Genomic DNA, 119,468 nt, shown 5'->3' on the forward strand with positions numbered 1-119,468 from the left:
GAGTACTTGTATGTTTGTATTAATCACTATATATATATATATATATATATATATATATATATATATATATATATATATATATATATATATATATATATATATATATATATATATATACCATGATCAATATACTATTTTTGTAAACCTATTATATAAATATAATATATCTATACTTATTATGGTTCTGTGTTTTGATATGTTAGCCCATGAGGCGATTGTCTAACGAAAATAAAGAATTTGAAATTACGACTTATGAATTAACGAACTTAATAATATCAGTTTAAATGAAATGATATTATCATAACATGATAATGTGTGTAAAACAGTATTTAGCAATCGTAACTTCTCGGGCCTTTCCGGCAGGCTCGGAAAAACACCTCGAATTTATTAACATTACCGGATGTTAGAATTTTATACAAAGTGGAGTCGCTTCCCATTAAAATAAGTATCGGCCAGAAAGCCTTCTAAGTCGCTTCTGTGTTATATTTTAGGGTAAATCATTTACTTTAATGAAGTCTAGCTTACATCTCAACAGATCGTAAGATGTGTTGTATTTATATCAAGTTTTATAAAAAGGGGGGTTGTTATGGACGCCTAGGTAATACAATTTGAGGTGTTTTTCCGAGCCTGCCGGAAAGGCCCGAGAAGTTGCGATTGGGTATTTAGATGAACAGACCAGGCAAAGGCGATGAAAATATTCGCCTAACCAATGAATTCCCCTTTGATCGACTAGTATTAAGTACTTTAGATTAAATCAGGATGACGTTACAAACAATGAGAGGGAGGAAAAATGATAATCTGATACCCTGTATCATTTTATGTTCTTAATGTTCTTTAATTTTCTTGAAGTTATCTTCTTTTTCTTAAATGAATAAGGTTTGTAAATAAGATAAGCCAAATTTTGTACCCAAGACAATAACCAAACGATTCAAAATTACAATAAACCAATACATTTACAAAACAATACAATCACCTACGACCTGGCCGCGGGGTCACCATCTTTTCTAAAATTGGCCTCGAATTCAAGCACTTTTTCAAGGATTTTAGTTGATGAATGCGCTGAGTTATTTCACAATTTTGATGACGGTCTGGCTTAGTAATATATTTTTTGTAAAATTTATTCTCAATTATAGAAGATAAATAGAATGAATGCAAAAAAAAAAACAAAAACAAAATTGAAACAATGTGTCCTCGAACTGGACGTTTGTAAAATGTCAAAATTGGTGCACGTGAAAGACGAACAAATTATTTTTAGATATTAGTAGCCAAGACAGTTCTCTTTATCTTTTATTTGGCAACTTCTGTCACCATTAACGCACTGTATTCTTTTATATTAATAGGCCCAAAATTTCAGACGATTAAAAGCATAAATTCACAGACGTCATACCATAGACACACACAAAGGATAAAAGAATTGAAGATTACTTATTACAAAGGGGACGATTGTGTGTGTCTGTTGAAATGAACGGTCACTGGGCTATGGAAAAGTTTGCTGTTGTATTGGATTACAAAACAAGACGCAGCTGATATATCGTAAAAGATCATTTCAAAAAAGGTCATGTGCACAGCACTGTTCCGTTTTTATCCGATCCGGTCAAAAATGTAACACATGATTATTTTCTGCACTAGACACTATTGACCCCAAAACCCTAGAAATAGGACAAGTTGATATGAAAGTCACGAGTACTTATATACTCGCTGAATCATGAGACGAGAATCAGCGAGTATATAAGTACTTATTCTAAGTAATTGGAATTGGTTATTTACAGTTACAAAGTTTACGTTATTACGAGAAAAGATTTATATATAATGTTGCGTTTTTGAAAAGACCTCCTAGTCGACTGGATCACCCCTTCACTCTATCTTTTTCTTTCCAGAAGCGTTGATTTAATTTTTGATTTATTTTTGAATAACAACGATCATTACTCATTAATTTCTACATAAAATTATCGGATTTAACATTTTATCTTATATGAACACGTGGAAAGATTTTTCAACTAATATATTATAATCCCACCCCGAAGTTAATACCAGGTAAACCTATACAGTAGTCGTAAAAACACAATTCTATTTGTTACATATTACTTTAATGACTAGATAGTTTCAAAAATGGATATATAGGATTCGCCCGAATTGTGTTTTATATGTTCATACACAACCTACATGCATATTGAAAATAATTGATTTTGTATATTAACATTTTGGAGTCTGAAAACAAATTACATGTATCCTTCTTATTAAAACTGCTCGGTCTGATTTTATATCAAATTATGTGTACGCTTTTAAATGATGGTTATGCTAAGGATGTGTATATTATCAAAACCGATTTGGTTTGACTTTTCCTATAGCGTCACGATCATTTCTGTCAGCTACGTCATGCATAAATTATACACGCCGCCGGTGTGAAAACTATATGGTTGGTTAACTCCTATTTTTAGGCCGAGTTATCAGTATACGCTTATGCAATGCCAGAGCTGAAGGATTTCTCAGAACAGTTTATTTCCCCCCAATATTATTCATTCAAAATCGACTATCCCGTATGCTAAACTCTCTCTCTCTCTCTCTCTCTCTCTCTCTCTCTCTCTCTGTGTAAACGGGCGTTAAACCATAGCCTCAAGCTACAGCACGGCGTTATAAAAAATATAATATTTAAAAGTTGCATGTGCTAAGCGTTCATTTCATGTAAATACCGTAAATGTATAATGCACATGTATTACCTACTAACTTGCCAGTTAAAGTGATAGGTATGAATTCCTCGATTTCTACACCTTTCGATCGGCAATCGACAGTCAATAAAAGTATTGAACGATGGTGTGAAAGAACGAGACGCAAGTGGAGAGTGCAAGGAGGTTTGTACTTGTGCGTCTTCATTAGGCAAGTGTCCGATTCGTTTCTCTTCTGTTGCCCTATCACTTTCGGTGTAAATATATATACTAAAATATCCACAAACCATTTACTGCAGATTTCTTTATTTTACCTGTCTCTGAACCCCCGATCACCCGCTCCATACATGAACACTGGTTTGTTTACATACATAAAAAATACAGTTCTTGATCCGCTTTCCGAGTACGGTTAAAGGTTGTTTAATAGGAGAAAGTTTGGGGCGGGTAAAGCTACAATTATTAACAGTAGTAAACTAAATGAATAATTATTTAAATGGATTATTTGCACAAAATGTGGTATGGTATGATGTAAATATTTTTATAAAATAGTGTTATTTTTATACGCGGCAAATTGCCGTAAAGTTTTTTTGTACATGTAAGTATTGTATGCACTGTAGCTTTATATTTTCTAACCCAAAATTTATACACAGAGCTACAGCTATATATAGGTTATGTACCGTATGTATTGTTTTATCACAAGTGTACACTTTCGAAAAATAGCCCAATTTCGACAGTCACGAGTACCCATGTGAATTTTTCATTCTCTGATATGTTGTTGTTCTGTCCGTGCATAATTTAGTCTTAGTTAACCAGCAGCCAATCAGCGGTAAGCTGAATCCACCAATAAAAAAAACTGTGGTTAAGGTGCGGGTATTGTTTATGTATGACGTAGCTGAAAAAGTTGAACGCGACGCCATCGGAAAAGTCAAACCAAATCGGTTTTAGTAATAATGATAGACATTGCAGTAGTTCATACAACTTTACATAAAGAGAAAAGAACAATGAAATGCGCCATTTTAAAAAGATCTTTTCTCGAAATAACGAGATAACGAGATAATCAACTCGTTATTACGAGATCTTTTCTCGCAATTATGAGATAATTAACTTGTAATAACGAGATCTTTTCTCGTAATTACGAGATAAAAATATTTTTTTATGTGGCCCTATTCGTTTTTCGTAATATTACCTTGCCAGCATATACATGAAGTTTTCTTTTAAAAGATTAATGTACAATTTTTTTTATAAGTAGTGATAATTAATGGCCCTAAGCAAGCATGAGTAAACTATTAGTATAATTTTCAATACTCTCCACGTGTTTAACCTGACGTTAAAAGTGTGAAAGATTTTTTTTTCAGGTTTGCCTTTAATTATTGTTATCATTTATACTTGTTCAACTCTTTTTGTTGTTGTTGATATTACGGTTTACATTACTTTTATCGTCCCCATGCGCGGATCTAGACAATTTTTCCCGGGGGGGGGGGTGTCCGATTTTATGATGTAATTTTAACGAAATTTGAATTTCGCAGGAGGGCGCTGGCTAGTTGTGTATGAATATTTTACATTAAATACACAAAGATAATTGCAAGGAAAGTTTATTAAAACAAAACAAGAGATCATACAAATAACAAAATGAAGACATAAAAAATAATGTGTTTGCACAACAATTGAAATCCGTTACTTTCATAATCAGCTAATAATTAGCAGTTAGAATACACGGTTTTGGAAGAGGATCAAACGTATGTATTCATGCACCTTTTCGAATGAGAAGGACTTTTACCCCCGGTTTGATATGAAGAGATAGTCGAAAGATATGCACAAGTGTATTGTCCATTGGGCTTTTGAGTTTATTTCCGAAAAAAATGTTACTTTGGTCAACCTCAAGATAACAGAGATGGTCCAAGGAATACCCCAAGTGTAATAGTTATCAACAGTATCCACCATGACTTCTTCACATGACCTGCAATTTTAAAAAAAATGCAATCTTTCAAGGTTTTGAAATACAATTCTTTATTGAGCATTAAATACTTAAAAGCTATCAATATTAGTTCAGACGACTAAAAGCTTACCCGAACCACTTTTACAGTTTGCTATTTGGGATATTTTACACTCTGCATAAGAAATCTCTTCGTCACTTCCGTCATCGCAGTCGTTGGCGCAGTCGCACTTGAAGGATGCATCGATGCAAGTAATGCCACCGCTCTTGCAAGTAAACCAACCAGGGGGACATTTCTACATTGAATTAAAAAACAATACAAAAATAGACCGACACACATACCACCTATTTAAAATCATACACGTATAAAATAAGTGGATATATAATCGTAAAATATGGAGTCCACGACCAAATACGTTTATTTCCTATCATTTGACGTAAATCTAAATGTATCAACAGCTTTGTACACCAGGCATGATGCATCTTCTTTCAAAGTAAAGGGACTAGTAAACAAGTGGACGGGCCAATTTTCTTGTATGTTTTGATTAATAGATTAAGATAAGAAAAATAGATGTTTAGTAAACATGACATTTCATTTTATTCTAAATATTTCTAATATATATTCAAATTGATTCATCTGGACACATACATTGATATATTTCCCTGAAGACGGTAAGGGACAAAGAATGGTATTGCAGTCGTCTAGCTGCATTATGTTTCCGGTGCAGTTGGTGCCTCCATGCGCAGGTGCGGGTGAGTCACACTTCCTCTCACGGTGTTGTTTTCCGCCCCCGCAAGTCTTCGAACACAAGGCCCATGGTCCCCAAGTTCCCCAACTTCCATCCACTGTTTAGTAAGAAGCATATTAAAAAATTAGATTCTTTAAGAATGTCAAATTGTTGAATGTATTTGCATTTGGACATGCGCGTATTATGTTTTATCGCTAAAAATTTTGCGTTTTTTTGTCATTTCTAAATAGGAAATGTAAACTGAAATTCTAAATTAAATTTTAGAACTCGAAAACAACCATAAACAAACAGATTAACATAGGATATTTATTTCAAGGTTACCGGCACAAGCTTGGGTATTGCAATCTCTGGATTCTGAAGAATCTCCGGTACAGTTCTTGCCACCATGTGCTGGAGTCGGCTGGGAGCAAGATCTTACTCTTTCAGAGGTTCCACCCCCGCACGTTTTCGAACAAGAGGACCAAGCAGCCCAGTCTGTAAATCCACCGTCTACTGGGGACTGAACGCCGCCTGAAAAGACACCAATCGTAAGCTCTTTAAAATTCAACCGTTCTTAAACCTCCCATTTAAAGAGTTTTCCAACATTCTTAATTATAACGGAATTAACATTCCAGTTTTTCCAGTATGATCACAGGAAATTTAACCAAGAAGATCACAAGAAATAATAAAAGTTGCATTTTGATAAAAAAAAAAAAAAAAAGTGCTTGGTACCTGCACAGAGGGTGCCTGTGCACGGTTCTTCCTCCACGGGGTCCCCGGCACACTCAGTGGAAGCACAGTCCCTTGTTCTCTGTCTCTTGTAAACATTGTTCACTTGAACCACCTTCCAAGAGGTCCACAGCTGCCATACACCATACACTGGAATTGTTCACAAAGAGAATGAAAACATTTTTGCTAAGTATTAAAAATATTTCATACATATTTCATATATATTTAGGCCTACTTTCCGAGACGAATATTTATTATTATAAATTGACAATAAACATGAAAATTCTATATATGTAAAAAAAAGACGTTAATCTCGAGGAAGACATGAATTCTGGGACGAACCGTCATTGCAGTATGCACTGTTACAACAGAAGGTACAGGAAATGGCGTCACACCACGGTTTACATCCGCCCTTCGGCTTGCAGCCCTTGGTGACGCGTTTTGTCGCTCTTACTACTGTTGTTCCACATGTCTAAAACAACAATATGTACAAGTTGTTTTAAGTGAGCTGGGTGGTCAATCAACTACTTATCAGAGCTGCTTAAAACTTTTTAATATGATATTATTTTACCATATGCTATTATTCATTCAAGAGAAGTTCGAGATTCGAGAAGTCGAATATTTCATCTTTTACTATGAATATTTTCTATATGTTTTTTTCAAAGCGCTTTGTCTGAAGAAGTAAAATATATAAATATAGCCTTAAAATAGCCAAGATCGTCCAGTCCTCTAAAAAGTTTAAATTAAGATATCCTTTTTTTCTATTTAGCTAAAGGATCGAATTGAGAACGCCATTATGATAGTGAAAAAAAGGTTGTGTTAAAAGTTGGAAAAGAAAACACATGAAATCTAACTATATATATATATTTTACTTACATCATCGTTAGAAGAACATGTCTGGAAACCATTTTTATTGCATGCTTCATTTGATGTTGCATTGTTACAACTCTGACATCTAAATTCTGTAAGTGAATTATTTTTAGAAGTGAGGAATATGTAGGTAAACCGATTTTAATTTATAAACTTAATTTTGGATGGACATATTCAAATAAGTACAAATTCAATTTTGGATGGACATTTTCAAATTAGTACGAATTCAATATATACTTAGTATTTTCAGTAAAACTCACGCTGGCAAATTGGCCCAGAACAAGGTATTGTCTCAATGCCTCCTCCAGAACACTCGATGGATGTGCAAGTCCGTGACCGGGTCATCATACTTCCCTTATTACCAGTAACCGACCAGGGGGCCCATAGTCCCCAAGTACCATATTCTGTTGTGGTCAAATTTAAGTCAGGTCTAACTTGTTAAACAGACAACGGAAATATGTTTGCATTTTTAACAACAATTAAATATTCAAGATGGCCGACCTTCATTACACTTGGATCCCGTGCAACAAAATGTACATGTCTGACTTCCGGCTGTACAGGAAGTGGAACAGGAAGATGGCGCTGAGCAGCTTTTTGAAATTTGACCACTTCCTCTCACAACAGTGGTTTTACAAGCCTTTGAAGATCGTGATAAAGATGTAGATTATAATTTTTATATTGATGTTTAGGAAATGAAACAATGAATTATATAGATTTAAACATATTCAAACAAACGCTGCATTTACGTCCCAATTAGTTTTCTATTAAAGCATATTCAAGTACATGTTTCGCATATTTGTTATCAGTGTTTTAATTCTTTTTACTTCATTTTAAATCAATAACACAGCTGTGATTGAATAACAACGTAGTATTAACGGAATAGAGTTTCAGTAGTATCTAAAATGTATTGTATTGGAATTTTTCCGAGACCTCCAATTTAAAAGTCCATTTGGTTTGAGTTATTGCGTTGACAATTGGGATACTTTACCTATTTTTTAAGTAAGAACAGTCGTAATTTAGTTTTAAACATTTTTTGTAGCACACTACATGTATAATAGTGTTAATATATGGTATGTTTGCTTTTAAATACTGAATGTCTGTTTCGTCAGACATACCTGTTGGTCAGCAGGACATGTTACTAAGCTTCCGAATCGGCATTCAGCATTAGTAAGGGCGTTTGTGCAGCTTCTACACTGGAAGTTTTGTACACCTCAAAGAAAAATTAAACCTCTAATAATAAAGTCTTAACTTAAATTATAATTTAAACATCTAACAAGCCTTTTTATATATCAAACAAAAAAACATATTGTGTCCACAATCAAAAACACGTTTAGAAGACGCAAAATTGCAATATACACTGGTAGCTTAGCAACGATTATGTAAATTTAAAAAAATAAGTCAGCCTACGGAAAAGTGCTGTCAGTTCTTTCATTACTTTGATTATTTTTGAATTTGTAGACGTTTTGTATTGAATACCTGTACAAGAGGACCCTGTACACGCTTCCTCTTCCTCGCCTTCCCCGGAGCATTCTAACGTAGCGCACGTGCGGGTTCTTGTCTTCTTGCCATTCTTTAATGACCATGCACTCCATGGCACCCACTCGCCATATTCTTTTCAAATTTGTATAGGTATGTGAGAGAATAAGCAAATATCCAGACAAAGGAAACAATTGTTTATATTCAAATTCCTGGAAAGAATCCTAGATTGTTCTTGGAATTTTTTTTAATTAATTGCTTTAGGCGAAAACTATCCAAACACAAAACTTTGTCACAAGAAAATTGTCAAGAACAGTTTGAAAATCCCATAATTAATAAGATTCATCATACATAAAGTTACCTTCGTTACAGTTATCTCCTTGGCAACAGAAAGTACAAATGGCGGAGTTTCCGTGACAAAGTGATATACACGATGATGTGGGTGTGCATTTCTTGGTCAAAGCTTTTGTTCGACGATCAACTTTCGTTTCACAAGACTGTGGAGAAAACGTGTCATATTTTGCTACTCAATTGTTATTGCAAATAAGATCTACATGTACTATATATTTTCCAAAAAAAAAAAACGTGGCAAAACAGCAACTGTCTTGGTAATTAAATAAGCAACGAATAGCATCTTGGTATAAATCTTTGATAACTGGGTTAAAGAATGGGCTACCTGATCAGCTGAACAAATCTCTATCTTCTGTTTGTTACATTCTCCATTATTTTTTACATTGTTACAACGTTGGCATTGTGAAGCTGAAAAAAACAGCAAAATATAAATTTCGTTTGAAACCCATAAAACTTTTTGGCACAGGGAATTTCCAAATGATACAAAGTGATTAATACTATACATTGTGCGCAGGCGGCCGTATTGCATCCTCTTTCCTCAGATGCTGGTCCATCGCAGGGCATTGTGGTAGAAGAACACGTCCTTGACCTACTCTGCTTACCACCTCCGCATCGTTTACTACAGGAAGTCCACAAGCTCCACGTATCATATGCTCCATAACCTAAAAACACAATTTGCAAATGTCAATCATAATTAAATAAATTACCGGTTCACTTGTTTCTATAATTTTGAAAAAGACTGTGCTCGTAAATAAGCTAGTGTTACAAAAAAAATAAATTTTGAAGGATTTTGATTTTTTTTTAAAAGCGGTGTTATATTGTCTGGGTCTCTGTCACAAACCCCTACCTTCATTTTCATTGCAAAGTGACCCCTTGCAACAGGTAACACAGAATTTATCTTTTGGATCACATGATGCTTTGCAGCTTTTTTCTTTCGCGCATTTCTTTGTTATTTCTGTCTTATCCTTCTCCACTCGAGTTTCACAAGTCTGAAAATAAGACGTTGTAATCAAAGTAAGGTATTATTTTTTTGAAAAATAATGTGTGGCCTGAATGGAATGATCAATGTTTAAAATACACATATTACATGTTTAGTACCAACAATTATAAATTTTCCCAAATGGACTTTGATAACGAACCAAATTAGCAACTAAACTTACATCTTCATCCTTTTTGCATGTTTCTATTGTAGAACAGTCGCTGTTTTTCTTTCCTTTCTTACACACGTAACACCTTTGAGTATATCCTACATACATAAACAGACAATACCGGTTACTCCTTTAAAAAAATCCCCAATTCAATCAACAATTCATATACAATTATACAGTGTAACATGCAACATGTTTCTCTGTTCTTTATCAAAATCGTTCATATAGCACAGACAACAAACAGAAATTGCACGAATACTACAAAATTGAAAATACTATAGTTCATTGTATTTTCATATCCTGTAAAATATCATCCCGTTATATTGACTAAAAACATTGCTGGCCTTAAAACTGATAATTTCTGATATTTACTGATATTGTGTTGTTATAACTAATAATGTCTGATATTTACAGATAAATGAACAGTTGCTATTGATATTTGTTGAATTTTTTTTATATTCACCGATATTTACTGGTGCTTTTGCTGTGTGGTATTTTCTGAGGTTAACTGTAGGTACTGGGATTTACTGAGAACATTCTCTTTAGAGCCAGAAAATTTTCAGCAGATTAAATTGTATACTAGCACATACCAGAACACAGCAATGGAGTGCATGGTTTGGTCTCAGTGGTATCTTCAGAGCACTCCTCGCTTGTACAATTTCGCGTTCGTTCAAGGTGTTTTTTCCCTTTGTTGGTCTTTTCTTTCCAAGATGACCAGGGGCTGTAAGTGCCAAACTCTACCAAGACATACCTTTCTTAACTCAGTACAATAAAAAAAAAACCAGGTCTGAAGAATTTTGAACATTAAAACATTATTGACAACAGTGTTGAGCAACATTTTGCTTTTATTCCAGTTATGTTATTAACATTATACTGCCTTCATACTATGGCAAAAAAACGACAGTACGCAATTTTAACGTGAGTAAAATATCAATTATCAGCATACCCTCATTACAACCAGCAGACGAGCAGCAGAAAGTACATGCATTAGAGTTACAGCCGGGCTTACAGGATGGTGTGCATGCTTTCATGACAGTCTTTGATTTTTTATCAACCCTAGTACCACACAGCTGCAAAGATTGGCACACTGTAGTATACAGAATTCTTAATTCGTGGTAATGATGATACATTCATACTTTTTCACATTTAGCCCCCCCCCCCCCCCCAAAAAAAAAAAATAAAAACGCAAAGCCCTAACGCCAATCGGTTATCTATTCATAATAAAAGTACATGTAAATCAATTTAAAATGTTCGTCAAGTTTCAAAGATCTTGCACGAGCAGGGCCATACCTGTTGACCTTTAGGACAAGCCTGGATTCCTTTTTTATTACATTTCTTGTTGTTCTTCTCGTGGCTGCATACGAAACATCCATGCTCTGCACAACATAATTAAATCTCAATTATTTTTTAAAATTACTTTATATTCTTTCCTCATTTTATTTTACAACACAATATTATTTACCTCCCGATGTGTATATAATAATGTCAACAGATCATTATTATCAGAATGGTTTAAATTACTCTTGCTTGCAGGTTACAATATGTTGTGCTGGTATTGTATTCTTAAAACGAAAATATCCTACAAAATACTAGCAAAGAAAAGGTGCATCCGTACGTGCTGGATTCCAGGTGGCAGTAACAGGCGCTGAGGTAGTGGGAGCAGCACATGCCTGTGTGTTACAATCCTTCTCCTCCTCAGGTGACCCTGGGCAAGGCATGTCGGTGGAGGAGCAGTCCCTCTTCCTTTTCATGAGTCCTCCTCCGCACTGTTTGCTGCATACAGTCCATGGTCCCCATTTGCTCCATTCTGAATATCCTGTATCCAGTACAATGTAAACGTAAAATATTCCTCTTTTCACAGTTTTTATTGTCTTTCGAATTCTTTTTGTAACAGAGCTCTTTGAAGTATTAAGTTTAGTCTTGAAATTAGATTATTTTCTTCTGATTCGTTCATCTAACAAATTATATACGCTAAAGCGCTATACCCTGCTTTACTAAGTTTTCATTTTGGGTTATTTTATATTCTTCAAAAAACCAATGTTTAACAAAACTATACTATAATTTCGTGTTAACTTTGCGTTTTACCATATGCGTAATACAAATAACGTATATGTTACAAGTATGCTCAGAGAGACCATTTCTTTCTTTTGCTAAACTGGAAGAATTAAATCTCTTTACTATGCAATGAACTGAGTTTCCTATTGCTTTATCAACACATAAGTGTGAAAAGCATTATGTGCTGGTGAAGTTGTTACGCTGTTAACAATTAAGAATTGTTATACATGTCCATGTCGAAGAAAACAATATTGCAGTACAAACTTTTTTTTATAATAATAATAATCAAACAAGTGCATTGTAATTTACAGTATCATTAAAACAGTGGTATATCAGTGATGTTAATATTGCTGTTTGCACACAGCCTACCATCATCCTTGTTACAGAGCGATCCTGTGCAGCATTTGACACAGGAATCATCGCTAGGATTACATTTTGTCTTGCAACTCTTCGTTTTTACGCATTTTTTAGTTATCTTGGTTTCTTTCTTATACACGCGAGTTTCACAGGACTGAAACGACGTTTTCAAATACATGAATATATTTCACTGGAATATTTTGAAAACTGTTGGGAAAGTTTTTTCATCGACTCTTACACTTTATGATGCATTCTACAGTAACTTGCATTTTACATTACAAGAGACCTATCATCAGATAACATATAAAGACATTTTATATACCTCTTCGTCGGATTTGCAAGTCTCAATCTTTGTGCAGTCACTATTCTTTTTTCCATTCCCACATACATGGCATTTTTGTCCAGCAGCTAGTATATGTAAAAATACACACTTTTCATAACGTATGAACTATAACAAGTCATTATTGATATTTAATAGTTTTTTTAATCTTTAGTTTGATTCATGGGAATAATTTTAGAGGCATTTCAAAAGTAGTAAACTTTAGGTTAGCACTACATCTCACCTTTACAAAGGCCAGGTGTGCAAGGTTTAGTTTCTCTACTTTTCTCTGAACACATTTCACCTAGGCATGACCTGTTCCGAGCTAGTATATCAACATTGTTTGATGATTCTTGAACCCACGATGTCCATGGACCAAATGAACCATATTCTACGTTAGAAAATAATATAAAAAGATATTTTCTAAACAAACACCTTAATAAATAGAATGTCAATAAATGTATGCAAGTTTTAATTCGTTATATGGAATGGAGTTCTACTTACTCTCGTTGCAACCTGGGGTGTTGCAACAGTATATGCACGCTCTTTTGTCACAATATGAGTTGCAAACCGCAGTACAGACTTTTATAATCTTTTTTGATTTTTTATCGATACGAGTTCCACAGATCTGAAAATTTTGATGTCAAACTTTAAAGAATTTTACAATTATAGTTAAACAGTTATAGTTATACATAGTTTAAAAAAAAGTTTGATTTCATCAAATAAGTATAATTCTCAGGACTCTTATACAAAATAATATTCATGTACGATTCATAAAGATTATTATAAGAGAAGTTTGATCCAAAGCCTCAGATCCAGTTGCAAGGCGTGGATCATCAGATCAAACGAGACGCGAAGTAACGAAAAATGGTTCGCCTCTATGAATCAAATAACAATTATGATAATAAATCTATATTTCTAATACCATTTTTACATTGTTTACTTATTCAACTAAAACACCATTAAACGTTTTCTTAAAAGAACTCGCTAAAAACAGACGTCATATATTTTGTGCACTACGTCATCTGTTTTTGAGAGTGGAGATATGGATTTCACAGTGTGGTGAATCGGAAAATCAGACCACAGTCTGAGGTCTCATATTTAAACAAAAATGTTTAAAGTCTTCTTACTGGTTAACGTTAACGTAGAGTCTATCGCTAAACCAAATGTGAATGAAAGGAATATGCCTTACAGATATCCTTATTGCTGTCTTTTTGACGAAATGACGTTACATTATGTATACTTCAAAATTGTAAATTGTACGTAATCTTCAAAAACGGATGTTCATATGTTCATGAAATCAAAAGACTTGATTAACATGGTCGTGGACAAAATCCATGAATCATTAAAACTGCATTATGTTATAAACAGTCTAGACTTACATTCTGACCTCCTCCGCAGGTTACAAACCTTCCTTTAGTATTACACTCTTCATTGGATTTGGCGTTACTGCATGTATAACAACCAAACTCTGTGAAATACAAAAGTAGATTATTTCATTCATTATTCTTGAAGACTAAAAGAAGAGATACCATTCTGAAATGCAAAAATTAAATTGATTTTATTACAAACTTTTATGCCAACTTTTAAGAGTGAGATGAACTTACGTGTTGGTTTCGTTACCGGTGGTGCTGTGCTTGCTAAAATACAAGGTATAAATTGTAATCTCAGTGTTATACATATATTTATTCTAAGCAAAACTATTAAAAGGACTGATAAAACATTGCATACTTGAACAAAGTGATGGAGTACAATCCTTAGTTTCTTCCACATCACCCGAACATTCCCCTGATGTACATGTGCGCATCCTTTTGAGTTTTTCTACATTCTTCACAGTCTCTTGTTTCCAGTTTGACCACAAACTGTATGTGCCATATTCTAAAAAAAATTAAAGAAACTCGATTTTAGATACTCCAGTACATAAAAGTTACCCAAATCGCATACTGACACAAACAAAAGGTAAGAAATGGTGCATTATACCTTCATTACAGTTTGGAGTATTGCAACAGAAGGTACAGGTATTAGAATCACATCTTGGAGTACATGCGGACGCACACGTTTTTAGAGTTTTCTTTGTCTTTCGATCCACCATAACCCCACATTTCTTTATGAAACAAATAACGCAAATGCTCATTGCAGTGAAAGTGTTTTTCAAACACGCATAAGTAATTCATTTCAGTTACACGCATATCTACGGTAATCATATTTAACGTACGTTCTGGCCAGCCTGACATGTAAGCGATCCTCTTTGCTTGTTACATTCTTTATTCGAACTTGAAAGACTGCATGAAAAACATTTCAGCTCTGCAAACAAAACATTCAAAGAACATTATATAATATCTAAATTGGTGGCCTTTCTAGTTTCTATAACTGTGTGGTACTTCTTACTGTTATTAGAGCAGGCCTTTGTGTTACAGTCTTCCTCTTCTGTAGTATCGTCAGAGCATGGAATGTCACCCGTTGATGCACACTCTCTGCTCCTGCTTCGCTTGCCTCCTCCACACGCTTTGCTACAAGTTGACCAAGCACCCCAGTTCTTGAACTCAGCATAACCTACGTGAAGTTAGATCAAACGTTTTAGTATAGAGTAAATCTATAAAGACTTCACAACATTTTGATAATTCAAATCTTCACACTGGAGTTCAAAAACATTGTATAACACGTTCATTCTATATCGAATTTTAAAATCTGTATTTGAAATAAAAAAATTTTTTTCGAAATTACTGTTTAATTGTTCTTTATTGCCACCATCATAACCAAATTCTCTCATACATTTGTAAATTATCAAATAAAATAAAAAAAAGTCAATGTTTTAATGCATTCCATACTTCTTTATGCCTTTTTTATATCATAGACATATGTTTCACTGACATACCCATTTGTAGAATAATTTGCATTTATTCGAATATTCTTTGCAATTATTTCGTGAAGTGCAAATTATTGGTTGTAATATCTCATTTAAGTTCAACCTTTTGAAAACATGTTCAATATTACCTTGGTCCTTGTTACACAAGTCTCCAGTACAACACAAAGTGCAGTCCTTATCTTTCTTGTCACATTTAGGCTTACAGTCTTTTGTCTTCTTGCATTTCTTCTCGATGTCAGCTCCATTCCGTTTGATTTTAGTTTCACAGGACTGCAAGAAATATGTTCGTAAGCATAAAATCGAATCTTGATATTTCAGCTGATCAGAATCGTTTCACAATCAATTTTCTTGTCGCCATTTGATTTACCTGTTCGTCCCGTTTACATGTTTCGGTCTTCGTGCAATCGCTATTCTTTTTCCCTTTGCAATAGAAGCATCTCATCACTGAAAAATAAAAACATCATGACAATCATGACCGCTCCGACAACCCTACAAAGCTTTACCGCAAAAGTCATTCTAACTTAAGTAACATTTCTGACCGTTTGTAGCGCAGGCATTTGTGTTACAGTCTTCCTCTTCTGTAGTATCGTCAGAGCATGGAATGTCACCCGTCGATGAACACTCTCTGTTCCTGCTTCGCTTGCCTCCTCCACACGCTTTGCTACAAGATGACCATGCACCCCAATTCTTGAACTCGGCATAACCTAAATGTGTACAGATCACAGTTATATATGGAATCATTCCTTGTTGATATTGCAAACATTTTACCATTCAGATCATCAAATAGGAGTTTACAATCACTTTCTTTCGAATTCTGAAACAGTTAAATAGTTTATTATGTTTTTAAGGTTCTAAATGTACCAATTTTTGATACTTTTTATTTCTTCGAATATACACTGTCAATGAGCATACTACTAATAGACGTTATCATTACATACATCTTTTCAAAATATTGTAGGTTGTTACTCTTAAACAAGTTCATGTAATGATCGATGTTTTCATGCTAGATGTATGTTTTTATACTCATTTCCCTCGTGGACATTTACGTCATTAAAAGATTCATTTGGTTTCGTACCACATTTTTAAAAGGCTTCATTAACAGGAATGATTGCCTTTCATTCAATTTTGCAGAATTAATATATTTAGTTGTAAAATGAAATATTCTGTGTCCTTATTATAATTAAATGCAATCGATCAGTTGTAATGAATTATTCAGTTTTATCTAATTGAACACGTGTTCAATATTACCTTGGTCCTTGTTACACAAGTCTCCAGTACAACACAGGGTACAGTCCTTATCTTTCTTGTCACATTTAGGCTTACAGTCTTTTGTCTTCTTGCATTTCTTCTCGATGTCAGCTCCATTCCGTTTGATCTTAGTTTCACAGGACTGCAAGAAATATGCTCGTAAGCACAAAATCGAATCCTGATATTTCAGCTGATCAGAATCGTTTCACAATCAATTTTCTTGTCGCCATTTGATTTACCTGTTCGTCCCGTTTACATGTTTCGGTCTTCGTGCAATCGCTATTCTTTTTCCCTTTGCAATAGTAGCATCTCATCACTGAAAAATAAAAACATCATGACAATCATGACCGCTCCGACAACCCTACAAAGCTTTACCGCAAAAGTCATTCTAACTTAAGTAACATTTCTGACCGTTTGTAGCGCAGGCATTTGTGTTACAGTCTTCCTCTTCTGTAGTATCGTCAGAGCATGGAATGTCACCCGTCGATGAACACTCTCTGCTCCTGCTTCGCTTGCCTCCTCCACACGCTTTGCTACAAGATGACCATGCACCCCAATTCTTGAACTCGGCATAACCTAAATGTGTACAGATCACAGTTATATATGGAATCATTCCTTGTTGATATTGCAAACATTTTACCATTCAGATCATCAAATAGGAGTTTACAATCACTTTCTTTCGAATTCTGAAACAGTTAAATACTACATTATGTTTTTAAGGTTCTAAATGTACCAATTTTTGATACTCTTTATTTCTTCGATTATACACTGTCAATGAGCATACTACTAATAGACGTTATCATTACATACATCTTTTCAAAATATAGTAAGTTGGTACTCATAAACAAGTTCATGTAATCATCGATGTTTTCATGCTAGATGTATGTTTTTATACTCATTTCCCTCGTGGACATTTACAATGTACGTCATTAAAAGATTCATTTGTTTCGTACCACATTTTTAAAAGGCTTCATTAACAGGAATGATTGCCTTTTATTCAATTTTGCAGAATTAATATATGTATTTGGAAATGAAATATTCTGTGTCCTTATCATAATTAAATGCAATTGATCAGTTGTAATGAATTATTCAGTTTTATCTAATTGAACACGTGTTCAATATTACCTTGGTCCTTGTTACACAAGTCTCCAGTACAACACAGGGTACAGTCCTTATCTTTCTTGTCACATTTAGGCTTACAGTCTTTTGTCTTCTTGCATTTCTTCTCGATGTCAGCTCCATTCCGTTTGATCTTAGTTTCACAGGACTGCAAGAAATATGCTCGTAAGCACAAAATCGAATCTTGATATTTCAGCTGATCAGAATCGTTTCACAATCAATTTTCTTGTCGCCATTTGATTTACCTGTTCGTCCCGTTTACATGTTTCGGTCTTCGTGCAATCGCTATTCTTTTTCCCTTTGCAATAGTAGCATCTCATCACTGAAAAATAAAAACATCATGACAATCATGACCGCTCCGACAACCCTACAAAGCTTTACCGCAAAAGTCATTCTAACTTAAGTAACATTTCTGACCGTTTGTAGCGCAGGCATTTGTGTTACAGTCTTCCTCTTCTGTAGTATCGTCAGAGCATGGAATGTCACCCGTCGATGAACACTCTCTGCTCCTGCTTCGCTTGCCTCCTCCACACGCTTTGCTACAAGATGACCATGCACCCCAATTCTTGAACTCGGCATAACCTAAATGTGTACAGATCACAGTTATATATGGAATCATTCCTTGTTGATATTGCAAACATTTTACCATTCAGATCATCAAATAGGAGTTAACAATCACTTTCTTTCGAATTTTGAAACAGTTAAATACTACATTATGTTTTTAAGGTTCTAAATGTACCAATTTTTGATACTCTTTATTTCTTCGATTATACACTGTCAATGAGCATACTAGTAATAGACGTTATCATTACATACATCTTTTCAAAATATAGTAAGTTGTTACTTATAAACAATTACATGTAATAATCGATGTTCTCATGCTAGATGTATGTATTTATACTCATTTCCCTCGTGGACATTTACGTCATTAAAAGATTCATTTGGTTTCGTACCACATTTTTAAAAGGCTTCATTAACAGGAATGATTGCCTTTTAATCAATTTTGCAGAATTAATATATTTAGTTGTAAAATGAAATATTCTGTGTCCTTATCATAATTAAATGCAATTGTTCAGTTATAATGATTTATTCACTTTTATCTAATTGAACACGTTGAACATTACCTTGGTCCTTGTTACACAAGTCTCCAGTACAACACAGGGTACAGTCCTTATCTTTCTTGTCACATTTAGGCTTACAGTCTTTTGTCTTCTTGCATTTCTTCTCAATGTCAGCTCCATTCCGTTTGATCTTGGTTTCACAGGACTGTAAAAAAATATAATAATTAAATCGTATCTTGATATTTCAGCTGATCAGAATCGTTTCACAATCAATTTTCTTGTCGCCATTTGATTTACCTGTTCGTCCCGTTTACATGTTTCGGTCTTCGTGCAATCGCTATTCTTTTTCCCTTTGCAATAGTAGCATCTCATCACTGAAAAATAAAAACATCATGACAATCATGACCGCTCCGACAACTCTACAAAGCTTTACCGCAAAAGTTATTCTAACTTAAGTAACATTTCTGACCGTTTGTAGCGCAGGCATTTGTGTTACAGTCTTCCTCTTCTGTAGTATCGTCAGAGCATGGAATGTCACCCGTCGATGAACACTCTCTGCTCCTGCTTCGCTTGCCTCCTCCACACGCTTTGCTACAAGATGACCATGCACCCCAATTCTTGAACTCGGCATAACCTAAATGTGTACAGATCACAGTTATATATGGAATCATTCCTTGTTGATATTGCAAACATTTTACCATTCAGATCATCAAATAGGAGTTTACAATCACTTTCTTTCGAATTCTGAAACAGTTAAATACTACATTATGTTTTTAAGGTTCTAAATGTACCAATTTTTGATACTCTTTATTTCTTCGATTATACACTGTCAATGAGCATACTACTAATAGACGTTATCATTACATACATCTTTTCAAAATATAGTAAGTTGGTACTCATAAACAAGTTCATGTAATCATCGATGTTTTCATGCTAGATGTATGTTTTTATACTCATTTCCCTCGTGGACATTTACGTCATTAAAAGATTCATTTGGTTTCGTACCACTTTTTTAAAAGGCTTCATTAACAGGAATGATTGCCTTTTATTCAATTTTGCAGAATTAATATATGTATTTGGAAATGAAATATTCTGTGTCCTTATCATAATTAAATGCAATTGATCAGTTGTAATGAATTATTCAGTTTTATCTAATTGAACACGTGTTCAATATTACCTTGGTCCTTGTTACACAAGTCTCCAGTACAACACAGGGTACAGTCCTTATCTTTCTTGTCACATTTAGGCTTACAGTCTTTTGTCTTCTTGCATTTCTTCTCGATGTCAGTTCCATTCCGTTTGATCTTAGTTTCACAGGACTGCAAGAAATATGCTCGTATTCACAACATCGAATCTTGATATTTCAGCTGATCAGAATCGTTTCACAATCAATTTTCTTGTCGCCATTTGATTTACCTGTTCGTCCCGTTTACATGTTTCGGTCTTCGTGCAATCGCTATTCTTTTTCCCTTTGCAATAGTAGCATCTCATCACTGAAAAATAAAAACATCATGACAATCATGACCGCTCCGACAACCCTACAAAGCTTTACCGCAAAAGTCATTCTAACTTAATTAACATTTCTGACCGTTTGTAGCGCAGGCATTTGTGTTACAGTCTTCCTCTTCTGTAGTATCGTCAGAGCATGGAATGTCACCCGTCGATGAACACTCTCTGCTCCTGCTTCGCTTGCCTCCTCCACACGCTTTGCTACAGGATGACCATGCACCCCAATTCTTGAACTCGGCATAACCTAAATGTGTTCAGATCACAGTTATATATGGAATCATTCCTTGTTGATATTGCAAACATTTTACCATTCAGATCATCAAATAGGAGTTTACAATCACTTTCTTTCGAATTCTGAAACAGTTAAATACTACATTATGTTTTTAAGGTTCTAAATGTACCAATTTTTGATACTCTTTATTTCTTCGATTATTCACTGTCAATGAGCATACTAGTAATAGACGTTATCATTACATACATCTTTTCAAAATATAGTAAGTTGTTACTTATAAACAATTACATGTAATGATCGATGTTCTCATGCTAGATGTATGTTTTTATACTCATTTCCCTCGTGGACATTTACGTCATTAAAAGATTCATTTGGTTTCGTACCACATTTTTAAAAGGCTTCATTAACAGGAATGATTGTCTTTTATTCAATTTTGCAGAATTAATATATTTAGTTGTAAAATGAAATATTCTGTGTCCTTATTATAATTAAATGCAATTGTTCAGTTATAATGATTTATTCACTTTTATCTAATAGAACACGTTGAACATTACCTTGGTCCTTGTTACACAAGTCTCCAGTACAACACAGGGTACAGTCCTTATCTTTCTTGTCACATTTAGGCTTACAGTCTTTTGTTTTCTTGCATTTCTTCTCGATGTCAGCTCCATTCCGTTTGATCTTGGTTTCACAGGACTGAAAAAAAATATAATAATTAAATCGTATCTTGATACTTCAGCTGATCAGAATCGTTTCACAAACAATTTTTTAGTCGCCATTTTATTTACCAGTTCGTCCTGTTTACATGTTTCGGTCTTCGTGCAATCGCTATTCTTTTTCCCTTTGCAATAGTAGCATCTCATCACTGAAAAATAAAAACATCATGACAATCACGACCCCTCCGACAACCCTACAAAGCTTTACCGCAAAAGTCATTCTAACTTAAGTAACATCTCTGACCGTTTGTAGCGCAGGCACTTGTGTTACAGTCTTCCTCTTCTGTAGTATCGTCAGAACATGGAATGTCACCCGTCGATGAACACTCTCTGTTCCTGCTTCGCTTGCCTCCTCCACACGCTTTGCTACAGGATGACCATGCACCCCAATTCTTGAACTCGGCATAACCTAAATGTGTTCAGATCACAGTTATATATGGAATCATTCTTGTTGATATTGCAAACATTTTACCATTCAGATCATCAAATAGGAGTTTACAATCAGTTTTTTTCGAATTCTGAAACAGTTAAATACTACTTTACGTTTTAAAGGTTCTATATGTACCAATTTTTGATACTCTTTATTTCTTCGATTATACACTGTCAATGAGCATACTAGTAATAGACATTATCATTACCTACATCTTTTCAAAATATTGTAAATTGTTACTTATAAACAAGTACATGTAATAATCGATGTTTTAATGCTTGATGTATGTTTTTAATACTCATTTCTCTCATGGACATTCACTTCATCAAAAGATTTATTGTGTTTCGTACCACATACTGAGAAAGCTTCATTAACAGGAATGATTGTATTGTATTCCTTTTTGCAGAATTAATTTATGTATTTTGAAATGAAATATTATGTGTCCTTATTATAATTAAATGCAAGTGATCATACATTTGTAGATTATCCAACAAAATCAATAAAATAGTCAATGTTTTAGTCTTTCCATACGTCTTTGTGACTTTTTTCTTATCATTGACATATGTTTCACTGACATGCTCAGTTTCTTAATTCACCTAAGGATTCATTCATGTGAGTCTATCTTTTAATTTAGTAGAATGAATTGTATTTCATGGAATATTTTTTTTGCGATTATTTCGTTAAGTGCAAATTATTGGTTGTAATATCTCATTTAAGTTCAACCTTTTGAAAACATGTTCAATATTACCTTGGTCCTTGTTACACAAGTCTCCAGTACAACACAGGGTACAGTCCTTATCTTTCTTGTCACATTTAGACTTACAGTCTTTTGTTTTCTTGCATTTCTTCTCGATGTCAGCTCCATTCCGTTTGATCTTAGTTTCACAGGACTGCAAGAAATATGTTCGTAAGCATAAAATCGAATCTTGATATTACAGCTGATCAGAATCGTTTCACAATCAATTTTTTAGTCGCCATTTTATTTACCTGTTCGTCCTGTTTACATGTTTCGGTCTTCGTGCAATCGCTATTCTTTTTCCCTTTGCAATAGTAGCATCTCATCACTGAAAAATAAAAACATCATGACAATCATGACCGCTCCGACAACCCTACAAAGCTTTACCGCAAAAGTCATTCTAACTTAAGTAACATCTCTGACCGTTTGTAGCGCAGGCATTTGTGTTACAGTCTTCCTCTTCTGTAGTATCGTCAGAGCATGGAATGTCACCCGTCGATGAACACTCTCTGCTCCTGCTTCGCTTGCCTCCTCCACACGCTTTGCTACAAGATGACCACGCACCCCAATTCTTGAACTCGGCATAACCTTAATGTGTACAGATCACAGTTATATATGGAATCATTCCTTGTTGATATTGCAAACATTTTACCATTCAGATCATCAAACAAGAGTATATCAGTTTTTTTCGAATTCTGAAACAGTTAAATACTTCATTACGTTTTAAAGGTTCTAAATGTACCAATTTTTGATACTCTTTATTTCTTCGATTATACACTGTCAATGAGAAGCATACTAGTAATAGACGTTATCATTACATACATCTTTTCAAAATAAAGTAAGTTGTTACTCATAAACAAGTACATGTAATAATCGATGTTTTCATGCTAGATGTATTTTTTTCATACTCATTTCCCTCCTGGACATTTACGTCATTAAAAGATTCATTTGGTTTCGTACCACATTTTTAAAAGGCTTCATTAACAGGAATGATTGTCTTTTATTCAATTTTGCAGAATTAATATATTTAGTTGTTAAATGAAATATTCTGTGTCCTTATTATAATTAAATGCAATTGTTCAGTTGTAATGAATTATTCAGTTTTATCTAATTGAACACGTGTTCAATATTACCTTGGTCCTTGTTACACAAGTCTCCAGTACAACACAGCGTACAGTCCTTATCTTTCTTGTCACATTTAGGCTTACAGTCTTTTGTTTTCTTGCATTTCTTCTCGATGTCAGCTCCATTCCGTTTGATCTTGGTTTCACAGGACTGAAAAAAAAATATAATAATTAAATCATATCTTGATATTTCAGCTGATCGGAATTGTTTCAAAAGCAATTTTCTTGTCGCCATTTGATTTACCTTTTCGTCCTGTTTACATGTTTCGGTCTTCGTGCAATCGCTATTCTTTTTCCCTTTGCAATAGTAGCACCTCATCACTGAAAAAAAACATCATGACAATCATGACCGCTCCGACAACCCTACGAAGCTTTACCGCAAAAGTCATTCTAACTTAAGTAACATTTCTGACCGTTTGTAGCGCAGGCATTTGTGTTACAGTCTTCCTCTTCTGTAGTATCGTCAGAGCATGGAATGTCACCCGTCGATGAACACTCTCTGCTCCTGCTTCGCTTGCCTCCTCCACACGCTTTGCTACAAGCTGACCATGCACCCCAATTCTTGAACTCAGCATAACCTATGCGCAGTTAGATCAAACTTTTTATAATGCAGTCAATCTTAAAGGACATTGCAACATTTTAATAATTCAAATCTTGACATTGGAGTTAACACACATTGTATTACATGTTCATTCTACTTCACATTTTAAAATCCGTAAATTGTAGTTTTTAATATTTCTTTCGAAATTACATTATAATTTTTCATTATTGCCATCGATTTAATAATAGACATATGTTTCATTGATAAACTAGTTTCTTGTTGCATCTCAGGATTCATTCAAGTGAATCTCTGTTTCAATTTTGTGAAAAATATATGCATTTCATGGAATATTCTTTGCGATTATTTCGTTAAGTACAAATTATTGGTTGTAATATATGATTTAAGTTCATCTTATTGAACACATGTTCAACATTACCTTGGTCTTTGTTACACAAGTCTCCAGTACAACACAAGGTACAGTCCTTATCTTTCTTGTCACATTTAGGCTTACAGTCTTTTGTTTTCTTGCATTTCTTCTCGATGTCAGCTCCATTCCGTTTGATCTTGGTTTCACAGGACTGAAAAAAAAATATAATAATTAAATCATATCTTGATATTTCAGCTGATCGGAATTGTTTCAAAAGCAATTTTCTTGTCGCCATTTGATTTACCTTTTCGTCCTGTTTACATGTTTCGGTCTTCGTGCAATCGCTATTCTTTTTCCCTTTGCAATAGTAGCATCTCATCACTGAAAAATAAAAACATCATGACAATCATGACCACTCCGACAACCCTACAAAGCTTTACCGCAAAAGTCATTCTAACTTAAGTAACATCTCTGACCGTTTGTAGCGCAGGCATTTGTGTTACAGTCTTCCTCTTCTGTAGTATCGTCAGAGCATGGAATGTCACCCGTCGATGAACACTCTCTGCTCCTGCTTCGCTTGCCTCCTCCACACGCTTTGCTGCAAGATGACCACGCACCCCAATTCTTGAACTCGGCATAACCTTAATGTGTACAGATCACAGTTATATATGGAATCATTCCTTGTTGATATTGCAAACATTTTACCATTCAGATCATCAAACAAGAGTATATCAGTTTTTTTCGAATTCTGAAACAGTTAAATACTACATTACGTTTTAAAGGTTCTAAATGTACCAATTTTTGATACTCTTTATTTCTTCGATTATACACTGTCAATGAGCAGCATACTAGTAATAGACGTTATCATTACATACATCTTTTCAAAATATAGTAAGTTGTTACTCATAAACAAGTACATGTAATAATCGATGCTTTCATGCTAGATGTATTTTTTTCATACTCATTTCCCTCATGGACATTTACGTCATTAAAAGATTCATTTGGTTTTGTACCACATTTTTAAAAGGCTTCATTAACAGGAATGATTGTCTTTTATTCAATTTTGCAGAATTAATATATTTAGTTGTAAAATGAAATATTCTGTGTCTTCATTATAATTAAATGCAATTGTTCAGTTGTAATGAATTATTCAGTTTTATCTAATTGAACACGTTGAACATTACCTTGGTCCTTGTTACACAAGTCTCCAGTACAACACAGGGTACAGTCCTTATCTTTCTTGTCACATTTAGGCTTACAGTCTTTTGTTTTCTTGCATTTCTTCTCGATGTCAGCTCCATTCCGTTTGATCTTGGTTTCACAGGACTGAAAAAAATATAATAATTAAATCATATCTTGATATTTCAGATGGTCGAAATTGTTTCAAAAGCAATTTTCTTGTCGCCATTTGATTTACCTTTTCGTCCTGTTTACATGTTTCGGTCTTCGTGCAATCGCTATTCTTTTTCCCTTTGCAATAGTAGCATCTCATCACTGAAAAATAAAAACATCATGACAATCATGACCGCTCCGACAACCCTACAAAGCTTTACCGCAAAAGTCATTCTAACTTAAGTAACATCTCTGACCGTTTGTAGCGCAGGCATTTGTGTTACAGTCTTCCTCTTCTGTAGTATCGTCAGAGCATGGAATGTCACCCGTCGATGAACACTCTCTGTTCCTGCTTCGCTTGCCTCCTCCACACGCTTTGCTACAGGATGACCATGCACCCCAATTCTTGAACTCGGCATAACCTAAATGTGTTCAGATCACAGTTATATATGGAATCATTCCTTGTTGATATTGCAAACATTTTACCATTCAGATCATCAAATAGGAGTTTACAATCAGTTTTTTTCGAATTCTGAAACAGTTAAATACGAAATTACGTTTTAAAGGTTCTATATGTACCAATTTTTGATACTCTTTATTTCTTCGATTATACACTGTCAATGAGCATACTAGTAATAGACATTATCATTACCTACATCTTTTCAAAATATTGTAAATTGTTACTTATAAACAAGTACATGTAATAATCGATGTTTTAATGCTTGATGTATGTTTTTAATACTCATTTCTCTCATGGACATTTACTTCATCAAAAGATTTATTGTGTTTCGTACCACATATTGAGAAAGCTTCATTAACAGGAATGATTGTATTGTATTCCATTTTGCAGAATTAATATATGTATTTTGAAATGAAATATTATGTGTCCTTATTATAATTAAATGCAAGTGATCATACATTTGTAGATTATCCAACAAAATCAAAAAAATAGTCAATGTTTTAGTCTTTCCATACGTCTTTGTGACTTTTTTCTTATCATTGATATATGTTTCACTGACATGCTCAGTTTCTTAATTCATCTAAGCATTCATTCATGTGAGTCTATCTTTTAATTTAGTAGAATGAATTGTATTTCATGGAATATTTTTTTTGCGATTATTTCGTTTAGTGCAAATTATTGGTCGTAATATCTCATTTAAGTTCAACCTTTTGAACACATGTTCAATATTACCTTGGTCCTTGTTACACAAGTCTCCAGTACAACACAGGGTACAGTCCTTATCTTTCTTGTGACATTTAGGCTTACAGTCTTTTGTTTTCTTGCATTTCTTCTCGATGTCAGCTCCATTCCGTTTGATCTTAGTTTCACAGGACTGCAAGAAATATGTTCGTAAGCATAAAATCGAATCTTGATATTACAGCTGATCAGAATCGTTTCACAATCAATTTTCTTGTCGCCATTTGATTTACCTGTTCGTCCTGTTTACATGTTTCGGTCTTCGTGCAATCGCTATTCTTTTTCCCTTTGCAATAGTAGCATCTCATCACTGAAAAATAAAAACATCATGACCATCATGACCGCTCCGACAACCCTACAAAGCTTTACCGCAAAAGTCATTCTAACTTAAGTAACAGCTCTGACCGTTTGTAGCGCAGGCATTTGTGTTACAGTCTTCCTCTTCTGTAGTATCGTCAGAGCATGGAATGTCACCCGTCGATGAACACTCTCTGCTCTTGCTTCGCTTGCCTCCTCCACACGCTTTGCTACAAGATGACCACGCACCCCAATTCTTGAACTCGGCATAACCTTAATGTGTACAGATCACAGTTATATATGGAATCAATCCTTGTTGATATTGCAAACATTTTACCATTCAGATCATCAAACAAGAGTATATCAGTTTTTTTCGAATTCTGAAACAGTTAAATACTACATTACGTTTTAAAGGTTCTAAATGTACCAATTTTTGATACTCTTTATTTCTTCGATTATACACTGTCAATGAGCAGCATACTAGTAATAGACGTTATCATTACATACATCTTTTCAAAATAAAGTAAGTTGTTACTCATAAACAAGTACATGTAATAATCGATGTTTTCATGCTAGATGTATTTTTTTCATACTCATTTCCCTCATGGACATTTACGTCATTAAAAGATTCATTTGGTTTCGTACCACATTTTTAAAAGGCTTCATTAACAGGAATGATTGTCTTTTATTCAATTTTGCAGAATTAATATATTTAGTTGTTAAATGAAATATTCTGTGTCCTTATTATAATTAAATGCAATTGTTCAGTTGTAATGAATTATTCAGTTTTATCTAATTGAACACGTGTTCAATATTACCTTGGTCCTTGTTACACAAGTCTCCAGTACAACACAGGGTACAGTCCTTATCTTTCTTGTCACATTTAGGCTTACAGTCTTTTGTTTTCTTGCATTTCTTCTCGATGTCAGCTCCATTCCGTTTGATCTTGGTTTCACAGGACTGAAAAAAAAATATAATAATTAAATCATATCTTGATATTTCAGCTGATCGGAATTGTTTCAAAAGCAATTTTCTTGTCGCCATTTGATTTACCTTTTCGTCCTGTTTACATGTTTCGGTCTTCGTGCAATCGCTATTCTTTTTCCCTTTGCAATAGTAGCACCTCATCACTGAAAAAAAACATCATGACAATCATGACCGCTCCGACAACCCTACGAAGCTTTACCGCAAAAATCATTCTAACTTAAGTAACATTTCTGACCGTTTGTAGCGCAGGCATTTGTGTTACAGTCTTCCTCTTCTGTAGTATCGTCAGAGCATGGAATGTCACCCGTCGATGAACACTCTCTGCTCCTGCTTCGCTTGCCTCCTCCACACGCTTTGCTACAAGCTGACCATGCACCCCAATTCTTGAACTCAGCATAACCTATGCGCAGTTAGATCAAACTTTTTATAATGCAGTCAATCTTAAAGGACATTGCAACATTTTAATAATTCAAATCTTGACATTGGAGTTAACACTCATTGTATTACATGTTCATTCTACTTCACATTTTAAAATCCGTAAATTGTAGTTTTTAATATTTCTTTCGAAATTACATTATAATTTTTCATTATTGCCATCGATTTAATAATAGACATATGTTTCATTGATAAACTAGTTTCTTGTTGCATCTCAGGATTCATTCAAGTGAATCTCTGTTTCAATTTTGTGAAAAATATATGCATTTCATGGAATATTCTTTGCGATTATTTCGTTAAGTACAAATTATTGGTTGTAATATATGATTTAAGTTCATCTTATTGAACACATGTTCAACATTACCTTGGTCTTTGTTACACAAGTCTCCAGTACAACACAAGGTACAGTCCTTATCTTTCTTGTCACATTTAGGCTTACAGTCTTTTGTTTTCTTGCATTTCTTCTCGATGTCAGCTCCATTCCGTTTGATCTTGGTTTCACAGGACTGAAAAAAAAATATAATAATTAAATCATATCTTGATATTTCAGCTGATCGGAATTGTTTCAAAAGCAATTTTCTTGTCGCCATTTGATTTACCTTTTCGTCCTGTTTACATGTTTCGGTCTTCGTGCAATCGCTATTCTTTTTCCCTTTGCAATAGTAGCATCTCATCACTGAAAAAAAAACATCATGACAATCATGACCGCTCCGACAACCCTACAAAGCTTTACCGCAAAAGTCATTCTAACTTAAGTAACATCTCTGACCGTTTGTAGCGCAGGCATTTGTGTTACAGTCTTCCTCTTCTGTAGTATCGTCAGAGCATGGAATGTCACCCGTCGATGAACACTCTCTGCTCCTGCTTCGCTTGCCTCCTCCACACGCTTTGCTACAAGCTGACCATGCACCCCAATTCTTGAACTCAGCATAACCTATGCGCAGTTAGATCAAACTTTTTATAATGCAGTCAATCTTAAAGGACATTGCAACATTTTAATAATTCAAATCTTGACATTGGAGTTAACACACATTGTATTACATGTTCATTCTACTTCACATTTTAAAATCCGTAAATTGTAGTTTTTAATATTTCTTTCGAAATTACATTATAATTTTTCATTATTGCCATCGATTTAATAATAGACATATGTTTCATTGATAAACTAGTTTCTTGTTGCATCTCAGGATTCATTCAAGTGAATCTCTGTTTCAATTTTGTGAAAAATATATGCATTTCATGGAATATTCTTTGCGATTATTTCGTTAAGTACAAATTATTGGTTGTAATATATGATTTAAGTTCATCTTATTGAACACATGTTCAACATTACCTTGGTCTTTGTTACACAAGTCTCCAGTACAACACAGGGTACAGTCCTTATCTTTCTTGTCACATTTAGGCTTACAGTCTTTTGTCTTCTTGCATTTCTTCTCGATGTCAGCTCCATTTCGTTTAATCTTGGTTTCACAGGACTGTAACAAATTTAGTCAGAAGCATCAAATCGCATGTAGATTTTTCAGCTCATCAGAATTGTTTCTAAATCAAATTTTCTTGTCGCCATATTAATTACCAGTTCGTCCTGTTTACATGTTTCGGTTTTCGTGCAATCGCTATTCTTTTTTCCTTTGCAATAGTAACATCTCATCCCTGCAATCATTTAAATTTTTAATTTGAAATCTTATTTGTGTAAGTGTTAACTTTTTAAGAATATTTTTAGGAGAAGCCTCACCAGCGGTAATGGAACAAGCCTGTGTATTACAGTCCTCCTCTTCTTTGCTTCCTCCGCTGCATGGAATCGAGGTTGAGGTACAAGACCTGTTTCTGCTTCGTTTGCCTCCTCCACATTGCTTGCTACATGATGACCACTGTTGCCACGGTTCAAAATCCGCGTAACCTAAAAGCATTTGCTTTGAGTATACCAATACTAATATAAATAATATGTGGCCAAAGGAATGGAACAAAATGGTGCTAACAAAGAACAAATTTGTTGCACCAGCATTACCTGAATCTTTATTACAGAGATCCCCAGTACAACAAAAGTGACATTCAACAGCCCTCGCGTCACATCGAGTTTTACAACTGGAAGTCTTCTTGCATACTTTGGTGATCTCGGTTTTGTCTCGGTGCACCTTTGTTTCACAAGACTGACAAAGACAAACAGGTTTTATGAATAATAAGGCATGCAAATCCAAACTTAAACTGGATTTGGGCGCAAATGTATAGTTTGAAGGTTCATTTTCCTTATATTCAAAGTGTATTGATTATAACAAACTGCGTAAGTTTGTGTTAGATATGTTCGACGGTTTTTCATTATAGAAGACATACAAATGAAACAACACATGCTAATTTTCTTTTAATACATGTTAAGACCATAACGTTTAAAAACATGGCATTTAATGCAAAAGATATCAAAGCAATGTGAGCTGCATATTTTTAGGAAAATTTTATTTTTTTCATAAAATGACAAAAATATATTGTTTTGTTTTTTTTTATTTCTGGGGGTTTTGCTTGGTGGAAAAGCCGTTAAGTGGCCTTAAATTGAATCGAAATTGAATTTTTGTCGTCATGTACAGAAATTTATCTGCTCTATATTCCTTAGAAGAAAAAATCTTTCTTCTGACAAAAATTAATGAATTTTTCAAATCTTATTTATCATAAAAGTTTAAATTACATGCAGTTTTTTGCAGCAAAATAAAATTCTAAAAAATACAGCTCATATTGCTTTTAAAAGACAGAAAATAATGATTTGCATCAAAGTGCCACTTTACGCTTGAAAATATTGCAGAGAATGCTAACATCATAAGAAGAAAAAAAATTCAAAGTCAGAAAAGCAATACAGAATTTACCTCTTCGTCTTTTTTGCAAGTTTCTATCTTTGAACAGTCACTGTTTTTCTTGCCATAAGAACAAACGTAGCATCGATGACCTAAAATAAAATTAATCTCCCCATAATGAATCATATTTTAAACGTTTAGTTTGTATGTGTGAAGTTTCCGTGGATTATTCTGCGATTAATCGAATCTAACCCCAAAAAACAAAGGCTTGGGACTTTACTGGCTGATCTCATATTTTTAAGTTATTGTAGTACTCCTAACCATTTTAATATAGAATAATAACCGCTACATATGTTTAACGTGATGATTGACGAGAATGATTACGTAATTTTACTAATTTAGGTTATGATTGCTGTTTTCATACTTGCGGTAAACATCAAGGGAAAAAAGTTGTTTCAGAAACATCTTTTGAAATTTAAAGACCTAAAGGAACAAATATGTTTTCTCAGTTGAATATGAACATACGTCCGTCATGTTCAGAGACAAGTGGTTTTAGATAACGGCTATTCACGGAGCGTTTGAACTGCAAGTCCTTTTTCATATTTTAATTTGTATGCAGGTGCACTCCAGAATAGAATTTCAAATACCAAATTCAAAAAAATTACATAATAAATATATTACACATACTTGATTCAATGTTTGTATGAACTTATGATAGCTTCAAAAAGAGTCTTATGTTATTGTTTAAGCATTTCTTTTAATTCTTGCAGTAACTTTCAACTTTTTTCTGTCCCAAGTTTCGGCTACCAAAACTTTTCAATAAAACGATAAATATAAGTAGGTTGAGCTCAAAATACGTTCATTAACAAGAAAGAGTCAAGATTTTTTGTAAGGAATCGCCTCTTTTAACGCTTCAAGTTTCAATACACAACCCAATATAGAAAGTATAGGGTGATTTTCATTGCGGAGTAATAACGTTAAAACTTCTGCGAGGAAACTCGAGTACTTTCGAATGGATAAAACATGTTAACATTTCTCGTCAAAAATCTCCGAAAGAAATTTGTTTCTGTTCGATGTTAATATGACAGGGAAAAACGATAAAGTGTCAATGAAGAAATTTTGAGTTAGAATAAAACTCCCTTGACATTCCTTACCCTGGGTACTGGAAGCCTGAGTGTTGGTACCAGTAGTAATGGAACAAGCCTGTGTATTACAGTCCTCCTCCTCTTTGCTTCCTCCGCTGCATGGAATCGAGGTTGAGGTACAAGACCTGTTTCTGCTTCGTTTGCCTCCTCCACATTGTTTGCTACATGATGACCACTGTTGCCATGGTTCGAAATCCGCGTAACCTGAAAGCATTTGCTATGAGTTTACCAATACTTATATTATTAGGATGAGGCTAACTGAATGGAATTGTGCTAACAAAAAAAAAATGTGTTGCTCCAGCATTACCTGAATCTTTGTTACAGAGATCCCCAGTACAACAAAAGTGACATTCAACAGCCCTCGCGTCACATCGAGTTTTACAACTGGAAGTCTTCTTGCATACTTTGGTGATCTCGGTTTTGTCTCGGTGAACCTTTGTTTCACAAGACTGACAAAGACAAATAAATTTTACGAATATGGCACGAAAATCCAAACTTGAACTGCTTTTTGGTGCAACTGTATAGTTTTAAGGGTTTTTTTCCTAATATATAAACAGCAAACTGCGTACATTCGTGACAAATACAAAAACATTTTTACAAGTAAAGCATGCACTTTTTTAACGATTTATAGAATACATCGGTGTAGATGTAAAGTTTACTATGTAGCAGCAAAATGCCTCCCACCAAGGATATGTTCGACAGTTTGTCGTCATAAAAGACAGAAAAGGAACACACACAAAATTTGATTTCAGTTTGTTACTAGCTACGGTGTATTCTTATCAGACACTTAAGAGCGGGGCAAATTCAAATAAGGCTTATTGAATTTAATCTAAAAGTGAATTTTTACAAAATTACGGCAGAACATTTACTGCAAAATGCTCTGCACACATGAAAATATCATGTTGAGAACGCTGTAGTCTCCATCAATTAATAAAACAGTACATCACCCAAATTACAGCAGAGTAAGAAAATAATATTAGAACCTAACCTCTTCGTCTTTTTTGCAAGTTTCTATCTTTGAACAGTCACTGTTTTTCTTCCCATATGAACAAACGTAGCATCGATGAACTGAAATCATTAAAGAACATAATGACTCTGTATGATCACAGGGTTATGCAATTTTAAATTATGCTCGCTACGTTCATACTCGCATGAAAAACTAAGACAAATTTATTGTTCAATTAAATTCCTCCTCAAATGCTTAGACTTATCGAGATCTTGAGCTTCGTTTGATTTAACATAAATGAATACGTCCGCAACAACAAGACACTTGATCGTATTTCGCGTGTCATTCGAATTGAAATTTTATCACTTTAATCTTTTGCGACTGCACCTCAGAAAAAAAATTCAAATACCACTTAAAAACAAATAACATAAAATATATACAGTCATGATTATTACGTTTCCATTAATTATTTATTTGAGAAAAAATCCTTTGACAATCCGTACCCTTGGGGCTGGAAGCCTGAGTGTTGGTACCAGTGGTAATAGAACAAGCCTGTGTATTACAGTCCTCCTCTTCTTTGCTTCCTCCGCTGCATGGAATCGAGGTTGAGGTACATGACCTGTTTCTGCTTCGTTTGCCCCCTCCACACTGTTTGCTACATGATGACCACTGTTGCCACGGTTCGTAGTCCGCGTAACCTGAAATTTAGTTAGATAGATATTTCCATCCCCGTTATCCAATATACTTTTAAACAAATGGTGCTCACAAAGAAGGAATGCATTACAAACACATTACCTGAATCTTTGTTACAGAGATCCCCAGTACAACAAAAGTGACATTCAACAGCCCTCGCGTCACATCGAGTTTTACAACTGGAAGTCTTCTTGCATACTTTGGTGATCTCGGTTTTGTCTCGGTGCACCTTTGTTTCACAAGACTGAAAGAAAACGGATAATAAAACAATGCATACAAGTATACTGCGATTTGTAATGAGTTGTTGTTAAGTTTAGTCTATGGAATATTTGCGAAGAAACCCTTGCCTTTTCGTCTTTTTTGCAAGTTTCTATCTTCGAACAGTCAGTCTTCTTCTTGCCATAAGAACAAACGTAGCATCGATGACCTGCAAAAAAATCAAATTCTGATATCGTTCATTTTCATTGTGCATAGCTTTTAGCGTTTGCGTTAACGGGTTATTTAATTTTTTCTGCAATTATAGCTTTTTTCATGCTCGCATGGGTCATAAAAGATATTTAAATCTTTGTATAGTAATAAATTATTGCATTAGTCATAGAGAGTAGGTAAAAGCAGCTATTAAACTATTGTTAATGTACATCAGTGCGTTAGATAAAAGAAATGTCCAAGTCTTCTTATATGGAATAGGAGTCTGACATCATCCGGAATATTTTTTTTTTAGTTTCCCTACGGTATCGATGAAATAGTTAAAATTGGCTCGTGTAGATTTCAATCTTGTCAGTATCTATATCGCAGTGAATTACAATCGGTTTGTGTAAGAAATAGAGGAAAATATAATCAGTGAATGTTTAAATATTTGAATATCAAATTGTCTGTAAGAGCTCTAGATGCTGTCGAATTGGCTAAGTACGAATATTTTATGGAGAAGAAAAGACATTTCAGGATAAATTCATAGCCCCGTGACAGCTATTTACCATCATTATCTGCCTGCAAACGGCTGTGGTCGATCGTAACTATGAACGAATGCCTTACAGAGATTCAATTTGATGTTTGCAAATGCAAATTCATGAATGAATGAAAACAAAACAGAAATACATGTATTTACGAAAAAGTTTCAAGTATTGCATTTTTTATTAAATTTCAATTAAGTACCCTTTCAATTGTATAATGATATGATGCGATAATCTTCCAAGTTACTGAATACTAATAAAAGGAATATGAAGTGATCTCTCTCTCTCTCTCTCTCTCTCTCTCTCTCTCTCTCTCTCTCTCTCTCTCTCTCTCTCTTACCACTGGTACTTTCTAGGAGACACAATAAGCTCAGCAAAATGAGACAGAGGGCGGCGCCTCTGGAGGAACACACTAAAATAAACCACAAACAGATATCTTTTACTAATTAACATTTTTTTTTAATTGTCAATGAGTCAATGACTAATTATAAGTCATATTGTTAACTAGTAAAAGACACAAAGATGCATAGCGTGGTGTCAATTCCTTGTGATAAAATTCATTCATTTAAGACTTTTATCGTATTAAATATGTTCAATTGTATACAATTTTGCTTCTGCTGAATACAAACAGTTGGAAAGATAAATAGGTAATTTATATCAAAATATCCATGTAACGAAAAAGATTTTCATTTGTTTTCTATCAGTTCAAATCCATGAAACCTTGCTTCCGTTAAAATTGTGTGAAGGATTGTAAATAAACAAAAAAGATCCATCATTTATTTAAAGAAAAAAAGAAAAAATAAGAAAAGAAAAAAAAACTACGATGAACACACGATTGAATAATTTCATTGTAAATTCCCTGCTTGGATCCTGTGAAGTCGGGTTCTTTTCTAAATAATTGTATGTATATGTTTTAACTGAGCACAAGCCCTTAACCATGTCCACTATTGCTGTTGTTTTTATTTTTCCTTTTTCTTTGCTTTGTTTATGATCATCGTTAATTGAATTAAATGTCACCAGAGCATGCAAAATCTCAGATATAAGTATTTTAAATAATTAAAGACCAAATATATGACAAACTTTTGGCCTCGCTCAGTGAAGAGGTCATATCTCAAGTGAAAACTGATTCATTTTTAAATTAGGTTTTTTAAATTTCAATTTAATCGCAGATTTCTTTATTACGTTCTGAATGTTAACGTTAGTTATAAAACGAAATCATAGCCTTTAATATCCATAAATTATATAAGAATGGTTTGTTTACTTGATATAAAAAAGAAATATCAATTAAGACTAAATCTAGCCTACATAAAGAAGAAAACAATCTACATTGATAAGTACTAAATCTTCGCACAACCATTTGAAAAATTCGAGCCTAAAAAGCTAAAACAAAAGAAAAATCCATTGCATTAAATTTTATTATGATTACGAAATAAACAAAATCATCGAAGAATTCATAGTTAGTCTTTCTTTACTAATTCCTAAAGCTCATTTTGATTACACTTTTACTGAACCATTACAAACAATGTAATACACGTATTCTTATTTCACTTTTTATTTATTTATTTATCTATTTATTTATTTATTTTACATAAAAATTTAACAATGCACATAACCTCGTAAAGCTCATTTTAATGATCCTATTTATTAAAATATAACAAACAATGTAATAGACCTTATTTTAATTCTACATTTTATTCATTTTTGTTACATAATTAAACAATACTTATTACCTCATAAAGCTCATTTTAATTATCCTTTTACTTTTACAATTAATGTAATAGATCTATTTTAATTTCACGTTTTATTTATTTGTTATTTTATTACATAAATATTGTACATTACCCATTGTGGTTTGGTTCCTTCTCCGTCCAGACCGTGTCTGCTCCGTCTCACCTGTGGGTTCAGGTACAAATCGGGTGAAAATTAATCGACCGGGAATTTAAGTCGCGCAATTGGCACGATTTGTCCCGCTAAAAGTTCATCGCCGATTTACCTCATAACCCATGCCAAATGTACAAGTATTGTTTTTACATGTACGTAATGTATGAAATCTGTATATGTACATGTATGGTAAGCTGTTTGGGTTACAATTTAAAGTTGTTGTTATTTTTCAGTACTTGCTTTCCTTAATGAATAGAGCTCTCTGCATAACATGTGGGGCAACGGTTTATTTTTAGTAATTTTTAGCGGGCTCAATTTGTGCTGTTTTTTGGGGGGTGAGGTTGTTTTTGTTTTTTACATTTTCAAAACATACCAGTTATATGTACTTTCTTTTCCAGTCGGAGTAAAAAAGAAATAAAGTCCTTTATAACTACTAATTCAAAATCACCAATAAGTTGTTGAGCTTGTATGTATATCAATTTAGTTTCAGCTATTATCTTTAACAATACATTAAGTCTGAAATTTCCTTTTATTGACCAAAGTCAGAATAATTCATTTGATATGTGTCTGAATAAATGTCAGTGTTAAAGATATCGATTTTAATTGATTGAGAACCATATTAGATATCCGAGAGAAGTACGTAATCATTATTCAAAAAAGAAATCTGAGAATTGCATATTCTAATAATCGTTTCTATCAAGAGACGTGTACACTTTACAACTGACTGACAAAAGAGCAAGGTGTCCAGTAGCGTAGTGGAGTTCGATCCCCGTGATTGACAGTTATGGCGGTTGCCCGCTTGGACACGTGGGTTCTCTCCGGGTACTCCGGCTTCCTTCCACACCGATGACCCCCTCGCGCTAACATCCGTGCCAACGAGAGATATTAATATAAGTTGTAGAATTTGTTTATCAATCGTTGATAGATAAGTAAAGTTCAATATTAAAGAGCAAGCGAGTATTACACATATAATTACAACAATACAATTTTTTTCGGGGGGGGGGGGGTGTTGGGGGGGGGTGTGGGTAGATAACATTTCTTTATTTCTAAATCCAAAATACTTTTAATTTAGACGTTAAGAGCTTGCGGTAAGTTTTCATAATCCAGTCGATTCCTTTCTGCACTGCTTAATGCAAAAAAAATAAGCTGTTAACATTCAATAATCTCCTTTGCGGGGTACTGTAATAAGGTTGTGAACCAGATAGCTTGATCTCTAACCATACAACCCAACTGAAATGTATCTGTTAAGAAGAATGTTACTGATTCACTTTAAACGAAAGGGTAATAATATTTGGGAATGGTGTTTATTTGTAGTATTATAGCATATATAGGAATATTTCAAATTCAAAATTGAGTGAATGAATTTTAACTCATGGACAGTACACTACAGAACCAGCTACTGTAGGACCGAGACTTATATTCCCACAAAGCAAACTTTCATTGAGATGTTACAGTGATTTATCTGTACCACGTGTAAACATACGAAATGTCGTTGATTTCAACCAATGTTTGTTCAATGGTCTCTCTTCAAGTATAAATTTTAGTTGTTAATTACGTAAAATTTTAATTTTATCTGAAATATTTACAAATTTTGTTGAATATCGGTTGGGGAAGGGGGGGTGGCAAGCACGGCATGTTTAAGAGTGGTTGAACACGATATCGTTGATTATTTTAATAAATATATTTAATCCTTTTGAAGAGAGATTACACAGGTTTAATGTGTTTTCTCTTTTTTAAAGAACAAATGCATGTGGCATTAATTAATGAAAGTCCAATTAATAATTTAACCCACTTAAACTCCCTTGCCAATAAATATCGGTGCTTGTCACAAAGGGTACACAAGTGTAAAACAGTAAAAGTCAAGGCATGCTGGGATCGATCACCTCTCTAATTTACATATCTATGGATTATCTTAAATTGCAATATCTAGAACATTTTAATAATACACATGGTTATAATGTAATTGCATTTTTTAAATTAGTCTACATTACAATTGGTTTCCTTAACCATCATGTCTTATTAAATCATATTTATTTATTTTTTTGTTAGAAAATTAATAAAATGTTAAAACTTACTAAGAAATGATAATTATAAAACCTGGGATATATTCATAATTTGTCTCTCTAAATCAGTGTTGACTTACATATTATTTATTTAATTATTATTAACAAGAGTGGGATGGAATGAAGAATGAATAGTAAAGTTCCATCTTTCAATTTGAATTAAATTCTCGTCATCACGTATAAAAAAATAATAATAATAATTTGTTTCATGGAGTTTTGAGTAAAACACTGCAAAAAGGACATTCAACTGTTTCTCCGTACACTTACTTGTTAAACAAAGTGTTTCATTTAAATAAAATGGATATTTATTGTGTCTTTGATTTCATCGCAGATGCTAAGATCTTTTGGTAATTTAAAGATGTAATAGGTATTTTTATTCTTCTGATTAATGTTCAAAATTCATAATCAAAATCAAATCTGTCCAATCTCCTACTCTGTGACAAATCTAGAGTATATAAATGCTCCTTAGTTTAAGAAATATTTTATTCAAAAATATACATATAAGTATATAAATGAATCTGGATTGAACAGCAGGCAATACTAGCCTATATTAGTTCTCTCCATTCCAAATGCTCCTTATTCTGTAAGTAGAAATTCTTAACGTACTGACGGCATATTTAAACAACGAAGTTTATAAAGTTCCATTGATTTCTGAAGATTAAAAGTTGAAAAAAACTACTTGCACTCCGATGATATATAATATAAACTTTCAAACAAAAAAATTCCCACCCAAATGCCAATTGGGTTATCCTCAATTTGGGAAAGGAGACCAAAGTACGTCCATTGCTTGCCAATTTTCTCTTCTTTAATTAATCCTTAATGACACGGGGAGAAAACATGCAACCTGCATATATAACTGGTGGATTGACCGGTGGAACAACAGCGGATTCACGCTTGGTTAACCATATTTGTGCTTCCTCTGAATTTGGGACACTTGAAAGCACTTGCACAACACAAATGCAATTTAGGTTTTCTGCGTTTCGGATAAAATCTTGAGTTTGTAATGTCAAAGTGTTTTAATGGCTATGTATAAAATGTTTGATATTTGAAATACAAAGCAAGCTATAGGAGTGCTAGTAAAATGTTTCGAATGTCAAATGTTTTGTCCATTCTTTTCAAAGCCAGTTTTACTCAGTACAAGTTACACTAATGATTTTATTTTTATTTTTGTTATTACAAATACTTGGTTGTCTCCAAAACGTAGGAAAACCAAATTTCGAAAAAGCTCGAAATTAAACTTCTTGTGTAAATATGAATTTTCATATATATATATAAATATGCAAATAGGTGTATGTATCTAAAATATGTGCTTTGGATACCCTGTTTCAAAAATAATTGTAAAGGGTATAATAATCATGTCAGTACAAATTTTGTTTAAATTTTTTGTATCTGTTGATCAAGTGCTTTCAATTACTAAATATTTGGTGAAATTTTTTTAAAATAAGAGCCAATTTAACAGAATTTGGACTTTTAAGCGGTTAAAATAGTACATGACTATCTATTCAACACATCAACCGATTTGACACTAGTACTGGCCCCATTTAGCGTATCTAAGAGTCCGACAAAAGCTTCTAATTTTTCTACTTGCCAAAAACTGATTAGGCTAAACGACGACAAAACCAATATGAGAAACTGTCGTTTGGGACAAATCTAAAGTTAATGTGTATGCTCTTGTTGAACTAGTCCTAGTAGATTGCACTGAAATGTGCAAGATGCACACATTAGATGGTTCAGGACTGAGTTGAGTGACGACTGGGCCTGACCCCTGACGTTGTGAGGGTGGTACTTGTACTTCTACATGATATTTAAGGTTCTAGTCGAAATCTTGGTTGATGTACTATTGCTTTTCCTTTAAACGCTGTCATCTTAACTCTTGTAAATATTTTAATTGAACTTTCATTAACATCAAAATAATTAAACGTGTAAATAAATGAAGTAACCGACAATTGCTTCTTAAAACCAAATCCGTAAATGACGTCATAAAGTTTTAGAACACGCAATATTTGTGTTGTTTATAGTTTTTAAAACTACAAAATTAAACTTCATATTACACCCATTCTTATTATCAGTTTCCACGTGAATAAAAAAAAAAAACAAGAACCGGCATACATGTATATACATAAATAATGAAAAAAAAATCAGCATATAATAATTTTCAATTGTTGCGTTTAATTATTTATTTTTGATTTTCATTATATACAAATATGGTATTTTTTTAAACTAAAGATACATGATCGTATTGTTAATCATATCAATAATAGTTCATTTATACTAGTACTTTTCAATTAAATTCCATCTTATTCTTTACAGTAGCATCAACTGCAAAACTGAAACAACAGACTTCATAATTTATGACCACCGAACGTCGTCCATGTGGGGTGGGCGTCGGTGCCCCGACTAGTCGTCCTGACCCACACTTTGTCCCCTCGCTTTAACCTTATCCTGCTGGTGGTGGAGCAATTGCGCTCGTAGCTTTGGCGTTTAGCAGCACAGTGGTTATATCCGAAAGCAGAGCCGTTTTTGACAATTTCCGTGAAAAACATATCGCCATTATCTACAGTTATAGTCCAATCAAAGACATAAACACCTTTGGTTGGTGCAGTGAATTGTCCCGTTCTTCCACTGTATCCGTTTCCTTCGTTTAACAGCACTGTGTCGAAGCGCACTGTCCGCCCCTTGGGGACATTTTGAAGTCTCGAAGAAACTCTTGCTTGAAACGCTATCACCTTCTCTTTTCCTATAAATTTATCATGAAGATTTTTTATCTATAATTAAATTTAATTTTCATATAATCACCATTCCTTTCTAATCTTCTAATGGAAATAACCTTGCAGTTTTTCTTAAAATTCATTTCTTAAATGTATTATGTATATATATAATTGTATATATGTACCTATTGAGTTGCCAGTCTTAAAATCTCGACTTTCCATCAATTTGCAAGCTGCCCTCAGATAAAAGTGAGACCAGTCCTCTGAATGTGCCAAGTCCGTTACACACATAACAATACTAAGGACAAAAACCAAACCAGCCAACTTCATTCTGTGATAGACAATATATTGGTAAATATATAATTATATACAAAATGGAAATTGCATTCTAATCAAAATTCTTATACCACAAAAACAATGTTTAAATTCCTTGTTCCTTCTACCTTTAGTGAATCGAAATTGTATTGATTTAGATTCTATAACACGCATACATAATTATATTAAATGAATAGTAAAAAAAATCAGTAAATATGTTATATGTTTTCGAAGAATATTATTCTTGGTAAGGCTTGTTTTACCTTGGAGCGATTTTCCCGGGTTCGCCTGATAATTATGGTATAACGGTTTGTTTTCGAAAACATCATCCATGTACTGCATTTATATATGAAATTGGATATCAACTGCATATAAATTAATAGAAAATTCAATATCACAGTTGTAGCAGGACATCATCCATGTACTGCATTTATATATGAAATTGGATATCAACTGCATATAAATTAATAGAAAATTCGATATCACAGTTGTAGCAGGACACACGCAAAACCCGCAATATGTTTCGTAACTAAATGACATGAAGACTTTATTGTCACATGGGCTGCAATATCAAACTCTTTCACTTTATCAACTAAATAGAGATTTTAAGATATCAATGTTAAACATTTTTTTTAAAAACCCGCATGTTTCAAAATGGATTTTATTCACAAGCACTAACTAATGACTAATTGCATTAAAACACAGATTACTTTGATTGCAAAGCTTCTTTAATCTTTATTTCACATGCCATATAATACGAATTTTTCAATGCATGTGTGTTAAACAGCTCACTTAAAAAAAAATGAATATGTAGAATAACAGTCCAAGAGTGCAATAAGGGGAATTTCAAGGTTGCGTATATCTGCTTTTAAAAAATTATAACTGAATTGCGTTTCGTTTATTAAAAATCATTCTGTTCCTAAATATTATTTCCTATTAATCTTACCTGTTTATCACATGCATTTTATTTATTTATAAATCATTTATTTTACAGAGTTGTTCATTTATATGTGCTGATCAATCAAATAAAGAATTACTTGCTTAGTACTGTCTGCTTACACCGTCACAAGTAATTGTCAAGACTTAGAACACAAAATGTCGAAAATGTTGAGAGAACTAAGACGGACTTTGGCGTACTTGGCTGAAAGCCGAAAGGGGTGTGCAAAGCGGGACAGACCTTGTCTTTGGAGCGAGGAGGAGGGTCTAGATTGTGTAGCATATTCATACAAAAGTTGTATCACTGACAGGGGATTCAACTCGCTGCGGAAGGTTATGGAGCAGTGACTGGAGATATCCCACAAGGCCCTGTATCTGGTAGTACTCGGCTTCCGTTAACAGTTCTCGCCATAAGTTAGGGTTCTCTGGAATCGTGCCGTCCTTGATTTCGCCGTCCCTCAAAAAATTCAGAATATATCGGAAGTGCGTTCCGTCCCTGTCAATGAAGTAACTTCCGCTATTATCTTCTTTTTTCAGTTCGTGGCGTCCACTAAACATGGCGGCTAGCATCGATTCTGGGTCACGGTTCAAGGTCGTTAATGACGTCGTAAACAGCTGACCTCCAATATCCAGTTTGATGCGATTGTCCTGGATTTTGTACATTTCTGACATCCGCTAAAATTAAGAAAGAAAAGGAAATCGGTGAAATTAAAAAAACAGCAATAAATTGAACAGCTAGACGAATAGTTATTACGTTGTACTAATTCATGACCATGATTAAAAAATCTTCATAAATAAATAAGAAAAGTTGTGTTATTCAATAGGAGTAAAATTAAGATATTTCGAACTATAGAGTTCAAGTTTTGATGATGCATGATTGTAAAACTGTATCATGATAGAACAGTCATTACCTGTAATTCTGAATGAAACTTGTCTCGCTCCATTTCAAAGTTCTCTTTCAGTGCTTTGAACTCGGTCCTCCGTCGCTCTTCAAGGCGATCCAATTCCTCTCGTTGTTTCTTACATTCAACTTCAATCTCCTTTTTACGTCTGTCACACTCATTCAGTTGTCTCTCACAAGACTCCAACTGAGCGTCGAGAACTTTTTCTTTGTCCTCCAGTTTCTCGGTGAGGTCCTCAATGAACGTCTCTCGGAGGTAAATGTCACGTTCTCTCTGACGTAGATGGTAGTCCCGTTCATCAACAAACTCCCGGGCTTTCTGAACGAAAGCGCTGAAGTTGACATGGAGGTTATCCACCAAGCTTTTGCCGATGTGGTCTATCTGCTCGTGGATATCAACCTCCCAGCTGCTGGTGAGGTCCGTGAAGATGTTGTGCTCGTACAGGGGACCTGTTGGGCTTTCCTGGATTTCTGTCGCGTCTTGGGGAGCGTTGACCCATTTTTCGTCTTCGACGCAAATTTCAAGTGCTACAGTTGGACGAACGAAGTCCGAATCAATGTCCAGGCATTTACCTATAGTTTTGTCGCGGTTCAGCAAAAGTCGCCATTCACTGTCTGTGTCCGTTTTAACCCAGATTCTTGATTGCTGGTCTTTTGGAATACAGTACAGCTGACGAATTTTATATTCAATATGGCCAACTTTCTCCATTTTGCTGAATTTGACATGATGGAAGTCTTCTAGCGATGAAACGCTTAGCATCACCTTGAAAGAGTTTTGGTTGTGCTCAATTTCCGGTCCCCGCCTGTAGTTATACACAACAAGTTTGATTGGTTTGTGACCTTCTGTCAGTCCATACCACTGGACCATCATACGCCATGCGTCCTCGTGTACTACGTCAACGGTATGTGCGTAGTCACGTCGGGTAATTATCGGACCAGGGTTCGTCCGCTGATGATAAAACTTCCGCGTTGTGGGCAAGCCAATGTACCGTTTGAGCTGTTCAATCCATTCGGCGACAATCACGTACCAAAACTCGCCCTCCGTGGGTCTTTTCAGAAACAAGTGCTCCAAAATTGTCCTTTGAGTGAGAAGGTCCGTAATACCGGGAGGGGCGGCAGCCAATTCCATACTTGTATCTGAGAAGTGGCCCCACGAAGCGCGCTGTTTGTAGATCGGTGTTCCTTGTGTGATCTCGTCTGCTTCTCTGCTACAGCTCTGTCGGAAGAAGAGCTCTAACGCTGACATTCTGCTGTAAATGAAAATCAAGATAAAGCGCTTCAAAAACAGAAGATAACGAGGGGCTCAAAACAGGAGAGGAAGATTATCCTCTTTGATCCAGTAAACGGTCTGAAAATTTGGGGAATTAAAGAAAAATATTTGTCGTTGATGATATTATCATTTCACAGGGTTAGCTTGATGTTGGGTTTTTAAAATTTTAAAAACTTAAAAAGTATACTTACCTTGTCAAATTATAAAGTCCGGGGTTTTAGATAAAAAATAAAATCCGATATGTTTGGCGCTAAATGAAAACGTTATTAACAAATCCAATGTGTTCTGAAGCATCCTTCCCACTGAAAAGAAAATCGTTCTGTTATTGTTTGGTTCTTTCGGGCGGTTTATAAATACAGCATTGTTTACATCTATTTTTATTGTCTAAATAGTTGCTGGATGCTGTAACCGTTGCGCTTAGAACTACGCATATTGCTGAAGGTTTTTATTCAAGAGTTGTTGTATCCCCATTGCCATCATAGAAAAATGCACAGTAGGTGAACGCGCTAATAATTTGCTTGGAGCCATTTCAAAGTTTGAAAGAGTTTCTGATCATATAAGAGATATGCACTTCCCACGTAGTTGTTTTCCATTCCGTTAAACATAATGAACATGTATTTGATTTGCACATTCATTAATGTGATAAGCTTTGTTTATACGTGAGTAAATATCGGTACATGTACATCAAAGTAAAATGTGAGAATATCAGCATTATGTAGAGAAAAGGTTGCTTTTTTCGCATTATATTTTCATACTTAGTAGATTACCTGGAATGTTAATTAGGACTTGTGTATAAGATAATCAGGAAATGTGCGAATAAAACAAAGAATTAAAATGCCTACTGGTTTGATCAGCGAGTTCAATATCTAATCTTGAAAGCTGTTAACTGTTAGTTAATGCTTTATATTTACAACCATTAAGTATGATTCCCTCTATTTCTTACAGAATTTGATTGTAATTTATAGTTGTATTGAAACTGACAGGACTGAAATATACAAGATTCAGTTCAATCTTTACGTAGGTGCATTGTGACGATGTCAGACTCTATATTGGTAACCCGCCTACGCGCGGGTTATGTTTTTTTGCTGCAGGGTCGCTACCTTTATATTCCGAATAAACCACCAAAATTATCAATGAATGTAATAAAAATATTACAACTTTAAAGAAAAAAACTATAAAAAAAAATGTCTTTTGATATCAAATTACGTTCCTAAAATTCTTGATGTACTTGTTCGCAATTTTGTCTCTGTTGCTCTAACCACCACATCTTCGCTAGCCAAGGGTCTTCAGTCCACTCCACCCTGTAAGTGTTTATGGGAAGCAGAGTGCAAGCACGTAGCATCGGGGGGGGGGGGGGGGGGGGGGGGGGGGGAGGGGGCACAACAAAGATTTGTTTTAAATTTGCATACAAAAAATTGAATTGACATGGAGTTGACCCCCCCCCCCCCACTTTTATGGGACTATGTAAAGAAGTGAAAGGTATACCCCCCCCCCCCCCCACCACCCCATGGATTAGGATTTTCAGTATTTTGAAAATTGAAAAGTAAGTTTTTCCTTTTTTTTCTGCTTGTCAACATTTTTTGGATAAGTCTGCCCCCCCCCCCCCACTTTCAAAAATGATGCTACGTGCCTGGAGTGGACCGAAAACCCTTGGCTCGCGAAGATGTAACCACCAATACGTAAACACCATTAACTGACAGAAATATGGAGCTAAGTAATATAAGAGCTATCACTTGAAGCCCTTCAAAATAACACCTATTGAAAATGTTGTCATATGCATACTATTATACGACAGTTTTTAGCATTTCAAATATAATTATACAAGTGCCTAAGAAAAGGTGATGTATTAAAAATATTTACAATATTGATATTTTGAGGGGGAAGGGGTTTGATATGTGATGGTCTTATTTTCCTATCGATCCTACCATGAGCAATCAACACGCCTCATTCATTCATTTTCATTGTCTTTCATATTCAGAGACATTTATGTAATTTTTTAAACTTTATATAACCAAAAAGTAACTTCTTAATAGTAAGTGCAATTCCCTCACCTACCCCATTTTTTAATAGGGAGGGGGGGGGGGGGGGGGGCTCGTTACTTTGATAGTCCTCGTTATCCGTTAGATTACCCAAACAGGACAGGAAAGATAACCGCGTAGAAACTTCCACTTAATTTTCTTTTTCATATTCAACATGTTCGATGCAAGGGAAATATAACTTCCCGTTATCTTTAAATGACTGTATGTAAATTGTATTGTTAACTTATCCAATATAATGAATTAACGTTAAAAAAAATCAAAATCGCTCATCCCTGACATGATTATAAAGAAGCAAAATTGCTCATCCCTGGTATTTCACTATTATAACCATATTTCACTTCAACAATAAATACAAAGGAGACATTTTAAGTACTCTTAGATTTATTAAAATAACATAGCCCGTTTAGTGGGAATATGTATACAAGTACACGTGAAGTAAAAGCGTTCCGACACAGAGGGTGTCAGATCCTTGTACCTCCGTCAGGCTAGCTGGACAGCGCATCATAGTGGTCAATGGTAAACTCCTCTTACTTATGAAGATATGCTCAAAGAAATGTGATTAGATGGTGTGAAGATCAGATTACACATATTTCTATCATTATCAGACTAAAATTGTAAACATAACCTTGATATATATGTGTGAAGAGATATTTGAGGGAAAGATTAATCTTACAGAGCATGGATAAACTGAACAGAAATGCATTGTAAGAAAAAAAGAAATAGCTTAAACTTGTGTGAAAGAGCTCTTGATCAGAATGCTCATCTAAATCCATTGCATGTACACTCTCTATTGCATTACCAGTTTATCAACTCCAGATATAACATCTGTACATAAATATTATTACAGCAATAAACTTAACAAGACATAAAAATGCGGTGTGAGACTTTACTTGTAACCCAATGTCTGAAAATGACACACACACATTTTTTTGGCGTCCGTGGCTGAATTTGATCAGCCATCGGGGTGATCAGTTGATATTGCTACGTAGATCAGCACAGTAAAGACGGGAAGATACATGTACACATTAAGTACAGACTAGCTGTATAAAGGACTGCTCAGCGCACTGAACTGGCCACTGGGAATGTTAACTTATATAGGTAAATAGTCATCTCTCTGATACACCAAAATATGAATGAAAAAACAACAACAAAAAAAACCTCATGCATCTCTTATAAAATATCAACCTTTTCAATTTACTGTCTGTAAATGTCTTCCATTTTGTCACAGATGGCCTGCACTCTGAACACAGTTTTATGACTTGTTTAAACTTGGCAAGGACCAAACATGACAAAGCACAGATGATGGAAGCAGATGGAATCCAGCTCTTAAAGTTCATCACAGGAAGTGGCGGCTGCACTACAAAAGAAGGAACCAAGGAAGTCACTAGATCACTGTCGAATGTCGCGATTTGACGGACTCTTTATTGCGGAAACTTCCCGAGTCAGGACGCGGGGCGGGCATTCCTTCACTTCCTGTAATTATCACAGTTCCATAAAACTTTTCTTGTTCATCTTTTTGTCTTTGGAATTCCTCTTCAAGTTTCTAAAATAAATCATTGACACATTTTAATCAAAACATTCACTTCAATTAATATAAAAAAGAATTCACAGCAATGCAAAATAATGGCAATTTAAATATATTCCCATAATGGTTTCCATGCAATATGAAATAATAGTGAAGTCATGATTATGAACAGTATATACTGAGTGTATGGAATACTGATCGAGATATGATCAGGAGATTTTACAGTGTTATTCAAAATTAAAATGTTGCATTAAACACACGCCACCAGAAAACAACAGTTGATTTCATCTGATTATGATATTTCAAATCTGCATGTACCGGTACAAAAATTATTTCAGAAATCAATTCTGTTTCTGTTTCAAATACATATGTTTAGAAAGTTGTTGTCTATCGTAATTAATATGGTATTCATATTCAATTATTTTATAATATAACATTTATTTCAAAGCAATAAATATTCCATGATTATACTTTAATTCTTTTAATGCTATGTGAAAATTAATTTTTTTGCTCTTTTTTCTTTGAACAAAAATATGAGTCAGACCATAGAATTGACTATAAACAGTTCTGATTTCTGAAAACCCTGTACAGTTTGCATCACTTTCCACAAGTGTCAACAAACGGCGCATTCCCCCAACAAATCCAGACAGAGTCAGTGAAAACAAACCTCTACTTGACTTTAGCGTAGCTCTGAAAAGAATTATAATGATGGGGAACTTTAGAAATGATGCTACAAAAGGTTAATAACTCATTTCTTTTCCTTGAAAAATTAAAATTGAAAAAAGTTCACTACAACAAGATTTTGACATTGTGTATTTCTTATATAGAAGTCAAAAGATCTCTACCATATACTATAACATGTATCTATTTTAAAAGGAAAAGGTCTCGGTAAAAGAAGAGAAAAAGAGGGACATAGTAAAGTTGTGATTAAACAGGAAATCTGTATTGTAAAATAATCTCACATGGAGATCATTTAATTATGAAAAATAATGGCACTTTATGATTTTTGCCATGCTAGTATCGGTACACGTTTTCAATAAATGAGCGAGTCCATTATATATACAGTTTATACATGTATATAAGGACCTGGGTGTTGGCTCACTCAGAATACCGCACTCAGAACTTGGGATTTTTCGGAGGTCGATAAGACCTTGCGAACAGTTCCTTTTCGTCGAGAAGTCGCGCGCCTATAAACCCCATGCTCGGCTTTCACATCTAACACTGCCATGAACTCCTGTTAATTTGAATCATAAAATGTAAACCCCAAAGGAACAAAATCTAATTGCATATTCATCATTAGTGAACACTGCATGGTCATTGTTTATCTTGTCAATTTCAAAACAAAACACCAAAAATTTGGAGTGTCACTTCATGTTCATTTGACCTCTTATATTGTATATAAATTGTGCTCATGCTTGTAATACGGTACCATAATTCATATTTTTAAAAAATTTAGGCACAAATGATATCCTTCTTTTAAAGTAAGAAGTATATGTAAAAAGGCTTGAAAAAAATTCCTCTAGATTTCAATGTGTGAAATAATTTCTTTCCTCAAATCTTTGACATGCATCAACATTGACTTGTTAGATTTTGAACTCTGAGAACAACATTCTCAATAAAACTTTGTCATCAACAACAACCATTCAACAACAGTGAACAATTCTCTCATTCCTCCATTCAAACAATTACCAACTTTCAACGGCATAAAAGAGGACCCTACGGGTTTTGATACATGGACTAAATGGGCTTATATCTTTGTAAAATATGTAAAATTTGAAGGTCAAGGGTAAAATTCTACAAAAAGATCTTCTGTCATATTTATATCAATTATTATCAAGTATCGGTTGAAAATAAGTAACCAAAAGTCTATAATGATCTAAATGCAAAACATGAACAACAAATGAAGCTGAGCAAATGACAATATGATGACAGAATTGTAACAATAACCTCTCTGCGTATACTCACAGAACTGGGGACCTGTGATTATTAGGCTAAAATATGGCATAATAAACTCAGTGATGATATGTGGGATCTTAGTGCATTATGAATGAAAATTGGTGATTTTCAAAATGATGGTTAAACTAATTAAAATTCATGACATGTAATGGGTAAATCATAAAATGAGAGTAATGTATTAAATCTAAAAGGATTGGGTTTTGGTTCTTTTAATATGCTTCCACCAATATTAAACCCTCTAGTGCCCCGCTCTGAGGGATGACCTTTCGGTGAACTCTGCCCCATCACATGACCTTACCTGTTTCCTAGGCACCAATTGTTGCTTCCATTCCCGTAATTCACTGGCATACTGATCGTCCAGTTCCTTTATTTTCTGTGTTTCCTGTTCCATCAGCATCTTCCTTTTTTCAGCCTGTAAACAGAAAAAAAAAATAATTTTAAGATTCTTTTTGTTACTTTGTCTTTATTTTGTTGGGTCATTGGGTTAATATTTGTTTTTTTTAAAAGGGGGGGGGGGGGGCGCAAGCTTTATGCTATAATGTATTAAAAGTTTTTGTTCATTTTCATATATAAATGAGTTAAAGAACTACTGACAAGAACAACTTCTGTGATTCTTACTTTTTAAGATTACTGACATCTGCAGAAGTTACCCCTTTATGAGCTCTTTTACAGTAAACATGTACCCAAACATCAAATATTACATTGTTTCGGAGGGATTCCCCTTACCTGTAGCTGCTCCAGCTCACGGAGACTGGACTCGTTACGGAACACTAGCTCCTCCCACTGTTTCTTGTGCTTCATCTCCTGGCGCTGCTGCTCAGCCTTCATCCTCTTCTTCTCATTCTCCTCAAACTGAAATAGTACGCATTTATTGCTAAGTTATGTTCAGTCTATGTTTTATCACTGTGAAATAAATAACGAACTGTGAAATAAATGCAAAAAATTCTTTAAAAATTTGTGCCGAAAAAAGCAAGGAATTGTAATTAACTGAAAATATCTTATAAGGAACATACAGAACCAAATATTATTTTGAAGAAAGAAAATAAAATATTTATACATAGAATCAGATAAGAAAATCTGTGTACCCCATGATATGTTATACATAATAAAATTCCATAATCCCTCGCCTAGTTTTTCAAAGTATTAAAAAAAAGACACCGAGTTAAATTCACATGATTTTTTTGGTTTAAAAAAAAAATGAAATGGAACATTAATACATTTATGGAGTCTCAAAGATTAGCCAATCCTATGACATGGTGAAAATGATTCAAATTCTCTGGTCTATGGAAGGAATCTGTCACCAAAGGTAAACAAAACAATCACTCTGTCCATAGTCATAATACTTATCATTCATGTTTCTCTTGTATCCGGGAGAAAATGTATCAAAGCAAGGTAGAAAAGTGCATGCGGTATATATATTTCTGATTATCGTATACAGAAAAAAAGGGGGGTTAGTGGCTAGTCAATATACAATTGCGGAAGGGAAGTTGGATGCTAATGTTGACACAATTACAAATGAAGGTCATATGCTGTCTGTGCAAGAGACATGGTGGATTTACCTGGCGTTTAATTTCAAATGGCTTCTGCAAACAACAATCACGAACACATGCAATGTAAACCGAGACATGCTCAAAACAAACATTAAAGCTGGCACAAACTGAATGCAAAATGGTTGTCAATCATGAGGCAATAGTAGAACGTATCTGGCATAGCATATTAAATAGATCACATTGTTAACAAAGTCGTCATGATGTGTAGTCAGCAGTTATTCAATCCTGATTACCAATAAGCAAAATACACAACATGATTAACACTGCCTCACATTAATTAGCATACACAGTGGGTCTGTATTGATGATGGATATGCTCATGTAAATATAAGTCTGAAGCACAATTTTGTGTATCAGTCTACAAATTAAAATTTTACATGGATCTTTCAAAGAGACTTCTAGCTTTATCAAATTTATTGTATTAGTAAAAGAGAGTTGATAATTGTTTGTTGCAGACAGAGCTAGAGATCTTCCTAAAAAACTTGAACTGAGACAGAGTACTACATTTATTGAAGTTTATACATGTATTGCTTGAGACTGACTCTCTACAAGAACCAATCTCTTCCACTCCATCCAATAAGCAAATTTAAAATTGGGAAGGTTCATAAAATAAAGATTGGGAAAATAGTGTGAAAAGTCAGAATATTCAGGCATGGTCCTCACCTGTTTCATTTTGACCCTGTCATCTTCTGGCGAGCCTACTGTGCTCAGTCTCAGGCTCTGTTTGAACATCTGAGCACGAGTCTTGGCCTCGCTTTTCTGTATCTTGGGGAGTCGCTTCTTCTCTAGAGCATGCCTCCTCTGCATTTCATCTTCCTTGGCAGAGTTACTTCTCTTCATTTGTTCAACTTCCTGCACAGAACAAGATCAACAACTCATGTACTAACATTTCATCACAGCATAATACATCTATAAACAATACTGCTGCTTGACGCAGCTTTTGATGGATCAATATCATACGTATAAAACATTGGAAAAGAAAAAAACATCACATCACAAACAATAAAGATCAAACATTTTCTCTTTATTCATTTCTTAATCTTCCTTTTAATACTGAGGGGATATATTTTGAAAATTATGTCTGACCTTCTGATGCCGAGTCAACATCTGATGTCGCTTGAGGAAGAAGAGGTCTTTCAGCTGGCTCTTGGCAAGCTGGTGTTTTTCATGCAGTTGTTGTTTTTCTTTCTCCCAAATTGCAGCTTCTCTCCCTAAATGGAATCATAGTACTTTAAGTACATAAATAAGATATCCACATAATTCACAAAAAAAAATGTCAAATTCTTTTAAATTATGAATATGCAAGACTGTTGAATTATATATATGTTCATCTTTAAGTAGCATGATTTTTTTGTTCATAAGTTTTCAAATACACTGGAAAATATTTGTTTCCTGTTCATAGATGTATATGAACATTACTAAATAAAATATGAAATACAGATTAATTTCAGTAACTTGATTATCAGGGGACTTTAATTGATAAAACTTAGAAATTTAATAAAATACATGTACGAACCTAATACAGAAAAATCTACAAGAGTTTTATCTGTATTATATTTTCTATTCAATTGACTCTTCTTTTGTAATTTCATAACTTCTTATCTAACTAGGATATGTTTCCAAAAATTAACAGTTTTCAATTTCATAATATTGTTGAGATTGATTATTTAACATATTTATAAACAACACTTTCAAAGAAGCAAGGATTAGTGTCACCTATTAAACAAATTAACATGATTGTACTAGCCATTGGTTATCTAGGAGAAGGGGGTGTTTTATATGGTTGGAGGTTTCTCTGTGTGTGAGTTATCAGACTTACCCCTGAGCAGCTGCTGTTTCTGCTGAAGGAACTGACTCTCCAGTAGCGCCACCTTCTGGCGGTGCACCTCAGCTAACTGCTTCATGTGTTTCTCCTGCCGCTCGGCTTGGGTCTCCAGAAACTGTCGCTCCTACAAACAATGCACATCTGTCAACTACTTGCCCAAAATGATATCATTCATGAGTTTGCTTGGTCTACTGCCATTTATACATAAAAGATATGAAAAATAATGTTTTATGAATTACTCTCCTAATGCAAGCAAATTAAACAGTGCCTTAATTAATCATATGAAATATCAGTATAATTTTGTGGTATCAAACACTGATTTGTTTTTAAGACACAGATTTTTAGTTTTACACTGGAATGATTAATGTTTCTTCATATATCTATCTATTTCATTTGAAGTTCATAGTAAACACTAAATCAGATTTGAAACAATATCATTGAAAAAGGTTCTAGCTATAAAATCTGCAAATCAAACTATATATGCAGCATACATGTCTATTGACATCTCAGCATAAAATGCTCCAGTGGGCCTGCAATGAGTCTGCATTTGGAGACAGAAAACAAATACAATGTTTATACTGCTGACTGTTAAGGATCACAATAACATAGAGCTGTGTACTTGTGCTCTATTCCAAACAGCTTCATTTTGAAGGTCTTGGCACAAAAGAGTCCTAAATGACATCAACATGTTCCACTGAATCAATACAGACCCCACTTATAAATGATGAGCAGAATTTGTGCTTTGAGGATGCAGAACATTTGTTTAGGGCACCTCCTTAGAGAAATTGTTGACATTTAGAATTGTCTCTCAGTATGCTGTTCTAAATAGAGATAAATAACTCATCACTACATACTACATCTAACACCTTGGAGTCTATATTGACTATCTGATGCAGACATCTTACGGCAAGAAGGGGGAACAAACTTCATTCCAATTCATAACTGACAACTATTGATCAGATTTTGTAATGCCAAATCTCAACAGTCTAAATTTATTTCTTAAAAAAAACCCCTAATATCACTGAATACCCAAAAACTTGGACTGTCCCCACCCATTTTTCAGGACATAATATAAGTAAAAACAAAGCTTTTGCACTACCTCACAGTGCATACTATACATATGTGTATCACTGTGAGCTCTATAAAATACTTATGCTATGAGCATTATTTTCCAAGTCTTGAAGACAAGACAAAAACAAAGCAGCAACTTATGCAAACTCATGACCATGTCTGTCAAAGTCAACCAACACTCAACCGAAAGGAGAGAGAGACAGAGAGAGAGAGAGAGAGAGAGAGAGAGAGAGAGAGAGAGATGAAAGACACCTTTTCTTGAAGTTCCACCTCCTTCTGGTCCTTTCGCTTCTTGATGGCGTCCTTTTTGTTGTCCTTGGGCATGAGATCCAATTCTTGCCTCAACAGCTTCAATTCCTGCTTCTGTTGATCTTTAAATAACTTGTATTCCTTCTCCTAAAAAGCAAAATTTTATGTATTTATTGCTATAAATTATAACAGCGTTGGAAATGATCATGTAAACTTGTATTCTTGTTTTTCCTTTTGATTAGACTGGTGTAATAAATTTTGGTATTTCAGTCAAGATAATTAATTTTCAACAATTTTTGACAAAAAATCAGACTGCTTAAATTTGATAAATAATCCATTTCAAATGAGAACTCTAAAAAATACATAAACAGTATCTTGAAATGTAAAGCTTTGCAGCTGAGACAGCTGTTGGTTCACAATGTTTATAACTGATTTAAAACCCAACCAAATTCATGTTTGTTATAACAATACACCCATCACCGACTAAAAAGTGAAATATTTTACATAAGCCCTATCCCCTAAATTCCCTGTTATTATAAAAAGTAGCTGGATAAGACTGAGATGCTTGTTATATAACCAGTGTATTCAGCTTCCACCTATGCCCTACCTGATCCATCTTCAGGCGCTTGGCTGCATTCTTCATGTCTACTGTTTGGTTCTGTTCAGCTTTCTCTACCTGCTGTTTTTGAGTTTTATTAAGAGTTTCCATGTCCTGATCATAGTTCTTCACCAATGTCTGCAAAGAAAACAACCTCCCCCAGTCAAGACATGGATGCATCATGCAAAGTAGTATAATATCATGACATTTCTGCAAACAGTCCAATAAGGCAGTGTTTTCTGGATACCAGCTTGAGCAGAGCAGAATGATTCTTCAACCATTAAATGTTTGACAAGAGCTTGAATTAATTGATTCTTTATTCCTGCATTTGAGGACATATTCAAAATGGAGTGACTTGATGTTTTTATTTTCAGTTTTGATTACCTGCATATCGAGTTCGAACTTTCTCTCTTGCTCCTCGCGAGCACAGTGAGACTTGTATATGAGATCTTGATGCTGTTTGTTTTCCTGCTTTTGCAGCATTTTAAGCTCACGCAAGTCATTCTTCCTGTAAATTAAGAAAACAAATTAATCATCATTAGCACTGGGAGTAAATATTATTGGTAAATTGTCTTCATTTGTCAAAGTTTCTCCAGATTCAAGGAAGTCATTATTCAACATATTTTAAAGCCTTCAAATGTAAACTGATTGTACAGACTATATACTAAACACTGGAATATACACATGCCCAAAAACATCATAAAAGATAATGGATCTGACAATCCTTTACTTGGGCATAGAGGAAAACCTAATAGAACTCCTCTGAAACAACAGGAGAAATGGTATGGCTGAAACCAAACTGATGGTTTGGAAAATCTCATCTCACCTTTTATCACAGCTATTCTTCTGAGGACTTAAATTTCCACGGATCTTACACAGACACATTTTACACCACAACTCATTTCGAGGTTTAAGAACACACAACAAGTCTTCATACATCTTTCTCTGAATACAAGCAGCCGAGCCACCTAACACACAACATTCAATAGAGGGACTACTGCACAAAAATCAACACACTTGTACTTAAAATGTTTTCATCCCCCATGTCAACAAGTAAATTTATTCGTCAATAAATGTCACATTTTTAGAGAAAAATCTACCTATATATATAATCCTACACATTAGTCCTAGGGTGCCCCTGGTTTATCAGATGAGAAATCTTGGATTAATTATCATCAGATTACCAATGGGCTGATAATATGGCCAGTGTCTTAAACAGATTACCCCCAAGAACTGTATAGTTCACCTAAATATAACCCCCAGGATGCACTCAGACAAATAATGGCTGCTTCATTACTGCACACACCTATAAACCAATTAACACAGATTATCATCAACAAATGTGTCCTTCCAGGCAAAACAGTTTCACAGTATGGTGCAGACACATATGACACAAACACAACCCCCTAAAGCATAGAAATGTAGAGATATACAGAAATATGGGATTATAAATAGAGGACATTAAAGTACAGAATAAAATGATATCTTTTATAAATCATTATGAATTGTATAGATTTGTGTGTAAAAGATTAAAAAGAAAATTTAAAAGAAAAACAAAACATCAAAAATAAAATGGTCAGGAAATAAAAAAACCCAAAATTTGTTGTCCATGGGCTGCCTTAAAAAAACTTGTTTACATCTTTCTACAGGTCTTTGGCATTTGTGCAAGCCCGATATATCAACACCGAATTCAATTAGAGCGATGGCTGATGAAGAAACTGACACCTGACGGAGCTCGCCAAAAACTAATTAGGATATCTTCATTAGCTCCCCACACCATCAAATTACCCAATGTTATTTTTGAAAATATTTTGAGGGTTTTTATGTGGGAACCCCAGTACAAAATTATTAAATTCCAGAAAATGCCAGAACAATATTTTTTGCCCTGGTTTTGAAATGCTAAAAAAAAAACTTACTTCAAATAACCCAGAAAATGGGAGACAGTTGCACCAAAAAGGTTATTTAATTATAAAGTACCCCTTGATAACAAAATATACTCATCAAAGAAGAAAACTGTATATGAAAAAGTATTTTTGATTGGTTTAGCTTTTGTCAAATATGTATTACATGTTTATCCAATCTAAAATTGCACAAGACGATTTTTACAATCTTGGTAAATGTTTTGGAACATATAATTTCATGGAGAGAGAGATAATTATTTAATATGATGTGTTCTTGCAGAGTAACGACCAGTTGCTCTTATAATAAACAATCTTTTGTTTAATGATGGAACATATAACCCTGCTTTTACTGCTCCTATTGATTTTGCCATCACTGTGTACCACTGGGCGACTTTTAGGTAGATATCAAATCCTTCAAGTCTGGTCATAAAAACAAGGAGTGCCATGATCTCTACAGCAATAGGACAATTATTTTTCAGATCCTGTTAATATACATATAATCACCCCCCTTGCTATTATCCATAATCTGGTCCCCTTGGAGAGAACTCTGAACATTCCGGTTATCAATGATTCTATAATCTAGATCAAAAATTTCCAAAGCCTCCCACACTTCCCTTGTTGTTTGAAAACAGACGTTTCCTGGAGAGAAATGATTCATAGTGTCACTATAAAGCATTTCATTGTTCAGATTCCACCTCTCTACAGGTCATTGCCATTGTTTGCATTCCATAAAGAGTATCTCAGCTTGTTTTATGCCTTTTAAGTATGTTGTTTTCATCTGCCTGTTATGAAAAACATGGTAGACTCAAGGTTAAAGAATCAAACACAGGTGCAAATGTCCTTCCACATAAAACTTGCTTTCAATATTTCTCCAGCCTGTGTTCCATCATCGGATAATTGATATAGGTATGGAATTAAAAGAAAAATGATTCATCCTTTTTTCAAAAATGCATCTAAACATCCATAAGTACTCCTATACCATAATTTGTATGTCTCGCCATGCCTGTTAAAGGTAAAGGTCTTTGGGAGTAAATAAAGGTTTGTTGCCAATTATGGTGTAATAATAAAATCTTTTATTAACTGGGTTTTTTTAAGGGGGGGGGGGTAGAATTTTAAGTTCTTAATGTCATATACATCAATGTTATATTATACTTGTATTGTTAAGGAAATTTTCAAAACTATAACTAAGAGAAATATTATCTATCAAATTGCATCTTGTACTCTTCTATTATAAGTAAGTGCAGTGTCTTTCTGTGCATTTTTCTGGAAGATGTTCAATTCCATGCCAAACTAAACAAGAGAGTATGTTAGACAGACCAACAATAATATGCTTCCAGTATTTGATCTTGTGGGCAATAGCAGGAAGGTCATCTTTGAAAAATTGTTTATCCTCTCTTCAGAAATAGACAAAAAGTATCCTACTCATATATTCTTCTGACAATTTGATGATCATCATTGTTTTAAACACATTTATTTATTGGTATCTTATCTAACTAGTCAAAATGGTTTCAAATAAGATTTATGAGCAATGTTGCAAAAAAAAAATTTATTTTGTAATTCCTACAAATCAAAGTGAAAACAAAACAATGAGAACAAACAACTCTTTATGGTGGCCTCAACAACTCCATACAGTCTTCTTTTGTAGCAAACTCAAAAGGTTGTCAAAATCCAATTTCTTTCCTGAATTACACATGTATATAGATGATTCATTTTTTTACTGCAGTCACTTAATATTCCCTTTTTCAGCATATAGGTATGTGATTTCACACTAAGTTCTGATATATAAATGTATCATATATGATGACAGAACCTTGAGGGCTGTTGTCAGTATATTCAGTAGAAGTAAATTGCTTTGCCTTAGAGATTTTTGAATGCAAGAAAAAATGCATGCTTTTAGAGAGTTTACAGCCTCCCCATCAAAATTATACAAGCTTCCTTCATACCCAAATGGATAAATAAAACTTAAAAGACAGCTAATCTTTACTTCACCCACTTGAACAACGCAAAGTATTTGATCTTAGAAGTGAAGCAAGTTATGGTTAGTTTACTGCTTCTAAATTTAGACTTATTTTGCAAATAAATGTAAGTTTTCATCAGACATACCTCGTCATGTACATGTGACAATAGGTATCCAATATGAACGTCACTTTGGGTGACACATTCTTCCTATCTGGGATATCCGGATTCCCAAGTGACGATTTTAATTTCTGCACAGACAGTGCATTTTCCAGGTAAGAAATCACCTTTGTAACCTCATCCTCCGACACTGCAAATGTATAGAACTGGTCATGGTCAGGATTATCTTTCCATAGTTCAGCCCCCACCGCAATGGGCATCTGAAGCAGAGAACTGTCCTTCAAGACTGAAGATGTGGTGCCAGAACTCAGACCACTACAGCCTGAATCCGAAGATGTTGAGGTGGAATTTCGGCGCAAAGCAAAAAGACTTGGCCGACGAATCACAAAGTTCCCATTGGAGCCGTTAGAATTTTCACACGTACTGACACTTGCGTTAGAATCTGAACATGTATTGGAAGCACTCTCGCCCAATTTTGGTCCCTCATATAATGCCTCCAGGTTCACTCTTGGAGTTTTCCTCCGACACCCTTCTGCCACAGTATTATAGTGCAGAAAAGGAGCCTGCTTTTTCTCGTGCTTTTTGGTTGTTTTCTGCCATGGTAAACTGTTTCCTGGTAGGACACCTTCACAGTCAGATGGACAGCTGTGGAGGTCCACATTGTAGTGGGGTCTATTCAGAAATCTCTGCCATGTTAAACCCCCACCAGAGTGGAGACTGGATGCACAAGAGGGACTCTGAGAAACCGTGTCCTCTTCCTGATAGCGGCGCTGTATTAACTGCTGCCATGATAATCCATGGAAGTCCAGAGATGGCAGAGTAGCAGATTCCTCCACACAGTTATCATAAAGTTCTAAAGAGGACCCTGTAAATCCTGATTTCTGCATGACTCAAAATAATAATACGAAAAAAAAAAAAATCTACAGGCCCCCAGAACTCTGATTCTGCATAAGTTAAATGAATCACATTCTGATATTGAATGATCGAACCATCTCTTGCTGCACTAAAGCCTGATATGATATTTTACATGATGAGGTAATATTCCTGCAAGCCGCCGCCAAGAATACATTGTCTATGGCTATCACACTTGGCCAAAATGAAACAATGCATATGCTGCTCGGATCACAGCATGTGTTACCCTCCCAGCAACTTCTTATGTTTTGTTTCTCCAGCTAATACATATCTTCATTACATGGTGATATATGTACCGATGGGCAAGGTCCAGAGGCTACGACTTCCCCACTGGTAATTGACTTAAGATCTCCTCAGACAAAAGTCAATACAAATTAAGATTCACACTACTAAAAAACCTCAGCACAAAATAACTTTCCCTAGTCAAAACTGTTGTTTGTCAGATTGTTTCAGCACACTCCCATACAAAAGCAACGAAAATCAGCTGGCATGTCAGCTTCATCACAAACTGTTTCCGATCCCGCTTCTACTAAAAATCAATAAGCAGTAAGTACTGAGGGGATTCCGTATGACAGGTATAACGGCAGAAGTCCAGCTCCTAGCTCCAACAACCAATCAGAGAGCGGAAGATATCAGCTCTCCCTTTAGTAAACGGGGCCCTCGTCAATGTCCTACATGTATACATGATTCCATACATGAATAATTCAGCTAATCTATCACTTGGTCAGCTCATATTCCTCTCAAGTCATTCAGTATTATGAATGTCCAATCAAGTGTGAAAATATCAACAGGTTGTCTAGTACCTCTCCTATATAAATCTGTATGCTAAAAATGCAGTGATTTTTACACTAAATCTGAATTAAGCTACCTTCCAGGTAAATCATCGATGGATACACACTCGATCTTGCTGATACATTGCTTGAGAAGGACTGCCAAACGTGTTTATGTTAAAATGTTGGGATGACATTAACATTAGCTACAGATAGCATCCTAATCCCACTCATCAATAAACAATTTGCCTTCATGATCCCCCACAAACAGACAGATGATAGACAGCAGTTTTGTTACCCTCCTTTTCCTCTACTGATTGTGAAAGCATTTGTGAGCACTCTACAACAATCTGTTATGGGTCTTAATGAATGTACTCTTGACACGGTTAAAAACACTGTACCACTAACAGTATAGAGATAAAACAATTCAGTTATAATAGCTTACACTGGGTTCATGCAGATTAGCCTCATTATTGGCCCTATCTCATTCCCTGAACTGTAGCAAAACTACTAAACTAATTATCATTAAATCAAGCCGATGAATCCTCACTTAACCTGCATAGATTATGCTTTCTAATTGAAACAGTGCTCTTGTATAATGGCAAGGTTACCATGGATTCTGATTTTTTACCATTAGATATTTGGTTTCTTTCATCTCTATCTCTCTGAACTTCCTCCTACATTCCAGGGTAATATAAGGTAGAGATTGTCTTGGAAATACTATCATTTACGACAGGAAAAGCAGCATCCGAGTGACAGAGACAGAAGGGCTATGCCTTCACCAGAGGGCACTGACCGCCACAGAGCGGTCATTCCACCAATCCGTCCAATGCCTGCGAGAAATTCACTTAATAACTACATTATTTCACACAAATTTTGGTGCATTGATAAACCTACACAAAAAACCCGAGAAAAATTAACATCAGAGGCACCAGATTTTTTTTTTTCATTTGAAACAGCTCGAAATGGACAATTTTCTGTATGCATCTGCATATTGATTTAATGTTGGTTCTGAGTCAGAGACTAAATGAAGCTGTAATGGTAACAGCCACAGTGGGTATACTTTTAATTGGCTAAAAACACTTTTATGCTCTCAGTGTTTGATAGAAATCTTTCGCTTAACATAGATCTATATTATGTATCTTTTTTTTTTATTGTACCATACAACTCCTATTAGGATGAATGCATTTATGTAAAACTTCCTCTTCTATGTGAATTTCTGCATTATTAACAATTATACACAATTTCATTCCATAATATTCAACAAAAAACAAGTTTTTGGCCTTGTCTTTCAATTCTCTTTTTCACCAAACTGCTCTTCTGATGATCAAGATATAAACTTTTCCCTTGTAGATCAAACAATGTAACGTATTGTTTTCGCCTGTCGTCAGTGTTTTCTATTTTCTGCTGGGGTATTACCGGCTATTGTAAACATAACTGTCTCAGGAACCAGTCTACAGAGATCAGCTGATGGATTGACCCAGATCTACCTGACATTTCAGACATAGGTATGTCAGCGATGCATGGTCGGACCAGGTGAGGGTAAGCACTATTACATGTACACAATGGTTAGTACAGATGAAAGAAGCCGATTGTAGGGCCTACCAGAAAGCTCAGCAACAGATGTGTACGACACAGCTCCCTGATCAAAAACTTAAGATTATACAAATAGAGTACATGTGATATCCATGATTGCCTGGTGCATTATATTGTTTCATCAATGCCTTTCTTTACTAGTTTTGTTGCCTGGAGGTCCATACTGTTCAATCCATACATCACTTTACCAGCTTTGCAAGAAATACATCTCATACAGCAAGACTACTACCGGTAATCAACAAAGTACCTCCTTCTTTAACACGTCTATTATGGCAAAAATCCCAGAATGACTTTCATTGGAAAATTACAGAAATTTCTAGTGTTTTTTTTATGTGTGCATTAGCACTGGAATTGCACATTACTTGGAAATCTGCATTTTGTGCATCTTTCTGCTGCAACAGACAGACAGATCAATAACAAATAATCCTCCACATTCGATACAAGATGGTCTGAACATTGCATTTACATATATCAAAGAAGAAATGCTTTTTAGGAATCATCCGAAGTGCATGATTGATAATGACAATCCCTCGTTCTTTCTCATAATCTCCAAGGCATAAATCTTAGATGTATGTAATGGAGAGTGTGAAGAGTTCTAGCAATTCCAGATTTCTAATTATATAAGAAATTATCATAGCATTGACTGATTGAGTACCAATCAAATGGAATCTTGGTCAGACATTTTGGCACAGCTATTAAAATCAAAAATTTCATTTTATTACCATTCTTGAGCAGTGAAAAATATGGTAAATCCCCCACCAAAGAAAATTTCAACATAGCTTAACAATTCTCTCTATAAAAAATTAACCTATTTAAATCATGTAAATGCATTTTTCCCCTTCTCTCGAATCTAGGAAAACTGCATCATTGGAATAAATCTTATCAGCCTGGTAATTACTGACAATGACTCAGCCTACAAAGCAATATTTGGACCGCTCTGTTAGACAGCTAGTCCAGACTTGAGTCCATTCTGAGTAATGATTGCAGTCACAGTAAAACTGTAATAAATTTCTCAGTCAGAGTGACCAAATAACAACACAAACACTGCACCGCTTTAAGCCCATCAATACATGCCACGAGGCAGGAGAACAAGATTGATGGGATCTTTGGCTTCGGTTCTAGGTCCCCAATCTATAACATGATTTTATCACAAGATGTTGTCATTTGTACAAAATTGTCATTGATATTTCTGACCATGATAGCATACTATTTGAGAACACTACAAAACTTGCTCAAGTAATGATAGTTCAGGTTGGAGTACTGTATATATATTGTGTATCATTGTTGTTCTAGTGTTATTACCTCAATCCTTTTTTTTTTCTAATAAATTTGCTTATAGGGGTGGTGTAGGGGTAGAGGGAGATTGGAATTACCAGTAAGTCTGAACAAAATTATGTGTTTATGCTTATTTTGTTCTTTGAAAAGATTTCTAAACCCTCTGAGATAAAACTTGAACTCACTAAAAGTTCACAATTAAACAGAAAAAAAAAAATTAATATCCTTTTATAGGGTGTTTTTATTTCTCCATGTACCATGTCAATGAAATAACCTTGATGAGATGGAAAACATCAATCCTCCAACAGAAAACTACAATTTTTGTGGGGCTGTGTTTGATCTTTACCACGTCAAATTACCTTGATGGGATGGAAAACATTAACTCTCCAATATATAATTACAATTCCTGCAATTTCAACAAACGCAAAAGCCTCCTCTTTGGTTCCCTGTATTTTCATCTCCCCCCCCCCCCCCCCATCCCCCACCCCCCACAGTGGGATGACTCCATCTTGTGCTTACCTGTTGTGATACTCCTCGCGCATCTTGTGTTCGTCGCCGGCGTGGACCACTTTCTGGGTGGTACTGGTGATCAGCTCTCCGTCCTTCATGAACTTTCTGGTTTTGGTCATTGTTCTGTATTGACTCTTACTCTCCTACATAAAACAATTAAAAATATCAGTATATATATCATCAACACCTGTATCATTAATTCAACTTCTCCTTCAAACTGTTTTCACAACAACCACCTGTTAATTTATCACAGATGAAATCTAATCTTATTTTACGATAGATGAAAAGAATGCACTGCAAATGAAATATGAATAATTAAAAGCAAAATCATGATTAAGATTTAGAAATGTTTGATACTGTAATCAAAATTGATTTTCCTCTTTTTGTTTGACTAACAAATCATGCAGAATATTTAGGTTTTTAATGATTGATGACTTAAACAGTGGATATTCCAATTGCCATGTCAACAGACTTTTTATAACAGCTCTTCAACAACATTACATAATGGGTATTAAGCTTTAAAGGATTGTCTAATACCTGATTCAAACACTAGCTGTTAATAAACTTTGAAATTGAAGAATGCGGTTTCTCTCTGACTCTTATTTGATGAACACAAAATGCTGGAAGCTGATAATATATTTTTACCACCCCTGTCCTTATAAGTCATTAGTCCCCAGGACTCGATCAATAATCATAAACAAGAAAACCTTAATATGTACTAATTAACACAAATTTTGACTTTTCAAAATAATTTCATATGTTGAAAATTTCAATTTTATTTTTTCACTGTACACTAAAAGTTTCATTTTGTAACCACATTACAAGTTTCATTTTGTAAGCACCAAGTGATAATGTTTGGCTATTACACAATAAAGTTTTCCAAATTAAAAAAAAATGCTGTTTCACTGAAATCCAAACAATCCAATTCAGTAATGTGAAATATGTAAAAATAAACCCTTATCTTCAAGTTAGCCATGTGGAGTAGCAGGATAAAAAACCCAAGCAAGTCTGAAAGCATTCTGACACAATACAAGGGGGTTTATTTGAAGGCAATTGTAATTATTTGTTCTTCTGCACCTTGTCTATCACTGGTGAATGTCATTATCAAAGGTATGCAGAAACGTAGGTGTTGTTGCAACTTGATTCTTAAATTTAATTCTATGAAAAATTTGCTGATAGAATACCAGTAAGCATTTAGATTCCTTATGATTTACAAATTGTAAAATGACCAACAATAACCCATCAAAAACTTAAAAGATAAAATGCACAATGGTAGTGGAGTTAAAAATTCTCGAGGAATAATAACCCTCTTACACAAGTCCTTGCTATTACCAAACAATTTTTGCAGTATGGTCAGAAACATGCACTGAAATAAGAGCAATATTATATATATATTCTTCTTGGAGGTGAGACTTCATGGAAATAAAGCATCAGAAAAGGGAGATGAAGAGTTTCAATATCATAAATGAAATGTTGCAATATACTGATATTACTTTGGTGTTTCAAATTTTTTCAATCTCAATCATTAGAATAATTTCCATGATTTAGATGATTTTTTGAAAATGTATTGATGCATTTTAAGAGATTAAACAGCCAAAAAAAATTAGTTTTTTTTTAGATATTAATATTTTGCTTCATTATCAAAAATAAAACATGTTAGTGTTCATGCAGGAAAGACAACTCTTGTTTAAAACAGAGATTTAGATAATGATTTTGATATAGTGATTTTCAAATTCATTGTAAATATTCAGTATACATTAAATTGATGTATATATGTAGAACAAATAATATATGATGTATTTTACTTTACAACCCAGTTTGCATATAGATGTATATCTCAATACATACTTGTCTGTAAAACCTAATGATACATTTTGTCAAGTTTTCTCTCTGTCAATAGTATCAGTGTCATTAGTAAGAAAAACAAAATTCTCCAGGTGTTAGTAAATTATGTATAACAAAATACAACAAATCACGATTTTTGTTATATATCAAGCATATATCAAGCATAATAGACATTCTGTGAAAAAAGCAGCAATGATATTTTTTTTTTTGAAATAATAATTAATGAATTTGTGGTGTTGTTGGTTTTTTTTCAGTTATTCAATGAAATTTGTTAAAATATTTAGGCTTCAAAACTTACACTCCTGCCCCTAATGTGAGATTTAACACGCTTCTCCACTGGGGCATCCACAGCCTTCTTCTCCCCATCACCTAGGCTATCCACAGTGGCTACACTCTCTGTGTCAGACCGCTGATCGTCATCCACAGGGGTCACGTTCGAGAGATCCTTAGATTTTCGTTTTGGCTCCTTTATCACTTTCGTTTCAAAAGTGTCCAAGTCGGTCTGAGGCACTATATCTGCACTATCACTGCTGTTAGACATGCTCTTGTCTATACTGTTGTCCATGGACGATGAAGGTTTGACTCCCACTACATCGCCATTGATCACCACTGTTGTCCCTGAGGATGGAACCGGCTGTCCATTGATTGTGATTCCTCTGTCAGGTAGAACCTGTCCATTAATGGTAATCACTGAGTCCTTTTTCTCCGAATCACTAGACTTCTCACTCTTTTCACTGCTGGCGTCATCATCAGTTATTGTCACATTCACCACCTGGATCTCCATCTCCAAATCTTTGTCTGCACGTTTCACTTCTTCATTATCTTTCTTCTCTTCCACCTTCTTATCCACTTCTTTCACATCTTCTTTTGGCTCCTCCACCTTGGCAGGTTCCTTTTCCTCTGTAACTGGTTCTCCAGAAGGAACTTTGGCTGGTTCTTCCGAGATGACCTCCTTCTTCTCTTCCATCTCTTCCACCCCGAGCTCTCCCTCAATGTCTGACATGTTGTACTCTTCCTCCTCTTCCTCATCTTCCGACTGCTCAATCAACTCCTGGACAGTGTCTAACACCACTCCTGGTACTGAGGGCTGTTTCTTGGTAGACCTGATGACATCATCAATAATCTCTTCTACCACAACGTCTACCATTGGTTCCATGTCTACCTTCTCCTTTTCAGGACTAGGTTTCTTTATTACCTTCTCCTTTTCAGGACTAGGTTCCTTTATTTCCTTCTTTTCAGGACTTGGTTCCTTAGTTTCTTTAACTTGCACCTCAGGCTAAGAAATAAAATATAGATTTTAACAATTTGAATCTTTGAGTAATTCATAACAAAACATTTTCTTTTCATAACGAACAAAACAAGATATCTGTGAGCCAATGCTCATAAATGATACCCCCGCTCGGATGTGAATATACAAAATAAGCAATGTTGACATTCAACAGGAAGTTATAAAATTTGTTCCCAAATGGAATTCCACCATATGGTATGCCCCAACTCAGAACGAGTTAAAATTATAACTATCAACAATGAATACAGTAGTTGCTGAGAACACTTTGACAAAAATTTAGGCTAAAAATAAAAAGTCAATTAACAGAAAGTTAAAGTCTGATTGGTACAAAAATGAATTTGAGCATATGGCATGCCTAAACAATGAGTGTGTTAAAACTTCAAGCACCTGCAATCTGTTAGAACTTTGCTGAGAAAAATGTGACAGAAATTTGTTATGGTCAGACAGACAGACACACAAGGTTAAAACGGTATACCCCTCTCTCCTTTGGAGCAGGGGTATAATCAAACTCAGAAAAAAAGGCCTTTGAGGTGATTATTTTTTAAAGTGCATTTGATAATCATTAGATCTTCAGTATATAGAACAAACAAGCTAACACAAAAGGACATGTAGTTACCTCCTTCTTTTCCTCCACCACTGGAGGAACCTCCTGCTTCTCTTCTTCCTTGACATCCTTTTCCTTCTCTTCCTTTTTCTCTTCCACCTTCGACTGGGGTTCTGGCTCCGCTGCCTTCTTCTCCTCTGCAACAGCTGGTGGGGGTGGTGCAGTGGCCCTTTTGGGGGAGGGAGTTTTCTGCTTATCTGGTTCCACCTTTGGCACTGGTTCCGGAGTAGAGGGTTTCTGCTCAGACTTGACTGGTTCCTCTGGTTTCTTTCGAAAAATAAACAATCACTTGTATCAAGACCAATTCTATGAGTTAAATCAATTTGCAGCATCAGATGGTTCAATATTTGTTTGTACTATAGGATGTGCTTTACTTTGGGTATAACAAAAATTGTCCAAAACTTTTTCAACAGTTTTACACACATGCAATAATGAACTTAAAATATTTCTCTCCGTTTCTGGGTTTCCTGTTGGTGCATACCTTTTCAGAAGGCTTCGGCTCTTCCTTTTCTGGGGTTGTTGCTTTGCTTGTTGATTCGCGCTCAGATTCCTCTAGATCCACAATATTGGAAGAGGCATCACTCATGTGACGCTGTAATAAAGACATTTCCATTAGCCTGCATTAAGAAATTTTACTTATTGGTTTGATAAGCAACACAATACTGTAGATTCCTAATCAAATGCAAGGAATTAATATACACATAAAATCGTAAGGGGCAACCCTCATTGATTTTAAAATTTTCCTTTCATTTAATGAAAGTTGAAAACTATAAGATATAAGGATAAAAATTCTGCATTCACGATTTCATATTCTCGCAATTTGATACAAAACGACAGGATCACTGAATTAAGTACTCGCGTATAATAAGGAATCTACAGTAATGAAAAAAAGTGATACCAATTTGAAAAAAAGTTTTACATCTACAAGCTATCATAAAACAGCTGATTTCTAACCGGATGGAATAAAGTCACTAAGAAACCATTTTGTGGTAGTACAGCTCGTTATCAGGTATTATAACATATCAGTAGTACAGCTCATTTTTCGGAGGCGAGTTTTAAAACCAATGCTTTTTCAGACATTTTTGTTAATGGATACATAATTTTCTATACAGCTGTCTGACAGAATAACAGAATAATCTCTAAGTAATGACCACATATACAGTAATCAGACATTGGATTAAGTTAATGAGTAAAGTACCATGTTTTACCTTACTTAAATGGCTCTAACAACAGTTCATAAATGTACTTTGCAGCAAATTACACACCTTCATCTCAATGATTTCCTGATCTTCTGGAAGATCTTCCACCGTCTCCACTACCTCTGCCTTGGACTCCATGATCAAGTTCAAAATCTCTTTTTTATTGTCATACCCAGCTATAAAAGGGTGCTGTAACGGATCATAACCATCAGCATCAATCAATCCTTAAGTAATTTTTGTGAGCAAAGAGAAAAGAATATTTCAGAGATAAACTTACCTCCAATAGTTCTACTGCTGTTGGTCTAGAGTCAGGATTTTTGACCAGGCATTTTGAGATGAACTGATTAAAATTCTTGGACCTGTAAAAAGGAACATATGTATCTTTTATAAGTAAAGTATTTACTTTGATCTCATTTAAATAGTTAGAGAGTAAACTGTAAACATCTGTGATATCTTTGTCATACTACAGTACTCTAACCTAAATTTCATTTGCATGCAAATCATTTTCCAATGAAAGGGTCATATAACCCATGCTCCCTATCGTTACTTGACAATGAGACACATAATGAATGGCAGTGATCACATTAAATACTCGAATAAATATATGGGCATATTACTCAAAAACAATTAACACATTAAAACTTACTGCAAATATGCACATCTATACTGTCTTTAACAACAACCAAATTCTTAGTTCATAACAGCCAAAAAAAAAATTCCATAAAGGAATCAAAGTTTCCTGGTAATACTTAACATCTAATGTCCTTAATACCTAAATATCACTTAGTCTCTTGAAATTCTACTCAGGGGTTTATTAAGAGCTGCGTAGACAAAATTCTTCAGTGCTTTATTAAATACTATTATACAAGAATTCTAAATTCAAAAGGGATAAAATTCCTGGGAAAATCCTGGAATCAGAATTTCCTGGGAACTACTGAGTATTACTATCTCCTTTCAACTAACCACTTGGATGGCTTGGCAAGTGTTGGAGGGTCTGACTTCTGTATTTTAATTAACACCCTCATTGGGTGCATATCATGGTTGGGTGGTTCAATCTGAGCGAACTCAATCAAGGTGATACCTGGAAATAAAAACAATATACATGTACCGGTATTACATAAAGTCAAATACATGGTTTGATTTTACATGAACATGTATTTTTATATCTCATTATTATCTTAACGTCTCTTTATATGTTCATTTGATTCAGATCACAAAAACATATGTAAGGAAAAAAATATCAGCAAATAAAACATGGCTTTAATGAAGTGCCACAGACAAGCAATAATGATTTGTTAAAAAAATAATTCGTTATTTTTGAAAAATCTATAATGTATTTTTAAGATTAGCAAAAATGGAAACAATTTCATTTCAAAATTTTAAGTCTTAATTCTTTATAAGCCTCTTTTCTGTAACTCCATTTCACTGAAAACCTCTGAAAACAAAAAGTTGCGGACTTACCCAACGACCAGATATCAGCCTTGAAGTCATACGGACTGTCCTTTAGAGTTTCACACATGATCACCTCAGGGGCCATCCTACATAAGAAGACACATGTATATTTATCAAATATACTTCATCAGTACCTATGAATAATAATCATTTGCAGCTTAAGACTTGTTGGATGCATTTGGAAATACTTTAAAAAATAAATATTTGGTACAGTAATGTTAGAATCTTTTTAAATCAATGAGCAGTATAGGGTTACAAGAATAGTATCATACAACATAAAAGTTTTTTACTCTTATGGAACATAATGAAGTGAATGGTTGATTTAACAAAGAAATTGAGTTTCCTTTACCAATATGGTGTCCCAATAAACGAATCTCGTCTCTGATTCGTTCTGGTGTTCTTGGCAGAAACTCCAAAATCAGCTGGAAAATAAAAATACAAATTCTTTCTCTTTGCAACAAATCATTTTTTTTACAAAAATCGTTTGCTTGTTTTTCATTTATTTAAAAGTTCATATAAAAATTTGACACCTAATATCCCTTCTCCCTTCAGTCATGCCAATGGCCCCTTTTCTAAAAGACTGTTAAACACAATCCCTTTTCCTTCTATTCTTTTATTAGCCATAAAGCATTCTATACTCAGACACTCTGCTCTAAGAGCCTTCTTAACCCCCCCCCCCCCCCCCCCCAAAAAAAAAAAAAAAAAAAAACTTTCCCCCACTCATTTGAGAGTTGCTCTTCCTTATCAAGAATTCTTCACAGAGTCCCTCCTAAACTCTAACCCCATTCCCCTTTCAGTAATTTTTTAAAGTGACATCATTACAGATGGTGATATCTGCTCCTAGAACGTTATCAATTTACCCATTCCTACTCTTCCTACTCGCGGGGGCACTCTTCCTTATTGACCCCTGTTCTGAGAGCCCCATATCCTTAACTTCCCTGTCAGTAACTCTTTACTTTCCATCAACCTTCCTGCTAGAAACTTTTTTACTCAGCAACAAAACCTACATCTACATGTCTCCCTTCCTTTCCTTTTTTAAGTGTATCGTAGCTTCAGCTTTCCTTACCTAGCTTGACATCCCCTTCCCCTGTAAGCAGCACATTCCCTGCCTTGAGATCGCGGTGGATGACCTTGTTGCTGTGAAGGAACTCCAGACCACGGCACATCTTATTGCAGACATAGCGGATCTGATTCTCCGTTAGGGACTTTTCCAGGTCCACCATGATGCTGTCAATGGCCCCACCCTCACAAAACTCTATATACATCTGAAAAACATACAGAACTCTAAAAGCAAAGCTCACTGAAAATAACATCACCCCCAAAATATGGTTAAATTAAGTTCATGTTAAAAAAAAATGCATGTTTCTCCTCTCCAGACTCAGTGTTCAAATTTTGGGTTAGAAAGTAGGTATATTAATTTTTTCCAAAGTTGCATTATATCAAAAATAGAAGATAGATTTAAAAACAACTCAACTCTATAAGATACGAAATTTGCACAAATTGTTTAAAAAAGTTAATTGTATTTGATCTTCATAAATATCTAACAAACAGTATTTTGTGGGTCAATTGTGATTCTGTTCACATTTTCAGATAGAAACTTTCATATTTACATGATCAATCTGTATTTCCTTCTGAATGATAACAAAATGTTCTTCCTTAATAGAGATAACATACAGAGACCAGTAACAATTTATGAAATTTATAATTTTTTTTTCATTTTCCATAATAGAGTGAGTACTTGTGCAGATGTTGTGTATTCTGACCAGGAAAACATTCTTAATGCATGGTAATCTACACAGAACAATTTTAACTTGTACAAGTTGACACCTGGATTAATCTAGATTCTTACTTTGAATGATGTGTTTAAATCAGAGTATATGTCAGATGTGTTTTCCCCTTTTATTTATTTGCAAATACACATAACAAACATATCATATAATTACAGTGTTCACCTGGGTTTTGTGAATTCATATACAACTTTAAAACGCTATTAAAAACATAAGTAAAAGCAACACAAAACTGTAATTACAACCTAGCACTAAGATGGCTTCAATATTATTTCAGAAATTAACAGCAAGTTAAAAAGTTGACCAGAATATGAACTTGGTTGGTCATGTGATCAAATTCTGTGAACCCTGAAGGGCTTCTCAAAAAATCTGATCACATACCAACCAAGTTCATATCCTGGTGAACTTTTTTACATTGCTGTTCAGGGTCATTAATGTAAAGGTTTTTTTTTTACATTTATAATAATGCAACCGTCAGACGATAAGCGTGTGCAATAAGCATTTTGACGTCATGAAATCCTATTCTATAGGTTCATATAAGGAAGCATATTTGCAAATGTAAATATACAGAGGAAAAAAAAGATGAACTACATACCAATAATTTTCCATCGAAGACGAAGGCCTCAAACAGACCGACTATGTTTTCGTGGCGACATTCCGCGAGAATGTCTATCTCCACAGAGAAGTCTTCTATGTCTTCTTCTGACTTAATCTCCACCTGCTTTAAGGCTGCTAGGGAGGAATTCTCTTTATTCTGGGCCTAGAAAACATTAGATCACAAATCAATTCTCTCCGTCTAAAGTTCAAAATGTTGGGTTTTTTTTCATTACATTAATTACAGATATTTCAGAAGCAAGTTCTTTGCTGCCAAATTACTATGAATATAAACTTGTTTGTGGTAGTTTATGTTATCAGGAACATGTGAGTGAAGCTGTTTAGAAAAAAGCATACAGTATTTCAACACATTTAATATTTGTATACCGGTAAATTGGTCAGATATTATTGAATCTATTGCTTACAATTCAATTTTCTATCAATTTGTTCAGATATAAAAATGAATTGTGTTCCTAAACAACAAGATCGTACATTATTCAAACAAAGTGTAATATGATTCATAATATGTGATGTAGGCAAAACATTAAATTAATACAAGTGTAAATTAATTTAAAATTCTCTTAGCCAATCAAAAAGCACATTACACACAGAGAAATCAAGCGTTAAACACAAATAAGCCTTTTCACAACTTTAATAATTATATACATGTATATATATAGAAATATATGACAAATAAATGATTCAATGGTATAATGTAATCTCCATAACTGAAAAGATCTGACTAATCATCTAGATGGTAATTCAAACAGAGTGGGAGTGATAATAATGTTATCTGCATTAAAAAGATCTTGGACACAGTTTGTTTTTTCCTTTCTTTAATACAAATTTAAATGTACAGTTTATATGATATATTAAGATATAAATATTGCATCACTCTGATATCATACACAGACACTAACAGATAGGATCCCAGCCCTTCAGGGTTGTGCAGTCCCTCTTGTAACATTATAGCGAGGGCTTCCTGTTATCAGGGCTTCACTTATAAAGTGTTACAAACACCTTCCGTCTATTTAATATCCCTCGTACTTATCTGTTCAATCAGGATTGTTTATCTTCAAAATATTGGGAGTGTATATTTTGGGTTTTTTCCTAAGAAAAACACATCACATTTGTGGTCTTCAAAAAATCTTCTTTTTTTTTTGCACGCCCCTTTATCCACACCCATCATCCGATTAATTCAATTCTAAAAGCATTTCAACCTATTGTATCCTATTACAGAAAAAAGCAAACAAAATAACACATTACACCTGAGTGCCAGTGTATCAAATAAAAGTATGCGAGAAACCTGACAACGACCCAGAACTTTAGATCCTGTTCATTTTTCAATTGGACAAATGTTTTTTTTTAAAAGCTATGATAATTTTACTAAAAGGGCTTAATTGGGAGTGGGACAGTGTTGTAATAAAGTGGTTTTGCCATGTAAGATGAGGGTCCGTTAAAAAAAAAGCGAAAATTAAAGTGAAAGTAACTCATGATATCTCTCCCTTTTACTAAGACTGTATCTATATTCTTTTAATCTCTATACAAAGGTCTGCTGTTTTTTATTACGAAGCAAATAAAGAACTTGTGTCCCACCCAACACTTTAAAATTCATGTGCAACATATTGAGTCATGGGCTCATACTAAAAATATATCCACCTAAACAAAATAAACCTCTATCCAAGATTGAACGGTTTTATCACAAATCGAGCATATCTTCTTCATACAGTAGAAAAGAACCAAATATAGAGCAAAATTTAAAATGAACTGATTGATTGCTCAAAATTATTTTAATCTTTCACAAAAGATGACATGGCTGATGCAGCAAAAAAATATTAAAATTTTAAATTCCAAAACTGTATGAACACACCCTTAAATTCCTTTCATTTCAATTCATGCCAAAAGTGTAGATGTCAGATCGGAACATACTTTAATAAGTTGGTTATAATAAAATGGAGTAGTGGGTATATTTACAGAATGATAAGATAGGTATAAATATAACACACTGTCATGTGCTGGGGGGGGGGGGGGGCATTATTGACTTGGTCAGGGTGACTTCCATTGGTTGTTCTGTAGACTGAGGGGCCCCTGCAGTGACCTAGTGCCGCACATTATACATGGTAGTATTTCCTCAAACAAAGCTAGCATTTTGGTATATATGAGTAAAAAGTTTAACGTAGGCATATCAATAATATCAGCAAATTAACGTACCATTTAGACCCCTACCAAATGCTATCAGTCATCCTTCAACTTTAATGGTTTTTTGTTGAGAATGAAATGATACATACAAATTCATATACCGGTACTTTTTATCCTTGGGTGATCATTCAATTCTCTGTGAACATTAAATTCATTACTTTCACATTTAACTCAGATTATAGCACTGCTAGGCTGCTAGCACATATTTAGTATATTGAATAATTTAATGGAAATTCCATTGCAACAAATCTTAAAATGTAAGTCTTATCATTTGTGTGAATTGTGTCATCTTCAACAATTTTCAAATTTAAAAGAGTATAGTGACTAAGTCATGGACTCACTAACGATTTGAAAATAAAGACATTAAGATAAAATGATCTCAATTTTGGATCAAGAGAAAGATAACTGGCTTTCATATTAAATATACAAGTAACACTTTTGAAATGTTTAATATTCCAATTTTTTAATCTAATATTTATTAAATATCATCCAAACACTGTCAGGGTTATAAAGATATAAACCCAACTTCAACAAAATTGATAGCTTCAATTTCCGAGACATATTTCACACTGAAGAACTCCCACTTAAATAACTGCATTAAAAATTCATAACTCATGCACATTACATAACAGTGCATTTACCAAACGTTGTCAGTACTTAACCTGGAACATATGTTAATTCTCAGATTTTTCGGGGCAAAAAAGAATGGTGAACAAGTTTTGTCCATTAATCCCTCTCTAGTTTGTTTACTGTAAGTTGATGACACTGCATTACAGGGGCCCTGACAATTACAGCGTCTGGCTCCAGGGTATAAGTATTGTGTGTATCTATTACAAAGGTCTCATCTAGTATTGGTTTACACTTACATTACAGGGTTCAGAAACAGTTATTTCAAGGTCTGGTGGACTTAAAGGGAGAACATATTTCAATTTCAAGTGCTAACTTAACACTGTAAATTTTACACACTCTTGATTTGATGGATAATACAACTGGTAAATACCAGGGAAAGCTTTATTCAGGGTCAGAGGTGCTTGTCCATCTAACATCAAGGGTTAGCATATCAACATGAAATTATTCACAGCAGTGTTCAACAAAATAGGCTCCATTTTTAATGTGCCTGGCAAATGCAAGTCAATTACATCTAAACCCAACAAAGGAAACTCAATTTCACTTCCTTTTCATGTTGAAAAAGGGTAATTTACAGTTCATCAACATGGAAGGTGGCAATGTTGCAATGCTAACAAATATATTCATCATATGCAAGGCATAACCGATGTTTCTCGAGGATAACTACTGCAATTTTTACACACTGACAGTGATATATGGATCAAGGCAATATACCCCCCAAACCACAATTATTTGTGTGTAGATCAAAGCTAGCAACAGAGCTAGAGCAAATATACAGTCAACAGTGTACACAGTGTAAATATACCTACATTCATACATGCATTATTTGTAACCAGTTCATGAGTATGTATGGGACAATTGTATCAAAGGCATGGCAAATATTCAATACATACATTTAATTCAAAGCATGACAGTGACTTTAAGACCTCCTTAAAATTCTACAGATGCTAAGCCATGTTACTTTCATGACTGCCCGGCAATAAGTGACTTGTTATCTGACCCATTCGGTGACTGATTATAAGGTTTATTGAATCTTACACCCTGTAATCCGAGGATATTTAAACCTTGTTGTTTGTACAATGGATGCATACAATTCTTCTTCAAGACCAGAGGCTATTTTAAATAAAGAAGACAAAAGATCCCCCTCCATCCTCATATTATCTGAAAGCCCACAAATGAATTTCAAAATTTATTCTAAATTCGTGGCGTGATTTTTATTATAGGCACAAGCAGAACTAACAATACTAATTGAGTGTGTTTGCTACAGGCACACAAGGAAAGGTAAAATGCAGGAAGATAACTATTTTTCAACATTTTACAATATGCTCCAATTCATTAGTCATAGTTTTAAATGATATGTTAATTTAGGAAACTGAATTTCATTGCATCCTACTTTTTAATTATAGTGATAATAAATATTCAACACATAATGTACATATCAGTTTTTTTAAGAATTCTCTATTTTAATGTCTCAACACAGAAATGTAAAAACCCACAATGAATTAAAAATTTATCAGTGCATGCATGGATGATAAAATCTTGAGTGTTTCATTTAACACTTGTTGACACATTCTCTGATACTTCCCTAGCTTCTAAGTGGAAGCCATGAACTCAATTATTTAATTCTGATTTTATTGAAATATATTTTCTTCATTTAGGCATGAACTGAAATGAATTTTTACAAGCAATACTATTGAACCATTATGTTCTGATGTCAAGTTTAATGAATAAAGGTGACAGTGCAAATTATTCACACTATAATTAATTTTTTCAACACTGGTTATGTACTTTTAAATTATGTTTCATATAAGGATCAAAGCCTACACATGTATATTAACATGATTAATATATCCTTCAGACATGAATCAACTGGGCTCTGATAAAGGTTACTGCGTTTAGCCAGTATGATACTTTAGGGGTTTGATTCATTATTTAGATTATTCTGTGTTAATTTCAATTCTCAAATCTTCTCTTTACTATTACCATTGTCAAAATATTAACCAAAAATCAATCTACAATTAATGGATGATGATCTTGCACAACTAACCTGTGCCTAAAGTTAAGTTACTTTCATTTTCAAAACATGAAGTATTTAAAAAAAAAAGCAATGACATCACTTTTACACTTCTTGACCACACCCCCTTAATATTCTACAACCTAACAGACCCTCATCATTAGGCGTGACTCAAAACAACAAGTCTCCACGAATTAAAACAAAAAGTAAAGCAATTTTTTTACTAGCAATGAAACTTTTCCAGGGAGAAATATCAATGTCAATATGACCACACACACATATGAATTGAACCGTGACAAAAAAATGTCAAATATTCTTCCTGATCCTGCACTCACCTTGTACACTTTACCAAACGCCCCATCACCCAGCTCTCCAATAATTTCCCATTTATGGCTCGGATCCACATCTCTTGTAATGTTCTTATACGCTGATTTTCTCCTTGCAGATTCTTCCCCTCCAAATCGGAAGAATTTTCGGAAGCTGTTTAAGAATGACATACTGTTGACACCTGTATTTTCACTTCACAAGTCCGACACTGATTACCTCGAAAATTATATTGTTTAAGAATCAAACACAATATATACATATTAAGGGCATTTAAAGTCGTTCAGAATCTGCATTTTACATGCTATTCTGGCATTGAACAACACTTCTTTTTCGTTCCGTTTGGAAACCTGTTCGATAGGAAAGTCGCCATGTTTTCATCCTTATGACATGCGCATTACAAGGCTTTTGATATACTTCCTGTTTCATTTCCTCATTGGAGTTATTTCTCTTTGCAATAAAGAGGCCCACGGGCCTTAATGGTCACCAGTGTATGATACAACCACTAAATATTGAGGATCAAGAAAACCAATGGGTCCGATATTCTGAAGTTTTGAAAATAGCCTATTTGATTTCATTCCATGGCAAGAAGAAGAAGAAATACAAAGGCCGATTTTATATTGTAACAAACATGTTAAGACAGAAACTCCCTAATAACAAATATTTTTTTTATTTCCATACTTTAAAAAGTCAATAAAGCCAATTTAAGCCATCCAAAAAAAACTAGAATTTAACAAATTTTGTTGACGCCTTCTCGCTCACCCAAAGAATGTACCGTAGTTTGTGTATTCAACACACGACCATTGGAAGCCCCCCCCCCCCCCCCCCAAAAAAAAATAAAAAATTCCAAAACATAAACAGAATACAAACAAATAGACAAAACAAATCAAAATAACAAAACAAATATATCATAACCGGGCATTAATCCAAGGATAATGGATTTTTACATTTAATTTTAATAGAGATCTATGGCACGCCATAGAAATTCACAAAAATAAATAACCATATAGTTTCAGGTGCACTGGGTTTCGACTAAATTCCACAATTAACGATTCGTTAACCATAATTTTATCTGTAAAAACACATTCAACGGTTGTAAACTGTAGTTTATGGTTGTAAACTGGTAATGCTAACCGCATTTTACAGCCCCATAACTTGGCAAATAATTAATATATTAATTTTCATTGCTTTCAAAATCTTTAATTGTTCACAGTGACTTAAAGGCCCAAACAAACAAAAGGTGCTTCATTTATGTTAATGTACATTCTTCATTGTAAATGATACACAGGTTATTATATAATTAATGTATATAATTCATGCATTGATCAACAAACAACCCTTCACAATTATTGGTGATAGATATCGAAAACTGCTTATTTATATTTTTCACTCCTAAGCTTGTGGATAAGGAATGAAAAAAAAAACCTAACAAACAAATGGTTCGCTCTCTATTTTTGTCGGGAATTGAACCAGTGATTGTGTAATTATGTATTTGTATTTATTTACAGGCAATAAATTTAGAATATTTAAGATTGTTTGATATTTGAAAATGGGCTAAATTTTAACCAATATCGTATATTTATTGCGAGTTTTTCGCATATTATTTGAAAAGTGTTTATTCGCGAAAGTACGCGTTTATTTGCAAAAAAGTTGTCAAGCATTTATTTAAAAAAGATGCACGTTTCTTTTAAAAATAAATAATTATCATTTCCATAACTTCATTGTTTATTTGCGAAGCGAAGTCTTGATTCTTTAAAAAATCGCTTATATTAAATATTGCGAAATTGAGTCTGATCGGTTTCCTCGAAAAAAATTCGCGTTGTATCGCGAAATATATTCAATCGATCAACATCCATTAACCATGCATAATTTTTCCTGCTTCTGTCCAGATGCTGTGATTGTTAGGTTGGTCAACACTCCCAGTTATTCTTATGTCTTTTCGTATTATAGGTGGTCATAATATGGGGTTGTTAGAGAGACCAACTGTGATCCCCATCCCCTAGCTGGACCATTTCATGCATTATTGTTGCTGATATATCAAAATGCTTTTAAAACACCTCTGCTCCATATTTTTAATGAACAAATTTTGTTAATGATTGAAAAACCCCTTAGTATGTATGTTTGGCCGTCGGCCAACTCATTGAATCTTTATCCATTTCTTAAATATCTATTATTCTGAATTCACCATTCAATAAAAAATAGTCAAACACTTTACAGTTTGTGAAAATAAGAAATTGACGTGTGTTGTGAAACAATGCTGTCATTGATAGATGATACATACGGTAATTATTTTAAACAAGAGGCCAATGGGCCCTAACGGTCACCTGAGTAGCATATAACCCATACACAAACTTGTCGAGGAGTCTCATATATTCATTTAATTGGGTTTTAAACAAGAGGCCGATAGGCCTTAACGCGGTCACCTGAGTAGCATATAACCCTGAGTAGCATATAACCAATACACAAACTTGTCGAGGAGTCTCATAAATTGATTTAATTGGGTTTTAAACAAGAGGCCAATAGGCCTTAACGGTCACCTGAGTAGCATATAACCCATACGCAAACTTGTCGAGGAGTCTCATGTATTGATTTAATTGGGTTTCATTCTGGAGTAGAAAAATTACAAATTTGTAATGACGACCACCTCCCTGCCTGAAATCTTTCAAAAAAGAACTGTGAAACCTATAATTTTGGCGAAAAACTTAAAGATCTGGTATACAAAATCATGAATTCAGTTTTCCTTTCAGGTGTGTGGGAGTAAAGATTATTTTTAAACATTATATGCTTTAACACCTTTACATCCATTTTGGTCCTGCCCTAGAGTCAAAACCCATACTCCAGGGGACATGAAATTTAAAATTTGAGTACAGGACTTCATGGTAAACATAATTATGAAGTCAGTTTTTCGTACAGATGAGTGAGAATAGAGAAGAAGATTTTAAAACATTATACTGAGTATGCATAAACACTATATTTGCCATATTGCCCCCCCCCCCTCTATGTCCTGAACCCCTGACCCAGGGGCCATGAATTTCACAATTTAGGTAGAGGAGTTAGTGGACATCATAACCATGTATTCAGTTTTTTAGCCACATGTTTGGGAGTAGAGAAGAAGATTTTCTATGATTTAATACATTTTTACTATATGGCCATATTGGCCCCATCCTAGAGCCAGAACCCCTGACCCAGGGGCCATGAATTTCACAATTTTGGTAGAGAGCTTCATGGACATCATAATCATGCATTTAGTTTTTAACAAATATCTATGGGAGTAGAGAAGAAGATTTTCTAATATTTAATACATTTTTATTATATGGCCATATTGGCCCCACCCTAGAGCCAGAACCCCTGACCCAGGGGCCATGAATTTCACAATTCTGGTAGAGGGCTTCATGGACATCATAACCATGCAACCAGTTTTTTTTTCTCACATGTGTGGGAGTAGAGAAGAATATTTTTGAAAATTTGGCCTTTTTTTTTTTTGCATATTTGGCCCCACTTGTGGTGCCCCGGGGGGGTGGTAGAGCCACGAATTTCACAATTTTGATTTCTCTTAGCATAGAGATGCCTCACACCAAAAATGGTAACAATTAGCCTTGTAGTTTTTAAGAAGGAGTTAAAAATGTAAAATTGTTAATGCACAACGGACGACACACGTCGCACGACGACAGACGAAAACAGATAGCAATAATGCATATTAAAATATCTCCCTTGCAAGGCAAGAAAGTGGTTGCGAAAATAATATGTACACTGTACAGGACATCTAAATGTTGATGCAGTAAGAAAACCAAAATATTTCATTGACAAACACTTTTACACTGCAACGTCATGTTCCCCTTAAGCGCAGGCCCTTCATCATTACTTCAGTCATGAAGCATTGGATGTTAACATTCTTGCAAATACCTCAAAGAAAATATCAATCAATATGTTCATAATTTAATAAACAACAAAGTACAGTTATTACAATGTCATAAAATAATGAATATCACAGAAACATTTGTTCATCAGGCTATGACAGGTCTCTTTGCATCCCCAAATCTTGTTTTAGTTTTTTGACAACACCATAAATCACTTTTTTTTCTACACAAGTGATAATTGGCTGCTTATTTCTTTTTGCCTTTTTCCTCTTTCTTTTCTTCTTCCTGTGCTTCCTCCCCCTCTTCTGGCTCAGGGAGGGGTGGGGGTACAATATGGGGGAACACATTTTCCCCATGGAAGGCTAGTCTCCCTTCTAATTTCAGTTGGTTTTCTATTTGTATAAGTCTATTGAACAAGGCTATTCTCTCTCCTCTTACTGGGGCTCCAATTTTTAAGAACCTTGCATTCATCCCAACAGCCTGAAATATAAAACAGCACATTAACATAAGTGTTTAGGCCAAAACATTTAATGCTTAGTCTCTCTGGCACTGCCAACATTCAATATTTCAAAGATTGATTAATTTTACATTTTATAATGAAAAAGAAAATACTGCAAACAGTTTCGCCCCGCCTTGAATTAACGCAAACAAAGTTGTGTTAAAAGAGAGATAATTTGAGACAGTGCAATTTGCCCTGTCTCTAATTCATCCAATGACAACAACGACAAAAGCTGAAATGGGCGAAAATAAAATGGGGGCGAAAACTTCCCTGTATATACGGTAGTTCATATGTATGTTTCAATAGATGCAAATTTTACAGTACTTATTACTGGTAAGTTTAATAAATCATGAAGAAAATTGAAGCTGATGATTCATTTTACATATTATACATGCTTAATCTCAAGGAAAACTTTATATATTACCATATCTGCCAGGAATGTATCTGTTGTTTCTCCATAACATGTTGTCAACACAATCTGATTCTCTGCATCTGTTATAAAATAACAAGAATAACTGATGCAAGAAAAACTTACGTGCAGTTTATTCAAATTGTTAATTTAAAATATTTTGAAGTTTAATAAAAACTATTTAGAATTATAAATAATACAAGACATGCCCCCCCCCCCCCAAAAAAAAAAAATCTACCCAGAACTGTACCTGTACACCAACTTTTATTGACAAGAAAATTTTCAAGGTTGAGCAGAACTTTGTTAATTTGCAAATATTTCTCTGCTGCCAACCACTCATTCAAAGTCAATTGTGTGTGTTATTTTAACTAAAAAAGGCTTGGTTGTTAAAAATTAATTGCCATAAAACAGATAATGAGATTATCACTGATAAATTGCAAAAATAAAGTTGACACAAAAAAAAAAAAACTTCAGTAATTACAAAATTTTAATGAGACACCCACCTTCCATCTTTTTGGCAGACTCAAGGATGTCAGTAATGGTATTTATCTGGTCCAGTTTGAGGACAGTGCCGCTGGTCTTGAACTCCTCGGTGAGTTCCTCCTCCAGCAGTAGACCGGGCCGGGGATACGTGTGGTTCCCTATCACGTAGCACTTGTCACTAACTCTGTCACACAGTCTCATCCAGTGCTCCTTCTCCTTTGAATATTATGAAACATATAGATTGAAATGAGTTTTAAACATGCAGTTGAAATGTATTTTATGAGTGTCAAGTAAATCCTATATAGCTAAAGGGAACTGAGATGTTTGATCTGTAAGTACTAGAATGTGCATAGCTAGAAAAATCTTAATTATTTCATCTTAAATAACTGGGAGTTTTTTTGGTGTGTTTTTTTGTTTCAAGAAATTAAGAGAAACTGAATGATGTCAGGTTGGGACATAGTTACATGTTAAGGTAAAAAAATTGCAAAAAGTATGACATTATGTTATAATATGTGTTACTTAATGTTATAATTTGTGTGTAGTGAATTTTATTAGTTCCTCTTGGATTTTGCAAAGAAACTGAAATAAAATGTAAAAATCATCAAGTTTTAAAGACAAACTGAATTACCTGTTTCCTCATTGGGTCAATGATGGCAACGACTGATGGGTAGCGACCAAGTAACTCTACCCAGAATTCCACCAGATCCTCTGGAACTTTCTGTTGACCTCCCATGACCTCATATTTACCTTTCTCCTACAATACATACAAAACAAATAAACACAAAAAGCATGTAATTATACGTTTTGTGCATGCCCAGAACAGAACATGGGGAATATTTTTTTTTTAGTACTAGAGTTGGATTTTGAAACTACATGTACTAGGTATTTAGATCATTGACTGATTAAATGATTAAAATTAATTTACATTTAAAGGTTTAATTCCATTTTGTTTAAGGATTCTTCAAACAGGTAGTTTGTGTAATGTGGAATAGTGGTTGGTGAGTTCTAGTTAGAGTTAACAGTCATTAGTTACAATCTACAAATCAAAGTTGTTATTAGACAATGTCATCTATATACGGTACAAAGAGTTAGGATCATAAAACAACTAAAAGAACACTGATATATTTGCACCCTGAAATGGCTCAACATAATTACTTCTCGCATACTCAAGTTTTTCTTATACAGGTAAAATACATAATTATTTGAGAAAGTAGATTCAGTCTGTGTATCTTTTTTATTTGAAAATTGAAAAAAAGCTTCTCAGGCCAAAAAATGTAAAGAATAAAGTGTGGTAGGCCAGATTTTTTTTTTTGATTGCAAGAATTGAAAAAGGGGATTTACTCAATCTTATTCTCTTTTAGTTATTCCCCTTTTTCAAACTGCAATCAAATTAGTCAATGTGGCAGCTATATGCAATCTTGACACAATGCGTTCAGGACTGAGAGAATACTCATTATCCCCATCATCTTGTGTGATGTTCATTGACAAAATATATTTGATGTGGTGAAAAGTCTTTATAATCTAAGTCAAGAAGGGAGTTGATGTGCATGTCTGAAAATGTCAATCTACATCTAAAAAAATAATACATTTTAGGTCTGACAATGGTGCATGAATAGATTTTTAACTATCACTCTACATTAACATAAGAAAAATCAAAGCTTCACATACATTCAACATTTCATCTAAAACAAAATATAAAAACACAATAAAAACACACTGACAGTGACTATAAGTACAAAATAACTAATGGATCCATGCAGTTACAGACACATATAATACCACAGCATTCCAAAGACATATTAGTTCACATGGTTATAAGTGCAGCTTAATTCCTCTGATACCTTGTGCATACCCTGACCAGGGAAATCGGATTTGGCAGGTACACTAGAGGGATCCTATTGGAGAAGTATTGCATCACATCACATGTCAAACAATGAGCCTATAGCTAAACGCTTGCCATGAGCAAAATTGCAGGTCTATGCAGACTCAAAAATAATTGGCAGACATTTGAACACAAGACACACACACAAAAAAATGAATTAAACTTTTCAATGTGATGGTATTATGGTCAATGAAATGTGCGCTGCAATGTGAATGAACGCAGTGCGCAAAACCATAGTGCCTTATCCTTTTTGAATCCTTTGAAATCTAACTATGCCATATCAATAAACTCTCCAACCTTTTAATAAAGTTAACACTCTGGGATACTTACAGATGTTTGATTGGATTTCTTATCCTTTTGGTCAAACAGCAGAGTCATATTTAATACCATAACAAATTCACATTATTATTATTACGCTTTGTAACTGTCCCTCATTAATATATTCTGCGCTAACTAAAATGTACCTGGTATAAATTTATTTCTTTTCTAGAGATTTGAAAGAAAAATCCTATAATATAAATATATCTCTTTGCAAAAAACATGCAAGAAAAAAAATCAATAAATTTGAGCCCTTGTACAATATTGGGAAAGAAGTTCATGAATTTTCATAAAACTGACTACCTACATAGTCAAATATTTCCTTTCCTGCCAGATTGAGGGCGATGAAAAAATCTTCCCCAGGGGTGAGTTCTAGGCTGGTGATGGCATCCTGTAGGATGTCTAGTCCTTGCTCAGGCTTGTCGTAGGAGGGGCAGAGAGCTCCAATGTCATTTCCATACTGTGCTGCCATCTGATTTTAATAAAAGAAAGTTATCCCACTTTTGAAAGACAAGTGCAACTGACCAATGGAAATGTGTTTTCTATCAACTATATGCAATATTTGATGACATTTAACCTATCAAAAAGAATATTTTCTTCAAAATATAAACAAGCACTTTACCCCACTTTTGGTTACTAAGGTTTTGGCCACATAGCTGTAGATTTTCTGACAGTATTTCAGACTCTGCAAACAAAATGAATTTTTGATCGACGGAAGTTTATTTTATTTTTTTGTAAACAATGACCACCTCTTATTGCTATTTCACAAAATACATGTAAAGTACCACAGTAAATGTATTTTATCAATTTTCAAAGTTCCTTGTTACAGACTCTGCAAACAAAATGAATTTTTGATCAATGGAAGTTTATTTTATTTTTTTGGTAAACAATGACCACCTCTTATTGCTATTTCACAAAATACATGTAAAGTACCATAGTAAATGTATTTTATCAATTTTCAAAGTTCCTTGTTACAGACTTTTATCTCATTGATCAAAAAATAAGAATTAGGTTTAGGGCATGAACATAGCAATTTGAACATGTCAAATCAACATGTAAAACTGCAATCTAAAATATCAAAACATACATCAGCAATAGGCATGCCAGGTTTGGGAACCACCATAAATTCTTTGACACAGTTTAATTTTCCAGGAGCTGATCGTCCACTTTGGATAATTGTCACCATAGGAATGGGCACTCTCATATCTTTAGGAATCTATATAAAATCAAAATTTGACAATTATTTTTAATTCATATCTGTCAAAATGCAGCAGGTCAAGAAATGACATACATATATGTATGTACCAGTATCTCAAAAAGAAGCACAGATTACCAAAAGTTAAATTGTTTTCATGGAACATAAAAATGTTATGGATGATAAATTAAATTGTCCTACCTCCCCAAACCTGAGGGTGGCTATATGTTGGTAGAGAGGTTCCTCCCTTACAGCTGACGCTGCAGTACTAGCCGCCCGACTAGCCACACAAATAGACTCCGCCCCCGGGAGGAGTTTTTCTTTTGGTTCATCAGGGACCACCACAACTGCAACACTCTTTCCTTTCCTTCAAATGGCAGAAAAATACAATGTTTAGATGCTGGATGAAGATGAATTGCTGAGTGTTATACTGATAGGAAGGTTACCCTAATTATTACCGGTAATCATTATTACTATACTTTGAAAGTATTTCCAGTGTCATCTTTGTAAAAATGGGACATGTATTAGATGTAAAAATAGTACATGTATTAGATATATATATGTCAGCAATTTTGAAAATTTACTAGGCTTAAAGTTTGTAATACCATTTTGAAATTGTAAATGAATCAATGATATCATAATATATTATAAAACAGCTTTATACCGAAGTAAATTTGTGCAATTCACTATGTGACCCCTTAATCTACATGCATGCTCTCACTATATCTGAATGGTCTGTGTAAGAAAACAAAACAGATATATTACCTAAATAGTTAATCATGGTATCTATCAACACTTGTCTTTTACATGTGCAAGTGTTTCATTACTGAGAAATCAATCACCTGATCGAGCCTAAGATAATACTACAGTATTCATATTCTACAAAATCTCTCTCAGAATTTGCATGCATGCCACTCCAAAGATCTTCCAAAAATCTCACAGATATGTCTATGCTTTGAGAGAAACTGTGCCTTGAGGATTAAGTGTACATTATGACTGGAAAAAAAAAAGATTTTGAAAAGAGAGACAAACATGCGTCCTGTTTCGAAATTGAATTGCTTATATGTTTATATACAACTACATTTTATTGTATTTACTCAATCAGTAAATAAACATGACAATATCTATCACGATGTAAATAAACTGAAGTAAATTGCACAATAACAAATAGTGATAATAGTGTCATAGATTTCTGTATGTTGTGGAAACCATGCATTACTTTTCCATTCAGTCTACAATGCAAATGTTGAAATTTTATACTATACAGAGAGAGGGAAAGGGCATGGACCTATAGTTATATCTACTGTAATTAGAACTAAAATATAATATGTTGAAAGCAAGGAGAAATTGTATTGTATATATAACATAAACGAGTCGAGTCTGAGCATTATCTGCAGTACACACATTTTGCCCATCACCGCTATAAAGTTAATAAGATTGTGTGTTATTCACTCACTTCTTGTTGGTACCCGGATTAATCCTACAGAATCATATCAGGATATATCTGTACAGTCACACTCAAAATTGTCACAAACTCTAAACATTTCTCTAATATAGCACTCTATTTCTTCAGTAACATTTCTTCAAAATGTTCACATATTATTAAGTTACACATGACAGTTGTGTTTATGTAACATTCCCAACTTGCCCTATTGTTATTCATAATGTATGAATTCACAAATGTCAGACAATGTGTTAGACATTGAATAACCACAAACTTACTTACAAATACTCATAATCCCCAGCAATGCTGTTACTGGTTTTTAAAAAAACAAACTGATTCACATCAAAAACATGCAATATAGCTTTCCAAAGCATATGACAGCCTCTCATATCCAATTTCAAGCTGCATGACTCCATACCAATTCAGTAAATGTAAATTTTAAGTGATCATGCAGTAAAGGTTTGCATATGAATTTGTTGAATTGTTTCTTACAGTCTTAGCAAATGAACAATTAAGAGCTGCTGAAAATCACACACATGTTGGCTTAGATAAGCTTTCACTACAAATGAACACAGCAGTAGGCATATTCTTTGTTTCTCAATTGTAATGCTATTGTTTGTGGTTTTATCCTATGTTGGTTCCGTTACTTTGCATAAAAGACAATTCTATTGGAGTTATTCTGGCCAATCACAACCAAGAAAACTGAACACGAAGTACCGTACCAGAAGCTTTAGCTCTCATGGTTTAATTATAATTCCTATAATATGATCCTTAATTTTTAAAAGCAAATTATATTCATTTTCTCTTCAGAAAACTTCCCCTTCAAAAAAATAATCCTGGCATTTGACATATATACTTACTGCTCACTGTCCCTGGACATAAATTTTATTTGAAGAACAACATTTTAACAATATCAATACATGAAAAAAATGCACCAAAGGACTTAGAAAAAGAAAATCTATACAGAGAGTCTATACTGTATGGAGGTCCTTACTTGGCTGAGGATTTTCCTCCTTTTTTGCCACTCACGCTGGCATCCTCTTCTTTCACTGGAGTTGCCCCATCTCCTCCTAAAGCGGCCTGCTCTGCTGCTTCTTTAGCTAGTCTTTCATCTTCTTCGGCTTTCAACTCTTCGTACAGTTTCCTACAATTTACATTTGTAACAAAACTTTAGTTAAATTTTTCATCATGCTTTTTATCTAATTTAGAATTGAATTTCATAACCCTGGGTACTTTTAAACTCCATACAAAAAATTATGACTCTGTATCTTCTACAAATTTATGTATATTAGAAAATTATTGAATATCAGATTTGAAATTCATGTACTATTCCAACAGTCTAGAGCTGTCAACACTATGGCATACAGTAAATAAGGTTACACATGTATAAATTGTCTGGGTATTCTATTTAATATTTTGGCAGAAAGCTACTCCCACTTTATTAAGTACATAACTAAAGACATTCATAGGTAAATGTTTTTCAATAGGTATTGATTTTAAATATGCACAAATCATGCAAATCTATCATAAACTATCAAAAAATCAATTTCTGCCAAATAATGTACATATGCTTCATATAATCAATTCATCCTTTACATTAGTATTTTGTCCACATCTGACTGAAGGGCTGGATCTACGCCTTGTAATCTAGTGTTGATGTCTCCATTGAGGAGAGCAATGGCTGCCTCTACACCAGCCTCTCGAGCTTTGTCCTCTTCCTCCCTATCCTCGGGCTTGGTGTTCTCGGGCAATGAGCTATTTGATGATGAACTCACTACTGCTGCTGAAAGCTATGAAATCAATATCTAACATTTGTTACATAATGACATTTTGAAAACACTTATATAATCCTCATGATTGTAAATTTTTTAATGCAACATCATTAATAGCCATTTTCTAAAAAATTACACTTTACCTTTTTATTATTTCTAACAGTGCAGTACATATCAGTTTGAACTGTAGTCTGTCCTTTGCTATCAAATCCATGCCTTGCTGAAATCTGAAATCATAATTTTACTGTTAGTACAAAACCACTAGTGTTTTTTATTTCAGTAGGCATGGTAAAAAAAAAGATTTTATCTGAATCTTCCCAAAACTATACACCCCTTTATGGTAACTGCATTACTGCTTTTTTGCTGGGTGAATTGATATAATTTAGCAGTTTTTATTTAATAGAACGTATGTTGCAAAGTGTAGCATGTAATTTTCTATCATTGTCATTTCTTTTGCAATGAAAATATAGGTATTTTGGATTTGAAATACAAATGTTGAGAGTGTTACTTTACTCTTATTATGCATGGATACCTGTGAAATTAGGGGTGTCTTGGCATGTTCTGCGAAGTAGTTTGCCTACAAAAAATATGGATGCTTATAAATGTATACAAAATAAAAAGCAAAATATATTTTTTTACAATTTATCTGTACAATTTATTTGATTCACATTAAGATTTACAAACCAAGTGTCCGTAAACGTCGTCTGGATTGTCATAAAACATCGAATTCAATATTTCTTCCATCTTTTTGGGTACTCCATTTTGATCGTAGTATTTGACTGCTTTTTGTTTTAATTCGTACTTTTCTCTAGCCTCTCTTGTACTAGCAGAAGCCATTTTGCTATATTTAAGTTTTTACAAATGTATACCCAATGAAAAAGTATATTTTCTTTCTAACAGGCGTCTTTACATGTCCGCCATATTCAACGTTGCTATGTGGGACAAGTCAACAGTTGCGGGTTTATCGCCATATTGTTGCGATTAAAGAAATTTGGGAATATTGTTTATTTAAAACAAAATTAAATCAATACGAATATGCATTAACAGTCACGTAAAAGCCTTATTAAAAAATAAATAGTTTTATACGAAACAGCGGCAGGTGTTTTAGTAAATCGTACTTAAAATGTTTCGGTTGTGAAAAAAATCAATTCAATATAAAAAAAAAGTTACAAATCTAACATTCTAAGAGAGAGAGAGAGAGAGAGAGAGAGAGAGCACGAGCGCACACAAAAAACCCAAATTGTATATTGTCTTACAAATCTGACAAAGTGCACTCAGGCCCCGCCGTCACCAATTTTCCTTAAGGTATTCAATGTATAAGGAAGGGATGTTGAACACTTTTGAACCATTTTAAACTAGTTAAATATGTATTGCTAGATAACAATGAAAGTGAAATGAACCAAATTCACATGACTGACAACATATAGGAAGCCGGTCATTTTGCACCTTAAAATTTTTTAAAGAGTTATCTCCCCTTGATGAAAAAAAGAAAATTTTAATTTCGTCAAAATATCTGCGGTAAATGATTAATGTTATTTTATATTTTAAAAAAGAGAAAGTTTATGCATGTATTAACCAAGAGAATTTTCCGAATTTTAAGTTACTATTTACAATAGCTCGATAAAACATAAATTACCCATAGACTTCAAGGCAAATTTCAAGGTATAATTAGTTGGACCATAATTAAAATTTTGAAAATTCCTTTGGTGGAGTATTTTTATTTTATAACACCTTCAAAATGATGTCATGATTTAGAATATCGGACCATTCATTTATTAGGTACAGAATGTGGTCGTTATACATCGAATACCTTAAGTCAAAAACTCAGCTTCAAATCTGAGGTTTGACCTCAGGTGGAGCCTGAGCACTGGCTGTAACTAGATCTTTATTGCCTAAATTAAGAAAAACAAACATTCGCAAAAAGGCTATTAATGTGATATTCTCAATACCAAATATTACAAAAAATGACAGACAATTGTATCAACATATTAATAAAATAATTTTATTGATTGCCATATTATAACATGGATATATATATATATATACATATATATATATATATATATATGCAAAAAGATCATAAAATTTTTTATCATGTACATCGATCTAGATTAAATATTTTAAAAAACCCACACAGTTTAAAGTGGCTATCAAGCAATTAACAAATCACACGATAATACTTGTTTGTAATACTGAAAAATATTAGCACCTAGCTTAATCATAAAACAAATTGTTTAGAGCCACAAATAATACACATACTATACAAGCACAAATATTCATCAATAATCAATAAATTACATCTGTGTGTTATTTGCAGGTGTTTATATATCTAGCACTACAGCCATACAGTTCATAATGATGCACTCTTCATTGGGTTTCAAAAACTCCACAAAGACAGATGGAGAAATCTGTTAAAGAGAAAAGATTGACATAATTAATATCTTACCAAGATTTTCAGCATATCAAAAGTTTACTAATTAAGTTTTAATTACTTTAGGGCATCAGCTTTTGACATCCATCAACAGAAATTAACCTCAAAATGACATTTTGAACAACAGATATATTAAAAAAACATGAGATGGTTTGAGCCTTTCATTGACATATACTTACCATTCCCAATCAAGAAGCTTCTATTCACCACTGAACATTAATTCCTGTTTGTCTCACCACTTCATCAATGATGTGGTAAACAGCCTGACTGTCAGCGAAGGTCACTTCACTGCACTCCAAATTCCCTACCAAGATAGATTATATTTAAAAGTTTGAATTCATCCAACAACTCCCATGTCATGCAGAACTTCCGGGTAAATAAAAATAAAGTGGGTGCAATTGTCCTTTTCAAAATAAAAGTAAGAGTGCTAGATCTACTAATATTCCCCTTTTTTACTGGAGAAGAGTGTACTGTAAACCCTTTGCATGCAATGACAAAAAACTCTAAATGTACATGTATGTGAGATCATTTTTATACTTGTATACTATATTTCTCTTCATGATATTATATTTCTCTTTCACTTATAGAGATTACCCTTTTTCAATGTAAAGTTAAGAAACATTTTTACAAATATTTCTTACAGCTTAATAAAAGGTGTTTCCAAAAGATATATGATTTATTTTTTTCAAGTTACCAGTATCAACATTTTTCGCTCTCTCACTCTCGGCACAGTACCCAGTACATAATATTAAGAGTTCAAGCAATAATGAAACAGAGCAAGCTTGGTTGTTATGGTTGATCAGGCAGTCATTGAATACTTTACCTGCTTCAAGACATGTCTTGACACAGTCTGCCTCATACCGCAGACCCCCACTGTTGGTAAAGTTGTATGGCACTGGACCACAGGGTATTTCATTGGTTATTTTACCTGACGGCAGATTTGCTGAGTCTGGGGCCCAAAAAGGTTCATCAATCTAAAAGATTTAAATGCAAGTCATAAACATGTACATGTATTTTCATATTCATTTGCTTTCTAGCAAAAACGACAAATTAAAATCATATTGCTGTTTGACACAACTATCTCAAGTCCAAGCTCTTAGTTAAAATGGCTCTAAATAGGTTTTGGGAATTCAAACTCATTTCAACCAATCCATAGTACATGCAAATGTATTAATATTTGAGACAATAGAAGCTTATCTGAATGATAGATACATGTGCATTTATAATAGAAAATACAGTTCAACCAAAAATTGTAACAATAGCACAGAAAGTTACAAGTATAAAACAAATTACATTTCAACCTAAAACAGTAACAATAGCACAGAAAGTTTCGGTGCCCTTTGCTTTCTTTGTAAGTTCTGGCAAAAAATCAAATGCCTTACCTCTATTTTTCCCTTTGAACCATATATTATTGCTGAATTCTTTCCTTGAAACAGTGTACTGTAGACAAGCACTGCTTTACCGCCATTCTTGTAGGTTAAGGTGATACAGCCATTCAGATCAACTCCTACAAATTAAACTTTAACCTTTATCAAATCCATTGTATTAAGGTATTTTTTCTTCATCAAAGTGATGGCTGAATAACAAACATTCATCATTGCTACTGCAATCCATTTCCGATATTTCAAAATTTCAAATTCTGTCTGTGCAAAGAATTAATAATACATGTATAATGGCCAACCTTGATCAGACAATGAAGCATCAGCTGTGATTTTCACAGGTTTTTCGTTGTTAAATACCATTGTAGCTAGCTGGATTGTGTAAATTGCTACGTCATGCAAACCTCCTCCCCCTAACTCGGGCTTATTAATGCGATCCACATTACAAATAGGAACTAAAAACTGGCATTGTACATGCAGGATTTCCCCAAGGTTTCCAGAACGAATCTCCTCCTTGATTTTACGATAAATTGGATTGCACCTGCTCCAAATTGCCTGCAGAAAATGCAAACATGATAGCCATTAAATTGTTCAATTAAAATTATCAAAATATTCATAAACTCTCTCTCTCTCTCTCTCTCTCTCCTCTCCTCTCTCTCTCTCTCTCTCTCTCTCTCCCCCTTCTTCCTGGTAACTATATGCCGTAGAAGCAGAAATTTAAGCAGGATGAAATTTGGTTGATTTGTGATTACACTACATAAGGTTTTGTAGGGATGTATTCATGTTGTTTCAAAAATAACTATTCTGATATTGTTGTTCCTAAATAGTATCAACAAGGTTAACAAAATGTATTCCCCAAGTTTCTGCTTTTACAGTTAATTTAACTACTGAGAGAAAATTCCCCCTTGCCTCCATGAAGAAGCGTTTGCAGTCTTTGGCCACTTGCTGGACCTCCAGAAACTGTGACAGACAAGCTGCTACTGGTTTCTCACACAGAACATTTTTCCCTGCTTTTAGGATCTGTTTGGACAGCTTCACATGGTGAATGTGTATCACCCCAATGTACACAACATCTATAATTATAAAGCATGGTTTTGGAATATCAGGAAAAAGAATAAATTCAATGTTGTTTATAGCAGAAATACTTTGTAATCCGTTACTAATTGTGTAGGCAAAACTTTAACCTTCACCTTGAACTACCAGTATGTTTACTCAAAATAAAAGGTTTGGTGTATCAAAAACAAAGTTATAAACTGTGTAAGATTATCATACCAGTACATCTTACCAACATCTGCATCACTGGCAACCTCTTCATATGAGCCATAGGCTTTCTTGATACCAAACCTGTCAGCAAATTCCTGGGCTCTAGCTAATGCTCTTGCTCCAACACAAACTACCTTAAAATTCCATCAAGAATGTGAAAATTAGGTATAAGGCTGAACAAAATGTCATTATAGTCTTGATAATACAGTATGCAAAAATTTACCTCGTCTCATGAATATTACTGATAATAAATAAACAAACCAGGCCTCTGAAATTTATTTACCTCATGAACATTATTGGGAGGAGCTAACAATGCTGACACAAAATCACTACAAATGAACCCTGCTCCACAGATTCCCCAGCGAAGGACCATTTTGTTCCTATCCAAATCAAGAAAAAAATTATTTATAGCTCTTCACTTGTATTACAAACGATGACAAATTCAAAGTTGAAGGAAATAAAAGGTAAGAAGAGATAAGCTGTCAACGTGACAGCAAACCGGGTTTTTTGTGTGTGAACAGAATCAATAATCCATTTGTCAACCCTGCATTGATAAACACTACCTATCCAGGGAAATGGGGGTACTCTACATGCACTAGCTATTCTGCCAAATATACTTAAGTTCAACTGGTGGAATTTTTTGATAAATTATCCAAAATCCAAGTAACATGCATGTCTCTGATATATGTACAATTGATCTTCAAATCAACAATTTCCAATCTTGAAAACTGAAGGAGGAGTTAATGTACAATAGGGGTACCCTTTGGCAAGCCGCCTGCCCTGACCGATTCGCCATTTTCACATTTCATTAGATTTTTCCTTTAAAAAAGCTGGTTGAAAATGATTAAAACTATTTTAGAATATGGTATATGTAGTGTGGGATAATTGCACACAGGAGCAAAATAATCTATTAGAGTTGGACGTATTATTACAAGATTAAGACTTATCAGACAAAAACACAAACTTACACTCTTGTACAAATTACCTTTTTAATATGTAATACTCCTTGCTGATTATTTACCATATAAAATATGGTTATGCAGCGTTTACCAGTTACGCATAATTATGCCGTACGCGATAATAATTAGTATCATTATACTAATTATTAGAACAGTTGCACACTATAATTGCTTTTACCATCAACAAATAAGTCGTAGAACAACTTGCCAGATAAGCTAAAATCTGCTATACTCTGTCCCGGGTTTTTGCTTCCACCACTTTTTGCCAAATATTTCGATAATCATAATTATCTCTTTACCCAAAAGTGTTTCATTCACTAGAAGGAAAAATGCCTAGATTATCTGCCATAAAATTGCTTCTCAATGTCCACCTGGTTTATGATACGAGCGAAAATTGAAACCTTACGGGAATTTAACATTGCAGAAAATGGCTGCCACTTCGGAAGGGGCCTGTAATTATTTGAGGATATTCGTGAAGAATCGTAACGTTACGTCGATGACGTATGCTGACGTCGAGCACGTTGCCGTTGTTCGCGCAGGCTTTCGGGATGTTTCGGTATTTGTCCAAGTTTAAAACATATAGCTTCCGAGGATAACCAAACATATCCTATAGTCTGCTATTCGACTATAAACTATAGACCATATAATTCTAAAACATATATATCTATCGTATACAAAATAAGATGCCGAGTTCCAAGAAGGGGAAGTCAGCGAAGTCAGTGAAGTCTATGGAGGTATACAATAATTCATTGTGTCAGTCATATCATTTCAGATTCTTTACGATGACTGCAATATATTTGACTTCACTTTTTCTTTGTATGGGCCTAACGTTAAAATCCTATGCCTCATACATATGCAATCCTGTATAACTCTATCTATATAAGTTTAAATGATAACTCTACTGTACCTGATATTGAAAATGTAAACTTCCTGTAATTTCCAAATGGTGCACAATACATTTTCACAAAATTACGACCACAAGGATCCATGATCAACACACATATCATAGTCAGTTTGAAATAATGTCCCGAATTTATGAATGCTAAGAATCCAATTTTTAATCCAAATCAAACTTTTCCACTGCTGTCTGCTTCGTATGATGTCACTATAAAATATTTGACCTTGCCCTTAAAATACAAATGGGTGCCAAGTCATTTTGCACCCCGTTCAATTACACCCATATGTTTATTATATATTTAGGCTAGCCTGATTTGGTCTTGGGCCAGTTTTACACTACATGATAAAGTGAAGTCAAAAATTTAAAGTCTATAATAATATATCATGAGCCATTCACAACTTGCAACATGAATATAGGTGTGCAAATTAAAATGGGAAGATATATTTCCAAGAACATTTTTTTCTATTTTTAAGGAGGAGGGGCAAAAGGGGTGTGAAAAAAATGTAAATTGTGAATGGACGTTTATGTGCAATATAGTTTAGATATGAGCCTTTTACAATTTTCATATCCCAGAAAGTTGTGAATGGACAAATTTATGGGTGTGAATATCATATGCAAGTATTGCACTATACTGTAGGCCATTTTAAGGGGGGTGTGCAGTAATCTTGTTCATTTGAGGAGGATAAGAAATATGAAGTCCTACATGTCATTTTGTTTGAAAAGTATGCATACAAGAACAGGACAATGTCTTTTAAATCACTTAGAACGGCTGTCAAACTGCGCAGTTACAGACTTATTTTGAAGATTTAAAAATCTGGAAAAATATGAAGGGGGTACATTGGTATCCCCTACACAGTTTGAAAGCTGTTTTAAGTGATTATATAAGGCATCATCCTGTTCTCGTACGCATACTTTTCAAACAAAATGACATGTTGAACTTCATATTTAATGCTTTTGTATCTTTTGGCAATAGTTTTCGTCAGTTTTGGGCAGAAACAAGCCAGTTCAAAAAATGTTAACATTCTTATCTTCAAAGGAATAAGATGGCCCCACATTCCCCTTAATACAAAAATACAGTCAAACCTTGTTATCTCGAACTAGATGGGACTGGTTAAAAACCTCGAGATATCCGAGTATTCGAGATATCAAGGTAAATCACTTAAAATTTAATTGGTTGGGACTTACAAATCACTTCGACATATCCATTGTATTCAAGATATCGGTGTTCGAGATACCGAAGTTCCAACTGTATATATACAGTATACACATACAAGTCATGCACTTAGAAGTTGGGTTTGCATACTAAGATTAATAAAGTACAGGTAAATAAGAGTTTTACAATTTATTTCCCAAATAATATGTAGGTAACAGCTATACCTTTGTAGCCATTTAAAGCAATTCTGCAAAATAATGTATTGCTGTTATCCTTTTCATTGCGAAAACATTGAAAAAAGCACCCCAAATCAGTATTCAACATTGAAATATGACTCTCGGGTCAATTTTAAACCCAGGTCGATATTCTTTGTTCCATCCTATTCTGGCAAAATAAGATTTTAAAAAAATTACTCTCTATTTCTCTGTAAAAGTTTAACCAAGGAATCATGAAATTTGCAATTAAGAAAAATTAATATTGATGTGAGATCTTGACAATCTTTCAACTGAAAATGATTAGTGGAAAAGTTGGGCTAAAATCAGTGCTCCTGGTAGAGTCTAAAGTTAACCCTATACCTAGGTACATACATTATACCAGTATACTAAATGTTATCGGTAATTATGAAAGCTTGTATCAGCTTGCATAGTATATTACACATGTGCAATATCAATTTTCTTCCTCAGGCAACAGATATTTTAAAGATGATTTACATCCAATTTCAAAAAGAAAAAGACGAAGGCCATGTGAGAAACATTGATGACCCCATGAAGAGATTATCTTCAGCAACAGGTAACAGAAATAAATTTGCATAAAATGGCTACATTTATAACTATGGAAAAATAGTGTGTTGAAAATCAGAATTTCATTATTTTTTAATCATGGTACAAAATGTATCAAGTGATATATTTCGATACTGGTATTTCTGTCATAATGTAATGTTAATTTTGAATTTACTGGGTGGGTGTAAACACAAAATTTACAACATGACAACTGTTGAAATTACTGTGTTTTACCTTAAGTGATTGTAAAATCAGCATTTACATATTGGTTGACAATACTCACCAGAACAATACTGTTACCAGTATGTGGCCTAAAGTATATTGCTGCATGTTGTAATATATAGCTTATTACAAAGCTCATCGAGATGAGGCATCAGCTTTATGAGACCACCTTTATCATATTATATGAAAATCATAGTTAATAATCTTGGATATCAGAAACTGTAGTATGGTTTGATACAATATTGAATATCGTATGATACATTATCATGGGATACAATAATATATTATGTAATACAATATCATATTATACAATAATATCTCATATGATACAATATACAAGTAATACATTATAATATTATATAATACAATATAAAAACATATCATATCCAAGTCTTTCAAGTCCCTAAGTAGCATCCGTGCAAGTTTGGTGAAGATAGTAATAACTTAGATACAGGACCTAGTGCACCAAAAACTTGAATCAGGTCTGGACGCTGACGCCAACCCCGGGGTATAGCATAAGCTCCCCCAGACTTTGTCTCGGTGAGCTAAATACACTTGCCCATGATATTATTTGAAAACTGTTTCTATAGATGATTTTTGAAGGATAGTGCACAATAATAGACAAAAATCAACATCAAAAAATATCATGTGAGGCTGAGTGACTCAGGTACATGTAGCTTAATAAATACAAATGGGTAGTAGAATATTTTTTAACATCATTAGGGATAAGTGTGAAAACACTGAAAAAGAAGGTTGTTGTCGACCCTGTGGAGATGGTGGTGGAGGATCTTCAGGCAGCTCCTCCTGTACCTGTTCCTAAGAAGAAACGTGGTCCCTGTAGAAAGCTTGATGACTTCGATGCAGATTTGGTGAAGAGGACCATTCATGATATGCAGTTGAAGGGCCAGTACGTTTCACTTCGTCGACTGTCAGATGTACTAGTAGAAAAGGGAGTCAGGATCACCAAGTCTCCATTGGGGAGACTTGTGAAGGATCTTGGGTTCAGGTAAGCACATAGAAATGAATCTCATTTTCCTACTGCAATACTGCCAAGTCACCTTCAATCTGTCTAATAAATGTGTAAATCATTTGAGCATATGCCATATTCTCCCAATTCAATCAATCAATTAACATAATATAAAAACAGATCATACCATCAATAATTCGCTTACATGTGATAATGAAAAGTGGTACTAGTATGTGTATTAAAAATATCATGTCTATTTTTTTCCAGATTCTACAAAACTCGTTCCAACCAACGCTACATTGGAGACAGGAACGATATCGTAAGTATGCGACATACTTACCTGAGGTCCATTAGGAAGTTTAGAGAGGAGGGTCGTCCTATTGTGTATTTGGATGAGACTTGGTTGAACACCAATCATGTAGCAAGGGGAGATTGGGTGGACTGTCCTAGGACATCTACCTCTGCCTTTGAGTCGCATCGTGGAGGTCATGGGCGTTTTGTCCCATCTGGGAAAGGCTCTCGTCTGATAATTGTGGATGCAGGTTCTTCGGCTGTGGGTATGATCCCGGGATCTGCTCTCATTTTTGAGTCGAAAACAGGCAACCAGGATTATCATGACGAGATGAACTCAGAAAACTTTACGAAGTGGTTCACTGAGCAGTTGCTCCCTAACCTACCGATCAATTCAGTCGTAGTGATGGATAATGCTTCCTATCACAGTCATCTGGATCCTGAGTCTAAGTGTCCGACTTCGTCGGCATCGAAGGCCGAGATCCAGTCTTGGCTTGATAGAAAGGGTATTCGTTACACTCCGGGAATGATCAAGGCTGAATTGATCACATTGGTGAAGCAACATAAACCTCGTCCTAAATATGTAATAGACGATTTGGCTTCGAAAGCAGGTCACACAGTTTTGCGTCTACCTCCCTATCACTGTGAGCTTAATCCTATTGAGTTGGTCTGGGCTGAATTAAAAAGTTTCGTCGCCAGGAACAATGTCACATTCAAGAAAGAGAAAGTGAAGGAACTCTTTAATCAGGCTAGATCAACTTATGGGGTTGAGAAGTGGCGTAAGGTGGAGAGTCACGTGATAAGAGAGGTCGAAGAAAAACTGTGGAAACTCGACGGAGTCCAGGATGAGGAGGTTGCTCCTGTGGTCATAGACTTGACGGACTCGGAACACAGTGACAGTGACATGGACACAGATTCTGGTGATGACGAAAATGACTCTGACTCTGACGAATCCATGGGCTTCGTTGAGGAGTCTGACGACGAAGTCACTTGTTGCATATGTGGTGGTTACAATGCTCCTGGAAAGTCTCGAAAGATTGTATGGGTTGAGTGTGAAGTGTGTAAGAGGTGGAGTCACCGCATATGTACCAAGCCCTCTCTAAAGTCAGGTAAGTGTGTCCAATGTTGGAACGCTTTGTATGGTCTGAATCCAGCTCCTTCATGAGTCTTCCCATGGTGTCTGGAGAACTGCTCCCTTTTAAAGGTAAAAGAAAGAAAATTAATCACTGATTTACACATAACTTCATAAATTATTATCAATTTTCTAAAATGGCAAAACAGTATTCTATACATGTAGTCCGATATAAATTTTGGGGAAAACACGTTTGAAAATGTATATTCATTAATATTTTACTTAATGCATCATACTTTTTATCATTCTGACAACAACACAACATTAAAGATAAGACACAACACATCTTCAATCATTTTGCAAAAAGTTTAACACTTTCTCACCCTTGCAATGTGAAGATATCCACTTCACAATTCCAAAATCATTTTCCTTGCATGACATTTTCTATTTCAATATATTGTTTGAATGGAAAATATTTTCTATAACCTAATCTATAATTGTCCATTTGCATTTTGCATACTATTATAAGTATTATTTATTAACAAGTTGGTAATTAAAAACTTGTTTGAATATTTTGTATCAGTGATTAGTTTCATTTCTTAATACTTGGGACTGCTTTATATAACTAAGCATCTTGTTTTTAATTCCCTGTGGGTTTATTACTTGTTGTAAACTTGACAGATACAATGAATTGCTCTTATAACGAAGCAAAAATGTACGTCCCTGGCACTTAGTTATAAGAATGTTTTACAGTAATTAGTTATACAATTGACAGGTATATTTTACCTCTCTTTCAAACTATATTTTAATGAATAAAATGATGCACGAAATTTGTTCACAAAACAAACGAACAGGTACCGCGTTATTTCGCTGTATAACAAAATCTGCCCCCAATGTCGAGGCGGCTATGATTTTATTACGACTTGGATATCACTATATATAAAGGTTATAATGTTTTGGCAAACCAGATATAAACGGTTACCTGTGTACATTTTATTCACTTATAGTCTACTTCTAGAATCAATGCATAACATGTGGGTTGAATAAACCCAATTATTCTGGAGACAAAACCAAACGAATAAAAGATGATTGATGCATTCGAGGCCTATTAATAAACTTACATTTTCAAGGGGGTATGGAATCCCCCTTCCCAATCAGTCTGTTGCATGATGACTACAAATGTATGACTAATTCAATGTGCTAAGAATGCACGCTTGTTTAGGGTGACTGAACCTAGTACAAATCCCAAATAAATTTTAAAATGATTTCTACTTGTAAATATGATATTTTCCATTCATTGTTAATTCCTTTTCATTGATTTTCAATGATTCTATATATTGAGATGGTAAGTTATAAAAAGCAGTCCCAATACTGAACTAGTATACCTGACTTTTGAGAAGTGAAACTTGAACTATTCTTCTTCTGCATGTTATGAATGGCTTTGTCAGCAGATTTTCATCTATAGTATCAATCTTTCTACTGTGATCATCTTTCTCTCTGGAATAGGGAATTCAATTGTTACTAATGTTCATGTTTTAAATTAATTTGAAATTTAAAGAAAAAAATGTTTATTCACAAGCAGTGTTCAAATATAGTTTTCAATCCATTTTCTCACAATGTGTACATAATAATTTGTTGTTAAATATGAATAATAATGCAGGTGACTTGTATAATACTTTTGAATTCATTAATTTCAAATGAATCACATTTGATAACTGTGATATTGCCTATCTGTGATTTGTTGCATATTTTACAAATGTAAATATTACATGTATAATACTTTTGAATTCATTAATTTAAATTGAATCACATTTGATAACTGTGATATTGCCCATCTGTGATTTGTTGCATATTTTACAAATGTAAATATTACATGTATAATACTTTTGAATTCATTAATTTAAATTGAATCACATTTGATAACTGTGATATTGCCCATCTGTGATTTGTTGCATATTTTACAAATGTAAATATTACATGTATAATACTTTTGAATTCATTAATTTAAATTGAATCACATTTGATAACTGTGATATTGCCTATCTGTGATTTGTTGCATATTTTACAAATGTAAATATTACATGTATAATACTTTTGAATTCATTAATTTAAATTGAATCACATTTGATAACTGTGATATTGCCCATCTGTGATTTGTTGCATATTTTACAAATGCAAATATTACATGTATAATACTTTTGAATTCATTAATTTAAATTGAATCACATTTGATAACTGTGATATTGCCCATCTGTGATTTGTTGCATATTTTACAAATGTAAATATTACATGTATAATACTTTTGAATTCATTAATTTCAATTAAATAACATGTGATAACTGTGGTATTGCCTATCTGTGATTTGTTGCATATTTTACAAATGCAAGTAACATGTAAAATTCTTTTGAATTCATTAAATTAAATTTAATCACATGTACTGACTGTGATAGTGCATATTTTGGATTTGTTGTATATCATTCTTAAATATTATATTTCATTTTTGAATGGAGATTGCCTACAATTGATTGCATATAATTCTTATTATGATCATGAGAAATACAATTGTGGGATCTATTATTTCAAATTAGTGTATTATACACCAAGACTTTAAAAAACTGCTAATTTGATAAACAGTTTATCAGTGCCTGTGTATATGTGTTCATTTTGGAGAAATCATGTATCACTAGTAAAATGTTTGTTATTGATTTTTTTCCTGGAAAATGAGCTGTAATTTGATATCATGAAACTGTGATTATATCAACATCTGCAATTAAAAATAACAAACATCTCATAATTATCAAAAAACTATTAAAAATGATATATAATAATGATTATCTGTCATGTTATGAGATCCATGAATGAACTTTTGTGCAAAATAAACATTATAAAATTATAATTACATTTTTTTTTTATTTAAAAATACCATCATGATGCTAAAATCAGATCAATATGGATATAAAAGGGGCTGTAAATTGCAAGCTGAGTAAGAATACATGAAGAACCCATATACAGTTCTATCCATATACTATTACAGTTCTATTTATCTATATTCTCGAACACTGATATCTCAAACACAATGAATAAGTGATTTATAAGTCCCAATTACTTATCTTTTAAGTATTTTACCCTCAATATCTTGAATACTTAAATAACTAAAAGTTTTCAAACAGTCCCATCTATTGTTCGAGATAACGAAGATTGACTGTACTTTACTTTGAGAAGTGAAGAGAATTTAACCTACTTATGACTTCTACACAATATTTTTATTGATGAATGAATATTGGAACTCTCAAAAAAAGCCGATATAGTGATTATTCTATTAGCATACCAGGTGGTTTATATTTGATAAACTATACTAAATTCAGTAGAGAGCATACAGTGGTTTCATGGAGCTTTATTATGATATACATTTCTGATTATATGGACTTTAAAATTGAGCATATTTGGTTTTCTGAAAATATTTTACTCGTATGATGTCACAGTAAATTTAACCTCCTGAATGGACTTTAAAATTGAGCATATTTGTTTTTCTGAAAATATTTTACTTGTATTATGTCACAATATATTTAAACTCCTGAATGGACTTTAAAATTGAGCTGTTTGGTTTTCTGGAAATATTTTACTCGTATGATGTCACAGTAAACTTAACCTCCTAAATGGACGGTTTTGAAATAATCATTTCATGCATGTAAATTATATAAAATAAATTAATACACTTGGCCATGCAATCAAAAGCCAAGTTCAAGGAAAAAGTCACTCAAATTAACAGGCATTTTTTTTATAATGAAAGATATAATAAATAAACTGTATAAATGTAAAATAAGCGAAAAAATTGCATTCAGTTTGGGGATAAAAAATCAATATCTAAAATAATTTATCCAGTAAGTAACAACAAAAGCCCCTGCGAGATTCGAACTCGTGATGTACGGATCATTAGTCCGACATGTTATCCACTCGGCTATGAAGTATGTTACATGTTACTGTTCATAAAATCCACTTAATAAAACGAAATGTCGTTTCGATCAGCGGTCAGCCATTTTGTGATGATGTGTTAATTATTCCACCTTAATTTGATTATAATTGTCATGGACATAATCGAACACTGCTAATATCATATCGTGAATTATTGTCTGAGACTTGGTTATTCACGGGACATATAATGCACATATGTGTATGTCTGGTTAACCTTTTTGAAATAAATGAAAACAATAACGTTATACACTTAAGTAATAATACATCTATTTTATCAAAATTATATAAATTTGTACCAATTGATTAACGAATAATTCAAAAACATTTCTAAGCAGGCATTAGAGATGAGTACATCTCAAAACTGGAATGATTATAGATATTCCTTTTTAATAATATTTTTGGGTTAATCTCAATGTTCTCCACCACTTCCATGGCCCCACCAGAGACATAAATATGTCTCTGGTCCCACCAACCACCCATTAAATAACTACAGCAAACACAATTCATTTTTCATAACTAGGTGTCACATTAAATATGAGGGTGTTACCAGAAACGTTTTTATTTGGCTATCACAGATCAAATTGTCGTATGTTGATGTTTATATATTCTGCGGTTTCACAATGAGTCCTACTTTCGCTTTACAGATTCAAAAAGATACTCATAAAGATCTATTAAGTACTGATATTATGAACTGCTGTTATATATGTTAAATGTCCCAAATACTATAGAATAATTACAGTTTACATACCTTTATTCCAGATGCGCTGATATTTCGACGAGAGTATACTTGTAAACTTTAGACACGTCAGTTCGAGGCAAGCCCTGTGCATCGTTGGTTGTACCGCGTCACACTCGGCTTGAATTTTATATTTTCCTGACTTTAAATTGTCTTATGATAGTTTACAACATTACCAAACAGCTGAGTTATCAATAACATATGCAAAGTCGAAATTGAATATTTTATTTTATTTTTGCGCTTTATTTCGATGTGCAACAAAAAATAATAACCACTCCCTTGTACGCTTGATAGCTAGTCCAGCTAACGCCATTTTATTGTAAGAACGGTAACTCTTACTTGTGACCTGACGGCCATATTTGATGGTCAGAGACGACCACGATAGGCGATATCAAGAATTTTATCTGTAAGTATAAATTAGAACAATGACAAGTGGATTTAATGAGTTGAATAGATAAAGACTAATGTTTACTTTGTTTGTATACTTTTAAAGTGAAATAAATTTGGATAACACAATGTGTGACAGTAAAATACAATTATTGTTTTCGTTACCAGTGATGTATTTTTTACAGTTTATAGTTATTTGCTCATAGATTGGAATTAGTTGGATATCATATGAACTTCTACTAATATATACCTACGTATCCGTGCGAAAGATTTTTTTTTTAAATGCTGCGCTTTTCTGCGATAACAGTTTAAACGTTTCCCTATATCAATAATTGCATTTTATTACCTCCCCCTTGTTATAGTCTGTTTTTAATATTTGTATGTTCTTTTAGGCTTGTCAAGGACAGTTTCCATTTCAAGAAAAGAATTTTCCATATAATGTAAGTCAATTTATTTAATATCTTGTAATATTTGTATGATACATGTAGTATGAAGCATTTTCATAAATGTAGTACACGTACAACTGAACATTCATATGCATATGTTTTGAAGCTAAACTTCTATATGTTTCATGAAAGTACACTATTCATTACAGAAATATTAAACAATTTTTGATGGATTAAAAAAATTCCTACTACATGTAATTTTACAGATATAGATATATGTGTTTTATGTTGTGTGTCTACGTATTTGTACATTGTCTATGTCTATGTGTATTTGTGTACGTCACATCACAAATTAATTATGCTTTTATTAACTTCAAACAGCGTATATGTGGTAAAATTCTTTTTCTATAACATCACACGTTATCACAATGTCTTTGACCAATGAAAAGGTTGTTCAAATATATAAAAAACATAATGGTTCCATGAATGGTGTCCATAAAGAAATCTGCCAAACTCTGCACATCGATTCGTGTCAAATAAATAAAAGCAGCTTACATTGGAAAATCAAAAAAATTATCAAAGAATTTGAAAGACTCAATAAATCTATAAGTAAGAAATCGATATATGAGCAATATAAGAGGAAAGAATTCAAATGTCCATCAAAAACCAATAAAGAACCAGCAAGCACATGTGTACCGTCAGAAACAGACACTGAAAAAATAACAACAAGAACTGAACAAGACATTATCATATCCCAGCTCAAGAAGGAAAATATTAAACTTAAGGAAAAAATCCGAGCCTATAGAATTAAAGAAATTAACCAGAAAATGAAACGAACCAAAGAAAAGGTGAGGAAACTGGAAGAAAAAGTGAATGTTTATAAGAGGAAGGAACAACAAGAAAAAGATAATAAAGTTGACAAAGGAGTTCAGTGCAACACTCTAAATACTTATATTGAAGAACTCAAATGTGAAATCGACAATCTGATCGCTGAAAAAGATGACATTGTAGCAGATGAAGATGATTATGTACATGTAAAGAAAGTTTTAGATTTTAAAGAAAATGGTAAAGGTTGTCCATATAATTATAAATTAAGAAATCTTTATTATTTTTTTAGAAGTAGAAATATTGGTGTTCACCATATTGGTCCTGTTTTAGAAGCTGTTTTAGATATTTTTAATATAAGTGTAAACAAATTACCAAGTAAGAGCACTGCGTCTGTTTTAACGAGTGAAATGGGTGTTTTAAGTAGATGTCATTTGAATGAAGAACTTTTAAACAGTAGTAACATTACAATGCATAGAGATGCAACTACAAAAAAAGGACATCATTTTTATGCAGTTCAAATTAGTACTGGGGAGAAAGTTTTGACAGCAGGTGTGAGAGAAGTGAGTGATGGGAAGGGAGAGACGTATGTGAGTGCTACCAATGAGATTTTTAATGATATTGTCAATAATGAGAGGGAGAAAGATCAAATTTTTAATTCTGTTTCATGTTTTATGACAGATAGGAGTTCTACAGAACAGAAGGTTAACAATATTTTATGTGAAGATATATCTCATGATGTTCAATCTTTTAAATGTTCAGTACATCCCCTTCTTCAATTTTCTGAGGTTTGTTTGGAAGAAATTTTTCATATTGAAAAAGAGCTAAATATTAATTTTGATGGACACACCAGCTCTACTAAAGAGCCATTTACCATGTTTATTTTAAGGTGTGTATCCAAATTTTTTTTTAAAGATGGCACTGGCGATCCAAACATTTCTCATTTATATTTTAAAAGCCAGGGCATTGATAGAATTCCTTTAATGAATATAAGAGGAAATCGTTTTAATGTTTGTTTTTATAATGCTGCTGGTACTTTTTTTATACACAAACTTTTACTTCAATACATTTTATCATCAAAGAGTTCTTTTAATTTTGTCCAGAATGTTATTGTTTTATCATTACAAAACAAATGTATTTTAACAATTTTAAGAGCACTTGGTATTTTATGTAAATTATTAACAGGACCATATTGGTTAAAAACAATGGAGGTGAACAATATTTTATCAATGGGGTCAGTTTTTAAAAGATTTTTACATGTATTAGATTTATGTGCAAAAGAACCTATATTGGCTTTAAGACAGAAAATTAGACTATTTGAAGGACCAGAATTAGAAGATACTGTTTCTGAATTTTTATTTACATATCCTATTAATGATGACTTAACATGTGTTTTTATCAAACGTTTATGTGTTGTGTTGAAAACCAAAGTAGAAAAACTATTTGCTGATTTTTTAAAAGATGGTAAATATTTTAATGTACAAAAGAATTTAGATTTTAAGTGTTCATCCTGTCCCACAAGCAATATTTGTGTAGAACAGTTGATGGGACAGGTTGATTATCATGTACAATCATCCTCAATGTCATCAAATAATACTGTGGAAAGTAAACTATTATATGTTAACAACAAAACTTCAGAATGGTTCAATAACAAAAGTGAGGAAGAGAAAAAAAAAATCACTGTACAAACCATGAAAAAAAACAGAACATTTATGACCTTAGAGAAACACAGAAAACAGACTTTATTAAGGAAACACCTCACGAACTTAAAAGAAAAACAAGAGGACATAAAAAGAAAGAAGAAGAAAAAAGAAGACGAACTTGACAAAGTCATAGACCACATCAGAGAAGAAGGACTGTGGGACACTGAAAGTAAAATTGATAGTGAACTCCAAAAAATTAAAACCAAAAAAGACAGATTGTCATCCTTGAAAAAACAAATTAACATCCATAAGAAAGTATTTCAAATTAGTAAACAACATAAACATTTATTAAATTTTAGCAAAAAAGGAAAACTATTTGACGAGGGAACACTGAGAAACAATCTGCTAATGTTAATGAATTTACGTAAAGAAAATACTGAAACACCTGTCTGCGAAACCTCCTTTTCTCCCATGGACCTGCTCAGTAGAGAGATTGTACATACCTGGTCCGAAGATGGCGAAGATGTTCAGTGGGAGGGGAAAATATTAAGCCATGCTAATGGAGTTTTTAAAGTAATTTAGTCACAAAATTGCACTGCATGATTCTTACAAAAATGGTGTAAATGGCATCCTACTCCCCTAACCAATACAAATAATTACTATTACTTTATGTAAAACATCATTAAAAGTTATAGCATATTTACTCAGATATATAATTCATTAATCATGAATGGTACAATGGTGAGCATTTTACTTACTTAATGTGTTTTGATATATATCAATTTCATATGTTACTAAATTTTATGTAAACTTAATAAAAGAGTAATAATAAAAGAGTAATTAAGTTTAACACTGAATCCAAAAGATATTTAAAACTTAGTAAACTGTTCAATGTTTCATGTTTTTGTTTGTCTACGTCAGTGTTTGTGTATAAATGTTTGTGTATGTGTTCATAGTCATATTAAAAAAAAAATAAAAAATGAATTTTATAATTAAATTTTTGATTTTAATATTCATAATATCATTTCATAAGGACAGACATTACAATTATTTAAATATTTCAGGTTTTGTATTGGAACGATAAAGAAAAGACAGACAGCAGTGTGTTTGACTTGACGGAACAAGAAATAAACAAAGACATTGAGGACGGAAATTTATTCTTTAAAGGTAGTATAATGTTAAATGTATCTATTGGGTTATATTAAATATTATTACATTTTATTTATAAAAAAACACATAACGGGTATTTCATTTATTTTAGACGCAGCAACTAGATTGGATCATTCCTACATTTGAAAAAGACTATAAAAAGAGGAGTTGTCTTTCATAGGTAATTTTACTATTATAAAGAGTAGGAGTTATTACCCTTTGGTCACAAGGCCAATTTAATTTGACCAACATATATAGATGATTTGCATATTTATTAACCATCAACCAATGAAAAGCTGTTTAGTTCTAGTCAAGGTATGGACAAAGAAACAAGGTTTTGCAAGTTTACTGAAGAAAATTTTATTTTTAAATTTTAGGTGGACTAGCTACGCTTGACTGCAATGGCCGAAATTAACATTGAAAAATCCCGTAGACTTCAGAAATCGTCTCATAACATAACAGCAGAAAATATTTAAGCGGTCCGGTAACGGTAATTTTGTCTGGAAATTTTATAACCTTAGAAATATCCACATTTTAATGAAATATTATCTTATTTTCACTAATAATATTGTCAAAATATCGTGGAAGCGAAAACCCGGGACAGACTTATACAAGTGAAGCAAATTTTATGCAAAATGAAAAATAGAAGTCCTGAAAATAAAATAAAATCCAAATCATACAGCTATGCATGGTCAAAGACGGCTACATATATTTCATTGTCATCATAGAAACTTTTCAAGTAATCTTAATGCAGATTTGTTTAAGAATAATTTAACTGATTCAGGTAAATGTTGTAAATGTGGTTACTTTTATGAAGACTGTGCTCATTTCCTTTTTTCAATCTGCATGGATATCTTGGCAAGCATGAGCCCAGACCTTAATTTAAGTAGACCCCTGCACCAGAAACGCTCACCTGCTTGGCATGGCCATTTTGTGGAAATGGTAGACACATAGACCATTGCTAGAAGGGGGACCAATGTTTTCTGGTATGCAATGAACGCATTATGGAAGAGAATTCCAGGGAGAAACATGTGATAAAGTGTGGACGGACACAATCCTCGCCAGAGAATGCTTGAGTCTAATCAGTAAGATTACGCCACCAACAATAACAGAGATATGCAGAGACACTAAAGAATAAAACATGGTGGAAATTCTGGAACTGTACCATGAGCTAGCGGTAAGCAAGTCTGATCATGAGTAGGAACGTTGGATTCTGGGAGTCTTTCTGACATTGTAGGCGACTCTAACTTCCTGCGCATGATCCCTATATAGCTGTTACTCCAGAAGTGACGAGGAGGAATCCCACTGGACCAGTTCTTGTTTATGTTCCAAGTGCAAATTAAGACCATCATGAGTCTTGATGCCATTTTTCCAACTGCTCCAAGTCCTTTCATTACTCCAATAATGTAAACTCCACATGGGCAAGAGCTATAAATACCTTACCATTACTCAAATCCAGCACCTTAAGAGACTTTGCCGACATGAAGCTGATCTCAATACTATGGACGCATCCACCCAAACCTTGACTTTGACTGGAGTAGATGTTTTCACATTGACTGAAGGAACCAAGAAGTAGCCCTTACATTTAGTTTAGAGAGCATATCAAGTTGGTGGAGAATCTGGGATATCTAAATCCATGAAGATTGGTTCTAAGATAACTTGAATATCAAGCTACAGTGGAACTTTCTGTCACCATCAACAATTGTTAAAAGTTGATGTCCATCGTTGTTTTCAAATTGGTTTCAGGGCATCTGTGATTTTGAACATATATATGTTTCTTTTCATAAAGTGGAAAATATATAGGCAGAGCAGCCAATTTTAGTATCAAACTCAGAAACAATTAATGCTGCACAAGTATTTTATCTTGTGATGCATAGGCGACATAACCATAACGAAAGACCTTTCTAGAGCCTCCTCTATTGCTACCGGTCAGCTCACATGTGACGTCGATAGTGGATTTGAAGGACACCACCTGGGGCAAAAATTGCAATATTCGTTTGGGATTCATATTTCAATATTATTATTGAAATAAAAATCTTATTTGCAATTACAGTAAATAGAACTAAACATATTGCGATCAATAATAATAATTTCTCTCAAAAATTTTAGTCCATATGTCAAATTCCAAGTAAGTATGAATATGCATGAGTTTAAGAATAGCCATGGTGCGTAATCGTTTAGTGGCTATATATACTTTTTTTTACAGCTTCCTGTCCGTGACGTTAAATAATGAGGATTCCTCAAAAACCATCTTGTGTTGACCGAAATATTGAATAATTATGAGATTCAATGGATAAACACGGCGTGGTTCTTAGTCTGTATCGTATATTACTTGCGCATTATCAATTGATCTCCTGCAGAGATATATCTTTCTATGTATAGCTACACTCCCGCCCCCGGCATCGATCCAATAAATTGATTATTCAACAAGTTGAACCACTGTTATGTGAACTTTAGTATTCCCCCAATTAAGTAAAGACAACCGTGATTGTAGCATGGCACATTTTAGTTTAGTTTTACTTGGCATGCATACTAAACCTACTATAAGGATAGTGAAACAAATAAATTAAACATCCAGATTACACCTTTTAATGCACCCCCCCCCCCCCCCCCCCCCCACACACACACACAGATTCAGTGTGTGCATAGGTAGAGTACCCAGGCCACGCGCTGTGAAGCTTGATTAATCCTGCATTGTCTGGCCAGCGCTGTCGATTTCAAACTAAGCTGGGAAGTCAGTGTGTTTTTGCAAGCTGATAAGAGAATTTCGCGTGAAAAAAGTGTAAAAACATTTGACAGAATGTACATATTTTCTTTTAAAAGTGAAGTACAGGGTATTAAAAGATTTACAATGGTATATTATTTTAAATTTAGCTTTAAAGAGATATTACAGCGAATTCTCTTCATCTTGGATATTTCCCTTTTAAACATAGTTAGATAAAAGAATAGAAGTCGTGCATATACTGAAAGATTGAATCTTTTTACAGCAAAACAAAGCTCGCAACTGCGTGTTAAATATTTTTCAGAAATTCTAAATTTATATCTCTAAAATTTTGTTAACACCACAAGTAAAATCTGTATAAATTTGTTATATTTTCATCCCTTGCAGAAAGTTACGATCAAATGTTTACAGTCGATGCGCTAAGTTGTTGACCAAAAGGCTGAGCTAGCAATATTTACTTTTTGGACCGCCTGAAATGATCAAATCAATGGTAATTTTGAGCAAAATGGGCTGTAGCATCTCTTATATATAAATATTTCATCTCCATAACTTTTTGAAATGCTTAGAAATATATTTGATCACTCTCTAAAATCAAATCGTACATTCTGCAAAAGAAAAAGAACAACTATGCGAGACTGAGATCATGCATGTATTACCTACATGTAACATTAGGGGTTTTTAAGCAGGAACGATTATTTTCATATGAAAAAAGTTCACTGTTCAAAAGTTTTTATTGAATATATATCATAAATTTTAGTATATATTGTGAATCATTAGGTATAGTACTAACTAACAAAATATTTTTTTGTTTGTAATTTGTTTTTGCATATTCCACAAAAGAGCATGAATATGTTAGCAAAGTAGTTTCTGTCCTGTAGAATTTAGTATTGCAAACTCTTAATTGATACTCTAAACCTTCTATACCTTAAAATTCGAAGAAGAAAAAACCCATTATTATTTTTGGGAGTTGATTTTTATCAACTCTCCTATGCAGTTACGCTGGCAAACCGGAAGTGAAACTGTGTGGACCTAACCACAGATCATCGCCGCTGACAAGACCTTGTTCTCAAAAATAATTGATAAATTCGATGTAATGCATTCTGAAGCATTAAATATTATTATAGTTAAATATTGCTTGGATCCATATAATTTTCCAGAAATATTTACATTACTGATACATAGTTTGATGGAATTTATTCTCTCTTAATATATTACACAATATGATTCATATGATGTTTTCCTAGAATTCTTAAAATTGTCTGATAAGCCCAAAAATTCATATTATGAAAATATGCGTTATTCAATTACAGATAAGAAACTACTTTGCATGCGAAATTATATATCGTTGATTTTAAGATAAATATATATCAATCGATGAAATCAACTCCCGTCGGTACTTCAATACTTGGAATTATTAGATTAATCTCCTCCGCAATGATGCCTCTGTCTCTGAGTACTTTCAGTACTTTGATTTTTTTTGTTTGCACTATGATAACACGTTGTTTACATTGCGGTCTGTGCAAATAAGAACGTTCTATAACGTTATTATAGTCTTATAAATTCGACAATATATTAAATGATTGCCCTCCATAAATGCATTTGTCATTGAAACATAATCAATTTTACCGATCTTTAACATGTTAAAAAAGTGTGACACTTACGAGAAAGCTTTAACTGCTATAGATGTAACCTGCCACGCACCTCAGTGGGTATAGCTTGTAGGTATCGACTTTTGATAAGAACCCCCGAGTTTGCGAATCTGGATTATTCCGACGCTTGTCTGTCCCCAAATCGAAGTGAAACGCAGTGGCGGGAGCGGGAACCAGACTACGTTGATGGCCGATATTTCGCGTGAGAAGATGAATGGAAATGTCGACTTGACGATTGTTGCTTCATAACAAATCGTCTTCTCCTTCTCATGCCAGGTAGGGATCAGTTTGAAGCTTGTAGAAACGGAGGACGAAACTGGTATAATCAGATAATGTCAACGCGAAAGATACCAGGGAAGAAAGTCATGATCTCCACTTCAGCTGGTATCGATGACGTCAAATTAAATAAGTTTTGTTTTGATTTTGTGTTGGTTATGTTTTAGTATTCATGAAAGTTCGTATATTGCACGAAGAACGATTTTAGAGGTCGTTCAGAGCAATTGTTCATATTGCATTAGATTAAATTTCAATCATTCAGATGTTTTAGGATTTTTCAACATGTTCAAGAAGAAAGAGATTTGGTTCCTCTTAAGTTTGTATTCTTTGGAAGTCTGATTATGTTGCGTCAGATCAATATTTGTTTCCCTATTACTCTAAGGTATATATACCATCCCGGTTAATGGGATTTAACCGAACTCAAAATGTCCCAGTAACTGGGAAATACGCTCCGTAGCGAATAATTCAAAATAAATAAATCATCATGACTTTAACTATTGTATTAATGTATATTATTATTGTCATAAATAACATATTTCCCCAATGTGTTTATTTATTTTTTACAATGTATCTACATAACGTCAAGTAAATTGTATATCAATCCACATCATGTCCTTGAGTTATCTCTCCTTTGAATGCCTTGTGGAAAATGTTCAGCATCAAAAGGAGCCAAATTTAAAAGACAAAGGCTGTTTAAATTAAATAATAGTCGGCGCTAGTGATGGAACACGGATAAGTGTGGATAAGACACTTTGAAATACACAATAAACTACACACCTAAGTTATACGTGCATTTAATTCATAATTAGAATACCGGCCTAACCGAACTCAAAATGTTCCAGTAAGTGGGAAATACTCTCCGCAGCGAATAATTCAAAATAAATAAAAAATGTATATTGTATTAATGTATATTATTATTGTAATAACTCATATATTTCCGCATATGTGTCTATTTATTAACTCACCTGAACCAAAGGTTCTAGTGAGCTTTTCTAATCGCCTGTTGTCCGTCGTCCGTCTGTAAACTTTTCAAATTTTTGACTTCTTCTCTATAAAACAGGGCCAAATTTAATTAAACTTGGTACAAAGCAACCTTATGGAAAGGGGATTGTAAATTGTTAAAATAAAGAGCCAAACCCTTTTTAAACGGTAGATAATTTGCGAAACAGTTAGTATCGGGTGTGTGTCTTTAAAAATCGTCTTCTCAAGAACCACTGCACCAGAAATACTAATATTTACAAAAAAGCTTGTATATATAGTGAACATTCTATATTGTAAAAATTGTGACCCCCTGACCAAAATTGGGGCCCCAGGCGGGGTTCAAAGTTTAACATAGAAATACAAACGATTTTCTAATTCTTTCTAACGATTTTCTAATTCTTTCTAACGATTTTCTAAATCGTTCTTACGATTTTCTAAATCGTTCTAACGATTTAAAAAATAGTACAAACGAATTTGATTTATTTGTATCAATTTGTGAAATGGCACTTATTCGCCGTCGTAGACAAGTGTTGGTGAGATACTTTAAAATACACTTAAATTATTTACCTACGTGCATTTAATAGTTCTACACCATTATAGACCTAACGCTATTATTATACCCCCATACAAAGAATCACCTTGTCTGTCCGTTCGTCCGTCCGTCTGTCTGTCTGTGCAATCGTGTCCGGTCCATATCTTTCTTATGGAGAAACATTGTAAGTTCTTACTTCACACAAAGATTGCTTATGACCTAAGGATGTGACATTACTTTGACCCAAGGTCATTCGGGCAAGGTCAAGGTCACTGGCAGAAAAAATGCAAAATTCGTGTCCGGTCCATATCTTTCTTATGGAGAAACATTGGAAGTTCTTACTTCAAACAAAGATTGCTTATGACCTAAGGATGTGTCATGACCTTGACCCAAGGTCATTCGGGCAAGGTAAAGGTCACTGGCAGAAAAAGTCCAAAATTCGTGTCCGGTCCATATCTTCCTTATTGAGAAGCATTGAATGTTCTTATTTCACACAAATATTGCTTATGACCAAAGGGTGTGTCATGACCTTAAGCAAAGGTCAATTGAGGAAGTTCAAGGTCATTGTTCCAAAAATTCTGTCTCTGCCATGTCTTGTATTAATGGAAATATTAGAAGCTAAAATTTGACACAAAGCTTGCTCTTCTCAGGCCACATAAAATCATTTTAAAATTCTCATCCCCGTCTCTCTCAGAATGGCCTGCCCCGATGAAATTTTTTTGGGGGAAAATTAAATGTGTGGAAAAAAAATTTCGGAAAAAATTGGGCTCAGTATACCAATAATTCAAAATGTTTAAATATTAAATGGCTGCTTGACATGTGGATTTCGTTTGATTCGAGTCATGGTTGTTAACAGAAGGATGCAAATGTCCTCATGCATTAAAAGTTAACTTAAAATAAAATGGAATTAAAGGATAGAAATTGGTTTGTTTACTCCTATTAGCATTAACTGTTTTATAGAGCAGTTGTTATTTATAGAAAATGGACAGTGAAATAGATTCATCCAATATTTTCTATAATAGCAAAAAATACACGCGTTATGATTTTTTCTTAGCGGGGGGTAATACCGTATCAATTGTGAGCTTGCCCACAGTACCTCTAGTTTGGTTTGAATCACTGCTAAATTAATCAGTGTTGGCAATTTAATAAAATTCTTGCTATATTTAACCAATTTTTCTTTCTTGAAAATAACAGACAACTGTATCAACATGTTGTGTTAATAAAATTTTATAATTTAATTCTGGTTGTAACGCGCTTTCTGATTGGCTAAAAAAATTATTTTATATCGTATAAAGAATGTTGCCTACGTCATAGTAAGACTAACGTCAAAAATGTATCAATGCGCCTGACGTTACGTTTGAATTTTGTACAATTTTACGTTATTTTAAAGGTCAAATGACCGTTTTATCTACAATGAAGAGTAAAAAAAATTAAATTATAAGCAATGAATTCAATATTTATTAGTTTTATACGATATAAAATGGTTTGAAACAGTTTACGCTTTTTTATAAACCGCTTCGCGGTTTATAAAGCGTAAACTGCCCCAAACCATTTTATATCGTATAAAACAAATAAATATTGAATTCATTCCTTAAATAAAGTTTTACATAATAACCTGCATATATCAAACATTTTAAAAGTAGATATCAAGTAGTAAACAAATCACATCAAGTAGTAAATAAATCACACAGTAAATACATGTTTGTAAAAAAAATTGGCACCTTAATCATAAACAAATAA

The 119,468-nt window shown here is 33.9% G+C and overlaps 10 protein-coding genes and 1 pseudogene across 15 annotated transcripts; 2 read left to right on the forward strand and 9 right to left on the reverse strand.

Moving 5' to 3' along the window:
* Positions 1 to 4,239: 4,239 nt before the first annotated feature.
* LOC128180717 (SCO-spondin-like) lies at positions 4,240 to 23,991 on the reverse strand. The gene is made up of 53 exons (XM_052848849.1): positions 23,915 to 23,991; positions 23,680 to 23,821; positions 22,970 to 23,134; positions 22,798 to 22,874; positions 22,559 to 22,700; positions 21,625 to 21,789; positions 21,453 to 21,529; positions 21,219 to 21,360; positions 20,512 to 20,676; positions 20,340 to 20,416; positions 20,101 to 20,242; positions 19,393 to 19,557; positions 19,221 to 19,297; positions 18,987 to 19,128; positions 18,280 to 18,444; positions 18,108 to 18,184; positions 17,869 to 18,010; positions 17,155 to 17,319; positions 16,983 to 17,059; positions 16,744 to 16,885; positions 16,035 to 16,199; positions 15,863 to 15,939; positions 15,624 to 15,765; positions 15,018 to 15,182; positions 14,845 to 14,933; positions 14,610 to 14,733; positions 14,361 to 14,507; positions 14,237 to 14,269; positions 14,012 to 14,100; positions 13,134 to 13,257; positions 12,874 to 13,020; positions 12,633 to 12,718; positions 12,323 to 12,464; positions 11,514 to 11,714; positions 11,189 to 11,274; positions 10,845 to 10,968; positions 10,489 to 10,635; positions 9,911 to 9,996; positions 9,598 to 9,739; positions 9,254 to 9,412; positions 9,076 to 9,158; positions 8,761 to 8,896; positions 8,400 to 8,534; positions 8,039 to 8,133; positions 7,425 to 7,560; positions 7,184 to 7,327; positions 6,930 to 7,015; positions 6,396 to 6,525; positions 6,057 to 6,203; positions 5,667 to 5,855; positions 5,246 to 5,442; positions 4,730 to 4,892; positions 4,240 to 4,620 (listed from the first exon to the last, which is right to left on the reverse strand). The coding sequence occupies exons 1-53, from the start codon at positions 23,987 to 23,989 to the stop codon at positions 4,541 to 4,543; spliced, it is 6,717 nt and encodes a 2,238-aa protein (XP_052704809.1). The 5' UTR covers positions 23,990 to 23,991; the 3' UTR covers positions 4,240 to 4,540.
* Positions 23,992 to 24,060: 69 nt separating this feature from the next.
* Positions 24,061 to 25,030, reverse strand: LOC128182238 (A disintegrin and metalloproteinase with thrombospondin motifs adt-2-like). The gene is made up of 3 exons (XM_052850831.1): positions 25,019 to 25,030; positions 24,648 to 24,789; positions 24,061 to 24,212 (listed from the first exon to the last, which is right to left on the reverse strand). The coding sequence occupies exons 1-3, from the start codon at positions 25,028 to 25,030 to the stop codon at positions 24,061 to 24,063; spliced, it is 306 nt and encodes a 101-aa protein (XP_052706791.1).
* A 1-nt stretch (position 25,031) lies between these two features.
* LOC128180730 (A disintegrin and metalloproteinase with thrombospondin motifs adt-2-like) lies at positions 25,032 to 28,784 on the reverse strand. Its single transcript, XM_052848875.1, has 10 exons — positions 28,628 to 28,784; positions 28,459 to 28,535; positions 28,224 to 28,365; positions 27,514 to 27,678; positions 27,342 to 27,418; positions 27,103 to 27,244; positions 26,168 to 26,332; positions 25,996 to 26,072; positions 25,763 to 25,904; positions 25,032 to 25,219 (listed from the first exon to the last, which is right to left on the reverse strand). Exons 2-10 carry the CDS (start codon positions 28,531 to 28,533, stop codon positions 25,032 to 25,034), a joined length of 1,173 nt encoding a protein of 390 aa, XP_052704835.1. The 5' UTR covers positions 28,534 to 28,535; positions 28,628 to 28,784.
* Positions 28,605 to 34,629, reverse strand: LOC128182239 (A disintegrin and metalloproteinase with thrombospondin motifs adt-1-like; the record flags this gene model as incomplete). Its single annotated transcript, XM_052850832.1, has 14 exons — positions 28,605 to 28,756; positions 29,192 to 29,333; positions 29,427 to 29,503; positions 29,597 to 29,761; positions 30,161 to 30,302; positions 30,401 to 30,477; positions 30,560 to 30,724; positions 30,833 to 30,974; positions 31,677 to 31,756; positions 32,759 to 32,953; positions 33,057 to 33,198; positions 33,738 to 33,817; positions 34,199 to 34,393; positions 34,491 to 34,629. Coding segments are annotated over 14 exons (1,893 nt in total), but the record flags the coding sequence as incomplete, so codon positions are not given.
* Positions 34,630 to 41,425: 6,796 nt separating this feature from the next.
* On the reverse strand, positions 41,426 to 42,717 carry LOC128180742 (complement C1q-like protein 4). Its single transcript, XM_052848892.1, has 3 exons — positions 42,569 to 42,717; positions 42,176 to 42,321; positions 41,426 to 42,019 (listed from the first exon to the last, which is right to left on the reverse strand). The coding sequence occupies exons 2-3, from the start codon at positions 42,318 to 42,320 to the stop codon at positions 41,625 to 41,627; spliced, it is 540 nt and encodes a 179-aa protein (XP_052704852.1). The 5' UTR covers position 42,321; positions 42,569 to 42,717; the 3' UTR covers positions 41,426 to 41,624.
* A 298-nt stretch (positions 42,718 to 43,015) lies between these two features.
* On the reverse strand, positions 43,016 to 45,809 carry LOC128180725 (uncharacterized). The gene is made up of 3 exons (XM_052848869.1): positions 45,604 to 45,809; positions 44,153 to 45,392; positions 43,016 to 43,916 (listed from the first exon to the last, which is right to left on the reverse strand). The coding sequence occupies exons 2-3, from the start codon at positions 45,386 to 45,388 to the stop codon at positions 43,527 to 43,529; spliced, it is 1,626 nt and encodes a 541-aa protein (XP_052704829.1). The 5' UTR covers positions 45,389 to 45,392; positions 45,604 to 45,809; the 3' UTR covers positions 43,016 to 43,526.
* Positions 45,810 to 47,814: 2,005 nt separating this feature from the next.
* LOC128180719 (serine/threonine-protein kinase 10-like) lies at positions 47,815 to 79,588 on the reverse strand. Of its 3 annotated transcripts, XM_052848857.1 has the most exons (23): positions 79,209 to 79,588; positions 74,035 to 74,199; positions 72,719 to 72,917; positions 72,002 to 72,074; positions 71,662 to 71,738; positions 71,164 to 71,281; positions 70,478 to 70,559; positions 70,267 to 70,389; positions 69,483 to 69,593; positions 69,014 to 69,268; positions 67,408 to 68,385; positions 65,274 to 65,407; positions 56,609 to 56,732; positions 56,234 to 56,362; positions 55,630 to 55,773; positions 54,301 to 54,430; positions 53,568 to 53,692; positions 53,145 to 53,333; positions 52,492 to 52,515; positions 51,659 to 51,784; positions 51,231 to 51,344; positions 49,644 to 49,666; positions 48,856 to 48,994 (listed from the first exon to the last, which is right to left on the reverse strand). In XM_052848857.1, the coding sequence occupies exons 1-22, from the start codon at positions 79,368 to 79,370 to the stop codon at positions 49,646 to 49,648; spliced, it is 3,603 nt and encodes a 1,200-aa protein (XP_052704817.1). In that variant the 5' UTR covers positions 79,371 to 79,588; the 3' UTR covers positions 48,856 to 48,994; positions 49,644 to 49,645. The 3 variants fall into 3 exon arrangements, with proteins under 3 accessions (XP_052704815.1, XP_052704816.1, XP_052704817.1); XM_052848855.1 differs by lacking the exon at positions 49,644 to 49,666 and having other exon boundaries at positions 47,815 to 48,994; XM_052848856.1 differs by lacking the exons at positions 49,644 to 49,666; positions 52,492 to 52,515 and having other exon boundaries at positions 47,815 to 48,994.
* A 3,529-nt stretch (positions 79,589 to 83,117) lies between these two features.
* Positions 83,118 to 92,005, reverse strand: LOC128180723 (enolase 4-like). Of its 4 annotated transcripts, none has more exons than XM_052848861.1 (15): positions 91,741 to 92,005; positions 91,589 to 91,633; positions 91,200 to 91,283; positions 90,881 to 91,074; positions 90,279 to 90,428; positions 89,297 to 89,320; positions 88,042 to 88,207; positions 87,733 to 87,861; positions 87,268 to 87,330; positions 86,953 to 87,117; positions 86,287 to 86,340; positions 85,074 to 85,199; positions 84,466 to 84,661; positions 83,978 to 84,045; positions 83,118 to 83,534 (listed from the first exon to the last, which is right to left on the reverse strand). In XM_052848861.1, exons 1-15 carry the CDS (start codon positions 91,891 to 91,893, stop codon positions 83,301 to 83,303), a joined length of 1,851 nt encoding a protein of 616 aa, XP_052704821.1. In that variant the 5' UTR covers positions 91,894 to 92,005; the 3' UTR covers positions 83,118 to 83,300. The 4 variants fall into 4 exon arrangements, with proteins under 4 accessions (XP_052704821.1, XP_052704823.1, XP_052704822.1 ...); XM_052848863.1 differs by lacking the exon at positions 86,287 to 86,340 and adding an exon at positions 86,658 to 86,681; XM_052848862.1 differs by lacking the exon at positions 89,297 to 89,320.
* A 1,322-nt stretch (positions 92,006 to 93,327) lies between these two features.
* Positions 93,328 to 116,099, reverse strand: LOC128180734 (trans-1,2-dihydrobenzene-1,2-diol dehydrogenase-like). The gene is made up of 9 exons (XM_052848879.1): positions 115,952 to 116,099; positions 96,413 to 96,509; positions 96,152 to 96,263; positions 95,776 to 95,939; positions 95,169 to 95,421; positions 94,870 to 94,994; positions 94,311 to 94,461; positions 93,667 to 93,791; positions 93,328 to 93,464 (listed from the first exon to the last, which is right to left on the reverse strand). Exons 2-8 carry the CDS (start codon positions 96,500 to 96,502, stop codon positions 93,691 to 93,693), a joined length of 996 nt encoding a protein of 331 aa, XP_052704839.1. The 5' UTR covers positions 96,503 to 96,509; positions 115,952 to 116,099; the 3' UTR covers positions 93,328 to 93,464; positions 93,667 to 93,690.
* Positions 99,063 to 102,592, forward strand: LOC128180728 (uncharacterized). Its single transcript, XM_052848873.1, has 2 exons — positions 99,063 to 101,146; positions 101,375 to 102,592. Exons 1-2 carry the CDS (start codon positions 100,914 to 100,916, stop codon positions 102,561 to 102,563), a joined length of 1,422 nt encoding a protein of 473 aa, XP_052704833.1. The 5' UTR covers positions 99,063 to 100,913; the 3' UTR covers positions 102,564 to 102,592.
* On the forward strand, positions 109,087 to 111,939 carry LOC128180722 (uncharacterized; annotated as a pseudogene).
* Positions 116,100 to 119,468: the final 3,369 nt, after the last annotated feature.

This window comes from Crassostrea angulata, chromosome 4 (assembly GCF_025612915.1).
Source record: "Crassostrea angulata isolate pt1a10 chromosome 4, ASM2561291v2, whole genome shotgun sequence".
In the NCBI taxonomy this organism is placed as follows: Eukaryota; Metazoa; Mollusca; class Bivalvia; order Ostreida; family Ostreidae; genus Magallana; species Magallana angulata.

Coding starts and splice junctions, on each gene's coding strand:
- LOC128180717 (XM_052848849.1), bottom strand. CDS start 23,989: ATGAGGTGCTACTATTGCAAAGGGAAAAAGAATAGCGATTGCACGAAG. Junction 18,011..18,107: donor CATGTAAACGGGACGAACAG/GTAAATCAAATG, acceptor TATTTCTTGCAG/TCCTGTGAAACTAAGATCAA. Junction 10,969..11,188: donor CTTGTCCTAAAGGTCAACAG/GTATGGCCCTGC, acceptor CAATCTTTGCAG/CTGTGTGGTACTAGGGTTGA.
- LOC128182238 (XM_052850831.1), bottom strand. Junction 24,213..24,647: donor CTTGTGTAACAAAGACCAAG/GTAATGTTGAAC, acceptor GTGCATGGTCAG/CTTGTAGCAAAGCGTGTGGA.
- LOC128180730 (XM_052848875.1), bottom strand. CDS start 28,533: ATGAGGTGCTACTATTGCAAAGGGAAAAAGAATAGCGATTGCACGAAG. Junction 27,679..28,223: donor CTTGTGTAACAAGGACCAAG/GTAATATTGAAC, acceptor GTACACATTAAG/GTTATGCCGAGTTCAAGAAT. Junction 26,333..27,102: donor CTTGTGTAACAAGGACCAAG/GTAATATTGAAC, acceptor GAACACATTTAG/GTTATGCCGAGTTCAAGAAT.
- LOC128180742 (XM_052848892.1), bottom strand. CDS start 42,320: ATGAAGTTGGCTGGTTTGGTTTTTGTCCTTAGTATTGTTATGTGTGTA. Junction 42,020..42,175: donor TAAGACTGGCAACTCAATAG/GTACATATATAC, acceptor ATAAATTTATAG/GAAAAGAGAAGGTGATAGCG.
- LOC128180725 (XM_052848869.1), bottom strand. CDS start 45,388: ATGTCAGCGTTAGAGCTCTTCTTCCGACAGAGCTGTAGCAGAGAAGCA. Junction 43,917..44,152: donor AGTTTCATTCAGAATTACAG/GTAATGACTGTT, acceptor TCTTAATTTTAG/CGGATGTCAGAAATGTACAA.
- LOC128180719 (XM_052848855.1), bottom strand. CDS start 79,370: ATGTCATTCTTAAACAGCTTCCGAAAATTCTTCCGATTTGGAGGGGAA. Junction 70,390..70,477: donor CAGCAGTAGAACTATTGGAG/GTAAGTTTATCT, acceptor GATCCGTTACAG/CACCCTTTTATAGCTGGGTA. Junction 69,269..69,482: donor AGCCGAAGCCTTCTGAAAAG/GTATGCACCAAC, acceptor ATTTTTCGAAAG/AAACCAGAGGAACCAGTCAA.
- LOC128180723 (XM_052848861.1), bottom strand. CDS start 91,893: ATGGCTTCTGCTAGTACAAGAGAGGCTAGAGAAAAGTACGAATTAAAA. Junction 84,662..85,073: donor TTGACCCAATGAGGAAACAG/GTAATTCAGTTT, acceptor TAATATTCAAAG/GAGAAGGAGCACTGGATGAG. Junction 83,535..83,977: donor ATACATTCCTGGCAGATATG/GTAATATATAAA, acceptor TTTATATTTCAG/GCTGTTGGGATGAATGCAAG.
- LOC128180734 (XM_052848879.1), bottom strand. CDS start 96,502: ATGGTCCTTCGCTGGGGAATCTGTGGAGCAGGGTTCATTTGTAGTGAT. Junction 94,462..94,869: donor GTTCAAAGGGAAAAATAGAG/GTAAGGCATTTG, acceptor TAAATCTTTTAG/ATTGATGAACCTTTTTGGGC. Junction 93,792..94,310: donor CAAGACATGTCTTGAAGCAG/GTAAAGTATTCA, acceptor CTATCTTGGTAG/GGAATTTGGAGTGCAGTGAA.
- LOC128180728 (XM_052848873.1), top strand. CDS start 100,914: ATGGTGGTGGAGGATCTTCAGGCAGCTCCTCCTGTACCTGTTCCTAAG. Junction 101,147..101,374: donor GTGAAGGATCTTGGGTTCAG/GTAAGCACATAG, acceptor ATTTTTTTCCAG/ATTCTACAAAACTCGTTCCA.